Source organism: Musa acuminata, chromosome BXJ2-9, assembly GCF_036884655.1.
Source record: "Musa acuminata AAA Group cultivar baxijiao chromosome BXJ2-9, Cavendish_Baxijiao_AAA, whole genome shotgun sequence".
NCBI lineage: Eukaryota > Viridiplantae > Streptophyta > Magnoliopsida > Zingiberales > Musaceae > Musa > Musa acuminata.
Window position 1 is genome coordinate 49,421,725 of NC_088346.1, and position 121,896 is coordinate 49,543,620.

Genomic DNA, 121,896 nt, shown 5'->3' on the forward strand with positions numbered 1-121,896 from the left:
GTTGTGATGTCATAGTCATCGACATCTACCGGTGGCTCTCAATCTTCTCCCACAACTCCCATAATAATTGCAGCTAAGAACTCAACCATGCTGATCACTGGACAAATGCCAATATATAATGGTGGGCAGTCCCCCCTAGTGCTTGTTCCAAAGAGCCCCAAAACATCTCTCCAAACAGATCCAATTCCCACCATTCAAGCTTGGCGGTCAATGTCTCGCTTGTTTCTCCTCCTCGTGTTGTTTCTCGATCTCACCGTCACTCTGGCAGTGACTCGGTCGACGCCGGTGAAGGTGGATGTCATCGGCAGCAGTCTTGGGAACGCTAGTGCTCCTTCCTCGAGTGTGAACGCAGGTAGAGAGCCGGGACTTGCCGGCTCGCCGGAGGCAACTCAGGATGCGAATCACCACCACCGGGCTTCCGACAAGTCGATAGCCGGGGCCGAGGTTATACTCGGAGGGCTTGCCTCTGCGGTTCTCGGGGCCATCTTTGCGTACATTCGGGTGACCAGGAAACAGAGCCCGGAAACCAAAGCCTGATCCTGTTTTCTCCTTCTTCGTGTTTCTGCTAACTGTTGCAAGCACCTGTGGATGTTTGGCGAGCGGTGAGGTTGCGATCAAGCATAGCCATGTGCTGCTCGAACGTATTCGTGATTCACATAGAAAATTTAGTTTCTGCAGCGATGACTGCTTCTTTTTTCTTCTTCTCCACTCGTGGATGCTTCTTTCTTTAATTTCGTCTTCTTAGCTTAATTCCTAACTACATGTCTCCATGTACGTGTGCGTGTGTGTATGTTTGAATGTCCATGAAGACTTACGTATGCATGCAGGCATAGATCTGAGAAGAAGATACCAGTTGGCCATGGTAGCATCGTCTCTCTTGGTCATGTCATGGTGTGTTGGAGAACCAAGTGTATTAGGTATCTCTCACCAGCGACAACAGCGCTGCTTCTGCCACGGCTGGGGCGTGGGCCCGACGGAGCAGGCCCCAACCACGCATCGTCCCTTCTCACTCTTCGACCATGTCAAGCCGCCGTGGCTGGAATCGTATCTCCTCCTGTCTTCCCCTGCGTTCCTCTCTATCTCAATCCTCGCATGGCTAAGCGTTCGCATCAACACAACTACACTGTTGTTGTCTCTCTCTCTCTCTTCTCTCTCTCTCTCTCTCTCTCTCTCTGAAGATTCACTTCTGTCTCCGTAAGGATGGAGGACGCACTTCCATTAGCACCAGCAAAGGCTTACCACTCCTTGGGTCGGCTCCGTTTCGCTAGTCACGTTTCCCGTATCCCTTTTTCTCCTGCATCTCTTATTGAAACCCTCCCAATTCTCCATCCCGGACAATCGATTCGATAGAAGCAGGATGGGTGCGAAGATGGGATCGGGGAGGTCGGAATGGCGGTCGTCAGGTCCTCGCGCGGAGCCATCACGACAAGGCCGTATTCATTCGCCCTCATCTCCACAGGCACCAGCGCCATCTCCGGTGATCCTCCAACTGTTTGCTTGTTCCCTTCTTTTTTGTCTTTTTCCTCCAATTTTTAGATCGAAGCCCGAGCTTCCAATTCGGTTTAGATAAGGTTCGAGTTTGGTGTTAGATGATAATAATAACATGAAAAAGATTCTTTCTTGATGGGCGAGGGTTTCTGGGTGGTAGTCTTCCAGAGAAAGATAGGACTTCGATGAACTCAGGAATCGTGATCCAACTTTTGTTGCTTCGATTTAAATGGGTAAGAGGTGGGAATTGATGGATGCAACGAGCTGGAGGATGCTTACCCATGGGGGATTTGATTTGCTATTGGTTAATGTCCTGGATCTCAATGAGCCCGAGGAAGAGACTTTTCATACTCCAGAGCAAGTATGTTTCTTTCCCATCAGAAAGTGTGGTTCTTTCTCAATTTGCTAAGTCTTCTTTTTCTTTAGCATCAAGAACTACTTCACCTTTACATAGGTATAAGAATCTTAAGGGCCTGGTTGAAAATTGAGGGCTCTTCATTGGCATATAGGTACGAGTTGCTGTCGCTTGTTGTTCCTTCAGGTACTATTCTATTATCAGTTGATTAGAATCAAACTCTGTGGATCTAGTCCTTTGCATCGGTTCTGTTAAAGCACAAAAAGAAGATATAGCTTAAACCATGCTGATTCCACCACGACTAGTGTGGAAGCTTTTCTACAAAAGGATTTTAACTCATTTTAGTGGGGTGTAAATGGTGAGTATCACACGAACAGAGAGTAACAATTCTGCAGTTAATAAACAATATTCCAAGCATAGTGAATGATTTAAATGTTGAGTTGCCTGTGATAGGACTGGCTTATTATAGCATTTGGACAAGTGATTATCCAGTGGTGTGGTCCTATGGACCATATGGAATGACATGCTTGTCTGTAATGATACAGACTCCATATGTCAGCGAAACTGATGGCACCTATGTTCTGTTCTCTTGGAAATCTGGGGCAGAAGTGGAAAGAAACTTTTCTAGGCAAGTTATTGGATCCATAAACCCTGGCAATTTATTGCTCATTTGTTATGACATGTCAATTCTATTACACTCTCCTTTTGCAAAAACAAGATGTCAAGTACATCATCAATATGGTCAGGATATGTTGCTATCTGTTGAATGAAACAAGAGCAACTAGTTTTGCTCTCCCACTGTAAATTAGTGGTTCTTTAAAATAGTGAGGAAACAAAGAGTTAAACAGAAAATTAACTTGCACATGGATTACAAATCTAAACTGGTTTACCATTAACCTGAGCTATTAACTGAAACATAGCAAAGAGTTGACTTGCATGGTGACTGGCATCAAAGGCTAATATGTAAATAAAAACGATTAGCGCCAATTTAACAAACTGAAGCTATATTTTAATTGTTCAAATCAACTTAGCTCAAACTGCCAATAGGTTCATCAACACGGTACAGTTGGGGGGTCATGAAAAGGTATAATGAAGAAAATCATGGCATTTGAAGAATATTAAGGATGTACTTAATGTGATTTCTCATAATCTGATTGAGATATTTATCCTTTTCTATCTCTACATGTTTATAAGGTTAGTTTAGGATGAACCTTGCTGCCTCACAAGTCGTAAAATGCGGATGGACCTGTAAATGATTTCTTCACACGAAGCAGCGGTAGGCTGTTGCAAAAGACAGCAAGCACCCCCTGGAGAAGGAAGAGGAATGATTAGACAAAGAAGATCAAAGAAGGGGAGGTTAGAAGTTGGAAGAAGCAGAGGAGATGAAGAGGGGGCACCTGAAACTTTGTGATTCTTTTCCTCTTTAAGCATTTTGAACCTGTCATTTCCTTATATTGATGTGGAGGTGGATAATCCCTCTGAGCCTTGATGACACCTGTATTGTCTAGTTTATGAGACCTAGCTTAATTAAACAACTTCCTTTGTTTCGCTTGCTTTTTTTTTCTCACTTTGGCAAGCAACTTCTGATCCAATGATTCTTGACCATGTTGTGGTAATGGACAAACTTGGAAACAAATTGTATGTAATTCCTAGAGCTAGTTATGAGGATGAAATAAACAGATTTTATTGAGTCTTTAAATTAGTTGATCTCCCACTTTTAACTCAGTGTGTCTCCCTTTCGTTTCGTCATATATGTCAATGATACTTTCAGATCCTGCATGTATGTTATGATGTTAACGAACAGATGTGCTTGTGGAATTAAGACTATGGATTATGAAGTATCGGGACATCAATTGGTTTCAGTCTTTTTTTTTTTTGCAACTTTTTCCAGGTAATGAGATACACGAGGCAAAGCTTGTTAAATGTACTCGTAGTTTGATTATAGTAGTTTTGAGTGCTTGTTATAATTGAACAATAGGACTCTTTCAAGGGCTGGATTGAGATTCCAGCTCACTTGTTCTGTTACATTACATCTGGTTTGTTGCTCCGTATGCATTTGCAACCCTTTGTTCGAGGTTCAAAAACCTAGTTTTACACATCCGGTTCACCTGCGCATGTCAAGTTTTTCTTAAAGCAGTCCTCCACTTTAAGCTTTTCATTTTGTGGATTGGCATGTCCATCTTCAACTTCTCTAGTTCTGCACTTTACATTAGAGATGATATTTGGTAGCTTTCAATGTTTGTACAGTGGTTTAATGATCATGCAGCATTTTGCTGGATATGGATACATTTTTCCTGCTCTCTGTTTTGTCTTTAAACAACTTGTTTAGTTCTTGCTTTTCTTCTACATGGCTGGTTGGTGTCAGGATGGATGATTTTGTTGTTGAATGTGGCTTAGTAAAGCAGTCTTTTAGTTCCAAGAACAACACAATACATAGATACTGCACAACCCATAACCTCTTTTAGGAAACAGGATAGAGTAGCAAATAGTACGGCAGTTATCAAAACTGAATCTAAAGTCAAGCTTCGGTTCATCGATGAATCAATCGGTCGGATCATAGATTTAACATTATGTTTTTTTTTTGAATTATTTCCTCTTCTGCTTTTCCATCCTCTCTTGTTCTGTCTTCTTTTTATCGCCCTCCATCTCGTCGTTTCCTTCCTTCTTTTAATTAATGATGCTGATATCACCGAACTATTCTCAATGCGATTTAAGTTGATTTTAGATAGATATATATATATATATATATATATATATATATATATATATATATTATTGTCTGTTTTGGTATATGTTAAGGGTGCTAATAACTTAGTGTCGGTTTAGTTAGATGATTTTTGTTTGGATAATTGATCATTTTGATGAGACGGAATGAGCCAGTGGTTGATAGCTAGGAGTAGTACTACAACAACCAGTTGAATTGGAATCACAATTAAAACTGCAACAAGCGGATTGTACCTCCTCCTACTGTCTGTAATTAATTATTACCAATGTTAGCAGTGATTGTAAAATGGTGCAGCATCTATCTACTTCCATTTCCAAGCTTGAGAGAGCATCTCATGATTCAATCTAGTATTTACACTGTTTTAAGTGGTCCATTCCCCCCTATTGCAGTCGCAGTATCCTGATTCCCTGTTTCCAGCTCTAGAGATATTACTACTTCAATAATGCCCTTCGATGAACGCATCATTTGTTTCTGTCTTCTCTCTTTCTTCTTCTTTGTTCCATGTCTTGTGCAGACAAGCTCTTTCATCATTATATTTTTTTGTGCTTAATTTAGGAATTTGAAATATTAGCTATTGCGCAAAGCCTTGTGATATGAACAGAGCTGCTAATTAGTCTTACAACTACTTGGAAACCAAAAAGAAAATACAGTGAAAGGATCAGAAAAAGATGGTGTTTTTTCTTCTTCTTTTTGGCTGCTTCGCTAACTTACGTTGGCTGATGACCGACAGCGAGTCTCCTTCATGAAAGCCCACCGAATCTACTCTTCTCCAGTAGCAGACCCAACTCCATCGCGTTCTTCCTCGTCTTCTGGTTCACGTCGCCGGACAAGACCGAGCAGAGGTCCAAAACCCCTGCTTCGATGGCCTGCAAGGCCTTGTCTTTGCTGTCAGAGCACACCAGATTCAGCGCCATGAGGGCGTGTTCGGTCGCCCTGGGGCTCCCTGCTCTTACGACCTCGGCCATGACGCCCACGAGTCCGACCGCCTTCCTCATCGCTTCCTTCCCTTCGAGGCATTTGGAGAGAAGGCCCAGGACGCGCACGGCCCTCTCGGAGCCATCGCGCGCGAAGCGGACGAGCGGCTGCACGGCGCCGGCACGGACCGCCCGCCGCCGGTTCTCTGCGAACTTGCAAAGCTCGTAGAGCGCCGTGGCCGCCTCCCGTCGCTCCCGAACGTCGCCGTCCTGGAGAAGCGCCACGAGGCGGGGGATCGCGGCGGGGTGCGCGCCGATGGTGGCCTTGTTGACCTCCACGACCGCGAGGCTGGTTAGCAGTGTGGCGGCTAGGGCGGCAGCGGTACAGCCGGGGCCGCTGCGAAGAGCGGCGACGACGGGGTCGATGGCGCCCTCGGCGACGAGGCCGACGCGGGCGTCGTCGCCCTCGAGGGAGAGGTGGAGGAGGGCGCGGAGAGCGAGGTTCTGGAGGTCGGGGCGGTCGGGGGCGGCGGCGTGGCGGAGGAGGACGGAGGCGGCGCCGGTGTCGGCAACGAGGCTGTGGGCGGCAAGTCCCCCGCGCTGGGCGAGGCGAAGGACGGCGGCGAGGGAGGGCCGGTCGGAGGGGAATGAGAGGCGGGCGAGGATGACGGCGTCGTCGGCGCCGTGGGATGCGGCGGTCGCAACGGCGGCGGCGGCGACGACGGGGCGGTGGGCGAGGAAGTTGGAGATGAGGCTGCGGAGGGCGTGATTGGGGATGAGGGAAGGGGAGGGAGGGAGGGGAAGTTTGGTGAGAGGGCAGGTGCGGTTACCGGAGTCGAGCCAGCGCTGGATGGAGGCGCGGTCGAAGGTGTGACCGGAGGAGAGGATCACCGGGTCGGTCATCACCTCCAGCGAGATGGGGCAACGGAAGTCCTCCGGCAACTCTTCCACCTCCATCCCCCCTCTCTCCCTCTCTTCGTCGTAGGGAAGGAGACAAATGAGAACGAGAGAGAGAGGGGAAGCAAAGAAGGAGGAGTGAGAGAACGAAGAGAAGCTGGAGCTGGAGGTGGAGCTGGAGCTGGGAAGAGTGCGTGGGAGGGCGTGTTTGGGCAAGGAAATAGATAGGAGATAAAAGAAGAAAGAGTGATAGAAAATGACCGAGATAACCCCTGGTCGGAGCGGGAGTTGGGGGAGAAAAGGAGTGAAGGAGATGAGGATGGGGGTGACGACGGGTCGTCATGATAAGATCACCATCCTTGTTATAATGGTGTGTATAAGATTCTGTCGTGACTCTATTAACGTCACATGCTATTTATAAAAAGGCAGCCACTGCTTTCATTGCATGGCAATTCAAACGAGACGTGTGCTGCCGATTTAAAGTCACAATTGCGACGCCAATCATCGCAACTTTGGCTACCGCTTGCTTTCTACGAGTAGTAATCTCAAGCTGTGTTAGCACGAGGCGTGAGCGTGAAGTACTTACTACTCCCCTATCGCTGCTACCTTCGTCGATGCTTGCTTGTTTGCCGCCTGATGAAGCATTACATACAATAAATACACTCGAATCTATTAATGTGGCTTCTAATTACCGGGATGTTTTTTTATCTTTTGGGAAGAGAAGGATACATACGATCTTGACTTTGAGACAAAAAGGAGCGCTGTGGTCACCGACGCGGGACGGCGGGCCTGCACTATGCCACGTGTGTAAGCAGGGAAGGACATTATTGTAATTTCGCACCACCGAAAGGGTCAACGGCTGCAGAAAATGGATCGATCATTTTGGGAGTTCAAGGTGGGCCACGGATTCTTGGCTAAGACCATGCCACCTTTACTTTGAAATCCGTGCTGGTGATAATAAAGCACGACCGTTGGGTTTTTTTTTCCCTTTTCTTTTTTTTTTGCTTTTATAAAAAAAATATAAATCATAAAAAGCTCCTGAATTCCATACTTTCTCAGACGTCCTAAGTTTAAAAAATTTTCACAAAACATCTTTAATCATGAAAAAAAAAATTAGCCTCGTTATTTAAAAAAAAATCCTACTCAAGCCTTCATGGTGCTTTGATTCGCACTAGCCTTGGCCACGTCTCTACCCCACTAGCGACCTCCCTTTACTTATGAGGAGGCGGCACAGGGAGATTACATCAAGGAAATGGGCACGATGAGGCTATGTAGTTTCTATCGAGCCTCGTTGGACTCCCAACTCTGATCGTAGTCATTGGCTACGGAGATGCCTCGTAACGTTACCTATGCTCTTGCTCGTGCGAGAGTGAAAAAAGCCATTGTTGGTCGCGAAGGTACTGCACAACGTTGCATGTGCCCTTGTTTACACAAGCGAAAAGAACTACTCTACCATCAGTCCAATGGGATGCAACGAGAGTCGTTATGCTTTTGTCATTGGGTGGGTCTACGATTAACAACCGTGCAAAGGATGGTGATCGACGAGAGCAAGATGATGACTTAGGACAAAAGAGAGCTCACCAAAAAAAAAAAAAAAAAACTTGATGTGTTATTTGAGAGATTATAAAACTTTAGGGTATTTTCTAAAAGTTCACTCAAAAAAGGAAGTACGAGGATTTCTCTTTTCCTCTTTCTTACGGTGTTCATGAGACATCCTGTCCTCATCACTTACTCTTTCCATAAAAAAAAAAAAAATTTGAAGTACATGTGGGAAGAAAAGTCAACCATCACAAGAAGAGTCCTATGCTGAAAAGAATAAGAAAAAAACAGAAAATAAAAGTCAATACTGTGTGAAAGGAGGAGTCAACTTTTACATGCTTGACGGACCTTAGCAAGGAGAGCCGTTAGAGTCAGGAAGAAATAAAAGTCAATGTTATTTTAAAAGAGAAGAATTTTTCTTGTTTTACAGCTGCTTCATTGTCATGTAAAAGAGTCAATGGCGACTTTCAAAAGCATAAATAATGTATATATGATGATGGTTAATTTTTTCTCCCATGAAAAAGTCAGAAACCATGAGAATGATAAATGAAATGTTGTTGCAACTTAAATGAATGGAATGAAATCAAAACATTTCAGAAATTATCCTTTTTCTCTAAAATTCATACCAGGGAAGTGAGAGAACTAATGGGAATTGGAGAGAGAGAGAGGTAAGCTAATCATGCAATGGAGTTTGTCCACACTAGCAGAAACAAAGTCAATGGTTATTTGATTTCAATGAAGCTGCCAATTGACTTGTAATGTGTCAGACTTGATCTTCTAGCCATCATTCTTATTCTTATTTGTTCTCCTTTCCAAACCAAGCTTTCAAATGACTTTGCTATGGTTTATTCGTCCAAAAATGTCAAACAAAGTCGACAATACAATGAGAAAAATTCCGGGATGTCATTGTCACAGACTAATTAGCATAAACAATGCTAGTATGACCATTTAATGTTGGGGGGTTGACTTTCGCTACATCTTGCACTTCCATTGGCCAAACCCAAATGAGCCAAAATCATGCAACTAAAGATGCGATTTTAATGTTGTTGTGGTATGCATTGCACATGTAATGATGTTACGAGCAATTTTGCTTGCAAGCAATCAAAATTTGGGTGTTGTGCGTGACACTAAATTTGGGTTTAGTGTTGTCATAAGGTGTAAAGGTGGTTCGATTCGGGTGAGACAAGCTGGACAAGTTTGCTTGCTCAACAATTATTGGAAGCATTAGATACAAGTATGTCACACATCAATCACATAAAAAGGACATGAGATGAACATCCCATGCGGTCAGCCCAACTTGGAAGGCAAATCAAGTAGGCTGCACATGACCAGGAAGTTTCAACCTGGTTGTGCCATTTCTCCGTCTCATCCACAATCATCAGCAAGCAGACATGGAGTGCATCCAAACCACCCCCCACAAGTTGACAGACGAACGACGTGCAACATGAGGAACTTTCTTCACCAGAAGCAAATGATTTGAGGCCTTGTTGCCGCTGCTGCTGCAAGTCTACTACCAGTACATCTCTATCGGCTGTTTTCATGTGCTTGCACAAGCAGGAAAAGAGGTTTGCCTTCTCGTCGGAACCACTCGCAAGTCTTCAAAACCTGAGAGAGAGAGAGAGAGGAGGTCACATGAACATGACATCTGCTATGAATTACTACTCATTCTATGTCTTGAATGCCATGCAGAAACAAGTCGACGAGACTTGGACCTGTGCTTACAGATTAGAAATCCTATACGGAACATGTCTCGCAGATTAGAAACAAGTAGCAAATCAATGCTGGCTGAAATAGAGAGTCAATGAGACTTGCTGTTTAGGCTGGCTGAAATAATAGCTCTTCTGTTAGTTAGGATCGGGTTGGATAGGAACTCAATAGATTTGGGGTTCCACATCAGTCAAGTTGGCTGACCCAACACTAAACACTATCTAATCCAACCTGAGGAACAATCTATCAAGTTCATATGAGAGTGTTAGAATTGGACTACATGGACCACCATGAAGCTGCAAGAATCCTTAAATAAATAAGAATAGAACTTCGAACCTCCAGTTCGAAACCTTTGGCCATCTCCTTGATCTTAAGAAGCACCAGCTGTTTGTCTGCACAAATTAGCATAGAGCAGAGAGAAGAAATCCTGCCACAAGTGAAAAAGGGAAGTTTACATTACAAACAACCAGATAAGTTTTGTGGTGAAATAGAGCTTGAGCTCTTAAGATGAATGACCGATGGGCTTGCTGGATGTGCTCACTAAGCATTGTCACATGAAGAAGAGTATAAGCCAGTACTGCAATTTTACTATATCATCCAGCATATCTACTGGTTGACACTTTAGTATCTCCTTGCATCCCTTGTGACGAGGGAAGAAGTCATTCGCATCGTAATTAGTCTGACTTGATTGAGGCTTTGAGACTATACGTAGATATCTATATGAAGATCGAGATCGAGAGATGTTTCCTAACCAGATTCCTCTGATGACCAAGTTAGTAATCCAAGATGTATGAGTGTCAACGCGAGTAGTCAAAAAAGGTAAGCCTTCTCTTCATTGTGTTGAATACGAGCTTTTATACACGGTCTAAAGGGATAAAATATTTCATAAAATATTTTGTGGAGAGGCAATCTCCAATAGTCTCCCCTTGGCCTCGAGGGGGGGGGGATCGAGCGACAGTCCATAACCACTTGGACCCTTGCCCACATGTACAAACTAGTAGAGGATAGCCTTCATCCTCTCCTTCGGGGCTCTCCTGAGAGAGGTTCAAAGTGTGGTATCTAGTTCATCTACCATATTAAGCTTAAACCTCTTTAATATATCATCGACTTATATATATCACCGACTTATATATTAATCTAGTTCATCTACCATATTCGGGGCTCTCCTGAGAAGGATAGCCTTCATCCTCTCCTTCGGGGCTCTCCATTGTGTTGAATACGAGCTTTTATACACGATCTAAAGGAATAAAATATTCCATAAAATATTTTGTGGAGAGGTAATCTCCAATAGTCTCCCCTTGGCCTCGAGGGGGGGGGATCGAGCGACAGTCCATAACCACTTGGACCCTTGCCCACATGTGCAAACTAGTAGAGGATAGCCTTCATCCTCTCCTTCGGGGCTCTCCTGAGAGAGGTTCAAAGTGTGGTATCTAGTTCATCTACCATATTAAGCTTAAACCTCTTTAATATATCATCGACTTATATATATCACCGACTTATATATTAATCTAGTTCATCTACCATATTCGGGGCTCTCCTGAGAAGGATAGCCTTCATCCTCTCCTTCGGGGCTCTCCATTGTGTTGAATACGAGCTTTTATACACGATCTAAAGGAATAAAATATTCCATAAAATATTTTGTGGAGAGGTAATCTCCAATAGTCTCCCCTTGGCCTCGAGGGGGGGGGATCGAGCGACAGTCCATAACCACTTGGACCCTTGCCCACATGTGCAAACTAGTAGAGGATAGCCTTCATCCTCTCCTTCGGGGCTCTCCTGAGAGAGGTTCAAAGTGTGGTATCTAGTTCATCTACCATATTAAGCTTAAACCTCTTTAATATATCATCGACTTACCCCTCGTATCATCGAGGGACACACCTTGATCGGACGAGGTTGGATTTTTTTACCTCCCCGTCTCTTTCTGACCAAGTCAGGTTTTCCAACCTCCATGCCTTAGGCGGAGGCGAGGATCAGGTTTCTCGACCTCCCTGTCTTTGGCAAAGGCAGGGATTGGGTTTCCAACCTCCATGCCTCGACATAATGTTATAAACTTAGTTAAAATTACCTAAGTCATAAGGCACCATTATGACAATGTCACGGACTTAGTTGAAATTACCTAAGTCATGAAGTACCCTTATACCAATGTCATAGACTTGGCTGGGATTACCTTAGTCATGAGGTACCCTTGCGCTAATGTCACAGACTTAGCTGGTCACAAACTTAGCTAGGATTGCCTAAGTTATGAGACACCTTTATGTTATCCATCCGCAAAGGGTCAGCCTAGTTGCAACATCGCTCGGATCTCGAAGGACTTATAAAAGAGCAAATTGATTAGTTCAAAAATGAGTGACAGATAAGTCCCGACATCTTATAAAGAGGGTAGTTTTACAAGCAATTCAATAAATATTCAGTAAAATAGGAAGAAGAAAAAAATAAGAACTTTAAAAGGTAAATGAACAGTCACAAATCCGCAAACGATTGCTCACTGGTAGTCGAGCGTATTGACAAATTCTTATAGGCTTAACATGCGAACTTGTGAAATCCAATCAATGCCCAATACTACCTCAAACCCCCATCCAACTTGGTGCCACCTAGGGGTTGCAGGGTGCTGAGTTACTTGACATTTTGTATGACATCGTAGCTTATAGAAAATAGGCCATGACACGTAAAAACGGGGCCATTTTAGAGCAATTTTATCTATTATGGTGAGCGATCTCTAAAGTGCCGCAAACTATTCTTGCTCACAATTTTCAAGAAAAACATATAAAACTAATGCAAAACATATTTCCAAACATATGTACAAGTAAATAAAAGTGACAAACAATCAGTTGATGAAGATGTTGCAGGTGCACAATAACAGTTCGTGATAGTAAAACGGGGGTCATGCATCCTAACCTCCTTGAGTGGTCGTGGGTTTGACCCCCATGATGGGCGCCACCTTGTTTTTATGCCTCGGCATAAGGTGGGGGTCAAGTTTCTTGACCTTCATAGGTGGTTGTGGGTTCGACCCCCACGGTGGGAGCCACCTCATCATTGGTGAAGGCGAGGGTTGCACTTCCCGACTCCATGCCTCAACGTACGGTGGAGGTTGAGTTTCCTAACTTCCTCAGGTGGTTATGGGTTCATGTTGGGAAACCTAGAGAGGCATCACATGCACAGTGAAAATAGAAAACAAAAATTAGTTTCCCAAAAGAATAATATAGGAACGTTATGCGACGATTGAGAGTGAAAAACTTATGAATTTGAAAACTGCATAAGACGTAAGATGATCTCACATAAGGGAACTCGTATATCGCTAATCTATAGATCTAAGTTTGTGGATGAAGAAAGTCTTGCATTCTCCTCTCTAACGATGATCCACACAGTGGATGAAGCGACGACGCACCTTCTCTTGCGACACATTCTTTCCTCGCTTACGCGCACCACCACTAATGCAACATGGGCAATCCTTCTTACTGCCCTGGCGCACTAGAGAGGGGGCACTCAGTTGAGGAAGAAGTAAGAGAGAAGTTAGGGAGGTGGCAGCTAAGGGGTCTAGTCTTGTAACCCTTTTAGTCTTACATCCATTTTATAGAGAGCTCTTATTGCTAACCATAATGGATCATGTTCTATTGAGTATTGAATCTTCATCCAATTACCCTAGCATTTTGGATACTGGATCTTCATCCAATTATGCATAGCTTAATAGAAATTGAATCTCTATCCAATTATCCATTTTAAGCTCTTATTGAGTCTCACCTAACGGATCCAATAAAATAATGACTTATTAGATATCATATATATAATCCTATATTCGTCACGTCATCCATCATATGTATGCAAGTTGCACCTATCAGAACTCTTTCTAATTCAGTGAATTATCATCCCATAATAATTTACTCAACTGAGGGCAAACATGTCTAATCCATTAGACATGTTTGCCCTCAATTACTGTGTATCTATAATCCTTCATCTATCTAATATCTCATAGATCGTATGCTGGGCATGGTGCTTTCAGGCCCATATGGATTCTCCCAAAGAACTTCTCTCTCAATCCAAATGACCATAGCTAGGGAACCTGTCACTAGCAGTTCACACATGTCATCACTCACGTGATTGGCTTACTGGGAACCTGTAACTAGCAATTCAGCCCCTATTATGGGCGTCGCCATCCCATCTTTGGCGAAGGCCCCAGGGTTAGGCTTCTCGACCTCGACATAAGGTAGGGGTCAAGTTTCGCAACCTCCCTGCCTCAAGCAAAGGCGAGGGTTAGGTTTCCCAATCTCTTTATCTCGACGAAGGTGGGAATCGAGTTTTCTTAGCTCCCTACCTTAATAAAGGCGGATGTCAGGTTTCCCAACCTCCCCACCTCGAGCACAGGCGGAGGTCAAGTTTCTTGACCTTCATGCCTTGGCAAAGTGAGGGTTGAGTTTTTGAATCTCCTAACCTTAGGGAAGGTGGGGGTCGGGTTTCTCAACCTCCCCGCCTTGGGCAAAGGTGGGGGTTAGGTTTCCTAACCTCCCTATCTTTGGGGTCAGGATTCTCGACCTCCCTAGGTGTCGTAGGTTCGGCCCCCATGGTGGGCACCACCCCATCTTTAGCGAAAGTAGTGTCAAGCTTCCAGACCTCTATGCCTTAACATAAGGCAAGGATCATGTTTCCCAACCTCCTCGTCTCGGGTGAAGGCGGGTTTACATCTCTTTTCTTATTCCCAATTCATGTGCCTTTGGATATATTTTTATTGAATCCTAGATTTTGATGATGAAACTAATTAATTAGTTTATTAGACTAAGTATATTTTTGAGATAAGTGATGCAGAAAATGCTTTGATCATGGACTTAGATCACCAAAAGGCTAACTATCGAGTAGTAGAGTCCAACATTACGTTGAAAAATTATTGTGTTGAAAATTGAACGTCAAGCCGAAGGATTGGTCAACATGTCGGAGATCCGATTTCGTGCTATAGGTTCGAGCATCATGCTAGAAGGATTCGATATTACATAAAAAGATTAGATGTCATGAAAAAGTCGATATGCTGGTAGAATAGGCAATATGTCGAAAGAAAGGATAATGTGCCGGAGGTTTGAACAAAGTGCCGAAAGATTGAACAACATATTGGAAGAGTTTGTAATATGCCAAAAACTTCGTAAATATGTCAAATATATGGTTGATTTGTTAAAGTCTTGATTAAGACTATTTTATGTCAATTTGAGTTGGTATTGGGCTTGAACTAAGGTTGAATTAGGCCTATTTTAATGCCAAATTGGTGTCAAATATATGGTTGATTTGTTAAAGTCTTGATTGAGATTATTTTAGGTCAATTTAAGTTAGTATTGAGCCAAAACCAAGCCAACTTGTCAAGGAACCCATTCGACTTGAACTAGGGTTGAATTAGGCCTATTAGAAGGTTAAATTAGTGGCTTAAACAAGGCTTGGGTGGTGATACTACTAGCCATACATCCTATGTAAGTCAATCACACGAGTAATAACACGTATGATATTATATGCACTCTTTTTTCTTATGATATTATTTGGTATTTTATCACTTTATATTCCTTATTACATATGTATATTATGATTTCAATGAATATGTGTATTGGGAATCAGATCGTGATGAGATCATGATAATGAGTCCGATTCACATTTAAACATAAATCCTAAATAATCCTGGTTATATGTTACTTGAGAGGGACTTCAAGATAACCCGACAGACTGGTGTACTATATACTCATTAATATGATGAAAGTAGCTGGTCTTATAACTGCTTATATAGGGACACTAGGGACATAGTGTAGGTGCTCATTGAAGAATGAGTTCACTGATTGATCCGCTTATGGAATGTTGGATGGTTAATAATGTCTTTTTGTCAGACAATAATTTCGTCGTCCTAGTGGTGTATTTGGTCCTTAGACTTAAGACACCAAGGATGTCCTGTATAATACTTCACTCTTTGACACTTAGAGTTATAGGTATGGAAGTTCTAAATCTAGCATAACTAGTTATCGGAAGTGATAGCCAACCTTACGAGGGCTATTGAGTGTCGATAGAGGATCATCCACTCTCGGTGTCTTGAGAGGAATATCTCATGTGTTCTTGCTCAGACAAATCCCTAACCAGGGTTATTCTGATTGAGAGAGAAAGAGTTCTCCGGGAAAATCCGATTAGAGCGAGACTCGAGTAGAAACTGCATGGGTCTAATAACATCATACCCGGTATACGATCTCTGAGATATTAGATGGATGAGGGACTATAGGTATATAGTAACTGAGGATAGATAAGTCCAATGGATTGGATTATCCTATATCATCTAGGGGTTGCGACGTAGTACGTCCATAGTCGATGAGTCGAGTGAATTATTATGGAGATAATAATTCATTGAGCCAGAAGAATTTATGATATGTATGACTCATGGTTAGTTCGATATTAGACCGAGAGGGCCACACATATATGGTAAGTGTTGCGACGAGTAGAGGTTCGAATATAAGATATTTGGTAGAGCCCATATCTTATTGGATATCCAATAAGCCCTAAATTATTGGATCCTCCGGATAAGATCAAATAAGAGCCAATGAGATATTATTAGATAGAGACCTATTAATCTAAGAAGCTTAGGTAGTTGGATGGAGATCTAGTACCTAATAAGGTAGGATCTATTATGGTTAAATCGATATGGGGCCTCTGTAAATATGAGGGAATCAAAAGGGTCATAGGCTAGACTTTTTGGCTGCCACCTCTTATTCTCCTCTCCCCCTCTCCTCCTCGGACAGTAGCCCCCTATTTGGGGCATGTGGACAGTAAGAAGGGGGCAGCCCTTTCTTAATTGCGTGGTGCGTGCAAAGAGGAGATTTGAGCAGCGATTTGAGGAGTGTCTTCGTAGCCCCTATCATGTGAAACACTGCTAGAGATGAGGATAGTTAATCTCCTTCATCCTCTCTTACAGATATATAAGAATTTATAGATATACGATCTCCCTAAGTAACACAACTTTCTTATACGTGCAGTTTTCAGTTTCGCGGGTTTTTGCACACCAATCTTTGCACGACGATAAGAGACTTATTTTCTATGAAAAATTATGTGATTTTTATTTTATGTTCTTCCACTACGCATGTGATGTTGCCCTTAGATTTCCAAACAAGTACCACCGTGCTCAAGTGGTAGAATCGCCTAAGTCAGCCGAAAAGTATTGTTTATGCTTTTTTGATATTTCCAATGATAGTACTGCTCATGTCAGTGGTAGTAACACCTAGGCCAGTGATAGCACCACTAGAACAAAGATTTGTGGCCTCGTATTGCATTGTCAAGTTTATCCACCTGACTAATCTCTATCTCAATAGGTCAATGTCTCATTTTGGATGTAAAGGCTTAACTGAGTTTGTGTAGTCTTCCTTTCAAGTAACGAAACTTTCTTTCCTCAACTTACAATTCCTATACCCTGAAAATAATTTTTTTTTACAATTGACACTAAAAACATAGTAGATCAAGGCTTGACACTCGATACATAATCACCCTGACTTAACCTCGAGGGATGTCTCGGAGGTAGAACCTCTTTAAGTTAGGATGGTGATTACTCTAGTAGCTAATCTTATATAGAAATTTTAACAACTTTATATGAAAATTGCATTCCTATATGGTGAAATTGGTAAGGACATTTATATAGAACAACCACCTAAGTATATTTCTATTTTCAAACTAAATTATGTTTACAAACTTAAATGCCCTTTACTAGTTAAAGCAAGCTCTCATGGCATTGTATGAAAAAACTATTCAATACTTATACGATTATTTTTCTTCCGAATATACTTATATTTCTATGATTATTTTTCTTCTTAGTCAGATCCTAGTTTATTTACTAACATATTATTGTTTTTTTATATATCGATAATATGATCATCATCGGTCATGATGAAATAGAGATTTCAAAATCATACGAGAGCTTAACCACGATGAAATAGAGATTTCAAAGTCATAAGAGAGCTTAATATTCTTCTTACGATAGAGGTGATGAATATAAAAAATAGTTTATTTATACATGATTAAGGCGTTTAATCGAGAATGCATGTCGTCAAATTAACAAACCAACTATTATTTTATAATGTGATAATCAAAGTTTCTTAAAATTAACTATAAATCTAAATTGTCATATAAGAATCAAGAATATTAAACTGAACATTATTTCATCTGGTAAAAGGTACTTGAAGGAATCATTAAGGTCATAGAGATCAAGAGCAAAGATAATATCGTAGATATCTTTACCAAATCTCTTTCCGAAGGACCATTTGAAAATCTTGGAAGTAAGTTGGGACTTGTCTTCAAAAGTATACTTGAGTATTAAGATTTAAAATATTATTTTTGAAAGGTTTTAATATTTTTTATCTTTTATCTTTTAAATAAATTGATTTTTATCTTTATATTATGTAAATATTTTTTTTGAAAAGTTATATATATATATAAATATAAATAATATATATATTGTTACTTTCGTCTTGATTTTTTTTTTCTTTTGTTTAGTTTAATTTGGGTTTAATACTATTTGAAGAAAAAAAAGAAGAAAAAGATTACACTTGATGTAATCTATTCCTTTCTTCACGACTTCAATTACCACGGATGATTTACCCTCGTCAAGACAAACAAATGTCATACGACAGAATGCCGGATAAGAAGAAAGATGATGGTACCTAAACAATGTGATTGAGTTCACTAAAGTCTTGCGGCATGCATTTGCTTGGCAACGAAGTCATGGTTTTGTGAAGTCTGTTCATCTCCTTTCCTCCATAAGATTTATTTGTCTGATATAATATTGTAACATGTAGACTAATAACTGATGTAGGAGAAGCAACGAATCAATATTTTTCTATGCTTGCTTTGTTCCTACTTCACTTAATCTTTCTTCCTCTTAACATAAACAACATTTCAGTACTCTATGAAATATTGTCGTCCTTACCTCCAATTTTTATCAGCAGAGAATATGCCCAGTCCTCTCCTCCTGTTCATGTGTCGTAAGTACCATTCGAGAACGACAAATGTCATGCTCGTGTGTCAGTCAAGCAGATATTGGCTTGAAGTGGGTAGGATCCATCCATCCTCGACGATTTAGTACAATCAACCACCAATCGACGATCTACCCGAGGCTGTGCCACTTGATTTGCCACGAAGTTGCATGAGTGAGCTCTGCAGGATGATGATGATGTATTCCCGTCATTTTGGCTGAACCAAAATCTCAGGCCTCGTCCTCTGCGACCTAACGCTGTGAAGCCTCGAGGGCGGGGATGATGAGCATCTCATGATCCACGCCGTGAAGGCACGGACTCCACTTTCCTCCCGGTTAGTTTGATCTCAAAGGACATCTCACAGCAATGGAGTGAAAGCCCCATGCAGCTTCCACGAAAGCGACACGCATGGCTGGCCACACTTGCTTGCCTCCTTTACCTTCCCCTCGTGAACCAGGCGCCAAGCAAAAGCTTACACCTTCCTTCCTCTGTACCTCACTTAGCCGGCGTCCATGGCAACTTCCTCCCCTGTAACCTTTTCTTCTCGGCTTTCGTATGCGTGGGAGTATATATAAGGATGGCCGCCTCCGCTGCTGTCACTGTATCGGAAAAGGGCATGGCGGCGGCAAGGGATTCGATGGGATTCCAGGACTTCCTGCCGAGGATGGCGGAGCGGCTGGGGGCGGAGGGGCTGATGGAGGAGCTGTGCAAGGGGTTCAAGCTGCTGATGGATCCGGAGAGGGGGGTGATCACGTCGGAGAGCCTGAGGCGGAACGTGGCGGCGTTGGGGCTGGTGGGGCTGGGAGACGACGAGCTGATGGGAATGGTGAGGGAGGGGGACCTCAACGGGGACGGCGTGTTGGACCAGATGGAGTTCTGCGTGCTCATGGTAAGATTGAGTCCGGAGCTCATCGAAGGCTCTCTCCCTGACGTCTTCAATCCCCCTGCTCTGTAGCTGCCTCGACTCTCTTTCTTGACGCACCGCACCAGGACTAGTTGTAGCTCGTCTTCTTCTTCCTCCTCTTCTGCCTTCTCATCCCCTCCTGTTACATGATCATGTTGCAGCTGGGCAATGTTACTGTCTTGCAAGCCTGAGATCCATCCATCGTCTACATTTACGATGAGAGAGAGAGAGAGAGAGAGAGAGGGTCATGCAGCTTACCTAGGCCATCATTCGACACATGCGTATGAATCCACCATGAGGATTTATTGAGCTAAACTGCATCTGCCATTAAAACACCGAAAAATATGGTCTTTCTAATTAAATGAGCTACGGAAACAAGAGCTGAAAAGGTCATTTCCTGCTAAACTTCAATAAAATCTGAACCTGGTTGATGATAATATCGACCAACTTTGCATCATAGAAAAAGAATGAAGAGTGAGCGTCATTCATTCTTGATGGTGGCTCCTGTGCAGTTCCAGCTGACTAAACCATCCTGTGGGTGGATATGTACTGCTTTGATACGTCTATATCAGAGCTAAACGATGACTCTGCATCAGTTGACGCCTATAGGAGCTTAATAATTATTTGAAAGAAACAAGTAGCAGACACATATGATTGATGCTTCTAAAGGAGCATAGTTATTTGAAAGAAACAAGTAGCAGACACATAAATAAGACACTGGCAAATGCAAAAGATGCACACCCAACAGTTGTCCAGCTTCTCAAAGTTGACAGGTAAACAACATGATCACTATGGACATCAGCATAAAAAACATTACATGATGAAGTCCCTGATGAAAAAGGCCGAGTCAATCTCCAACCAGCATCATCCATGTCATTTCTTACTCTGAAGGAAAAAAAATAAAGACCAAGTTTTATTTAGCGTCATTTTTAGGAGAGTGCAATTTAGAATGACATCTGCAAACAATATAAACACAGAGGCAGATAATGATTTATGCCACAAAAATGACCATCCACTCACAACACAAGCAAATTATGGACTGATAACTGGCACTGCCTTCGGAGACTGTCACAGGGAGTCTAGTAATTCATCTGCTTGTTGCCAATTTACCTTAATAAGACTTGTTAATATTGTACACTTTAATATCACAATAAACTGAGCTGGCCTGTTTTGATGTGTGGTCTAAAAATGGTAAATAATCTCAAATGATAGAGTAACAAGGTTATAGCAACCTAACAAGGTGGTTTTGTTGAAGACAGAACCAAAGAACAACCAGTGAACAAGCTCCCGTGAATGCAAGGTGTAAAGAGAGATTCATATATGCAGTCTCACCCTTACAAGTAGCGATCATTTTTACTTGGTAGATCAAACCCCACCCCATACCCTACAAGAGAACCCTCACCACGGTGTTTTGGCAGCATGTTAAATCATGCACCAGAATTTTAATCTATACAGATGCCCAACTGGTGTCCAAGTAAAACCTTGCCTGTGGTATCATGGATCTTCAAGTACCTTCACTCACCAAGTCTCTAGTATTGCCAAGACCCTATGCACGTCCTCAAAGGCGCACGTATTATCCATCCGTATAATCTACCAACTTCCAGGAAAATTTATCGTTCACAGTTCTTTAGTCTTCAGATCAGCTAAATGTATTTTTTCCAATCATTCAGCTACACTACAAGCATTTTTTCTGGTCATAGGGCCATCAAATCAATCTCCATACTCTAGCGAAAAAGGAGAATGGTAGTAAGACAAATAACTTTAACCATATATCTGATATATTTTGCTATCTTAATATCCATTCTATTGGCAGAGCTTCTGTTATCTCTTAGGCCTCATGAACTCTAAGCACCACCTCCATAAGGATGCTAACTATAATAAAAATTCCATTGTTGATCTGTGTGGATCATGGAGTGAAAATCTATATAAAACTTGTACTGGTTATCCCTCTTATCTCTTACAGCTTCCAAAAGCAGCTAGCATTCTCCACCAATCAGATGGATGACTATGGTAATACATGATTTGGACACCTCATAAAATTCGATCTACACAAATCCTTTCATTTTCTATTTTCTGAAATACTTCAGACTTATTAAGATGCATGGCTAAGATATGGTTTATATATAGAAAAGAGATTAACATGCCAAACTTTTTCTAATGAGGCACAATTCTACCATTTTTTGTACTAACCATTGTTTAGTATTCAAGTTAGCTGTTTGAATCATGAACAAGCACCCATACCAATCAAGGATTTTCCATTTGCAGAAAACAAAAAAAGAAATAAAATGGAAACTGGCCAACCATCTCCAAGCAGAAAAGGAAGTATATGATAAATTCAGTCACTAGAATGAGAAGAGCCCAAACAAGATGAAAAGATAGTAGTAGAAACCCAATACCGATGTAACTCATAATGATATGAGCAGCATGAACATGTCAAAGTGATTATTTACTAAACATAAAGCACTGCATAACACAAATTTTGTTGGAAGTTCACTTCTTACCATAACATAAGATGCCTATGCCACAGTAAGTATGCTTGTCATGCATCTGCAAAACAATTTGCAAGCATATATCAAAGAAAAAAAAAGGAAGACAAATCTAATCAATATAAGTTAGAATACTAGAAGGTGACAGGTTCATGAAAGCATCTTTCTTCCCCTTGGTTCATTCTACACCTAAAGCATGCTTTAGCAATCGATCAGTGCTCACTTAAAGGAACAAGAATATTGTCATTCATAAGAATTGATTACAAGAATATTAAGAAAAAGTGCAGCTAATCAAGCAATTACAAGATGAAAACAAACTCCTGAGAAAGCAATTCCAAATAAAATGAAATATGGCTAATTAATATCATTTGACCTCAGTAAATATGACAAGATATTCAAATTCAGAATGCTAATAACACTATTTAGTTAGAAAATTTAGCTGCACGATTTTACGAAATGATAACAAATGTATCATCATAGAATGTGTGTAATATGACATGAGTTCATCTTGCTCAAGTAAAAACGAACTATTTGGTCAGGAGATAGGGATAAAGAGACAGTGAATAGCTAAAAAAGCATTCTTATAAAAACAACAAAACATATCAGCATACTGTCATGAAAGTTCACTCTTCTATCTGTCATTGCAAATGTTCAGCTTAATACATCAAGTGGAATTACATCATACATGAAGTTAGTCCGGTCATCACAGACTCATTGTCATAGTAACATGTAACTTCCATATTTATAAAGCTGCAAAAGCGGCCGAACGATACTATAACACAGAAATCTCTAAAAAATAAAATCAAATGATCATACATCATGAACACATATTATGTTTAAATAGAAACAAACAGCATATGGCATAGCTACAATTTACCACACAATGAAGATGACAACTTGAACAATGACGTCTAGAAGTCAACACAAAGTGCACATATTGATAGATGACTGGTGCACTAGAAACCATCACAAAAGAACTAATTCTACAATATGCATAAATTGCAACAATGGAGTTTCCCTGGATCGAATCCAAGCTTTAATGGCTTCTTACAACCGTGGAATCATGAACCCCTAAGTTTGCAAGACAAGGCTTCAATTTCTTGTTATAGGAGATTCTTATGAATCAAATTGGATAAACTACACAGTCTGCAAATCCAAACTGCAGGTGTAACAGTATATCAAGGCAAAAAGGAAACTGCTAATCCTCAAATCCTATGAACTAGTGCCCCACCACTAAGGTGGCCATTGATTAATTAATTGGAACATACAGATTAACAAAACTAATTACGATTATAGACTATAATATTTGCATTAGATCCCTAAGCAAGTGAAAACAAGGTCACGATTTAGTCTCTATAAAGCAATCTCTTTAAAATTCAAATAAAATGGGAAACAAAGACATTTTGACACCTTGCCAAGAAAATATGTTGATAGATAAAGAACCTCCAAATTGGGGCATCGATGTAAAACTGGTCAATTTTTAGTAGTTCCTACTCTTTTTTAAACCAAATTTAGTCATTTGTCCTGTAAAAATCACAAGTGGAACAGGTTGGAGGCTATGTAAAAATTCTAGTTGTCATGGCATCAAAATACCAAAGCTTTATTATTCACCTGAAGATACATGGGTTTATATTTATGCCAATGATTCTTCATATCAATAACATAAGTGCGACAGATGCGGCAGCAATTCTGTTCTACATGCTCAAAGCAGTTTCTTGGGCTTAGCACTACAATATCAGTATTGGATTATTGTTTTGATGTCTTGGGTACAACTTACACCACCTAACTTGCATTTTGCTGATATTGTAACCAAGGGACTCAAATCCATGTCATTTCTTCTTCATATCTCCTGATCCATTCTATACACTTAATGAATAAGCCAAAGAAGCCAAGAAAAGGTCACAGTATAACTCTTTTCTTGACTTCCAGGCATTACAGAACAGTGATAACTGAAAATAGCTTTTTTCTAGAGATTTGAAATCCCTAAAGAAATTAAAACTTGTAATCCTTTGAGCAGGATCGATGCATCCAACTATAATTATAGTGACATATATCGTAGAATTATCAGCATTTGCCTCCCATAACAAAGTCTAATCCACCCTTTTAAACTTAAAGTGAAGCAAGGAATGAACAAAAGTCATGGGTATTATAGCAAAGATAGAATTACATGTGAAGAAAAAAGAAGTCACCTTTATGTTCATCGGTGGCATCATGGTATTCTTGCTCCTCTTCAGGCACGGGATGGAGCTCCACATCCTTCTCCAAAGGAAGCGCGGCACCATTGTCGAGAGGCGCTGATGATCCCCCGGGCCCCAATCCAACGCCGGTTCCATCATCAGGGAAGCGGACCACCACGACTGGACAAACACAGTGATGCACACAGTAATCGCTGACACTCCCGAGACGGCTCTTGCTGCTCCTCCTGGAGGCGCCGAAGCCCCGACTTCCCATGATGACCGCGCTGAGGCCAAGCCTCTCGACCTCCAGGCAGAGGCGCTCCTTCATGTCGTGGTCCTTCACGATGTGGATCTTGAAGGGGATCTGGGCCTCGACGAGGGGCTGGGCCAGGTCCTGCGCCTTGGTGGATGTGAAGGCGTCGAAGTCCTCCTCCAGCTTCTGCTGCGACAACTCCGAGTCCGGATCGGCGGAGACGGAGAGGTCGATGGCGCCCCAGTCGGCGCCGTAAAGGATGCTAGTGGAGCGGACGTGGAGAAGAATGACGGCGTCCCCAGGGCGGAGGTAGTTCTGGACGGCCCACTTGACGGCGTAGGCGCTCTCGTCGCTGAGGTCGACGGCGATGGCGATCCGGCGGTGGGATCCGGGGCTGGCGGCGGCGGCGGCCGAGAGGAAGAAGCGAGGGGACGAGGGTTCGATTGCCGGTGGCCGACCCTGGCGATCGGACTTGGGAGGCGTCATGTGAGTGTCCATGGAGAGGGTTTCGAGGGTTTACACAGCAGCGATCCAAAACCGAGGGAGAAGAGAGGGCGAGGTGGGTGTGGTCTCGGTCGATGCGTCAAATCTGTTTGATTGGGTTGGAAAGGAACGAAGGGGATAAAGATGCGGCGAAATGGAAATGGCCAGTACTGGAGGACTCGAAGCTGGAAGCAAGCGATGTCCGCCCTGTGATGCTAACTCACGATGGAAGCCCTAAACTCTGAACAGTTACGGCAAGTTGGGTTGAGTCAAAGGTCAACCCTAACCCAACCCATGGTTAAGATATTGGATAATACAATATATTCTTTCTATTGTGACTAAGGGCGGATTTCGTTGGCCATGGAATTCTTTGAGACAATTATTATGGCAACTCATATGTTTAGAGAAACTAATCAACGAGTCCATCGGTTAGCCTCAAAGCCAAAAGCTGTAAAATATTATCTTTAAAATATCATATATTTTGTTTTGAATTTTGGAAAAAAAAAACACATAACTTATATTATCTTTAAAATATTTTTTTATAAAAATGTATTATTTTTAAATATTATTATAAAAATTCTCAATTATTTAGCTGCGCAAAAAAAATGTATTAGTCATATCTAAAAAAGAAATCTATGAAGAGTTGGAAAACACAAGAAACCCGAATAAAAACTAGAAATAAAAAAAAAAATCAAATTAAACTTCTTTTCAAAAATGTCGAGTATGAACAGCTCCAAAGAAACAAAAAGAAAAACAGGTAAGTACACCAATCAACGATCCACAACTCACTAGAATTACACAAAAATTCTGAACCTTTTTTTTTTGTGTCAAAAGTAAAGAGAAAAATGAGTAATTTTTTTTTCCTTTTTATATGTTTATTTATATTGTCGGTACTATTTGAAACGTGGCTTTCTTGTCATCTCGACCGTCCGATCCGGATCCAGGGATGGTGTCGCCTTCGCCGCCATGTTCCATCGCGGCCAGCGGTGACTAGGAACCCGACCCAACCTTCTTCGCCGCCGCTAAATCACAGCGATTCGTGTTCACTTTCCTCATTATTTCTTGGCACACTCTTATTTTCTCCTACAACGAGACTAGCGATCAGCGAATTCCGGAAAATACTTCCGGTGGTAAAAAGAATGAAACAAGATCGATTACTGGATCGAGACCAAAGGATGAGCTAACGGCGGCCTCGAAGTCGGGGAAATGGGCGGGGAACAGGTCGAAGGCAGCGAAGTGCAGCGCGGACGCCGCGATCACCGACGGCTTGAACCCTAAAAGCATTTCCTCTGTCCAGAAAAGATTGCAGCGTTAGGACACGATCGAAACCCCGATGTTTCGAGAACGAGGGGTGAGATCGATCGCTACCGGTTTGGACTTGGAACAGAGTCTTGGAGGCTCGATCCTTGAGATCTTGGACCTGACGCGGATCTGTCGATGGGAAGGAGGAGAGGAAGTAATCAAGGAAAGCGAAGGGGGTGATCGATCGCATCCGCCATCCCAGAGACTCAAGAACCAGGTACTGCAACCGCTCGATCGTCTGCGGCATGAATTGGAACGGCTGCGTCGCCTGACCCATCGGTCGGAGAAGTCAGAAAGATTAAAGTCGAAGGGCATCGAGAACAAGGTCGAAATGGTACTTGGAACTCGGCGACGGAGAACCCGTGGTCGAGCATCTTGGAGGCGAGGGAGAGGCAGGCGAGGGAGAGGAAGACCGCGAACCATGGCTGCTTCACCTGGAACAGAAACAAAGCCAAAGAAGGATCCGTTCTTGGAAACATAAACGATGCCAACCGGAGAGTGTATTGCTCTTCATCTACCTGGGTCACTCGCTTCGTGAGGAACCGGTCGAGGTAGGTGACGGCGAGATACGCGGTGGCCGGACCCACGCTGCACGGCGGCTCCACGGCCTTTTCCAAGAGAGATCAGAACCCTAGAGCAGAAGAGCAAACGTCTCTCGGGCACGCCCTCGCGCGAGAGATTACCTTGCGAATCTGGGCGACGGCGTCGCGGCGGACGGAGACGGTGAGCTCGTCGGAGATAGCGGCATCGTGGTCGATCTCTGCGGCGAAAAGGGCAACGAGCAGCTTCCCATCGTCTCCGGAGTAATCAAGCGGGTTCTCAAGGCTGTACCCCATCGAGGGGAGGGAGAGAGAGAGAGAAAGAGACAGAGAGGGGGAGGGAAGAAGGGGACAGGGAAGGGAGTGGCAGTTGGAGGGAGAAAAGAAGCGCGAGGTCTGGATATATATATATATATATATATATATACACGGAGGGACGAGATGGACAGTGCATGCGTACATGAACGGGAGATGTTGAATGCATGAATTGGTGATGCAACAGATATGCTTGTGAGATTTGAAAGGAAGACATCTCTATTTCTCTTCTCTATATTTTACATTACATTGGAAGGCATTTGTTGGGTGGCAGTATAGATATATTTCATTGATGTAGATCATGAACGACATGCATATATGTGTGACACTGCAGGAGGCCAAGTTATGAGTTATACGTCATCGTTACGTGCATTATTTTACTGAGGTACTCTACGGAAGCCTCCGTGCATTTGAGTTTGTATTTTGTATTTTTTTGTTGATATTAAGAATTAATAGAATTTGTTTGTTTGTTTGGCACATAATTAATTATTAGATTAATTTCCAGTTGATTGCTTACTTACTAAGTACTTACTTATTAACCATATCAATATATTTCGATATCAGGCATGAACATGTATTTATTACTCTATCTCAATTCAGCTCAAATCGATTGATACGTCTTGAAATATCGATGATTAAGCTATTGATTCAGCTAACCAAACCAATTAGATCTCAAGCTTAATGACCAAACATCATCATCTTCGTCTCGATTGCAGAACATGTTCAAATTGATTTGACCACACATCAAAGGTCAAAAGCCATGCATCGTCAATTTTAGTACACTATTTTATTGAGATGGGTCCCTACTATGAATAATTAAGACGACTATGAATCCAGGAGAAAGGTAGTACGATGTTATGGATCTTTTAAAGCGGATCCATTAGGTTGTCGAATCGGATACGGATCCTGCATGAAAACATGCATCCGATGATGTCCATAGAACTGTATACTTGAGTCTCCTTCGGATGTGGAGAGTTCTGGATGGATCCGACCCAATGACACCCAAACACGTAAGTCATGGCGCCTCCTTATCCATTGCGTGTAAGTTTGGACGACATGGAAAGTACGTAAAGCAATTAAAGCTTGGCGAGGACGAGTCTTGGCAACATGCATGGCTTCTGAATGATACGTATCAAGTGGTGGCCAAGGCAGGCATACACATCTCTTGGGTGAAACCATTAATGCTTTAGCTCGTAAGGTTGACCATGTCTTTCAGCTCGTCTTCGGCCACCCATTGTTCTTTTGTTCGTGGAGATCTCTCTCTCTTTCTCTCTTTCTCTCTCTCTCTCTCTCTCTCTCTCTCTCTCTCTCTCTCTCTCTCTGAGATGACAAAATCAAAGGACAACTTATAAAAATAAAAAATGTACAGACATAGCTTCAAAATTATCAAACAAAAATAATCATGCAAACTTTTGTAACATAAATTAGTTGGTCCGTTCTCTAATAAATGAAGAAGAAGAAGAAGAAGAAGAAGAAGAAGAAGAAGAAGAAGGAGGAGGAGGAGGAGGAGGAGGAGGAGGAGTAAGTTCTATGGGGTACACACCGCACAGATAAAGACTAATTTGATATGGGTCGGCCGATAACAACGTATTAACACACACAACTTGGAGCCTTCAACAGTTAATTTAGATCCAAACACACTTAGGTAAAAGATATTGGAGGAGTCTTGCCATTCCTATATCTACACTGCATTATTTAGCCACTGCATCAGCATGCCGCAGTGGCGGGCAAGCTCCCGAAAACAATACCTTAATCGGACGACTCATCGACCGCCGCTCGGCACGAGCTGGCGAAGACAACTCGGAGTTACTCGAGCGGCCTGCCACCGAGCACCTCGTCAGCCTTCGCCCTGATCAGCTCCCAAGCACTCGCCACGTGGCGATGCTCGGTGAGCGTCGCCCCCACCGCGAAACGCAGCACGTACTTCCCGCACAACACCGTGTGCGTCACGTACGCGCTCCCGCTGCCGTTGACCAGCGCCAGCAGCCTCCGGTTGTCCGCCTCCGCCGCAGCCTCCCCTCCGCCCCAAGCCCTGATGCGGAAGCACACCAGCGCGAACCTCCGCGGAGCCACCACCTCGAACCGACTGTCCGCCCGCACCATCCCCTCGAACGCCCGCGCCATCTCCACGTCGCTCCGGATGTGCGCCTGCAGCCCCGCGACGCCGTACGTCCGCAGCACCATCCAGAGCTTGAGAGCTCGGAACCGGCGACCCACCCCCACCTGCAGGTCCTTGCAGTCGACCACCAGGCCGGACTCGCTGGGCCCGTTCTTGAGGTACTCCGGGTTAGTCCCCAGCGACTCGGCCAGCCGCGGCCGGTCCCGGAGCCACAGGCAGGTGCAGTCGAGGCCGGTGAGCAGCCACTTGTGGGGGCTGATGCTGAGGGAGTCGGCTCTCTCCACCCCGTCGAGGAAGCGCCGGAACTCGGGGCAGATGCACGCGCTGCCCGCGTACGCCGCGTCCACGTGCACCCACGCGCCGAACTCGGCGGCCACATCGGCGATGAGGCCCAAGGGATCCACTGCAGTGGAGGAGGTGGTCCCAACGGTGGCGCAGACGTAGGCGGGCACAAGACCCGCCGCCGCGTCGGCCGCCATCGCGTCGCGGAGTCGGGCCGCCACAAGCGCGTACCCCGAACCCGGTCGAGTCGGGATCAACCGGACGTTGGTCTGGTCGAACCCGGCGATTCTGCATGCCTTGGCGAACGTGGAATGGGTCTGGTCGGAGCCGTAGGCCACGAGGCGGCTGATCGGCACGCCTCCGGCCCGGCGCACCGCGCCGTCGCGGGAAGCCACGAGAGTGCAAAGGATGGCCTCGCTGGTGGTGGCGTGTATGACGCCGCCGCCTCCACCGCCGCTGTCCGAGGAGGATCGAAAAGCAGGCGGCAGTCGAAGCAGCTGCGCCAGCCAGTCAAGTACGAGCTCCTCGAGCTCCGTGGCAGCAGGACAGGACAGCCAGGTGAAGGCAACGGGGTTGAGGGCGGAGGCGATGAAGTCCCCGACGAGGGCCGCGGAGCCGAGTGTGGCCGGGAAGTAAGCAAAGAAGTTGGGGCTGGCCCAGTTGGTCATGCCGGGAAGCACCGCACCGCGGATGTCGCGGAGGGCGTCCTCGAGGGTGGCGCCGCAGGGAGGTGGGGCGGCCGGCATGAGGTGGCGGAGGTAGCCGGGCTGCACTTGCGGCAGCACGGGTTGCGTGTCCACGTTCTTATAATAGTCCACGATGAAGTCGACGGAGAGCAGCAGTTGCTCTCTAAGATCATCGAGGTCCAAGGGCTTGAAGCCATCAGTGGTAACCACGGGGAGGTTGGCATCAAGGCTTCCCATGGCACACGAAGAACGAGGAAGAAGGCTGATAGGATGAAGAGAGCGGGAGGGCAGGTTGGGCTCGTTATATACAGGCGAAGAAGGATGGGTGGGTGGTTGCAGAAGCAGAGGGAGGATCAAATGCGCCGAGGAAACACGGGGGATGATGGAGGTGGGGCACGGTCGCTTCAGATAGGGGTTTGACCCGAGGAGACGGGGCACGGGTTGGGAAGGGCAACACGTGGGAGTGGAGAGTGCACGCGTGGCGACCAGTGCGGGTGAAAACAAAGAGCGGGGCGAAGTGATGACTCTTCGCGTGCATGGGGAGCAGAAAGCACCGAAATGGTTGGATCACATGAACCGTATGCAACAAAGCCCAATTGATCCAAACCTAATCTCGTCTGCGTACGTGGGAGAAGAAGAAGAAGAAGAAGATGAAGAAGAAGAAGTAAAAAAAGCGTATAGGACTGTCATATTGAATCGAATGGATGCTTCAAACAGCTGTTTATATTATTTACAAGAAGACTTCTCTGATGCTCATCAACCGAAGTAGATTTTTGTAGATATAGAAACGGTAGAGGAAGTAAAAGAGACTTCATGTTGATTGCATCGTCGAGTCCATTCTGTAAACGAAGAAAGGATAGTAGACAGGTGTGCGGTGAAGCTATTTGGATGGACAGCAACGTTTCGTAACATGAAGAGTTGGTGAACTCTATCGACCTGTCTTACCGGCTGGCATTGACGTGGCTTGTGATTCACGTCTTTGTTTTTTTGGTGGTTTGCATTGATCAAAGATGTGCAGACCGCATTCTTCATGTTTACGGCTGAGTCGTTCGTGTTCCTTCTTCTTTCTGCACCACTGTCCGTAGCAGTCACTCTCTAACCACGCGATGATCTCGAAGTAAGTTGTCGACTTGCAAGTCGCAGCTTGGAGTATGTGTCTGCTCCATGCATTCCAGTGATGGTGTCATGAACACATACAGAAAAGAAGTAGCAATTTATTAGGGTGAGGTTGCAGGCGATTGATTGCGTGGTGGTCATCAGTTTTGGAAGAGGTGGCGGTAAGGGCAGGGACGTATTCATTGACGATTTGGATCCGTGCAGCAAAGAAACAAATGCGTACCTAAATAATGCTATTGTGGTTGGTTGCTAATGGACGCATGTTTCAGGTACGTATTCATTGAAAGATCGGATCCGTGCAGGAAAAAAATAAATGCGTACCTAAATAATGCTAATGTGGTTGGTCTCTAATGGTCGCATGTTTCACCTGATAGAGATGTACAATTCAAGAGTCTCTTGGGTTGGCGTGAGGGGAGTTAATAATATTTTGAGAACCGAAAGCATGGCATGGCATGGCATGGCATGGCATGGCTGTGGGGGAACTACGCGTTGAAATGAGAGACCGACGTCGACTGGTTTGAGTTGGATTCCCACACGACTTCGATTATAATACTTGCAATAATTCCTGTTAAAATGAGCCCGAACTGGGAAAACAAAAGGTTTTCTTATGCCTTTTCGTTTTCTTTTTCAAATAGTATCCCTATTTTTTTTTCTCGTAAAGTATGATTGATTTTGATATTTTCAAAAATATCTTTTATCGATCGCTCTTGTTGTCTCTATCCTCTTTTTATTCGGTAGGGTAGAGATGGAGACGACATGATAAAAGCCTCTTGAGAAAGGATAAAGGTAACGAGTAAGGACAAGACGAAGACGATGGATCGATCAATTAGAGGATGGTTGCATGGATAAAGGCAACGAGCAAGGACAAGACGAAGGCGATGGGTCGATCAGCGGGGAGAGAGCACAGACGAATGACAAATGACGTGATGAGTGAGGAAGGATGATGATTGCATTAGCAAGATGAAAGTGACGATAAAAAAGAGAAAGAAAATTATATTTTTGAGATTACATAAATTGAGATACTATATGGGGAAAACTAAAACATCTCAGCACTTTTTCAGAAAAGAAGATAAAAAAAATTCATTAAAAAAATATAATTTTTTTATAAAAAAAATATGGATCACATCATAAAAAAAAAAAATTTATCGAATTGATCTCTCCAAATTTCATATTGATAGGAGCTTAGAAAATCAGTTAGTTTAATATTCGAAAATTAATTAGGTTCCAAAATGAATTAGATAAAAATATGCCAACATCATGTCCATTGTTATTTATCGGTAGATAAGATTCTCCATCAGCAAAATATTGTCGAAGGAGAGGAAAATTAGATGAGAGTCTCCCTTCAGATTTGCTTTCGTGTGCTTTGTGAAAACCAAATAGCCGATGGATGGCCAGCATTTCACCTTAAAGTCTGTCGGCGGGACTGTAAGCTGTTTGGTGACCTCTACCGGGTGGCATTTCAAGACTGTCATCGGCGAGTTGGTCACCTCTAAGCTTGTTTGGTGACCACTACTGGCAGATAGCGTTTCTTCATTTTCTAAGCTACTATAACTTGTTTGACTGCCATTGATGAGATCATGAACGCAGAGAGAGAGAGAGAGAGAGAGAGAGAGAGAGATAACTTGTTTGACAGACATTGATGAGATCATGAACGCAGAGAGAGAGAGAGAGAGAGGTGTGCACGTCTTTCCTTCGTCAGATCTTAAAAGTCACGTTCTCTATTTGATATGGAAGAGCTCTTTCTATTGTACGTGATCTTAAAAGTCACGTTCTCTATTTGATATGGAAGAGCTCTTTCTATTGTACGTCTCACATTAGTAAGCACCTTAAGCTATTATATCGTGTTAGTGTCCGATATCATTGTATGATAATTTTATTATTATTCGAATTCATTTGAAATTCTAAAGAATTTATTCTGAGATTTATTTAAAAAAATATAAAAGATTAAGTGTTAAGAAAAAGTCATTATTTTTGGATCAAATCAAATCACGAAAGTTAGGACTATCAAATCACATCCAAATAGATCATGAATACTATCTATTAACCAAAACAGATAAACCCACACTTTCTTTTTATTTTAATTTTCTCTTTAACCAGTAAAGTGAGTGGAATTTGATCCTCATGCTCACAATCGAGTTAAATAGCCTAAATTTCATTATAATAGCTTATGAATTAGATTAAATACTTATCATCTTATACCAATTAACAATATCCTAATTTGACTTAAGCAGATCACATTAAGCATGGATAGCTACAAATATCTAATTAGTTATCGTGCCACATATTAGACCTAGCTATTAGCAATCCTTTCGATCGAATGACAACATTCATAACTTATTATCTTTAGTGTCCCTATACTCACAATTATGAGATTAATCGTTTCCATCATATGGATGGATATACAACACATCAGTCTATCCGATTAATCCGATTCTCATTGTACAGATCCATAAACATCACAATATATACAATAGACAATATAAAGTGAAAAAAAAATTAAATAAATAAATAATAAATAAAATATATATCATGTCACATATATAATCAGTCATGTGATTGACTTACGAGGCACATATGACTAATAGCTTTCCCAATAATATATTAATCCCAATCTTATCATGCCACTATGTGAGCATATATTAACCCTTCAATTGACAATATTTGATTTTATCTATCATCACAGCTAAATCATTCAATCAAACAATCAATCAACCAATGAAATTATCAAATAAGAATATATTTCTTTTGGTTTTTGCAAGTAGGCCTATATATGAGTCTCACAACAAATAAGATCCGAATTGGCTTGATAATTCATCGATTCTAAATCAAAATAAAACTAGTCTCAGATGGTTTAATGTCGATTCTTAATTTTGAAAAATTAGGATCGATAGTTTTGGTTCTATATGAAAAATTAGAAAAAAAATTAATATTCATAATGCTTGTGATATAGTGGTTAAATAGTTAGTTTTAAACCTAAATAAACCAATAGTATTATTTATTTGATTAATTTTCTACTAACATATATACAACTCGAGATTGAATCCATTGTGACCACAACTAATTTCAATAAATGAACCATCACGAGAACCGATGGAAGAGACGAGAAAAGGCCTCTCTTTCTAGTTGGGAGCCCAGCAGCTCAAGTACATGACCGTCCTCAGTGCCTCCTCTGACCATCCTCTCCTCCTCCTGTCGATGGATGAAGTTGTCCTCTTGGCCCGAGACAAGGACCCCACGCCGTCGTTCTTCGCCTGCTGCTGCAGAGACCTGAGGACGTAGTTCCACCGGCACAACCCCGCCTGATCCTTGAGCGCCTCCACCGCGCTCATGCTCGCTGCCACCACCAAAGAAGCCTTGCTTGCAGAAGCCACATCTCGAGCTTACGAAACAACCGATCGGTAGAATACCAAAGAAGCTTGCGGTACAAGTGGTTTGGGACGGCAAGTGTGGTCACTATATAACGGTGATGATAAGGACGAGCGGAGTAAGCATGCATGGCGCGGAGAGAGAAACAGGGGGTGAGCTGACGCTGGTTTTGGGCTGTCCCACCCACCATTTCCCTGATACCACGGGCTGTGCCGTCTCTTTCTGCCACACCAGAGGGGATATCCAGTTTGAAGATAACTTGTGGAGATTTCATGCGATAATGGATCATTTGTGCGGTTGGGCTAACGAGGGATTGTTCATTTTAGATGATAGAACACACTTGTACGATTTAAACTCATAGTCAAGGTACATAGCGAGTTTGTTCAAACGAGGTGCAGGTTTGGAGTCCTCGTTTTAGCATCAATTTGATAAATAATCATTTGATTAATCGATCGTTGGTGCACCCCATAGGTTTGCTAGAAATTATTAATCTTAGACGGTGGACATACTTGTATGATTTTGCCCTTTTAAAGTTTCTGAGCCGTAAAAGATGTCTGAGGGTAAGGGATCATTTGATCGATTGGGCATTGGTCCGGTTCGTAGGTTCACGATGAATTATCTATTTTAGACGATGGACATACCCTTATGTTTTGGGCTCATAGCTGACGTGAAAGCCCTGGACCCTTCTACTAGCAATAATATGATAAGGGACTATTTAGTTAATCGATCATTGATGCAGCCCATAGGCCCGTGAGGAATTATCGCTTTGAACGATGGACATACTTATACGATTTTGTCATTTCAAAACTCATGAGAACCTACTTGGGTAAGGAAGAATTTGACCCTCCTATTAGTGTCAATCTAATAAGAATCATTTGGTAAGTTGATCATTAGTACTACACATAGGCTAGCAAGGAATTTATTTGTTTTGGACAATGAACATATTTGTACGGTTTTTTCCCTTCCTGTGAGCTCCAAAAGGTATCTTTGATGGTAAGAAAGATCCGATGAAGTTACGAGTCATTGTTTCCATGTTTCTCAACTAATGTAAAAAATCTCTAAAATGAATTTGATATGAACCAAACTCTAAAATATGATTTCACCAATAAATTACTTTTTATTGCATTTCAAAATTTCGTTTCCAAAATTACTTTGTTGGGCTCTTACCAAATAATCCTCACCGAAGCAATATGTTTTTTTTGATTCACCATTGATGTAGATGATGAAGGTAGCCAGCCAAGAGAGCGAGACTATTTGGGTCCCCAGGAGTCCAGGTAGATGAGCTTGGACATCGACTCCTCGGTGCGCCTGGCTCTCTCCACCGCTTCCTCCCCTCCTCTCCTCCACTGATCAATGGAAGAAGAAGACATCCTCTTGGCCCGAGAGAACGGCGCCATGCTGCGCTTGGCACCCCCGTGGAGGGACCTGAGCGCGTAGTTCCATCGACACAGCCCCGCCACCGCCGCCACGCTCGCTGCGACGATCAGCGAAGCCTTGCTTGCCGAAGCCATATGTATCAGTTTACTACTCAAAGAGTTTGAACCTGTGACGACTTGCAAATGTAACAGAAGTGGTCGACGGGGAAGGGAAACGCAAACGTCCATATAAAGCCCCCGAGGAAGGGAAAACAAGGGATGAGATTGCCGCTGGTTTCGGCTCATAGGTGTTTCCCAGATACAAGGGGCGGCTTTTGCTTGTTTACAGAGAAGACTGTGACTGCATTGGAATCAGTGAGACGGATGGTTTGGTAGGAGAAACCGTGTGGCTAAAGTAGAACAAAAGGCGCACGGATCGGAGACCTGTGGGCAGCACCAGTAAACCGGGAATCTAACGGTGGATCAGCCATCCTTGCTTGGCTTGGCGACCCTGTCGAGATGTGACGTTTGTTCTCTCTCTCTCTCTCTCTCTTCTCTCTCTCTCACACACACACAGACACACATCTTTGAGTCGAACAACTGCGGATGGATTCCCTTCTTACTCCTGTTTTTGTTTCGGTAACAAAGGTCACTCAGCATCAGTCTCATGCTGGATCGATAATAGTATCTATCTAAAACAAATTCTCTCTTTTTTTTTTATTGTTCTTGTATGAGCTGAAGATAAAGAAAGGGATAAACTAAAGTTTAGTTGCTGAGAGATGGGAGAGAGTGATCTTTCGAAGATGTGATTGATTTAGCATAGCTTCTGCCGATGGATTTCATGTCATCCTTTGCTCCTTTTAATCAGTTCCATCAAATATATATGAGTTAAGACGAGAAATGCCACAAACATCTTGAACAAGCTTGCTTATCCACGCCATGAAAAGGCCTCATCATGTTCGAACAATTCAGTATATATTACTGCAAAATCGGATTGTTTTTACATCGGAGACGTAGGCTGAACAGAGAAGGATTTGGTTCATCTTTGAGCCAAACACAAAGAGACCTCTCTCTAATTGGGACCCCAACAGCTCAAGTACATGACTGTTCTCAGCGCCTCCTCCGACTGCTTCCCCTTCTCCGCCGCCGCCTGCCACCCTCTCCTACTCCTGTCGACGGAGGAAGATGTCCTCTTGGCCTGAGACAACGACCCCATGCTGCTCTTCGCCCGCTGCTGTAGGGATCTGACGACGTAGTTCCACCGGCACAGCCCCGCCTGATCCTTGAGCGCCTCCACCGCGCTCATGCTCGCTGCCACCACCAAACAAGCCCTGCTTGTACAACCCATCTCTTCAATACCTCCCGAGTGAGTGCAAAGAGGAAGTAGCTTGTAGTTATCTTCTCTCGATCTGATGCAGCAGTGGGAAGGGAATTGTGTGCAATATATAAGGCCACAATAGTTGAAGACGATCAGATAAAATGGGGGACAGAGGGAAGAGCAGTGTGCTGCTGCTGGGTTTGTGCTTTCCGATCCCTTTACCCCCAAACCAGGGGCTATTGCCATTTGCTTATTGGCCTCCACTCGCTGAAGTCGACCCAGCGAAGTAGATTGGCGGCGTGTGCGAACGCACGTACCTGGGTGAGGTTCTTCTGTCGCATAATATACGTTCGTAAACGAGTAAAATAATCGTTTTGATGTGTTAAATAATAATTTTATCAACTTATCCCACGTCATATGAATTAAATATATCTCATTCGTAATTAAGGGAGGACGAACACAAATGTATTAAAACTAGACGGTATGACGTAACATTTCTAGCCCTATCTCCCGGACGAATGACATAAGGGCCATCCTCTGATTGTCTCGGATAAACTAAGAGCCTTGATAAAGCATATCATCACATGTGTCTTATTCTGATGTCGTTCTTTAGAGGATGCGTTGGTCAACTATCACCATTAATGATCCCTTGGCAGGGTAAGGGACACCCTAACCCATCACTAGCTTCATGCTATTGATCGCTTAGGTATAAAACTCAAGCCCTAAAGCCAAATAGGGCCAGACAGACTCTATCTTAACTCTTCTAAGCTTAATTAAACTCCATTCATCTACTCTATTAACTTGGGCGTCAGAGGGTTTAGGTCGAGTCATCCCTCGACGTTGGCCGCTTGTGTAAGGCCCAAGCGTGTTTAAGGATCACCTCGAAGTGATGCTGAGTACTTTCAAATAAAGCCAAGGCACCCCTCAGGATAATCTCGAACTTCTCCCAATAGACAAGTTGCACCTTGGGATGATCGTGAGTTGGCCGTCATAAGCTAGCAATACTTCGAAAGTCCACTTTCCACCTCGGCTACGTGCTCGAGCTGCCTCATCCATGTCGGCATGGACCGCAAGGATAGATCTACGCCTTTGAGATCGAACTAGGTTGTGTTGACTCTCCGGTCAATGGTACTAAGGTAACAAGATTTTGACACTAGAAAGAGGGCCCGAATGTCGTAAGAACGTTCATCCATGACTCCCCTTGACAAATGCTCCAGTGAGGAAGCACCGCTACTGATACTTGATGCCTTCGAATGGGAAGGACAGCTATCGTCCTTCCCTCAGGTGGATGCCTTCACCTTGACACAAACACCGGGATGTCATTAACATCTGTTTAACGATCCTGGTCTCTCCCATCTGGGATCGAGTGTGGGACATCTATTCAACCCATCCGATGCCTTCCTAAGACTCACCCATCAAGTGTAGGCACTTGTCGATATGATGTAGGTGATTGCCCCTCTCCTGCCCTAGCTAACGTAGCAGGTAGCCTCGGCACTATAACCAACAATCCAACCCCGCTCACACCCTTGCCTCCAAGAGTACCCCCGACCAGCTCCCTATAGGTGCCCACGGAAAGCCCTCGACAAATTGAGGTGGCTCTACAAGGGTGAATACCCCTGATAATTGAGCTAAGTGCCTCGTCATATCGTAGGGTGGCCATGTCTAAATCGGGGACATAGTCTGCTAACTCAATGGAGAACTCACTCAAAGTACAACTTCAGGCCTTGAACCAGTGCTTGAATGATGCACAAAAAGAATTTCTACATTCAAAGGATGAATATGGCACCTCGAACGCCTCCCTATTCGCTCAAAGCATTCAAGAGGAGCCCATTTTAGCTAACTTCTACCCCTCATTATTGGAGGCCTTTAATGGTAGCTTTGACCCAATGGAGCATACTGTAGCCTTCAGGGCTTTGAAGTCGTTATTCGACACATCGGACACCATAATGTACTAGGCATTTCCCACGACCCTAAGGGGGCCAACTCGAGAGTGGTACAGTCGCTTAAAACCCCTCTCGATCACCTCCTTCTCGTAGTTTGCAAAATAATTTGAGTACCATTTTCTCGCCGATGTGGCCCCAAAGCCATCCGCAGCCACACTGCATGGGTTGACACCGAGATGCAAATATTACGCGGGCTTACTTGGAGAAGATGATAAAAAAGATGAAGAAGTGGGTCGACTTGGGAAGGCGGCTGTAGGAGTTCAAAGTTGGTGATCTGGTGTTGGTGAAGCTCCAACCAACATCACTCCAATTCTTTAAGAACAAAGTACACAAAGGATTGGTATGCAAGTATGAAGAGCCCTTCCTAATTATCAGTAGAGTGGCCAACGTCTCCTACAGGTTGCAGTTGCCGGCATGGCTGAAAATTCACAATGTTTTTCATACCAGCAATTTGAAAGCCTACCACTTGAAGAAGTGGCGAAAGCTTCCCCGAACTAAAGCCATTCTAGCAGATCGTAAGATAAAACTACCCAATGGAGTTGAGCAGATCGAGTACTTGGTGAAGTGGCGAAAGCTTCCCCAAACTAAAGCCAATTGTGAGCCCGAAGATGCCATACGACATGAAGAAGTAATTATTAACAACTATCAACAAGCGTCGACGAGGGCGTCGACAGTTTAAGGGGGGGAGAATGTCACAAACGGACGTTGCGCAACCGCAACAACTTCGTTCAACGAACCATTTGTCGCTTTTGCATGCTTGTACCTAGACATGGCAATATGTTTTGCCTTAGTTTTGTGTGTTTTTATTTGTAAAAAAATATATTTGAACAGGTTACAGCGCTGTAATGTGATCGCTCATCGTGCCGGGCCGAACTACCCAAAACAACCCCGTTTTCGCGTACGACGACTTATTTTCTGTAAACTGCAGCTACGCACGAAATGTCAGCTATCTCAGCACCCTAGAAGCCCCCGGGTGGCACAAGGCTAGATGGGGCTTCGGTATATTGTCGGGTGTTGAAAAACTCTTCACAAGTTTGTACGTTAACATGATGGGAACTTGCCTTCGCACCCGACACTCAGTGAGCAATTGTTTGTGGACTTGTAACTATTCGTTCTACCTTCTAAAGTCTTCGTTTTCCTCCTTCCTCTCTTTTCTCCGGTGCACACAAGGTGCTTGCTGAATTGCTTGTAAAGCTTCCCTCTTTGCGAGACGTCGGGACTTGTCCATTACTCATTTTTAATCTAATCAACTTTCTATTTTATAAGTCATTCGGGACTTGTACGAGGTTGCAACTAGGTTGATCCTTTGCGGATGCATATGTCGTAAGGGCGCCTCCCGACTTAGGCAATCCCAACTAAGTTCGAGAAGTTGGTACAAGGGTGCTTCGCGACTTAGGCCACTCAAGCTAAGTTCGCGTTTTGGCCACAAGGGTGCCTCACGACTTAGGCAATTCCAACTAAGTCTATAACAGTAGACTCACGAGCAATTGTCCACTTTGGGCGATGGGCGTACTTGCATGGTTTGAGCTTATAATCAAGGTGCATGACTAGGGAGTGAGTTTTGTCGGTCGAGGTGTAGGCCTTGGGTTGGTTTTGTTTGATCAATTGGCCATTGGTGTGACCCATATAATTTTGCCTTTTCAGAGCTCCTTATAGTGCCAATCTGATAAGAGACCATTTGATCAGCCGGCCATTGACCCGTAAGCCTACAAAGAATTTGTTCGTTTTGGACGATGAACGTACTCATACAATTTTGTCCTTCCAAAGCATGTGAGCTCCAAAAAGAACCTTTAAAGGTAAGGGCAAGAGATACCTAACAAACTTACGAGTCTTTTGTTCTGATACTCCTCAGTCAATACGAAACTAAATAACTTTTATCATATGCAACTCTCCAAAATGATTTGATGGAATTAGATATTACAGAAAACACTAGTTAGATTAATTTTGTGATCAATCCTTTGACCAAGCGTGAGACAAGATTATTCCTATAAATTGTAAAATGAATATTTTATAGAAAAAAATTCTAAAATGAATTTGATATGAACCAAACTCTAAAATATGATTTCGCCTATAAATTACTTTTTATTGCATTTCAAAATTTTGTTTTCAAAATTACTTTGTTTGGCTCTTACCATATAATCCTCCCCGAAGCAATATGTCTTTGTTTTAATAAAAAAACTCGATTAATTTTTTTTTCTCTTTTTTTTGGCACCATTCCTCGGAGCTCATATCGATTTTTTTTTTTCTTACGTCGTGCAACTAAAATATAAAATTATCTTCTGTTTTTCGATTGAAACTACCAGGGTTGAATCGAGTGTTCGACGGAATGCGCGTGAGAAGCACCTGGGAGTATCGTACAAACTTCTCGACGGTGAAATAGGATGGCACACACAGACATGATTGCAGAGATTCTGTGGATAAATCCAGGGAGTCATTCTTTGTTGGGGAGGGGAAAAAAAGGGATAAGAAGACACTTCTTGCTTGATCCTTAAAGGACTATGCAACCTCCAATGGTTTGAACAAGAACACAGTAATTCTCTATCAGAGACGAGTCTCGAATTCTACAATAGACCGGTTTAGGTAGCAGAAACAACAACATTCACATATGATGTAGATGATGAAGGTAGCCAGCCAAGAGAGCGAGATTATTTGGGTCCCCAGGAGTCCAGGTAGATGATCTTGGACATCGAATCCTCGGTGCGCCTGGCTCTCTCCACCGCTTCCTCCCCTCCTCTCCTCCACTGATCAATGGAAGAAGAAGACATCCTCTTGGCCCGAGAGAACGGCGCCATGCTGCGCTTGGCACGCCCGTGGAGGGACCTGAGCGCGTAGTTCCATCGACACAGCCCCGCCTGATCCTTGAGCGCCTCCACCGCCGCCACGCTCGCTGCGACGATCAGCGAAGCCTTGTTTGCTGAAGCCATATGTATCAGTCTACTACTCAAGAGTTTGAACCTGTGACGAGTTGCAAATGTAACAGAAGTGGTCGACGGGGAAGGGAAACGCGAGCGTCCATATAAAGCCCCCGAGGAAGGGAAAACAGGGGATGAGATTGCCGTTGGTTTCGGCTCATAGTTGTTTCCCAGATACAAGGGGAGGCTTTTGCTTGTTTACGGATAAGACTGTGACTGCATTGGAATCAGTGAGACGGATGGTTTGGTAGGAGAAAACGTGTGGCTAAAGTAGAACAAAAGGCACACGGATCGGAGACCTGTGGGCTGCACCAGTAAACTGGGAATCTAACGGTGGACCAGCCATCCTTGCTTGGCTTGGCGATCCTGTCGAGATGTGAGGTTTGTTCTCTCTCTCTCTCTCTCTCTCTCTCTCTCTCTCTCTCACTCTCACACGCACACACACATCTTGAGTCGAGCAATTGGGGATGGATTCCGTTCTTAGTCTTGTTTTTGTTTCGGTAACAAAGGTCACTCAGCATCAGTCTCTTGCTGGATCGATAATGGTATCTATCTAAAACAAATTCTCTCTCTCTCTCTCTCTCCGTTTTTATTGTTCTTGTCTGAGCTGAGATCGGAGAGAGTGATCTTACGAAGATGTGACTGATTTAGCATAGCTTCTGCCGATGGATTTCGTGTCATCCTTTTCTCCTTTTAATCAGTTCCATCAAATATATATGAGTTAAGACGAGAAATGCCACAAACATCTTGAACAAGCTTGCTTATCCACGCCATGAAAAGGCCTCATCATGTTCGAACAATTCAGTATATATTACTGAAAAAATCGGATTGTTTTTACATAGGAGACGTAGGCTGAACAGAGAAGAAGGATTTGGTTCATCTTTGAACCAAACACAAAGAGACCTCTCTCTAATTGGGACCCCAACAGCTCAAGTACACTACCGTCCTCAGTGCCTCCTCTGCTTGCTTGGCCTTCGCATCCGCCGCCTGCCACTCTCTCCTCGTGTCGATGGAGGAAGATGTCCTCTTGGCCTGAGACAAGGAGCCTACGGTGTTGTTCTTCGTCCGCTGCTGCAGAGATCTGAGGACGTAGTTCCACCGGCATAGCCCCGCTTGGTCCTTGAGCGCTTCCACTGCGCTCATGCTAGCCGCGACAACCAAACAAGCCCTGCTTGCAGAAGCCATATCTTTAGCCTATGAAAGAACTGATGAGTGGCAAAGAAGATCTCGGTGGAAGTAGATCGTGAGTGTCTCAATCTGATGCCGAAGAAGGAGAGGGAAGGGTGTCCAGTATATAAGGCTACGGTAATCGCGGAGGATGGGAGGAGAGGGTATGGAAGAGAAAGAGAACCGGGGTGCGCTGCTGCTGGTTTCTTGCTTCTCACTCCCCCTTCCCCTGATACCAGCGGCCATATTGCTTGTTTATTAGCTTTCACATCGTTGGATTTGACACCGCGAGAGTGACGCCAAGGAACTTGGCAGCATATGTATCTTGGATCTATAATATGTATAGTATAGTATAGTATATATATATATATATATATATATATGGTTTCATCCAATAAATTTATAGCTGAAATATTAATTTCAAGATGATATACGTATTTATTTATCTCCGGAAAATTAAGCTACAAAATCTGCATGTCCATAATAATAATGGAGATGATCAGAAAACCCAAGCGAGACGAATGGCGTCGTCTCTACAACACTCCTATTTGGGTCCCCAGCAGTCCCAGTATATGAGCTTGGACAAGGACGTCTCGGTGCGCTTGGCTCTCTCCACCGCTCCCTCCCCTCCTTTCCTCCACTGATCAACGGACGACCAAGACATCCTCTTGGCCTGAGAGAGCGTCGCCATGCTGCGTTTCGCCCGCTGGTGGAGGGACCCAACCATGTAGTTCCATCGGCACAGCCCTGCTTGATCCTTGAGCGCCTCCACAGCCGCCATGCTCGCTGCGATTATCAACGAAGCCTTGCTTGCCGAAACCATACGTATCAATCTCCTGCTCTGAGTTTGAATCTGTGTAACAGAAGTGAGTGTTCGACGGGGAAAGGGAAAGAGCACACGACAGTCCATATAAAGCCCGGAACGGAGGGCGGCTTCAGGGAAGGGAGAGGTGGAGGAAGGAGGTGTTGGGAAGAAATCTGTTAATGCGGAATAATTCTTTTCCTCTTTGTGTATCAAAATAGGTTCCTCATCAAAATACCAACTTGATATTCAAATGCTAATATCAATCAGCACAGCATAAACAATAGAGCAATAAATCAATCACACAGTGAGACCAAATCTTTTTAACGTGGAAAACCCAATGTGGGAAAAACCACGGGACCGTAGTCCACCTCAAACTTCCACTATCAATAATGATGATAATAGGTTTACAGTAGGTCTTCTCTAGAATAACTAGAGGATCAGAATAACATCAAGAACGTAGATCTTGGCTCAAGAATACCATATCTTCATCACATAGGTGGATCTCCTCCAAAGAGAATTTTAGGTCTCACAGAGTGGATATCGCAGGAAAGTATCTTAGAGAGGGTAAACTGCAGATCAACACCGTTAGGATTGTAGAGTTTGCTGCAAGGATTCTCCACATAAAATTTGGGCCGAAACTGACAACGTTTGGCCACCGATCGTCAAGCAGAAAAACTCAGAAACCTTACTTTCTCTCTCTATTTCTCTCTCCTCTTTTCTCTCTGCACGCCGTCGCTGTTCACTGTGCACGTGCACTGCACGCTGCACGCTGCTCTGCGTTTTTCTTTTCCCTGCATACCCTAATTTGCCTTACTTCACCTTAATTAGTGATTTGGGCTCAATAGGCCCAATTTGTCCAAGCCCACTTATGGGTTGGACCCAACAATTCTCCCCCTCCAGCTCATATGGTGGGCTGTACCAAGCCCGCTCTTCGCCTACATGCTTCAAGCTTCTCCTTAGGCAAAGACTTAGTCAACATATCTGAACCATTCTCATTGGTATGCACTTTTTCCAACTGTAATTCTTTCATCTCAAGCACATCACGAATCCAGTGATATCTCACATCAATATGCTTGGATCTAGAATGGTATGTTGAATTCTTGGAGAGGTGAATGGCGCTCTGACTGTCACAGTAAACAGTATATACTTCCTGTTTCAAGCCCAATTCCTGTAGAAACTTTTTCATCCATAAAGTTTCCTTACAGGCTTCAGTAACTGCTATGTATTCTGCTTCTGTGGTTGATAGAGCAACACACTTCTGTAACTTAGACTGCAAAGAGACTGCTCCTCCTGCAAATGTCATCAAGAATCCCGAAGTGGACTTCCTGGAATCAGTATCACTTGCCATGTCTGCATCTGTGTACCCTTCTAACACAGGTTCATCACTGCCAAAACATAAACACAACCTGGAAGTACCTCTTAGATATCTTAATATCCATTTCACTGCTGCCCAATGTTCCTTTCCAGGATTAGAGAGAAATCGGCTAATAACTCCAACTGCATGAGCTATATCTGGCCTAGTACAAATCATAGCATACATCAAACTGCCTACTGCAGATGAGTAAGGCACTCTGGATATTTCTTCTTTTTCTTTCTCACTTGTAGGACATTGTTTCGAACTCAGCTTGAAATGACCTGCAAGTGGGGAACAAACTGCTTTGGCTTTACTCATGTTGAATCTTTCAAGAACCTTTTCAATGTAAGTCTCCTGAGATAGCCAAATCTTCCTTTTCTTCCTATCACGAAGAATCTTCATGCCAAGTATTTGTCTCACCGATCCTAAGTCTTTCATGGCAAAAGACTTACTTAGCTCTCTTTTAAGCTTTTCAATTTTTCCAACATCATGGCCAACAATCAACATATCATCAACATATAGCAGTAAAATAATAAAATCATCATCTGAAAATTTCTTCATAAACACACAATGATCAGATGTGGTTCTATCATACCCTTGGCTCATCATAAAGGAATCAAACTTCTTGTACCATTGTCTAGGTGCCTGTTTGAGTCCATATAAGCTTTTCCTAAGCTTACATACCAGATTTTCTTTTCCCTTGACTTTGAAACCTTCTGGTTGCTCCATGTAAATTTCTTCTTCTAAGTCACCATGAAGAAATGCTGTTTTTACATCAAGTTGCTCAACTTCTAAATTCAAGCGGGCAGCCAAACCAAGAACAACTCGGATAGATGACATTTTCACAACCGGAGAAAATATTTCTTCAAAGTCAATACCTTTCTTCTGACTGAATCCTTTCACAACTAGTCGTGCCTTGTATCTTTGTTGTGAGCTATTGTTTTCAGTCTTCAATTTATAAACCCACTTATTCTTGAGAGCTTTCTTCTCTTTCGGCAGCTTTACCAAGTCATAGGTGTGGTTCTCAAGTAAGGATCTCATCTCTTCTTGCATGGCTTTAACCCACTCACTCTTATTCTCATGTAGAATAGCTTCTTGGTAAGTTTCTGGCTCTCCCCCGTCAGTAAGCATAACATACTCATGTGGAGGATATCTGGTAGAGGGTTGTCGCTCTCTAGTGGATCTTCTCAATGGAATCTCAACTGGTGGTGGAGGTGCCTGTTCAGTTGGTTCAGCATCATCAACTGTAGGTGTATCATCACTAGTATTCTCACCACAATCTTCTTGTTCATCTCCCCCATGATCATCATGAACTACAGGTGAAGGAACTGGACCCAAACTCCAAGGAATATAAACAGAGGTTTCTGGCTTCTCAACATTATCACCATCATCAAACAATTGGTCTTCAAGAAACACAACATCTCTGCTTCTAATAATCTTCTTGTTCACTGGATCCCATAATCTGTACCCAAACTCTTCATGACCATATCCCAAGAAGATACATGCTTTTGCCTTATTATCAAGCTTGGACCTCTCATCTTTGGGAATATGAACAAATGCTTTACACCCAAAGACTCTCAAATGATTATAAGATATATCTTTTCCTCTCCATATTCTCTCTGGAACATCACCTTGCAGAGGAACTGATGGAGAAAGATTTATCAGGTCAACTGTAGTTCTCATAGCCTCCCCCCAAAATGACTTTGGTAACTTGGCGTGGGAAAGCATACACCTAATCCTTTCTTCAATGGTTCTGTTCATCCTTTCTGCCACACCGTTCTGCTGAGGAGTTTTAGGAACTGTTTTCTCAAGCCTGATACTATGGAACCTGCAATAATTCTCAAAAGGACCCTTGTACTCGCCACCATTATCTGATCGAACACACTTTAGCTTTCTGCCAGTTTCTCTTTCAACATTGACATGAAACTCCTTGAAAGCATCGAGTACCTGGTCTTTAGATTTCAAAGCAAAAGCCCACACTTTTCTAGAATGGTCATCAATAAAAGTAACAAAATAAAGAGCACCTCCAAGAGTTCTAGTTTGCATAGTACAAACATCAGTATGAACTAAATCAATAACATCAGATCTTCTAGATGATGGATATGTCTGAAATGCAACTCTATGTGTTTTTCCAACTAAGCAATGATCACAAGATTTAAGAGATGTACCTTGCAACTCTGGTAAGAACTGCTTTCTAGCAAGAGTTTGAAGTCCCTTCTCGCTGATATGTCCAAGCCTCTTATGCCAAAGATCTATACTTTCACCTTTTCGAATTGCATTAATCTCTCCTTTGTGTAGCTTAGCTTCCATGACATAAAAAGAGTTAATCTTCTTTCCTTTTGCCACAATTAGAGAACCTTTAGTGAGTTTCCATTTACTTTCACCAAAATAATGTGCAAAGCCCTCATCATCAAGTCTACCTGTAGATATCAAGTTAAGACGAATATCTGGAACATGCCTTACATCTTTGAGTATCAATTTGCTCCCAATACTGGTCTCCAAGCAAATATCTCCAATACCCACAATCTTAGATGTACCATTGTTTCCCATTCTGACATTACCAAAATCACCAGCAGTGTAAGATCTAAAGAAATCACCATGAGAAGTAACATGAAATGAAGCATCAGAGTCAATTACCCAATTACTGTCCTGAGCTACAAGGCTAACACAACCTTCATCACAGACAATAGTGATATTACCTTCAGCAGCAACTGTATTGGTCTCTTTTTCATTTTTCTTCATTTCATTTTGTTCTCGCTTCCAAAACCTACACTCTTTCTTCATGTGACCTAGTCGTGAAAACATTTGATATCTCTTATAGACTTGGATCTTCCTCTATAACCATATGGATTTCTGCTATGACTTCTTCCACGTCTTTCTTGTTTTTCAGTAACAAATGCACCAGAAGAAGATTCACCCTATTCTTTCCTTCTTGCATCTTCATTTAGCAAACTGTCTTTAACCATATCTATGGTTAGAGTCCCCTCTGGCGTGGAGTTACAAATAGTCACCACATACGTTTCCCAACTTTCTGGTAAAGAGCTGAGAAGTAATAATCCCTGCATCTCATCATCTATATTCATTTTCATAGCAACCAACTTGTTTGCAAGACTCTGAAATAGGCTTATGTGCTCAATAATGTTACCACCATCTTTATACTTCAAATTTACAAGCCTTCTGAGGAGAGAAATTCTATTTCCCACTGTCTTTTTCGCAAAAAGATTTTCTAACCTTTGCCAAACAACATCAGCTCTGGTTTCATCTGAAATATGCTCATGCAAGTTTATATCCATCCATCTTCTAATATAGGCAATAGCTTTTCTATGTTGAACTTCCCATTCTTCATCGTCCATAATAAAAGGTTTATCTTTAACCTTGATAGGCTTATACAAATCTTTGCAATAGAGCAAATCTTCCATCAGACGCCTCCAAGTGGAATAATTTGATGAGTTCAATTTAATCATACCATCTGACTGCTCCATTTCAATCACACAAGAAAACTAGCACCAAACAACCTGATGCTCTGATACCACTTGTTGGGAAGAAACCTGTTAATGCGGAATAATTCTTTCCCTCTTTGTGTATCAAAATAGGTTCCTCATCAAAATACCAACTTGATATTCAAATGCTAATATCAATCAGCACAGCATAAACAATAGAGCAATAAATCAATCACACAGTGAGACCAAATCTTTTTAACGTGGAAAACCCAATGTGGGAAAAACCACGGGACCGTAGTCCACCTCAAACTTCCACTATCAATAATGATGATAACAGGTTTACAGTAGGTCTTCTCTAGAATAACTAGAGGATCAGAATAACATCAAGAACGTAGATCTTGGCTCAAGAATACCATATCTTCATCACATAGGTGGATCTCCTCCAAAGAGAATTTTAGGTCTCACAGAGTGAATATCGCAGGAAAATACCTTAGAGAGGGTAAACTACAGATCAACACCGTTAGGATTGTAGAGTTTGCTGCAAGGATTCTCCACATAAAATTTGGGCCGAAACTCACATAAAATTTGGGCCGAAACTGACAACGTTTGGCCACCGATCGTCAAGCAGAAAAACTCAGAAACCTTACTTTCTCTCTCTCTTTCTCTCTCCTCTTTTCTCTCTGCACGCCGTCGCTGTTCACTGTGCACGTACACTGCACGCTGCTCTGCGTTTTTCTTTTCACTGCATACCCTAATTTGCCTTACTTCACCTTAATTAGTGATTTGGGCTCAATAGGCCCAATTTGTCCATGCCCACTTATGGGCTGGACCCAACAGGAGGAAACTGGGGATGAGATGCTGCTGCTGGTTTTGGGTTGCTGTTGTTTCCCAGATACGGAGGGCTTTCGGTAGGCACTTAAAAAATATCCATCTACTAAAGCAGAAGCAAAGCCACACGGATCGAAAAATGGTGGGCTCGACTTGCAGTGGGTGCACGAGGAAACTGGGAATCCAGCGACGCAGATATGGATTGTTCTGTCAGCTGGGTTGTCCTGTTTATTTGGTTTTTGCCTTCAGCTCTGGTTAAGAATTAGGGTTCGATCAATATCAATAATGATGCTCGAATTACGAAACAAGTAACTATATCAATACATAGATTCCTTTGTTGGTAACTCATCTGGAATGACGCGAGCTTAGCCATCCATCATTGCTGGAAAGTATTTGTGTGAGTTGAAAACTGTGGTGAAAGTGTAGGAAGTTTACTGTCTCACCGAGAAAGAGAACACTTTGGCGAAGAATTCAGATCGATGGACACAAGGAAAACATTTCTAACATGCTTATCCACGCCATGAAAACGCATCATCCATCATGCACGCTCCAAGAATTCAGAAGAAATGGTTGATGAATATACATCATCAAAGCTGGATAATTTACAGTGGAGAAGTAAGCTGAAGCAAAAGGATCCTCTAATTGGGACCCCAACAGCTCAAGTACATGACTGTTCTCAGCGCCTCCTCCGACTGCTTCCCCTTCTCCGCCGCCGCCTGCCACCCTCTCCTACTCCTGTCGACGGAGGAAGATGTCCTCTTGGCCTGAGACAACGACCCCATGCTGCTCTTCGCCCGCTGCTGTAGGGATCTGACGACGTAGTTCCACCGGCACAGCCCCGCCTGATCCTTGAGCGCCTCCACCGCGCTCATGCTCGCTGCCACCACCACACAAGCCCTGCTTGTACAACCCATCTCTTCAATGCCTCCCGAGTGCAAAGAGGAAGTAGCTTGTAGTTCTCTTCTCTCGATCTGATGCAGCAGTGGGAAGGGAATTGTGTGCAATATATAAGGCCACAATAGTTGAAGACGATTAGAGGATAAGATAGATGGGGGACAGAGGGAAGAGAAGAGTGCCGCTGCTGGGTTTGTGCTTTCCGATCCCTTTTCCCCCAAACCAGGGGCTCTATGCCATTTGCTTATTGGCCTCCACTTGCTGAACTGGACCCAGCGAAGTAGATTGGCGGCGTGTGCGAACGCACGTACCTGGGTGAGGTTCTTCTGACCTGTATGCATAATATGCGTTTGCATATGAGGAAAATATTGGTTTTGATAGGATAAATAATAATCCGGTCAAAACTCATCCCATCATCTTGATTAAAGAAGTCACCTCAACCATAGCTAAGAGAAGGTCTACATGCATGCATTAAAGCCAAATGATATCACGACACAAGAAGCCATCCTCCGCCTATCTCGAACAAGCCAAAAGTCCTAACAAAATATATAATCACAGGTGTCCTACCCTGACGTCATTTAGAGGATGCACTCGTCAACTACCACAATCGATGATCCCTTAGCAGGGTAAAGGACACCCTAACCCAACATTGATTTTACACCATCAATCACTCAGGTATAAAACCTAAGCCCCCAAGTCAAACGGGGGTAGGCAGACTCTATCTCAGCTCTTCTAAGATCTACTAAACCCCCTTTACATACTCTACTAACTTCGGTGTCGGAGGGATCGGGTCGGGACATCCCCCAATGTCGATCGCTTGTGCAGGGCTCATGCATATCTAAGGAGTACCTCGGAGTGATGCTAAGCACCTTTAGACAAGGCCAAGGCACCCCTCGGGATGACCTAAAACTTCTCCCAATAGACAAGTTGCACCTTGGAACGATCGTGAGTCAACTACCATAAGCCAGCAATGCTTTAGAAGTCCACTTGCCACCTCGGCTACTCGTTTGAGTCGCCTCATCCGTGTAGGCACGGACCCCAAGGATGGGTCTACACCTTCGGGATCGAACTAGGTTGTGTTAACTCTCCGGTCAATAGTACTAAGGTAACAACATTTTAGCACTGGAAGGAGGGCCCGAATGTTGCAAGAATGTTCGTCCACAACTTCTCCCGATGAACTATCATGGACTTAACTGAAATTGCCTAAGCCATGAGGCACCATTGTGGCAAAGTCACAGACTTAGCTTGAGTTTCCTAAGTCGTATAACACCCTTACGCTAATTTCTCGAACTTAGCTGAGATTGCCTAAGTCGTAACGTGCCCATGCAATATGCGTCCACAAAAGGTCAATCAATTTGTAACCTCACTCAAGCCTTGAAAGACCTGTAAAAAAGAAAGTTAATTAGTTCAAAAACGAGTGACGAACAAGTCCCCACGTCTCATAAAAAGGGAAGCTTTATAAGCGATTCAATGAGCACCTTATGTGCATGAGAGAAAAGAGAGGAACAAGAAAAACAAGGATTTAAAAGGTTAAAGGAATAGTTACAAGTTTATAAACAACTGCTCACCGGGTGTTGGGTGCGAAGGCAAGTCCCCATCAAGTTAACATACAAACTTATGAAGATTTTTCAATGCCCGACACTACCCCGAAGCTCCATTTTCCTTGGTGCCACTCGGGAGATTCTAGGGTGCTGAGATGGCTAATATTTTAGGTGTAGTAACGGGCTATAGAAAACAACCATGGCACATGAAAATAAAGTCATTTTGGGACAGTTTTGCCTGACACAACGAGTGGTTGCACTATAGCACTGAACCTATTCGAATATATATTTTTACAAGAAAAAACACATAAAACCAAGGCAAAATATGCTGCCAAGCATTTATACATATATGCAAAAGTGACGAATGGTTCGTTGAATGAAGTTGTGTGGGTGTGCGACGATCGTTCGTGTTAGAATGCTCTAGTAAAGAAGCGCTGCCACTGGTACTTGATGCCTTCAGATGGGAAGGACAACTTATCTCCTTCCCTCAGGTGGACACCTTCACCTTGGCACAAACACCAGGATGTCATTGACATTTTGGGACTGAGTGCGGGACACCTACTCAACCCATTTGATGCCTTCCTAAGACTCACCCATCAAGTGCAGGTACTTGTTGGTGTGATGTAGGTGATTGCCCCTCTCCTACCCCAACTAACGCAGTAGGCAATCTCAACACTACGGCCAGCAATCCAATCCCTACTCGCCCACTTGCCTCAAGGAGTATCCCTAGCCAGCTCCCAACAAGTGCCCCCGAAATGCCCTCACCAAGCTGAGGTGGCTCTCGAAGCGTGAATACCCCCGATAATAGAGCTCAGTGCCCCATCATATCGCAAGGTGTCCATGCCCAGATCGGGGTCACAGTTCATTAACTCGATAGAGAATTTACTCAAAGTATAACTTCGGGCCTTGAACCAGCATCTAAACGATGTACAAAAAGAATTTCTGCATTTAAAGGACGAATACGACACCTCAAATGCCTCCCCATTCGCTCAAAGCATTCAAGAGGAGCCCATTTTGGCTAACTTCTGCCCCTCATTGCTAGAGGCCTTCAATAGTAGCTCTGACCCAATGGAGCATACTATAGCTTTTAGGGCTCAGATGTCGTTATTCGACACATCAGACACCTTAATGTGCTGGGCATTTCTCACGACCCTAAGTGGGCCAGCTCGAGAGTAGTATAGTCGCTTGAAACCCCTCTCGATCACCTCCTTCCTATAGCTTGCAAAAGAATTCGAGCACCATTTTCTCGCTAATGTACCCCCAAAGCCATCTGTAGCCATGTTGCTCGGGTTGAGATGGAGGGAAGATGAGCTTCTCTCCTACTTTGTCGATCAATTTATCGATGAGATTCGAGGGATCCCATATGCCCATCCCTCGTTGGTAACCTAGACTTTCATGATGGGTCCGAGGCGTACATGCTTCTTCTAGTCACTAGTGGAAAAAATGCTCACAACCATGTTCGAAATGCTGCAAAGGGCCAATCACTATGTATCCGTTAAGGACATGATCTCAAGTTGATTAGTCAGAAAATATATTTGAAAAATTATATAACAAGTTGATTGATCATAAAATATATTTGAAACAAGAACAGAGATGAGACCAACTATCACAACTCAATTCAATTAAAAATCTAGAAGAAAAAGCAATCAAAGCAACAAGAACTTCAATAAAGGACCAAACAAGATACCTCCCGGACATATGAGTAATACACAAAGTCATCATCCTCCATTATACCATTAAAGCAATAACTATAGTGGCAACTTCAATCCAAACAACTTAAAAAATAACTTCAACTGCAATTATCAATAATTCTGGCATTCCAACAATAATAATCAACAAAAAATCATCTACTAGCTCTATGATAAAATTGGGCACACAATAAAAATTTGTCGATCTGGACCCAAGTCCACTACTACACCTAATTGGCCTTAAGAAACATCATGACTACTTTGACTGCTCATCCAAGTAATTGAATTATTAACTATATTATCATTGGTGATAGTAATAAAATCTCTATTACTCACATTGATCTCACGATACTTAATCTACACAAACACTTTTATACTCAATGATGTTTTATGTATACATCATATTAAAAGGAATCTTATTTTTTTAATTTTATAAATAAAATAATATATTTATTAAGTTTTTTTTTACTTATTTCTTGTAAAGGATATGAGCACAAGGGCATCCTTGGTTCGAGACTAGAATAAAATAACAACGGTGAGTGATCGTTAACTTCATAAATCACCCAACCAATCATTTTTGTTTCAATTACTACTCCAATCGATATGTGACATCATCGCTTTCATCATCCATCATATATTATTCAATGATAACTAATTTCTTATTACTCTCTTTCTATTTCTAAATCAAGTAGAATTGTAATATGCTTGCCTTAGTAATAAAAATCACATACTATCTTTTGGAATGTCTTCTATATTATGCTCCAAACAACTTGAAATTATTTATACTAATGTCTAAGACCTTATCCTAACCAATTCCTTTAATAATTTTAGATTTTATATTATTTTTATAAATTACTTTACTAAATATATATTACTATATTCCCTCAAACATATGAAGTTATCATAGTTTTTACTCATTTTAAAAAAAGTGATCGAGAATTTCTTTCAAGCTATCATTAAAATAATTTACTTTAATGAAAGAGGTGAATACTAAGCTATGATGACTTACCTCTCAACTAGTTGGCTTTGCTCAATGAAAGCATTGACACATAACTGAAACATGTCTCACCCTCATACACTAAGCATCTATAAAGCTAATCTTTTGATCAATAATCTTTCAAACTATAGTCTACCTCATTAACCGTATACTCACATTTAATCCTACAATATTAGTTATTTAAAAAATTATTTTATAAAATTATAAATTTTTAAAAACTCAAAATATTTGATTGTTTATGTTATTCATGACTACATCCTTATACTTTATATAAATTAACACCAAGATCCAAACTTTATATCTTTAATGTTTTAATGTTATAATTCTGAAACTCAAAAGTATCATGTCATATTATCTTTGTTACATCTTTCCCTTTCAAAATCTTGTTCCTTCGTCAATATAAACCAATATATTGAAACGCATAAACTTAATTAAATAAGTGTCACCAACTCTTCACAATTCTCATACTTTCGACAGGCAACCCTGCTTGATCCAAGCCATGAAAACGCATCATCCATCATGCACGCTCCAAGAATTCAGAAGAAATGGTTGATGAATATACATCATCGAAGCCGGATAATTTACAGAGGAGAAGTAAGCTGAAGCAAAAGGATCCTCTAATTGGGACCCCAACAGCTCAAGTACATGACTGTTCTCAGCGCCTCCTCCGACTGCTTTCCCCGCTCCGCCGCCGCCGCCTGCCACCCTCTCCTCCTCCTGTCGACGGAGGAAGATGTCCTCTTGGCCTGAGACAACGACCCCATGCTGCTCTTCGTCCGCTGCTGCAGGGGTTTGAGGACGTAGTTCCACCGGCACAGCCCCGCCTGATCCTTGAGCGCCGCCACCGCGCTCATGCTCGCTGCCACCACCAAACAAGCCGTGCTTGCACAACCCATCTCTTCAATACCTCCCGAGTGTGAGTGCAAAGAGGAAGTAGCTCCTAGTTCCCCACTCTCGATTTGATGCAGCAGTGGGAAGGGAATCGCGTGCAATATATAAGGCCACAATGGTTGAAGAGGATAAGATCATTGGGGGACAGAGAGAAGAGGAGTGCGCTGCTGCTGGTTTTGTGCTTTCCGTTGCCATTTCCCCGATACCAGGGGCTAATGCCGTTTGTTTATTGGCTTCCACTTGACTGAACGCGACCCTGCGAAGTAGATTGGCGGCGTGTGCCAATGCACGTACCTGGGTAAGGTTCTTCTGTCCTGTATGTATAATATGCGTTTGTATACGAGTAAAATATACGTTTATACGGTGGTATTAATATATATATATATATGTATATATATAAATATATATATGAATAAACAATGGTTGATAGAATTAAATGAGAGATAAAAATAATAAATAAAAAAATATATCATAATTCCATTTCATGAACATGCACAAACTCCATAAAAATTTCACCATTCACTGCAAAATCTGTTCATCGTAATAGAGATGATAGAAACCTCAACAACAAGTAATTGCGTCTTATTTGGGTCCCCAGCAGTCCAGGTACATGATCTTGGCCATGGACTCCTCGGTGCGCTTGGCTCTCTCCACCGCTCCCTCCCCTCCTTTCCTCCACCTATCGATGGAGGAAGACATCCTGTTGGTCTGAGACAACGGCGCAATGCTGTGCTTGGCACGGTGGTGGAGGGACCTCAGCGCGTAGTTCCACCGGCACAACCCTGCCTGGTCCTTGAGCGCCTCCACCGCCGCCACGCACGCTGCGACCATCAACGAAGTCTTGCTCGCCGAAGCCATGCTTGCTTGTTACTGCTGAGCTGCTCTGGATCTCCGAGGAGATGGCAGTGAAAAGGGCTTTTGTGTGATCTTGGAGCTTTGGGTGGGTGATCGACGACAAGGAGGGAGAAGAGCCGCGAGTCCATATAAAGCGCAGCTGGCAGCTGGCTTTTACCGACAGGGATACAAAACTGTGGATGAGTTGCAGCTGGGTTTTGATTCCCAGCGATGGAACACGAGAAAAAGGTTTTGCTCGGCTTGCTAGGTAGTGCAAAACCATGAAACTTGTGCGGGCACCTGAAGTAGCCATGGACCGAAACCAGCAGCAAAAATGGTGGGTTTGGATCACGGTGGACTGAAACCAATATGCGAGTGAAGGCGGTAAACCACCGCAGACAGCGTGCTCGGCACGAACTCGATTGCCTCGGTCACGCGGCGTCCTCAAAGTCAAGCTCACCTGTCAATGTTCGACGGAATGACAAGCGACCCTCGGCCGACCCACCACACGACCAGCTGAAGCCAACCGACGCAATGGTTCGGCTAACCGTGTTGAGAAAATATTCATGAGATCAAAGTATGCTTGACAATAATCGTATATTTTCTTATTAACACGAAGATTCGGATTGATGACAGAGCCTACCTTTACGATAGCTCAATTCGGTCATTTTAAATCGTAGCAAGCGTCCATGCACACCTCAGATCGGTGGAGAAACAGGTAATGCAACCTCACATCCATGTGACGATGAGTCATTGCGTCTCCTATCGTTGACTTGCATAATAAACCGACACAAACAGACCTTGAACGAGGCGAAACTCTTCTCTCTCTCTCTCTCTCTCATTGTGGACTCGGATGTCCACAGGAAGGTGTGTAAGCCATGGGCGACGCCAGAACGAGTTGCCTTCAAAAGTACACAAGGCAAAGCATAATTTTTGTTCGTAAACAGGGAGTAATAAAAGGAGCAAGTGGGTTGCTGCCGGTGGATTAATTCAAATAGCGGCTGATACAGTAGAATAAGCACGTTGTGGCAGCTCTTGCCGAGCATTTAAGCTCGAGTCTGCCGCAACAGCGGGGCGGTCATCAACAAAAAGGAAGAAGCATGTGCAAGGCGCGGGACTGCAGGTGGGAGGCTACCTTCCGGTCGGTGCAGAAGAAGAGCGCCGGGAAGCTGCAGGACGAGGCGAGAGAGGCACAGCGGTCCCCCGACGGCGCGCCGGGTAATGCGGGAGCCGCCTCGTTTGGCGGGGAGAGGAAGAGGAAGGGCACGGTGGCTGTGAGGGAGAAGGAGAGGGCGGAGATGGCGATGCAGTTGATCCTCTGGGGGCCCAACTAGCAGTGTATTTGCTTGCCGATTAATATGCTTCCTTGTTCCCTCGACCTATCATAATTCTTTGTTTTGGTTTGCCATCACAAATGATTTCTTGGGTGCTCATTTGACAAACCATTTGATTTGATTTGATTTGATTTGATTCGAGGCTTGTGTGAAGTATTTTTTTTTATTTAAAGAAAAAAATGGAATTAAAAGCTTTAATAATGAAGTCGAAAGAAATAATCCATAATTTTTTTATATATATATATATAAGGAAGGACCTATGGACTGAATAATTTTATCATACTACCACAAGTTGATTATTATGGGTCAACATCATATCTTGAATTAATTCTATAATTTTTAAAAGGACTTTGATTGATGTTCATTCCCTTTTCTCGTATCAATGTTAATGATGGAAGAACCTTAATTGTGTCTTTCTCTAATAATAAAATTTTGAAATATCTTAAATTCTTAGATAGGAAAAGAGTTTTGGCCCAAATTGATAAATCATTTTCGACCCATATCACTTTATAATAATAATTATAGGATCGTGGCTAATATCCTTATAAACTGTATCAAGGCTCACATTTATAATCTCATTTCTGTTGAACAATCTGTGTTCATTAAGGGTAAAAGTATTTACGATAATAAGTTCTCTACTCACTTGATAACTCTAAAGGTAAATATCATTTTATTATGATCAAATTGGATTGAAAATTCTTGTATTTCTTAAAATAATATTAAACAAATGGTACACAAACTCTGACCTTTTTATCAAATCTTTAAATGCATCTCATGTCCTAAGTTTAGACACATAAATGTTTCCACCCGCATAAACAAAAGTTTAAAGAATATTTTATGAAATATTTTGTCTCTATAAAATATTTCATTAAATACTCTGCCCCATATGATTAGGTATAAAAACACATCCTTAAGGTCTGATCTTTTTTGACCACTTGCGTTTGTATTCGAAGACTTGAGGTTACTAACTTAAGTGTTAGATGGGTTAGGTCGGGAATCCTTTCTCAACCTTGATCATTATGCAGGTGACACCTCAGGAGCTCGACGTTTTCACTTTGGAGGCATCTTTGACAACTTTGTGCATATGAGTCTGGCCTATGTCAGACTGACCAAGATGTTAATAATATTTTTTCTTATCATTTTGGCACTAGAAGGGTGGTCTGATGTTATAGGAATGTCCACCTATCAATGTTCCTAATGCGTGCTTGAGTGAGGAGGCATTGCCCTCGACTCACAATATTTTTACTCAAGAGGGGCAACAACTATCCTTTTCTGTAAGTGGATGCATTCACTTCGGTATAAACGCTAATGCAATATTAGCATATATTCAATGACCTGAGTCTTTTATCCCGAGGGCAACCCCGAGTCACTTGGTCATCCCTGCTGAGGTGTCTTGAACCTCACCCAACAGGTGTAGATGCTAATGGGCAAGATGTAAGTTGTCGCTTCACTCTTGCCCTGTCTAGCCCAACTGTTGACACCACTATCTCAACTCAACTGCCACCGGCACTGGTGCCCGTCAAGTCCCCCCACCCAATGTAATACCAACATCTCAAGAGCACCCAAGGCCCGTCGAATCGTCAACCGACGGAGCACCCCACTCCTCAACTGTGGAGTTCAATGGACTATCGCACCACTATTTTACTTCACTTAAATTCGAGACCTAGTTAATAGATTTGATGGATGATTTTTTGAGGATCCAACTATGATAAATAGATTGACATTTGGAAGAAATGTGATGAAAATTCCAATAATCTATAGGAGAAGGACCGACCAACCCCACCTTAAGTCAGTCGCCATTCACCTAAGACATTCAAGAGAAGTCGATCCTGCCCAACTTTTGCCTCCCATCATTGGAGGACTTTGACGATAGTATCGACCCGGTGGAGCACATCGTTGCTTTTCGTGCTCAAATATCATTATATGACACTTCATATATCATAATGTGACATACTTTCTTGACCTTGTTAAGAGGCCGGACACAAGAATGATACCCCCATATGAAGTCGCTCTCTATCAGTTCTTTTGTTTAGCTCACAAGGGAGTTCTAACTTCACTTCCTTGAGGTTGTGCACTCGAGGTCATTTGTGATAATGTTTCTCATATTTAGGCAAGGGGAGGAGGAAACGCCCTCAGACTTTCTTGCTCGATTCACTTGTGAAATTCAAAGCATTGAAGATGCTCATCGTCACTCGTAATATAAGTCTTCTTGATGGGACTCAAAGTCTTCTCGTCTTTTCTGGTCATTAATAGAAAGGTCACCAGCGACGATACTCGAGGTATTCCAAAGGATCGATCAATATATTGCCATTGAGGGAATGATCTCAAGTAAATGCGAGGAGATATGCAAAAAGCCAAGATAAGAGCAACTACAATTCGCCCTAACCCCGAGGTCACCGCGACGAAGAAGAAGCGAACAACCCAAGTTGTATTGCCCGAGGTCTAAACAAACCCCTCGAATATGACTAGAATTAAAGTACTTTTGTAGATAAAAGAGAAGGGACTCTTAAAAAACTCTCAATCGATGAAGATTCTGTTATGTTTGTGATTCTTTCGACTAGCGGTCTTCCATACTCAATATAAATTACATATACTCAAGCTATTTATAATAATTTAATTTAAAAAATATAGGGATATTTATAAGAATACATACATATTATATATATATATATATATATATATATATATATATATATATATATATATATATATATATATATATATATATATATATATATATATATATATATATATATATATATATATATATATATATATATATTATAATACACTACGAAGAGCCAAGTGAAACGTCTTCAAAGCTATTTAAGCGAAGCAAAAGTAATTTATGTAAAGCATGATAACAAATCAATAAAATGGAATTATTTTATGAGGATAAGACGAGTGTTAGAGTGATCGTGTGATGATCACTTGGACAGAGGTTCGATAAGCCCCAGTACAACATTGCACAGATTCGTAAACTCCGTATTCATCTCGGTGAGGGTAGCCTTATCCGGCAAAGCCACGTCCCGACACGCTTCCGAGCACGTCTGTGCGTCGGCGATAGCCGCGCTCACCCACTTGTTGACGTTGGCGTATCCTTTATCTTCCATCGCTCCCGTGGAGTCGTCCAGCTGCTCCACCGCGTCCACGTAGGACTCGGAGCAGTCGTCGAGGCACTGGTGCCACGACGAATCGTTGACGGCCCCCTCCAGACCCTTGGAGACGTAAGTGGAAGCGGCCGTGGCCGACTCCGCCGCCACCCTGATGGCGAGCTCGGCCAGGCCATGCTCATCGGTGCTTTGGCTCTCCGGCTTCTGGGACAGGGACTCGACGCACAGATCGGGGAACGACGTGCGGCCGCATGCCTCCTGGATTACCGACGCGGTGGTGCTTCCGGTGAAGGATGCGATGGCGAGGACGAGACAGAGAGGGAGGAGAAAGGATCCGATGGCCGCCATGTCTTTTAGCTACCACCTGTTTCTCCTTGTGAAGAGGGGCAGAAGCTGTGTTTTATATAAGGAAGGCCCGCGTCGCAGGGGAGGGAGCAAAAGGTGGGGAGACCACAAGGACTCGCTCAAAGGGTAGCTGTTGACGTTGCAAATCTGTTCGAGCAAATGTCCGAGAAACACGGTGGCTTAAACCACAGAGCGGCCATCATCCTATAGAGCGGAGGACCCGATAAATGTTGGCTTTGCTGATCTTAGTTATCGGTTCCATCAACCATATAGAGACGAGATGAGAAATGGCACACATTTTGGTGAGTTAAAGAGAGAAAACATCTCGGAGATGCTCATCCATGAATGCCATGAAAAGGCAGCATCAACATCCTCCAAGAATTCAGAAAGAAATGAGAATGATTTTGCAAAGGAGGCATCAGATGAAGAGAAAAAGATGCTCTAATTGGGACCCCAGCAGCTACATTTAGTACATGACTGTTCGTAGTGTCTCCTCTGACTGCTTGGCCTGAGCTGAGACGATGACCCCTCGGCGGTGGTTCTTCCCACGCTGCTGCAGACACCTGAGGACGTAGTTCATCCTCGAGCGCTTCCACCGCGTTCATGCATGCTCTCTGCCACCACCAAAGAAGCCTCGCTTGTACAACCCATATCTTCAGCAACTCTCGAGTGCATGCAAAGAAGATCCAAAGTGGAACTAGATCGTAATGATGGGGATATAAACAGGAATAACCTTTGTATAGGAACAAATACTAGAAGACCAAAATACGCAGCGGAATAAAATGGAAACACAATCAAACAGAACACCAAGATATACGTGGAAAACCCCTTCAATGTGAAGGGTAAAAACCACGGGGCAAACTAGAGATAATCCACTATGAGAATAATGAATATACAAATCTCAATCTCTTGCCCAAAACCCAAGCAACAACCACAAGAGAATAACTGGGATACAAGGATCACGTTACTGCCCACAATATCTAAAACCTCCCAAGTAATCACAGCAAGAGCCTACTGTAGATTTGATCTAACCTGAGATGAGAACACTGCTAGATGATTGTGAACAGTCTCTCTGCGTTGTCATTGTCTTCTTCCCTTTCTTGCTCTTTCTCTTCTGCCTTGTTCTCCTTCTTCTGTTTGGAATCTCGTCGCTACAAAGATCTGCCTCGTTGCTGCCTTTTTATAGCTTTAATCTGCCTCTAAAACGCAGCCACCACACCCCTCTAATCTTAATTAGGGTTAGGTTAAGAGGGGGTGTGAGCTGTGGGCTGATAAAGCCCACATGGGCTGAATATGGGCCATCAGCCCAACAACCTCCCCCTTCAGCCCATAAGGGAGGCTGTCCCATGACTCCTCAATGTGAAGCCATACCGACCAACTGTCGGCATATCTCCTGTCTTTCTTTTGTTAAGGTCTTCGTCAACATGTCTGCTCCGTTGTCATCTGTATGAATTTTCTGAAGCTGCAACTGCTTCTCTTCAAATACATTTCGAATCCAGTGGTATCTGACATCTATATGCTTTGACTTGGAATGAAACATTGGGTTCTTACACAAATGGATGGCACTCTGGCTGTCACAATGCATCACATAATTTTCCTGTTTCAGCCCCAATTCTTGTAAGAATTCTTTCATCCATAACATTTTTTGCATACCTCTGTAGCAGCAATATATTCTGCTTCTGTGGTGGAGAGAGCAATACACCTTTGTAACCTGGATTGCCATGACACAGCTCCCCCTGCAAAAGTAAGTACATAACCTGAAGTAGACTTCCTCGTATCTATATCTCTTGCCATATCTGCATCTGTGTAACCTGTTAACGCAGGTGGTCCACCTCCAAAGCTTAAACAAACCTTAGAGCTCCCTCTGAGATATCTAAAAATCCACTTCACTGCTGCCCAGTGCTCTTTGCCTGGATTTGCAAGAAATCTGCTAGTAACACCCACTGCATATGCGATGTCCGGCCTCGTACATACCATTGCATACATTAAACTTCCAACTGCTGAAGCATAAGGAACCTTTTGCATTTTCTCCTTCTCCTCATCACTTGACGGACTCTGTTCTGAGCACAACTTGAAGTGACCTGCAAGAGGAGAACCAACTGGCTTAGCATTGCTCATACTAAATCTTTCCAATACCTTCTCGATGTATTTCTCCTGTGACAACCAAATCTTCTTGTTTTTCCTGTCACGAGAAATCTGCATGCCTAGTATTTGCTTTGCTGGCCCCATGTCCTTCATTGCAAAAGACTCACTCAGTTCCTTCTTCAACCTGTCAATTTTAGACATATCTTTTCCAAGAATAAGTATGTCATCAACATAAAGTAAGAGAATAATAAAATTCTCACCAAACCATTTGATGTACACACAATGATCTGAAGCCGTTCTTTTGTATCCATTTTCTGTCATAAATGAATCAAACTTTCTGTACCACTGTCTTGGAGCTTGCTTTAGCCCATACAAGCTCTTCTTCAACTTGCAGACAAAATTATCTTTACCTTTGACTTTGAAGCCTTCTGGTTGCTCCATATAAATTTCCTCCTCCAAATCACCATGAAGGAAAGCTGTCTTCACATCTAACTGCTCAACCTCCAAGTCCTGGCTAGTAGCAATACCAAGAGCAACACGAATAGAAGACATTTTAACAACAGGAGAAAATATCTCTTCAAAGTCAATACCTTTCGTTTGACCAAAGCCTTTCACAACCAATCTAGCTTTGTACTTTGGTTGAGAACAATATTCTTGAGTCTTCAACCTAAAAACCCACTTGTTTTTCAAGGCCTTCATTCCATTTGGTAGCAGCACCAAATCATAAGTGTGGTTCTTCTGAAGAGCATCCATCTCTTCCTGCATAGCAACTAACCACTTCTCTTTCTGCTCACTCTCAACTGCTTCCTGGTAACTCTCTGGTTCACCTGCATCAGTAAGCATCACATACTCATCTGTAGAGTATCTTCTGGAAGGTTGACGTTGTCTAGAAGATCTTCTCAATTGAGGTTCTGCGGGAACTTGCTCTCCTACTTCTTCTTGCTCAACATGTCCTGCAGGTAAATCAATATCAGGCTCTACACTATTTTCCTGCACATCTCCCCCATCACCCTGATATACTGGAGGAATAACTGGGTCACAATCTGCTAATCCTTCTACAGAAGTCTTGGCTGGTGCCTTCTTCTTCAAATCCTCAAAGGTTTGATCCTCAAAGAAGACCACATCTCTACTCCTGAACACCTTCTGCTTTTCTGGATCCCAAAGCCTGTAACCAAACTGATCATGTGAGTAACCAAGAAAAATACATTCTTTAGACTTACCATCTAGCTTGGACCTCTCATTATCTGGAACATGTGCAAATGCACGACAACCAAACACTCTCAAATGCCTGTAGGAAATATCTTTCCCTGACCATACATGCTCTGCAACATCACCATCTAGGGCTGTACATGGTGATAAGTTGATCACATCAACTGCAGTCCTCAAAGCCTCATCCCAAAACCTTTTGGGTAGCTTGGCCTGTGAAAGCATACATCTGATCTTTTCCATGATGGTGCGGTTCATCCTCTCTGCAATTGCATTATGCTGAGGTGTACCAGGAACTGTCATCTCATGTTGGATCCCATGCGACCTGCAATAGTCATTAAACAATCCCATATACTCACCACCATTATCTGATCTTATGTATTTCAATTTCCTTTCTGTCTCCCTTTCAACCCTGGCATGAAACTCTTTGAAGACATTAATAACCTGATCTTTGGTCTTCAAAGCATAAGCCCAAACTTTCCTGGAAAAATCATCTATAAAAGTGACAAAATAAAGTGCACCACTTATACCAAGAACATCAACAGATCCACCAGGAGTTTTTGTCCTCAAAGGACCACATACATCTGTATAAACACGGTCTAAGGCATGCATTTTTCTAGACAAAGCAGCACTAGCAAATGAAACTCTATGTTGTTTACCAGCCAAACAATCAATACAAGGGTTCAGATGTATACCTCTGAGATCTAGTAATACCTCTCTCTTGGAAAGAGCTTGCAGCCCCTTCTCGCTCATGTGTCCCAATCGCCTATGCCACAACTCCATACTGAAGTCTTTCTCTGTAGCATTTAATTGCTCACCATAAGCTTTAGCCTGCAACCTGTACAAAGTATGACATTTCTTTCCATTAGCTATAACAAGAGAACCCTTACTGAGCTTCCATTGCCCTCTGTGAAATCTGCTTTCATACTCTTCATCATCTAGTCTTCCAACTGAAATTAAATTTAGCCTCAAGTCAACCACATGCCTCACATCCTTAAGTACCAACTTACAGCCAAGGTTGGTCTTTAAATGGATATCACCCATGCCAATGATGTCTGCTGTGCCATAGTTGCCCATCTTGACAACACCAAAGTTTCCAGACCTGTATGTAGCAAAAAACTCCCTCCGTGGTGTAGCATGATAAGAAGCACCTGTGTCAATCACCCACTCAAGATCCTGACACCCACAAGAAAAAATATCATCAGAAGGAGACAAAATCAAATAATCACCACCCTGCACTGTAGCTGTAGTATTATCCTTTGACTCTGTAGACTCCACTTCTTTTCCCTTTTTCTTGTTCTTCTTAGGTTGCTTACATTGGTTCTTGTAATGTCCTTTCTCACCACAGTTATAGCAAACAATATCTTTTCTTGATCTTGACTTGCTCCTACCCATACGTAAACTGCTTCTAGACTTTGACCTTCCTCTGTTCTCTGAGATAAGTGCCTGTGAATCATTCTGAGATGTTGCCGAACTCTTTCTTCTCAACTCCTCATTCAACAAACTGCTTGTTACTTGACTCATAGTGACAATACCATCTGGCGCAGAATTACTAAGGGAAACCACCAGTGTCTCCCAACTTTCTGATAATGAACTGAGAAGTAACAATGCCTACAACTCATCATCAAGAGACATTCTCATAGAGGATAACTGGTTAGTAATACTCTGCATTTCATTCAAATGCTCAGCAATAGAAGCACCCTCTCTATATTTTAGGTTCACAAGTTTTCTGATCAAAAAAGCTTTGTTGCCAGCTGTTTTTCTTTCATAGAGACTTTCCAATTTTTTCCAAAGAGAATATGCAGAAATTTCAGTAGAAACATGGTGAAATACACTATCATCAAGCCACTGTCTAATAAATCCAATTGTTTTTCGATCTAACCTCTTCCACTCATCATCTATCATAGTTGTAGGTTTTGCACTATCCCCTTGCAAAGGTCCATACAAATCTTTGCAATACAAGAGATCTTCCATTCTTGGTTTCCATATCATCCAATTATTTCCATTCAAACTAATCATGCGAGAAATATTACTGGCCTCCATGTTCAAATGCAAAAATTAAATCACCAAAACCCCGCTCTGATACCAGTTGATGGGGATATAAACAGGAATAACCTTTGTATAGAAACAAATACTAGAAGACCAAAATACGCAGCGGAATAAAATGGAAACACAATCAAACAGAACACCAAGATATACGTGGAAAACCCCTTCAATGTGAAGGGTAAAAACCACGGGGCAAACTAGAGATAATCCACTATGAGAATAATGAATATACAAATCTCAATCTCTTGCCCAAAACCCAAGCAACAACCACAAGAGAATAACTGGGATACAAGGATCACGTTACTGCCCACAATATCTAAAACCTCCCAAGTAATCACAGCAAGAGCCTACTGTAGATTTGATCTAACCTGAGATGAGAACACTGCTAGATGATTGTGAACAGTCTCTCTGCGTTGTCATTGTCTTCTTCCCTTTCTTGCTCTTTCTCTTCTGCCTTGTTCTCCTTCTTCTGTTTGGAATCTCGTCGCTACAAAGATCTGCCTCGTTGCTGCCTTTTTATAGCTTTAATCTGCCTCTAAAACGCAGCCACCACACCCCTCTAATCTTAATTAGGGTTAGGTTAAGAGGGGGTGTGAGCTGTGGGCTGATAAAGCCCACATGGGCTGAATATGGGCCATCAGCCCAACACTTAACACACACTCTCTCTCTCTCTCTTTCGATTTGATGCAGAATTAAGTTGGAAGAGAAGCGTGTCCAACATATAAGGCTAAATTGATTTAAGAGGAAGAGAGAAGATAGAGGGGCTTATACTGTTTGTTTATTTGCTTCCACTTGATTGAACTGAGTCCAGCGAGAGGGATGCAGAGGAGTTTGACAGAATGTACAAAGGCAGACTAGTAGGTGATGTGTTTCTATGTTGACATTAATGGTGAGCATGATATATATATATATTTATACTGAATTTATGTTTAAGTACTGCATGTATTTTAGACATTCTTTCGTTTTGATTTAGTTCTATCCTCCTACTGCTAATAAGAACATATAAAATTGAAGTTTGTGTCCTCTGTAAACTGCTGTTTTGTATATGCTTTCAAGGAAGTCAATGAGGATTTGAGTATTTCATGACCATATATTTTTATTTGCATCTCTTTAGCATGGTAGGAACATTAATATGGTTTGACATCAGATGCTGTGCTGGTAGAAATTAAACATCATGCACAGTAGGTTCTTCATTCTGATGCATAATTAGCTAGTTTCCTTCATTTGATTAGCAACTGAAATAGAATCATCATCATACCACTTGCATAATCATAGCAATTACTATCAACAGAGTTTACTGTTGACAGAACATTTTAGTTGGGAGTTTCCTGTTGAGAGATGAAGATGTTGAGATGGATCTGTCAACAGCTGCAGCTATGAGCAGTTGGGAACAAAGACATGACACCTCCCAGCTTAGAGAGAGAAGAAGCTTCCTACTTGTCTCAACAGCGAAGGACCAACTGCTCCATGGCACTTCAAATGGGTAGCAGCAGTAGGAAGTAGTTTTCATGTTAATGCTGGGCGTCGGATATATTTGTATTGATGTGAGGAGGAAACCTTCCGCATATCGTGAACTGAATGCATTCATTCGTATTGAATGCCTCTCCTTCTCCGTTTCCGGCCGTTGAAGTGACGGCTCACATCTCTCCTCCACCTTTACTTTCGCTCCACTCCAACCCACCCTCTCCCACCTCACCTGATAGCTCCACCTCCCGACCATAAAAGCGTCCTTGATCTAGCTCACTTTTACCCTTTGATCCAACGTTCTTCGGCGTTTGCCTCCCATTAGTTTATGTCCTCTTGGATCATCCAGAGCAAGCCCCTCAACGCCCCTCGGAGCTCTTCCAATGTGAGCTGCCCACGCTGTGCTCGAGGGTTGGCCGTTTTCTAGGGTTTTGAATTAGTCCACGATCACAAGGAGAATTCGGATGAGGTGTCCCTCGACAAACGGTGCAGGATAGCGGTGATGGGAAAGATGGTAGGCTCCGCGACCAACCCACGAGCGCTTAGGCCGGTGGTGTTCCCCGTCAATGCCGACTCCAACTCTGGTGTCTCTAGCGACCAGACGACTGTCTTTGCAGCCGTCAGCTCGGATGGCGGGAGCATGGCAGGGACCGAGTTCGGGTGCAGGGAGGACGTGGAGAGACTTTTGGCCGAGAAGATGAAGGGAAAGAACAGGACAGACTATAAGGTGGAAAGTAAAAAAAGTTTTCTTATTCTATACAATCCTAATTATTCTTTTACTGATTTTTCATAAATTTTTTTGTATTATTTTGTCGATCGATTATGCAGGGGAAGAGTGAGCTGATGATAGAATACATTAAAAGACTTCGAATTTGTATCAGATGGTACATGGAGCTGGAAGATGGCTACATGGAGGAGCAAGCGAAGCTTCGAAATATGTTGGGCTCTGAAGAGAAAAGGCACGGAGAGCTTGGTATTTACCAATGCTTCTGTTTGACTTGGCAGAAGGAATTCAAAATCACTTTTTTGGTTCAGATTTATGATTTACCATGTGCATTTTTCATGCTCGAGACCTGATAGCTCGGTCCTATCTCATCTTTCCCTAGAGTTCCAACTGAGGGCAAAGATGGATGAACTGGATGCGACATCGAGGGAGCTTCGAGAACAGAATTCTTCCTTGCAACACAAGTTCACAAACGAAGAATTAGAGAAATTGGTGGGAGTGCTGAAGATGCTCAAGTAAATTAGCAAATCGAGTTTGGTAGTCCTTAATTGCAACTTACAAAATTTCGCAGGCTGCTGTTAAATCTTATGAGAATGAAAGAGAAGCGAGGGTTGCAGCTGAGAATTCTCGAGATGCTCTGTCCACAGACCTTGAAAGAGTCACCCAAGAGAAAAAACGTTTGAGTGACCAGGTACATTGCTCCCTAGAGTGAAATTAAGAGGATTCTTTTGATGATGATCCATATAAACTCTTTTTTCATATAATTTTTCAGTTAAAAATGCTGCAAGAAACAAATAGGAGATTACAAGAGTACAATACCAGTTTGCAGCAATACAACAGTAATCTTCAAAATGAGGCTAACAAAAATGGTGAAACAATCTCGAGGTTCCAGAAGGAGAAAAGTGTTATAATGGAAAGTCTGACTACTGCAAGAGACCATGCAAATTCACTCAAGAGTCAATTGGACGCATCTAGGGTTGGTTTTATACTTGCATCTTTTATTCAAAGGGAATTCTTGATTCATACCTTCATTTTTTTTTTTGTCTACTTCCCCTCACATTTATTTGGTCGATCTCAATACTTTTGTTTCATTTGAAGATTAAGGATCTTGGAGGTTTCACTTTGTTTTACTGCTGAGTGGTGTACTATAATGTCGCTTCCAGTGTCTACAACTTACTCCGGTCATATTCCTTAGTTTGCTAAATTCTTTTTGTTTCTGAATCTCATTAATTGGTTTGTGATCATTTTATGTTATGTATGGTAGTTCCTAATCGCACAGCTATAAACTTATCTCATTGTTATGCCCTTATGCGTGAGTTCTTTATCACTTAACATTCTGTCAATTTGTAACCTCTGAACCATTACAAGCACATGTTTTACTTGATTCTAAATCAATTAAAGGGTCTGATGTCTTTTTGAGCAATTTGCAAGGAACAGAGGATTTGCAAAGAGAATATCTTGTAGGATTTGACATTGTGACATATTTGAACTTTATCATTGCCCTTTGGGTTATCGCAAATATTATTTCTAGGACTTTCACATTTTTTAGTCTTTATGGTCACACATTTTGTGATTACTCTACTTATGTCAGTTGTCGATTTAGTCAAATCTTGTAATTCTTTTTATTTTGCTTCTGTTTCAGTCTTCTCAGCAAAAGGCCATGAAACTGAAAGAAGAATTAAGAAAGGAAGTTAGTTGCCTCAGAATTGAACTCCAGCAAGTACGAGATGACCGTGACCATTTATCAACACAAGCGCAAAGTTTGACCTTTGAAGTTGAAAATTACAGAGAACTTACTAAAAAATCAACAAAAGATTTGGATTATATAACTCTAAAGATTATTGCTCTTGAGGTTTGTTTGCATATGAAGTTAGTTACAACCTCATGTATTTTGTTACTCTTAGAGTAATGTGATATTATCTTTTCTTTATTACTTATAGAAGACATGCTCATCCCAAAGAGAAAAAATACAACTCTTAGAGGATCAGCTTGCTGCTTCCAGTGAGAAGCTGAAGGTAAGTAGTATTAAGAATTTTCAATTAGTATCATCACGTTGTGACAGTGTAGTATTATTTTCCATTGCATTTATGTGAGATAAATAGGTACGTTACATTTGGTTGTAGAAATATGAGTTATAATATAAAATCAGGGTTTTTATTTTCTAGTTTGTGACATCTTTGTTCCTTTTCTAGAGAGCTGACTTGACAACCATCGAGACAATGACAGAGTATGAAGAGCTGAAAAGAACTGTCGATGATTTGCAAGATCGTCTCACAGAGGCAGAGTTTCAAATAGTTGAAGCTGAGAAACTCCGTAAAAAACTGCATAACACCATATTGGTACATATGCTACTGTGTTTAACAAGTACATTATGAACTTCTTCTAGTGCTGAACTTTCTTTTGGCAGGAACTTAAAGGGAATATTCGAGTATTCTGCAGAGTTCGACCTCTTTTACCTGATTCTGATTTAAGTGACACAGATAGAGAAGTTGTTTCTTATCCGACATCCATTGAATATCTTGGGCGTGGCATTGACTTGACACATAATGGTGTGATATGCCTTTGTATTTTATTAGCATAGGATACCACATTCATATTGATGTTCTATATTCTTTGTATCATGAATAACACATAATATTTATGACATTTGATCAGCTCAGATGTATACTTTCACTTTTGACAAAGTATTCAATCATGAAGCTTCACAAGAAGATGTATTTGTAGAAATCTCACAGCTAGTTCAGAGTGCACTTGATGGCTATAAGGTGCTTTATTTAATATGTTAAACTGTATTGTTCATTGATATTTATTTCAATTATTATTGGTATATATTTGATTGATGACTAAGAATGCTTCTTGTTGTCTACTGTAGGTTTGTATATTTGCATATGGGCAAACTGGTTCTGGTAAAACTTACACTATGATGGGCAATACTGGATGTGCTGACCAAAAAGGTCTTATACCGCGGTCGTTAGAGCAAATATTCCAAACTAGTCAATCTCTGCAATGCCAAGGTTGGAAATACAAGATGCAGGTAAGCTTATACTCTTGTGATGTTCAGCTATACCTATCGCTTATTCTTTTTCTTCATCAATTTGCATGACCTTTTTTTTTTATTGTGATTGATTCATTTCTTTTTCAGGCATCCATGCTGGAAATATATAATGAAACAATTCGTGATTTGTTGTCACCTAGTCGCCCTAGTACTCTAGATACAAGTGGTGGTCTTTGTAAACAATACACGATCAAACACGATTCTAATGGTAATACGATCATATCTGATCTTACTATTGTAGACGTTTGTAGCATCAAAGAAGTTTCATTCCTCCTACAACAAGCTGCACAGAGCAGGTAAATCTTGTCGATGTCCTTGTCCAATGACTTCTTTTGAAGACTTGTAAAATGAAATCATTTTTATTTAATTGGTTATGTCCAAAGCTCACATATAAAAGATGCATATACTATAAGTTTTCTTTCTTAGATGTAATATATCTTAAAACCTGATGAAATTATTTGATGAGTGTTTTTTTAACTGAATTTATTTCCTTGAATCATTGAGTTACTACCTAATTAAAATACTTTTTGATGAACAGACTGACCAATATATAACTGAAACTAAGTAAAAGTTGTTCCTCATCTTATGTTTACTATAAGCTTATAGGTCCTTGCTACATTACTCAATGCTAGTGTTCCTCGTGGATTTCATATCAAGAAGTTCTGATAATTTTTCTAGAAAATGTGTCCGTTTAAAAAAATAAATTAAAACAAAAAGGAGGAGGAGGCATATACCAAATGGTTTATTTCAAAAGAAGTTCAAATGTAACAACTGCATGTTTCCATTCATCTATATGAATGTTGGACACTCAAAATGGCTGAGCTACACATATTCCCACTATTTCTTTAGAACTTTGTGCTTTTATATCATTTATATACTGAATCCTAATATCAAAATGCATTAGTGTTTTGTGCTAAAATATTTATTAGAATTTTTTATTTTCTTTTTTGTGGTGTCTTTGTTGATGTGTTCTGTACGACACTTGGTTGAGCGAATAATAAGTAAAAGCCTGAGAAGAATTTTTGAATTTTATGACCAGGTCTGTGGGTAGGACACAAATGAATGAACAATCTTCAAGAAGTCATTTTGTCTTCACTTTAAGGATTTTTGGGGTTAATGAGGTATGTGACTTGCTAGGGCGTGCTTTCAAGCTGGTTTGTGTGATGTTCAACACTGATACTAAGTTACATTCATTTATTTTCAGAGCACAGAACAACAGGTTCAAGGGGTACTCAACTTGATTGATCTTGCTGGAAGTGAGCGTCTTGCTAAAAGTGGCTCTACCGGGGACCGCCTAAAGGAAACCCAGGTAAGTCGCCTTCACGCCATTGAATTCTCCTGCGGTTTGTATCTCAACTCACCTTTTGTTATATTATTAATACAGGCAATCAACAAAAGTTTGTCGGCCCTAAGCGATGTAATATTTGCAATAGGGAAGAAAGACGATCATGTTCCTTTTAGGAATTCCAAGCTAACATACCTTTTGCAGGTAGGTTCTTGCTACCCATTTCCACATATATTTTTGCTTTGTGATGTAAACTGCTTCTGTTTGTTTGTGTGGATACGCGGATAATAAAGATAGCTGATCATTAGCCTTTTTCATGATAGCCTTGTCTTGGTGGCGACTCCAAGACATTAATGTTCGTCAATATCTCGCCAGGAGCATCTTCGGTTGGTGAGTCTCTTTGTTCGCTTCGCTTTGCTGCTCGGGTAAACTCTTGTGAGATTGGAATTCCTCGACGCCAAATTCAGATACGATGTTCGGACTCACGATTGAGCTATGGATAAGGAGGATTTGTTGGTGATGTTTATAATTCCTCTATGCACTAATTTGTTGTTGTTGCTGCTGCCATTATAGCATATTTAATGGCCAGTGGACTCTTTAACATCGACTTCCTGAGTGATTTGTATACCAAGGAACAGCATCTATATTGCCCGAGTTGAGTCTGTTAACTGGGATTACTGAGTGGTGTTATCTGTAAAAATAGCTACACAACTACATGGTCTCTTATCTTGGATGACTGATTTGGTTTGAGCCTACCACTATGGTGATTTGGGATCTTTAGGTTCATAAAATCCCGAAAGATATATTGCTATGAAATTGAAATGATTGAAGTTATGCATTGTTAACAAACTTGTCTAGTTATGATCGAGGTGTTAGCATGACTTGGTCTGATTGTCGATGTTCAAGATCGTCCTTGCGACTAGCCCTTGGTTGAGCTCGGGGTTGACTTCGCATGTAATTCTTCAGTCGGCATGTTGTCTGCTTTGTCGTCGCTAGGCTCTTGTACACAGGCCTAGGTCGGGAGGGAAGGGGTTTCCCGACTTGGCTCATCTGAAGGTTAAGTCGGTATCGAATGGAGTTTTTTTTTAGAATGATCGCCCGCGTCAGGTAGAGGGGGCTTTTATGCTTGTGTCCGAGGATTGATTGTACGTGATTTGACTGCTGCTATTGATTCCTCGAGTAGTTGGCTCGTATCTTTGGGCGATTGCCGATCGATCTGTGCGGGATAGCATCGCGCGATACTATTCTGAGCTTTTCGAAGTGCCCTTCGATGGTATGATGCTTTCTCGTGCGGCTCTGGATGACATGGGAAGGGGCGTCCGTCGTCCCGAATCTAAGGTGGCATATCTGACACGACACTCCATCTTAGTCTCGAGGCTCCACGTTCGTGACATTATTTGCTTACCGTGTCCACGAGGGTAGTAATACCATGCATGAGGTCAAATTTCATAATTTTTGGGATGTCATTTGAAAGATTTTGTTCCTGGAAGTTCACTTTTATTGTTACATTATCTCAGCAAAAATCATTGGCTTATAAAGAACCTGTCGGTGTTCTTCAGATGCTCAGTTGGCATTTTGAAGCCATCTTTTCTTCGGTGGAGACGACAAGCAGGCAGGAGTCCGTGCACCAGCCTTATCTACAGACCAGAATGGTACAAAATAATAAATATAGTGAGCATCATGACAGGATACAGAAAATTCTGGACATCCCATCGTTTCTTGGATTAGCCTTCGGGGTGCCAGATATATGGATACCGGAGAACAATAGCCCCTTGGTTTCCCGTGGACCCTCTTCCTGGGATTAGATGTTTGGTGCTATCCACAAGAGGACATCTGGCTTCCACTTCATACCGCAGCCACGTCCCATCTCTCTATAAACATCCACCAACCCCTTGCGAAGAACTGGACCAATAATAAGCTTACGGTCATGGAAGGCCAACCGCAGGAGCAGCAGCATCCCAAGTCCAGGGTTGTGAAGGTGGATTCAGAGGAGTCATGGTACCTCTTCATCACCCAAGCCAACAACCAAGGATGTCCTGTAAGCAAGCTCTTCTGGTCTATCGATTTACCTGGTTCTGAGTCAATCTGTTACTCATAGTTCATGGTTAATATTCTTCATTGCTACTGAATCACTCTCTCTGAAGTTCTACCGAGAAATTAAACATCTAGGTTTTCTCTTCCGTGGCTTCAGAAAGCCTGAAACCTCTAATCTCTCCCTGGGTTCCTTTCCCCCATCTGCTTTCGGATGTTTTCAATGGACTCATAAGGATTGACTTGCAAATATTGGGCACAGATCTCTAAGCTGAGAACGAAGGAAGAAGACAGTTTACCAGCTGAGGATTGCTGGTCACAGAATGATGAAGCTAATAATAATGCATGGAATTTTGATTATATCTCTCTTTTCATTTGTGTGCAGGTTTTTGTCCACTTTGGTGCCTCGTGGTGTGTTCCATCCCTCGCCATGAACTCATTCTTCGAGGAGCTGGCCTTGACTTACCAGGACATCCTGTTTCTCGTGGTCGATGTTGATGAAGTCAAGGTATGGTTTATGACCTCGGTAGCCATGATCCTGAGGAAGATCATGTGGGCTGTTGATGGTAGTACGAGTGGTCTACCTAATCTTCACCTACAATTTTCCTGTGGGCTGTTTCTTCCGAGTGCAGCAGCACTTCTCCAAAACCTTGTGCTACTTGAAACTGATATATATATGCTTGTCATGAACATCTTTGTTTGTGCTACTTTAATCTGAAATATTATCATACGCATCTTCAATCGAAAATTTACAGGGGGTTGCCTCTAAGATGGAGGTGAAGGCGATGCCCACCTTTGTACTGATGAGGGATGGCGCAGTGCTAGACAAGATTGTCGGGGCCAATCCGGAGGAGATAAGGAAGAGGATCGATGGTTTCGTTCAATCTTTTCGTCGCCCAAATATGGTCGACTAGTTAGAGTTCACTGCAAATAGACCCACCCACCCTGTTCCTTGCTCTAACTACAACATGTAGTGTTCTTAAGTAATGTGTGGCTATCTACATCTGATGCTGGTTTCGCTATGTTGCACTTGCAAACCAGGGAAAGCTTAACGAGTTGGTCGGTGCCAAATGACGAACCTTATACAGACAGCAGTGCAATCAACTCTCATTCAGCACCTGGACATGAATCGGTGGTTTCTGTACATGTAGTGATCTGTATGCAGTTGAGATGATAATTTCAGGATGGATCGTTCTCTTTCGTGATTAGTGTATGTGTTTTTTTGGTCTTTGGGATTGTGCACACAGAATTCCTACTCTCTGGATTTTGGCATCCGTGAAACCATTCGATGTGGGTGGTGCCAATGGAAGCAGAGGAACATGCAGGCTGATGTGGGTTTGTGGTGGAATGTGACAAACCATGATCCAGATAAGATCTATTGCAGGTGAAGTGTCGACGTGGTGTGCTCTGTACCTTCTACACACTCATCTGTCACTTTCTTTCACAGGAAATGCCATGGACTCTGTTCGGCCAACAGCTGAGGTTACAATGGAAGGTGACGCGGAATGCCATCCCAGTGCTCATGTTTGACTAAATCTTAAAGATCAGACATATCGATGAATTGATTTGGACCCACTGCCCGGAACTTATCTGCGTTATCGAAGAATCGACTGCATCGATCTTATTCCTCCTCTTAGAACATTCTTTTCTTTCGCATCGTTTATCTCGAATCAATCCTCTGAATCATATTCTTTTTCTTCTTTACCATGGAATGCTCGACAACCGCATTTTTCTAATGCGATCTTTATCCTAAACTTGTGACGATTAAGATTTAATATAAAATTACTACTAATCTATCATCGAATGCGTGACCTTCCAAATCATAATTAAGATTATCCGTGAACGGAACGAAGAGGGCGGGTGGGGTGGATTCATGCATCTGCCGGCTCACAGGGGGGACGCACCGTGAAGTCTTTAATATCGTCCGACCACGTGTGTGGTGATCGATCATCACAAGAATCGGATGTATTTGGGCAATCTCACGCGAGGAGAAGGCTATAAATGACGCTGCTCCGTTTTCACCCATCGTCGGAAGCATTGCCGGTTCCCTGTCCTCCTCATCCGCTCAAGGTATGTATGTGTTGGTCCCATCTTGTAGCACTTGGTTGTTTTGTGTGGCTACTTTTATTGTTCTGTTAACAGGTCTCCGATGGCAGGAGATCATGCATGATCTTCTAGGAACAGGTCTCGTATGATCGTCCATTTTTGACGTTTAATGTTTGTTGATTCTTCCTCTGTTTGAATTGTTTAGAGCAAATGTGAGCCCTATTCACGAAAGTTAACTGCTAAATTATCGTTGATCTTCTGGTTGTCTTTTGTAGTCTTAGATCTGAATTGATGATGGTGGTTTCTCTTGATATGATGCTGACTCCTCCTTTTTTTTATCTCTTCGTTCCAGATGCAGATCTTCGTTAAAACTCTCACCGGCAAGACCATCACCCTCGAGGTGGAGAGTTCTGACACCATCGACAATGTCAAGGCCAAGATTCAGGATAAGGAGGGCATTCCCCCGGACCAGCAGAGGCTCATCTTTGCCGGCAAGCAGCTCGAGGATGGCCGGACCTTGGCTGATTACAACATCCAGAAGGAGTCCACCCTCCACCTTGTCCTCCGCCTCCGTGGTGGCATGCAAATCTTCGTCAAGACTTTGACCGGGAAGACCATCACCCTCGAGGTGGAGAGCTCGGACACCATCGACAATGTCAAGGCCAAGATTCAGGATAAGGAGGGCATTCCCCCGGACCAGCAGAGGCTCATCTTTGCCGGCAAGCAGCTCGAGGATGGCCGGACCTTGGCTGATTACAACATCCAGAAGGAGTCCACCCTCCACCTTGTCCTCCGCCTCCGTGGTGGCATGCAAATCTTCGTCAAGACTTTGACCGGGAAGACCATCACCCTCGAGGTGGAGAGCTCGGACACCATCGACAATGTCAAGGCCAAGATTCAGGATAAGGAGGGCATTCCCCCGGACCAGCAGAGGCTCATCTTTGCCGGCAAGCAGCTCGAGGATGGCCGGACCTTGGCTGATTACAACATCCAGAAGGAGTCCACCCTCCACCTTGTCCTCCGCCTCCGTGGTGGCATGCAAATCTTCGTCAAGACTTTGACCGGGAAGACCATCACCCTCGAGGTGGAGAGCTCGGACACCATCGACAATGTCAAGGCCAAGATTCAGGATAAGGAGGGCATTCCCCCGGACCAGCAGAGGCTCATCTTTGCCGGCAAGCAGCTCGAGGATGGCCGGACCTTGGCTGATTACAACATCCAGAAGGAGTCCACCCTCCACCTTGTCCTCCGCCTCCGTGGTGGCATGCAAATCTTCGTCAAGACTTTGACCGGGAAGACCATCACCCTCGAGGTGGAGAGCTCGGACACCATCGACAATGTCAAGGCCAAGATTCAGGATAAGGAGGGCATTCCCCCGGACCAGCAGAGGCTCATCTTTGCCGGCAAGCAGCTCGAGGATGGCCGGACCTTGGCTGATTACAACATCCAGAAGGAGTCCACCCTCCACCTTGTCCTCCGCCTCCGTGGTGGCATGCAAATCTTCGTCAAGACTTTGACCGGGAAGACCATCACCCTCGAGGTGGAGAGCTCGGACACCATCGACAATGTCAAGGCCAAGATTCAGGATAAGGAGGGCATTCCCCCGGACCAGCAGAGGCTCATCTTTGCCGGCAAGCAGCTCGAGGATGGCCGCACCCTGGCGGATTACAACATTCAGAAGGAGTCTACTCTTCACCTCGTGCTGAGGCTTAGGGGAGGCATGCAGATCTTTGTTAAGACCCTCACCGGGAAGACCATTACCTTGGAGGTGGAGAGCTCGGACACGATCGACAATGTCAAGGCGAAGATCCAGGAGAAGGAGGGGATTCCACCGGATCAGCAGAGGCTCATCTTCGCTGGGAAGCAGCTGGAGGACGGGCGCACCCTGGCAGATTACAACATTCAGAAGGAATCCACCCTTCACCTGGTGCTCCGCCTCCGCGGTGGTCGCTAAACCGTTTGGCTTGTTTGTGTCCGATGCTTTGGTTGTCATCGTCGTTCCGTCTGTCGTTGGCATGCATGCAAGTCCGTCCAGAAAGTGGAATAAGCGTTCGTGAAATGTCTCTCGTGTCTGTGCGTTGTTTGCTTTGTCATTTCAATAATTACTTGTGGCTATGGTTGTGTTCAGTGGTATTATTGTATCAACCCAAGTGAACAATGTGTATTTTGTCTAATTGGCCTCTCTCTTGTTGTTCCCAATCTACCTATGGTTTCATTTACGGATCGCTTTTGAGAAAATTGATATTTATATTTTATTGAAAAGTCAATACACATTGCTTTTGAGAATATCACGTGAAGATTAAAGAAGAAAATATTGTAAATGAAGAATGTTTTTATAATGCTACTAACGAAGATTGGGGCAAATGCTTTATAATAAAAATTATTGAGGTCATGACATCTATCAATTTTGAAAATGATTGGATTGTTGGTAATCATCTTAGTATCAAATTCACTAATATTCGTCAATATAAAGATAATGATACAATTATCATGGCAGATAATACTATTCACCAAGTTAAAAAGGAAGGCATCGTGATAATCTCAAATAAAGATAATGATCATATTACATTGAATTGAAGAGTGTGTACTATTTTCTAGTTACGAAGAAAAATCTCTTCTCCGTTGCAAACATAGTCGATATTGAAAATTATATTCTTTTTAATCCTAATGAAATCAAGTTTCTTTGCTATATAAAAGAATTAAATGTAGATGTAGTATATACTGATAAAAAGAGTTAAAGATTTATATATTTTATCAACATCAAACTCTTCTATTGATAAGATGAGTATAAATGATACTGCATCAATCTGACATGCTAGACTTGGTCATATAATTTTTTTTAATTAAATATTTTTTTTCTCACTCTTACTCCTTTTAATAGTAATGAAGTTTACAAAGGTTGTTAATATGGCAAACCGCACAACCAATCTTTTAATATATCACTTTCAAGATGTAAATTCCCCTTGGAGCTTCTTTATAGTAATCTAACGAGCCCTACTCGAACACTATCTTATTTGGGTCTATTTTGTGAAGGAAAAATCAAAAGTTTTTTTAAGATTTCAAGAGTTTAATTAATAGTTGAAAGTACTATTGAAAGTAAAAAATTAAAAGTTCTTTTAAGGTTGAATGAAAGATTCAACATCTTATGTAGACTTATAAGCCTTATAAGCAAAAGGTATGATAAGTGCAACTTATGTTATTAATTGAACTACTATTAGTCCAATCAATTTAATGTCTTCGTATAAGCTTATGTTTAGGGAGAAACCAAATATTAAATATTTTAAAGTATTTGGTTCTCTATACTATATTCATATACCATACTTGAAGAGAAGCAAGCTTGATATTAATACTAAGAAATGCATCTTTATTAGCTATGATGAAAGGAAGAAAAGTTAAAAATATATGTATCTATAAACATAGGTATGTGGTATCTCGAGATGTTATGTTTGATGAAGTTTCTTGTTATTATTCTTCATAAATAATTTCTTTGAAAAACATCAATCACAATAATGAAATCGATATATGTTCAAAACTTATGATTGAGATTCTTTTGTCATCTAATGTTTCTACGGATTTTGGCTCTGTCTTTTTCCTTATCTGAATTTACTCATATTATTTTTTCACTTCTAATAATGGAACAAAGTGATAGGGGGAGTAATGATGTTCATAAAGAGAAAATTCAAATATTGAGAAGATAAAAATAATAATAATTGTGAAACAGATAGAGATAATGTAAGCATGTCACTATTTCTTTATGAACCAATTGATGATTTTTAACTTGTTTATTTTGATGAATGCCAAAGGTGTTATGTGAAAGGATATCATGAATGAAGAAATGAATGTTCTTCGTAAAAATGAAACTCAGGATCTCGTGTCAAGTTGGTTTCCGTAAGGAATTTAGTGTTATTTCTGATTTGCACAAGTCTATTCTTAAATTTGACTGTCACATGGATGTTGAGCCTTCTACACGAAGTCTAGTTAGAGATTTCAGTGACCTTTCATTAGTAAGTTTGGATCAGGCTCTGGGTCAAGAGGTATTCTCGATAGTCCTAGAAGTTTCCGAATGAAGTAACTTGATTCGGATAGATTTTCAAATGGTATAAGAGAGCATATGGATAGTAATATTCACATGCACCTTAGAGAATACTTTGGTCGAAATCATATTTCTACAAGTGATTCTATGCTTGGCGGTGGTTATGGGCGTGACTTTATAAAGAAGCTGAGACTTATCTCCAAGAGTATACTTCAAGGAGGAGTGTTAAAAAGTTAAAGTATATTTAAAAAAATTATAAGTTAATATTTTACTTTTTAAATAAGATTAGATAGAGTTGGAAGGATAATAAATTCTTAGTTTAAAAAGTAAAAAATATATTTTGATAGATTTCAAATCAGAATTTTATCTTTTGAATAAGATTAGATAAAGTTAAACGAGATTAGAAACTCTTATATTTCATATCTATAAATAAATAGGTGGTATCTTCCTATAACGAAAATTCAAGTCTCATGTATTAAAGATAATATGGCTAAAGTCAAAGAGTCTTACAAGATATATAAATATTTCTCTTTTCGATAAGTTCAATAGAGTTTCTCTTTTTCATCTTGATTTTTTTTCATTTGATTTAGTTTTGAGTTATTAGCTATTATTTAAGAAAGGGTTACACTTTGAGATATGATGGACTGATTACTTTGATCAGTCTCTCATTGAATTGTGATTTGTTAATTGGACTTGGTTGAATCATAACAATGAACATATTTTAACTGGTCATATGTATACAATTGTATACATTTTTATCTAATCACCCTTAGCAATTCACTGTTGATCCTAATTCATCAACATTGGTCTCTTGAAGAACATGATCTTAATTCATTTGGATCAAAAGGAAGGCCATCAAAATGCAAGGACACCACTTGTTTCTCATCAGCCAGAAAGGACGATTGATGATGATAAGAACAAAGGAAAGATCCTGTTAATGCTTGTTAGACCGAATACTTAGATCCCCAAAGAACAACACACTGCAACAGTTCATTTATTTTTGAGATCCCACAGCATAAATTGCTCGAGAACACCAGTCTCAACTGTTTATGACCGCACAGTTCCTTCTGATTTCACCTGAAGAGCCCGTCTTGACTCCGATGCTGCCCATCTTCTCCATGGACATCGCGAACCCGGCGAAGAATGTCTGCGGAGGGCTGTCGACGAGATTGACGATGGCTGTCTTGGCCGCGGCGTCCGTGGTCAGAGCTGCGTCGGATTCGAAGAGCCCTCTTCGCTTGAGCAGATTCCTGTAGTATTCAACATCGAACGTTCTGAAACTCCCAGGATCCATTTCCACGAGCGTGGTCTCGTCGGTGGCGTCTCTGCACTTGTTCTTCTTCAGATTCGTGGCGTAGAAGCCGTCCAGAGAAGGATCTTGATCGCCGTTCCCGGTGAAGTTGTACAGCCGGTCGCTGAAGGATTCGCAATGAGCAACTCCGATCGTGTGGGCTCCTGCAACAGCAAATCGGTCGATGTTAGCAGACGAAGAAGCGCAAGAAAAACGTCATTTTTCGTGTAAAATGACGAATCTGCAAGACACAAGTCGGCGAGAACTTAGATCGGCATGTGTTTACTATGCTGCAGCTCACCAGAGAGGAGAACAAGGTCTGCAGCATTTAGCCCTTTATTAGCAAAAGAAGTCTGCAGAGAGCTAAGGTTCGATGTGGGGGCTGGAATCTCAGATAATGCTTCCGATAAATTCGATATCAACCCGTCGCGACGGCCAGTCGGAACTCTCCAAATCGGGCCTCCCTGCCGTCAGACGAACAAGATGAGTGTCTGCATTCAGAACATTAGCTTGGAGCATGGTATGAGCTTGTCGGCATACAATGACTCCGACCGCGTCTCGCGTAGCCAACGCAAGAATGTCCGCACACGAAACGATCCCCGGGCATTCTTCCTCCACCACACTCTTCAGGCGATCGATGAAGTCGAACCCGCGGAGTGTTTGGTTCGGAGTCGCGGCCTTCTCAGCTTGGTTGGTGCTGGTTGAATTGATGAGCACAGAGCCATCACAACCCTGAGAATTGCATCAAACATGCCGTGAAGAAAGCAAGATTGAGTTGAAACGAATGCATTACATCGTACCCTCACAAAGCAATCATGGAAGTGCATCCGAAGAAGAGATGCTGCCACCGTTGGTGCATTTGGGATGTGCTCCTCCACAAAATCTAGGATCATCTTCTCTGCCTTGGGGCAACTGTCGTCATAGAAGCCCAGCTTCAGATCAGCATGAACACAACTCAAGAAACCCAAAAACACCAGTATCGTCGGACCCCGAAAGCTCATATTACTAGTGATTTTGCCTAAGTTTTCCTCAAGTTGCACCAAACTCTAAACATGGAGGCAACTTTATAGTCCTTCACGGAATCCCCTCTGTCCACTTGCTGTTGGAGCTTCGTCCTTAAAAGCAGCAATGAGTGTGGCCTCCCTATCACCTATTTTACCTTTGTAGCACCTAAAGGCAATAAAATTAAGTCGCAAGCAGGTGATTGTAGGACAAGTTATCATAAGTTGGAAGCAGACTAAGAGTCCTCAAGAAATGGAGATTAGTGCACAACCTGCCACACTTGTCCTATGAGCCTTGAGGAGCCGAAGCAACAAAGCGAAGAATATGCTTCTTGAATCAAAAGAACAAAATGATTGCAGACAAGAAATCGATCGAGGTACATAAGAAATCTGCACGCCACTATTTCTGAGGCAAAGGAATCTGTAGGACGATTGAATGATTGATCGAAGAGCCGTGTCCCTTCATTCGATCATGCACCTCTTGCTGTTCGCAATATGTGTCTGGAGTCTGTCATCAAACGACAGAGTTGTTCTCAAGGCAAGTTTTGTTTCCGGCGCCACTCTATCGCCGGAGACACCGAGGTGACCGTTCGAGTAAATAGCTTATAGAAGTAGGGTTGCAACCATGTTGACATGATGATTGCACACATTTAGCTTCAGTGATTCTTCTACTTGTTGCCCCGCATTCGTATGAGAATTCTTGGATGATTACTCATGATGCATTTCTGAAGGTATGAGAGCAGGTGGGAAGTGATGGGAGCCACAGACAACACAAAATTCTCTTTAAGAACACACGCACTTGTCGCCGATGTATCAAATCCAAAAGTCTTAATTGTTCTCCATCGATGGTTGAATCAAACTGCATCACTCTCATCATTTTGTCCATAGCTTTATAGTTCAACTGAGTTGTAGCCCATTTGGAAAGCTACCAAATGTGTTGTAGTTCACATGAAAATTAAAGTTCATAGAGCTTACTAATAAACCTCTGCATGTGGGAAGCAAAAGCTAAGCTGCAAAAGGAGATGCGAGCATTTGCATTACATATTAGTATAGAAATGTTGCTCTAATGCATCGACATCATGACTAAACATACAGATAAATTGCAGTGATCATAGCATTAGAACAAAACTTCAAAACATTAGACACCCACGATTCACACTGCTCTCCCATTCTCCAATTATGATTGGACGGACTGTAGTGTTCACAGGAGAAGCTTTGTGAGTAGATGACCCTCATGTACATGTCTCTTCTCAAAGGAGCTTCCATGCGGTAACTTGAACAATGGGAGAGCTTCTGACGCACGTCTATTGGCATTCCATCTGCTTTCCACTGAGACAGACCTAACAGCTTGCAGAGCATAGGGATCAAATTCCATGCTTCAGAACAGGAAAAGAGAGGCGACATAAAGTACAGCAGATGAAGAAATGATCTTTCATGGAACAAAGACAATTGCTTATGTTTGCTAAATCCTAGTTTAAATACCCAAGCACCGTTAAATTCGATCATAGGGGGCAAATCTTGTGATCGAGAAAGCACAATGCTTTTCTTTAGTTTCAGGACCGAATGCTCCTTCGTTCACAAAGTAGATGCATGTTGGCCAACTCCAGTCTAATACACGAGTCATTATACCTTCCTTTGATGTGCGTACAGCACCTCAAAGCCATCTGCGGGCCACACTTTATTCTGTTCCCTCAATTCTCGAGCTCTATCAGCAACTTCTGAAGAAGAAAGTTATGCCATTCGTTGAAGCATTCCGCTCTGTTTCTCATGAACTCCAACTTCTGCACAAGCAAGGTTCCAGATCTTCATGCTTCAGGTCTCGTAAAACCTTTATGTACCTTATCCTGGTTACCAGGATTTGGGGCCTCTAACGAGATGTTGACAAACATGAATCTCTTGGTATCCCACCAAGGTAAGGCTATCATGAATAAAGCTAATGATCAGACAACTACCGGTGTATCCACACAAATTAGAAGAAATTTACATCACAAATCAGAAATATATGTGAAATTGGGTAGCAGCAACCTGCAAAAGGTATGGTAGCTTGGAATTGCTGACTGATACATGGTTTTCTTCCCTTCCCTATTGTAAATATTATATCACTTAGGGTCGACAAAGTTTTGTTAGATTGCATGCATGCATTAACATGGCAAAGGGTGATACAAACTGCAGAACAATTCAGCAGCGTGAAGTAAAGCAATTCACTTGGATTTCCTTTAAGTGGTACCTAGTGGAGCCACTCTTAGCAAAACACTCACTTTCGACGAGATCAATTACGTAAGTTACAAGATGAGTGATGAGACATCTGACACGTTACATACTATTTTTTTTTATAATTATTTATTATAATTTTTTTTCATTTTATGTTGTCCGTTACACATGTTGATGGATCTATGTATTGAGAATTAGATTATGATAAGATCATAATAATAAGATTGATTCACCTTTAAATACAAATCCTAAATAATCTTAGTCATAGGTTGCTTGAGAGATACATTGAGATAATTGGATAAATTGGTGCGTTGTATACCCGTTTATATGATGGAGGCGGTTAATCTCATAACTACTTGTATGAAGACACTAGGGATACCATGCAAGTGGTTATTGGAGAATGAGTTAACTGATTAATCCACTGATGAAATGCTAAATGGTTGATGTGTTGAATTCCGGATTTTGATGATGATATTAATTGATGAGTTTACGATATAATCTATATTTTAAGAAAAGTGATGCAAAGGACTAACTTTGATTATGAAAAGGCAAAACAATTCAAGCAGAAGAATCAGATGTTGAGCTGAAGTTAGAGATCAGGCATCGGGCCGGAAGAATTGGACATGCATCAAGATCGGACGTTGTGAGAGTCAACATGCCGATAGATTGAGCAATACGTCGAGAGTTTGAATGAACCAATGATATGTCGGACAACACAAGATTATATGTTTTGTAATCATTTAAGTCATGATCATCGTAGTTTTAGATCTTAATTGAGTTAGATTCAAGTGTAATAATGTTAACTCAATTAACGGTCCATTAGAATTGATTTGAGCTCATTTGGAGGCCTATTTAGTGACCCAAAGATTGAGTCAAGCGGTGGAACCACCTATGAGTTGGAAAAGTCAAAAGCACACTTTTCCAAGCTGTTCGGTGATAGTACCATCCAGACTAGATGATGATACCTTCAGCATTAATGTTGGCAAATGACGGTATCGCCCAAGCTGGTGGTAGTACCGCTAGAGCCCCGTCTTCGAGGCTCTACTAAACGGTGGTACCGCTCAGCACAACGATGGTACCGCTCATATCCGGAATACTCAGAAATTTAAATTTTTGGCTTCATTTTTTAAGTCATTTGGGGCCTATAAATACCTCACTTATCCGTGCTGAGAAGACACAATAAAGAGTGAACTAAAATGCTAGTGAATCAAAGTTGTAATCTTGAAAAGCGTCGAGAGTTCCTCTCATTTTTTTCAAAAGTTTAGAATTCTATCTAAGGGAGGTATGAGACTCATAAATATTTTCTCCTAAACTTGTAAAAAGGAGAAAGAGTTGTAAGAGAGTAGTTAGACTTTACCCATTGAAAGAAGATCGTTAGTGAATACCGATGGCCTCGACGAAAGAGGAATCGAGAGTGGACGTAGGTTACGATGACCGAACCACTATAAACTCGATTTACATTTATATTATGCTTTTCATTGTAATTGATTATTGATTTAACTATCTACTACTCTTATTTGCACTTTAAGTTTAAACGCATTTTCGATATGATTTTATAGTTCAAAATTTTCAAATGAATGTTTTTACGAAAATACTAATTCACCCCTTAGTGTCGAAATGGTCATAACATGATGATACATCATTGTCAGACAGTGATTCTGTCTTCCTAGTGGTAGATTCGGTCATTAAACTTGAGACGTGGATTCGGTCATTAAACTTGAGACACCAAAGACGTCATATATGAGTAGTCTTCCTAGTGGTAGATTCGGTCATTAAACTTGAGACGTGGATTCGGTCATTAAACTTGAGACACCAAAGATGTCATATATGAGTACTCAACTCTTTGATGCTAAACTTATAAGTCTGGAAGTTCTCTTTGATGCTGAACTTATAAGTCTGGAAGTTTACTCCACTCTTTGATGCTGAAAGTTGAGTGTTGATAAAAGATAACCCACTCTTGGTGTTATGAGATTAGATGAAAATCTAATAAAAAGATCTACTACCCAATATAATATGATAAATTTAGAATGATCTATAGAAAACGAAATAAACAGACTAAATTTTTTTTAACAATCACCTCCTATACACTTTACATTATGCTTTTGAATAGAATGAATATCTTCGTACTCATGATCTAAACAAAATATTTCAATACCAAAAAAACTCCCTTGAAAAGTTTTCACCTGTGTTGATCGAACACCACTGAAAACACATAATTAATTGGATACATTAAATATATAAAACAGCAGCAGCAACATCAGCATCAGCATCGTATATTAGCAATTCAAGCAAGAGAAGGGCAGCAGCAGTAGATAAAAACATAATGGCACTGACACAAGTTATAGAACACCAGAGACTCACAAGGCAACCATAGACATTACACCAAACATAGATGTCAACAATACATGCCAACGATACCATTGCTTATTCCTTCAGACCTCCGATAGGACTTCCACGCACACCAACAGAGAGAACTAAGACAGCAAAGCAGCGGACACATACAGCCCAAAAGGGTTAGTGACCCCCGCGGAGGCGGAGCACCAGGTGAAGGGTGGATTCCTTCTGAATGTTGTAATCTGCCAGGGTGCGCCCGTCCTCCAGCTGCTTCCCAGCAAAGATCAGCCTCTGCTGATCCGGTGGAATCCCCTCCTTGTCCTGGATCTTTGCCTTGACATTATCAATCGTGTCCGAGCTCTCCACCTCCAAGGTAATGGTCTTCCCTGTGAGCGTCTTAACAAAGATCTGCATGCCACCCCTAAGTCTCAGCACAAGGTGAAGGGTAGACTCCTTCTGAATGTTGTAATCTGCCAGGGTGCGGCCATCCTCAAGCTGCTTGCCGGCAAAGATGAGCCTTTGCTGGTCCGGGGGAATACCCTCCTTGTCCTGAATCTTGGCCTTTACATTGTCGATGGTGTCCGAGCTCTCCACCTCAAGGGTGATGGTCTTCCCAGTCAAAGTCTTGACGAAGATTTGCATGCCACCACGGAGGCGGAGGACAAGGTGGAGGGTGGACTCCTTCTGGATGTTGTAATCAGCCAAGGTGCGGCCATCCTCGAGCTGCTTGCCGGCAAAGATGAGCCTCTGCTGGTCGGGGGGAATGCCCTCCTTATCCTGAATCTTGGCCTTGACATTGTCAATGGTGTCAGAACTCTCCACCTCGAGGGTGATGGTCTTGCCAGTCAAGGTCTTGACGAAGATTTGCATGCCACCACGGAGGCGGAGGACAAGGTGGAGGGTGGACTCCTTCTGGATGTTGTAATCAGCCAAGGTGCGGCCATCCTCGAGCTGCTTGCCAGCAAAGATGAGCCTCTGCTGGTCGGGGGGAATGCCCTCCTTATCCTGAATCTTAGCCTTGACATTGTCAATGGTGTCAGAACTCTCCACCTCGAGGGTGATGGTCTTGCCAGTCAAGGTCTTGACAAAGATTTGCATGCCACCACGAAGGCGAAGTACGAGGTGGAGGGTGGACTCCTTCTGGATGTTGTAATCCGCAAGGGTCCGGCCATCCTCAAGTTGCTTACCGGCAAAGATCAGCCTTTGCTGGTCTGGAGGGATTCCCTCTTTGTCCTGGATCTTAGCCTTCACATTGTCGATGGTGTCAGAGGATTCAACCTCAAGGGTGATGGTCTTGCCAGTGAGAGTTTTAACAAAGATCTGCATCTGATCAAAGAGATAAAAGAAGAAAGGAGTCAGAAAACAACCATCAGATCTAATACACAAAAAAGGACTAGTGGACTAACAACAATTGATCAGATCTGAGACGGATCATGCAAAGTGTACAAGAAAAAAAATGAATGACCTAAAATTAAAATCAACCATTTCGACTAAATGATCAAAAGCGACACATCAATATGCTTCAAATCTGAGACGAAGCTTCCTACAAAAAAACATATGCAAGACGTGGTAGATCGTGTCACAACAATATAAAGAATCGACCTTTATAGAACAACTAACATATCACAAAAAAGAAAATCGCAAACGACTACCAAATCTCTCAAAGGAGTCGGCAAAGAATCAGACAATTGTTAACAACAACATCAATAAAATAGAAAGAAAACGATTGATCTACCCCTTCATCCATTAACATCGAAGCTACAGAAAAAAAATTAAAAAAAAGGCAAAGAAAGGGCTTAAAAAGGGAAACACTCTAACAAGGCATAGGCGAAAACATACCTTGAAGCAAAGGAAGAAAACTTGCAAGCCTTTCGACAATATTGAATAGAGCGCATTGAGATCGGCCTGAGGAGCCTTATTTATAGCCATCTTCTGGCGTGAGATTACCTACCGGTGATGTTACCAAAAAAGAGTTCAGCCAGTGATCGCCGCACAAGTGGACGGACGATATAAGAGACGTATCCTGCTAGCGCAAGGTAGGACGTCGCTGTCGGCATAACGTGCATCTGTCTATTCCCACATTTCAGTTCTTCACTCACGCGTGGGTCCATGTTTCTTCGCCAACCAGCAAGCTGGTAGCTGAGGCGAGCATTACTCTCTCGTGGCACGGGTGCCGTTCAAAGATAACGGCGTTGCATTCGAGAAGGCATTCGTCCGTTGCCAGATTTTTCCCGAGTACGCCAGAGGTGACCGCACGCCGAAGAAATCACATGCGCGTGCCCATGGGCAGGCGTTAGGCTTCCATCTCGGATGCCACCGCTATGGGCCCCGTTGGTTTGGCGATCGGACAAAACGTCATGTGGGACCCAGCATGTTTAGTCCTTCTCCGATCCCTCCTGGACTAGTTGGGTATCCGCGTGGGATGTAAGAGTAGTGTTTCCTTTACCTGCGATCCTTGATGATGGGCTGCGGTAAGAAGAGACGACGTAGCAATTCCACGACATGCTCACTCTTTTCATCAAAAGAAGACGATCATCTTTTGTGCAGCTTAAATTTCCTTTGATTTTGTTGCAGCTACATATCGAGTTACATCCAGCACTAGAAAATATGTATGTTCTGGATTGCTTTATAAGAGATTCAAGACAAATTAAGAACTCGCACTTTGTGAAACAGTCACAGTCGCAGTCTTCATCAAGTCTACCAAGTAATCGCATTTCCTAATGCAAAATAGCTGATGTTCTTTTGGTAAGAAAGATTGCTGCATCTTCTTACCACGTTCTATGAAGATGGCAGCGAATGCCCGTCATCCGAAGTTGGAGGACCATTTTGTGTACCACTCGGTTTTTTCGTGATGACTTTGTTGATTTCTTCTTCCTTCATGTCGAAGAAGCGAATCAAAGCCTTGATGCTCTTTAACTTGCATAGGGCATGTTGGCTTCCGTCGATTTCTCTGGGCTTGTCGACCTCTGCGCTTCTGTACATGGCATACTGATAGCATACCTTTATGCAGAAAAGGATGAGAGCAAGAAAACACACGATGCCACTGAGGAGGAAGAGACCCCAGAAGCTACTGAGACTTAGCCGGTTCGCTTCTTCTTCAACACCTTGGGAAGGACATCCAGCACGCGACAACCATTTCTCGTGGATCGTCTGGAGATCGCCATTCTCGGACAGTGCCAGGATTGCGGTGGACAAGTCAACCGCAAGAGGAGAGTCCCTCTGGAATGCCTGTCGGAGAATGAAAATTGAAGTCCACATTAAAATTCTATAGATTCGACAAAACTGTATCCGCACAAAGGATATTGCATGACAGACTGACTACATCGTACTAATCGATTCTTGGTTGAACTTATTTCATGAAAGTAGCCTTCAGAAATATCGAGTAGAGGTTCACATCTCGACTATTGTCGTAATGTAAAGCTTCACTTTTCACACAAGAAGATGATAGAGATTTGCTTGGGAGTTCATTATTTGCACTTGTCATGTTTGTTTGTTCGTCTTCGTAGCCATATAACAATGAAGACTTGCTAAGACTTTTTGTTGTCTATCAATTCTGAATCTCTAAGAGAATCTGAAATGAAGAAAACAGTTCAAATGATACTGGAATTGCTCTTAAAAGAAAAGAGTAATGCTTCGAGTGCCAATGAATCCTGAGCTGCTGTTACCATAAAGATGTGTTGATGTTAACAGAGGGTAACGATGCTTGCATTCTTGGATCGAGATACTTACAAATCCCCATCCATTTTTGGTGAACTCTTGACCCACGATCTTGAACTGGCAGTAGGCAGACAAGAAGATCTCGACGTATGGAATCTCATCGACGATGGCTGCCACACCACCACCCTTTGGCCCCAGCCGGAGAGCCCTAGCATACTCTGCAGGGGAGTTCAGAGGTACGAGTCTGGACGCAGGAATGTTGAGCTCTTCTATCATGTAATTCCTCGAAAACTTCCCCTTCTGGTAGCCAATAGGTTCAGAGGACGAGAGCAAGCTGTCAAGCCCAGTAATCCCTGATGAGAGCTGTTGAACTGTGAGGATTGACGTCAAGCTGGCTGTGTAGCTCGAGTTGATAATTAGGACTACGAACATCCATACTATCAACACGAATCGCCCGAGCGTACTGACTGTGTTCTCCCCTGCACAATTTTCACACACAAAAACTCGTAAATGTATGTTGGAGCTAATTTGTACCAATAATTAGGAAATGGTTGTTTAAATTGTATCAGACGTATCGTGAATCTCACTTACTATGTGCGAAAAACATTGTTGAGAAGCTAAACCTGCATGGTGGACAGGGTAGAAAGAATTAGTGAGTGTTCATCATATTTTCTTGGAAGAACAGAGAATTAGCCTACAACTTGGAACTATAAAAAGCCTCAGAAGATGGTATCTATCTATCTGCAGAACATGTGGATCCAACAAGCTGAGCAGATTGCATTTAGACAAATGGTTTTCGACTGTTGAATTTACCATGCTTGCCTCATGACAAACTTGAAACCAGAGAAAGAAGAAATCATTTTGCCATGGCTATTTTCCACATTGAAACCGGACAAATATACCTTGTATGAACACTGTATAAAGCTGGCATTTTGAGGAAGAGGGAAGCAGTGAAGCACACTCACCAGAACATGGTCGCGATCTGTTTTCTCGGTGCTCCACGGAACTCCGGGTTGCTCCGATGCTCAAGAGTCCAAACGACAGCGCCCACCAGGAAAAAGAAAGCTCCGATGACACACCACATCTTCACTGTGAATGGTTTCAGGAAGGCCCAAGCATTCGAGCTACTCTCTCGGAGGCGAGTGACTATGACCAGTCCTGACTCGATGTACGGCTGCGTAAAATCCACGATTCTCGTTCTGTTTCTCACGATCGCAATGTCCCCTACGGCAGCATCGAGTTCCTGAAGAGAGAAGAATCAAGAACGTCATCCAGGGGTACCAGTAGAATGAAGTGGACAGAAACAGTGAGAAGTACTTGCATTTCGAGCAACCATGCTCACGATATCGTCGTAATTTGGATTCTGAGAACCATCTCCGATGACTATAAACTTGCACGGAACTGGGTAAGGCAGCAGCTTAACCGCGGCATTGAATACATCGATGCAGAAGCCACTCGGATCGGTTGAGTTGGAACTGCCCCACACAATCTCTTTGAAGCTTGCTTTGTTAGGAACGCCAATCCTCAGCGGCTTGCCATTGTTGGGGAACACCCAACCACGAGGCTGCGTCGTTGTCTCACCGGGCCACACAACACCGTGGAGCTGCCGCTGAACAGGGGTGGACGCATTGGGTGGCTGCATGTACAAGACTTCGGGGGAAAGGACTGAAAGGCCAGAGTAATTGGACCAGTACCCGATCAACCGAGGCCCTGTTCCTTCGATGTTGAGAATGTCGTACGCCGGTCGAACGAGGTTTCGATCTGAATCGAACTGCAGTCGTCCAGATACGCCTGTGAAGTTTGTGAGCAGCAGTTGATGAAGCAGACGCTCGCCTCCGTCGAAAACTCGCAGCGTCGCCAAGCGGAGGGAGCTGCCCTTGGCATCGTGCAGCCGAGGATCAACGGAGAAATTTATGATCTGTCCTGCACTCAGAAATCGGTCGATAGCACGAGCGACCAACCAGACCGAGTCGTAAGCATACAATCCATAGCTGTTCAAGCTCGCCGTGGTGTTTCCTTCCTGGATCACGCTCTTCCATCTCGACGTCAATCGTCTCTTGAGGTCAGACTCCGGGGTGTGGTGGCGGAGAACGATGACTCCTTGCACGAGGCTCATGGTGCTCGGATCCTCCGTCCCGAACGAATCCAAATCTGAAGCAAGCCAATCAGTAGCTATCCACACGTATCCGGTGCCCATCATCCCCATATTCTTGGCCAGGGAGAAGACGCTGAGGCCGGAGTCAGGGTTGACATGGACGACGTAGACCCGAGACTCCATCAGATTGACGCCCGCCAGCAGATCACGGATCACGTCGGAGTCGGCACCGGGAGGGAAGCCGGCCTTGTACGAGATCTTGGACCTCTTCCTCGCGAGTGCATCGCCGAGCGCTATCACGCCTCCCCTGCCGTAGTGATCGTCGACATAGATGGCCGTCACCTCCCTCCACCCGAAGTGTTCGACCAAGTCCGCAACGGCATTCATCTGGAAGTAATCACTGTGGGTTGTTCGAATGAAGTAGGGGAATTCAAGTGGAGTAAGGGTCGGATCCGTGGCAGCAAACGATAAGAGCGGCACGTGAAGCTCGTTGACGACGTGGGAGATGACATGGCCAATGCCTGAGGACTGCGGACCGACGACCGCGACCACTTTCTTCTCCATCAGTTGCAAGGCTGCATCGGTGTGATGGATAAATGGTGCAAAATATGATGAGAATTAAGAGAAATTAAAGCAAGAACGGCACAAGAAAACTCGTGATGATCACGCGTCCTCTTTAAGCAGCTGAGCAGGGAAAAACAATATCATCAACCAAATCCTGAGTTCACCTTCCACTGTTCCGACGAAGCCGCTGCAGTTGGTGTCTTGTGTGATCACGTTCAGCGTCGTCCCCGCCAGGATTGTGGAGTCCGCGTTGACATCCTCGGCGGCGAGCTCGATCCCGATCATGGCGGCCCTTCCAATGGTGGAATTATAGGTGAAAAGGGCACCGATGTTCACCATGGTGGGCTTCGAGGAGGAACTGGGTCCGTTGCCAATCTGACACACAGCTCCATGTAGACCAAGCAAGAACCACATGGCAAGCAGTGAAGCCGAGGCCATGGTCTCCGAGAGAACCAATAGGATTGTTGCCTTGCTTTCTGTTCTTGATTATAACATGTGAAAGTGTTGCTCAAAAGAACTGCTAATCTAACGTGAAATCTTATAAGAAAAGATCGAAGGGAGGAGATGTTTGAGGGATAAGAAAGCACAAAGAGGACCTGAAACCTCCTCTTTTGGCTGTGGGGGGAGCAGGGAAGTTTCAGAGCATGGACTGATGAGAAGTAAAGAATTGCATGCCTCCTTGCTTTCCCATGTGCTTGGAGAATCCCTTCTTTATAGGCTTGGAAAACAGGGAAAGAACCATACTTCACTTTTCAAAACAAGTCTCTCTCTCTCTCTCTCTCTCTTGAATCAGTGCCTTGTACAGAGATAATATTCCATTTCTGAAGGGAGAAGGTTATCATCTCAAATGTTATGGAGAAGAAGAGGTGGGCAGGATTGTCTTCATGTCATTGTCACAAAAGCATATGATGCCCACTGCATGATTTAGAATGAATGCCACAGCACTGATGCCTCTGATATTCTCATTACAAATAATAATGTCCAATTCCCAAAATCATGAATTCCATGACAATGTTTGTGAGAAATCTCAACTCAATGGCTTTTTTTCTCTTTTGATTTTGTTGCCACTTCTGCTCTGAATACTTTTCTTCTCTCATCTGAACCATGCTAAGGCATGCAACACATGAGAAAAAGATACACAGTAGGCTACAGGTGGAAAAGACACTGAGATCAGAAAGATGTCAAGTGAAACTTTGTGGTTATTCTTCTAGAGGATTTTTATCTAGTTCTTAGCCCACTACAACTATCTCATGCACTTTCTCTAAATCATTTTAAGAATATGTCCATGGTAAGTGGATTCCAAAAGAATATATAATATTGCTGGGACTAAATGGAGGGAGAAAACACTTGCCACTACAAAGATTGATGTTGGCTTAAGAGGCACTTGGAACCATAATTTCCACCTCAAATGAAATGTCCATTTCTCACATGTTTGCCACTCATCCATAGGGAATATCGATATATTTTTTTTTATCATAATTTTGTAGGTTTGCTTAAAATAAAAAGTATCTTTAGATATTAATTGTGTCTGAGAATAAATGCTTCCACTAAAATTGGTGGTTTCAAGAAATTTATACTACACAAACAATTAATGAAGGTTTTGTAAAATGCAATTCAGAATATTAAATTAAAACTACACAAGTAATAGGTCAATCCATTCATGTGGCATATAGATAATTTTCTTCATCAAGAATTGACTGATTGATTGACATAGAAGATTAGTGTTCTATGATGTGCTGCTATTGTTTTTTTTATCCAGAATGTTCAAGTGTGGCACCAAAAGAATGTTCAAGTGCAATGTTAATTGTCTAAGATAAATAAAATATCATACACTTTTTGAAGGAATATAAATGCGATTGTGAAAGAAAAGAGATGGAGAGAGGAACCTACCATGAGGATGCCTATAAATATATTAGATAAGGACAATCTACTTGCTGCTGGCTACACCTTTTGTTCTCTCCCTCATGGGTTCCCATGAGACAAGAACAACTAAAGGTTTGTTCAGATTAGTTTCAAAGATGGAAGAGATTTAAGATTGATTCATAAAATAATAATAAATATATTATTATTAATTTAAATTTAAATTTCATCGATGATAATTTTATTAAATTGTGTCATGACAATTGATATCTAGATTGATAGTATTGAGACATATATCATGTTACGATTTGATCTAGATAGAAAACGTAAAAAGAGTTTGTCATGTCGATTAAAATTGATTTATAAAAATCTGATAAATACACTACTATACTACTATTAATTAAAATTAAAATTGATAAGTTAATTATCTCATCAAATCATATCATTTTAGATGTCCTTATAATTTGGATGTAATTAAAAAAAAAAGGTGAACTTTGATATAATAATAAGATTGTTGATTTAAAAGGGCCTTATTTTTTTTATTATTCATATTAATTTTATCTACATCCATATTAAAACAAGTTACAATTTAGTTCTATTTGTCCCAATCTTTCTTTCTTTTTTGGGTTAAATGAAAGCAGGAAACATAAGGAATCTAAAGTTATTCCCTTATAACCACATTGAATTGAGAAGACTGCAGTGTGATGCTTGTGCTAATTATTATAAGAATGTTTCATGTAACAAAAAAGTAATTATTTCAGATTAAGATGACTGTACATACACTATTTTATAGTGAATATTCACAAAGTTCAATAATGATGATTAATGAAATTATTATCAAATATGATAATAATAATAATAATAATTTAATCCACTTTTATCCTTTGGATTAAATGATAGTCCTATAATATAAAAAGCTATAACTTCATATTGTGATACCCATAGAGTTTTTCCAAGGGTTGTTCATGTTCTTCTTATTGCCAAGTGTTAATGGAATTGTATAGTGGCTACTGACAAATCATTATCATATATTTAAAATGGATTGCATCCCCTACTGTCCATATTTAAAGTGCTATAACTTCAGATTGTGATACCCACATAGTTAAATGGAAAATGCATAAAATATTTATGATTAATATCCATGAAATTGAATAACTGGGGCCTTGTGGGTTGTTCTTGTTCTTCTTGTTGCCAAGTGTTAATGGAATTGTATGGTGACTACTAACAAATCATTATCACATATTTAAAATGGATTGCATCCCCTACTGTCCAAATGTCTGTCCAAGCATATTCTAATCAAACATGTGTTGGAGGTGGATCCAATGTCTTGAAGTTGAACTGTTGGAAACCTAGATTTAATAACCTAAACCTAGATGCAAACTTGAAGATAGACCTTACTTGACCATATCATCAATCTACTGCTGCATTAGGCTGATCATATCAGACCAACCTGGGCCATAACTTGGTATTCCTGAAGGTTTTGCAGGCCATGTCCTCCTCTCCCTACCACAGAGACCATAAGGAATAGGTGCAAATGGAGAAGTTTGACACATCAGGCAACATCCCCTTCTTTACAATGCCTTGCTCAAAGAGTCTTTACCTCTGGGAATCAACCATGAATGTTGATCTCAATATAGCTTTTGGGAAATGGTTCCACTCATGTTGCTTCATTCCAGAGAAATTTTCACCAACTCTTGTAGCTGGTCTACTACTAATAGTAACCGGTCTGTGGTGCATGGAGATGAATATGAGCATGCGTTTTGCCATGGTGCCATGATAAATTCCTTGATCTCATAAAGCCACTTGAATGATACTTAAAAAAGACCTTCTAAATCATGCATGTTAGAATCATGTTTGTTGCAGCATGCAAGAGTGACTGCCATGGTAATCAGTGTCATTGTGTGAAATGATTCTTGCTAAGCCTTTTGTTATCAGAGAAGAAATTGCAGTAACCCTTTTCTTCGTTGTAGGAAAGCTATGGATTGACCTGTTCATCCAATGGTTAGGTTGTTCAAGATGGCATCCTTGCAGATGTGGAAGATGACACCAAGCTCCATATGGTAATTTGTTCCAGAAGGCAACTCTCTACACCATTTCAGAATTGCTTCAATGGTAAACATACTGTTTATGGTTCCCTCAAAACAAACATGTATGTTTTTGGGTTGCATCTTCCACTGGCATCCAGCCAGAGTCCAACCATGACATCAATAAAATTCAATTAGCATAAGAGTCACCAAGAGTGCTATATATAGCCATTGCCACCTTAACCAGTGAATCAAGAGCTGCATCATCAGAGTAGCTGAACTCTCTAGCTCTTGCTTCGCAGGATGGCTCCAGCACCTGTGAACCTGTGTCTTGTTCTTCTGCTACTTCTCTTCCTTAGCTCTGGTATGACAAAATTGTTTGTGATCTATCTCAAATGTATTTTACTGGATATCATTCTTCTGCATCCATTACAAGTTTAAGCTAGTCAGTAAGCTCACAGTTTTCTGATTGTTTTCTCTCAGGGGGAACTATCGACACAGTTGATGCCCAGGTGCGTACGAAACCAACCTCTCTGCAACAATTGATTTTACTGTTCTCTCTCTCTCATAATAAATTGACCCAAAAGAAAACCTAAATCACTTCTGAGCTCGAGTTTCCGGTGACTTCTCCATGTTTATCCTAAGTTGACTGCCCTGATTCTTGTCATTCCAGAAAACATGGTGCGTGGCCAAACCTTCAACCAGTGATACAGCTCTGAAGGACAACATCGAGTACGCCTGTTCTCAGGTCGACTGTAGCGTGACTGAAAGGGGAAAGCCCTGCTTCTACCCTGACACACTGATCTCCCATGCCTCGGTGGCCATGAACCTCTACTATCAATCCCGGGGGAGGAACCACTGGAACTGCTACTTCAATAACTCTGCCGTCACCACGGTCACTGATCCAAGTCAGTATGAGCTTCAACTTTCTTGTTTCTACTTGGTACTACAATTTTTCTCAAGGAGATTATATTGTTTGATTGCAGGTTATGGAGCCTGCAAGTATGCTTAGTAGAGGAAACTTCCCCGACCTATGGACTGCTGTGTGGTCAACCTACCAGTGATAGAATCATGACCTAGAACTGGGATTAAATAAAGACCACATCTGTTGATTAGCTGTCAATGTAAAGAGAAGCTCTTGTTGCCGCTTGCAGCAGTTCCTCCCTCTGTTTTCTATCTTCAGGTGGCACGCAATAGTCACATATGTAGTTGATAGAAAGTTTATGATGAACGATATATGAAACGCCGCAATGTCTACGATTAATTGCTTGTGACATACAACAACTGAATTAACAGGAATTATAATGCTGTTAAATGCACAAAAAGTTGCAGTTGACAGGAGATCAGAAGAGTAAGTTGACTAAGAAGCAGCAGAAAGAAAAGGTCACGAGATCGGGACTTGTGGATGCTTAATTCATAGTCTGCGCACAGAGAGCTGAAGGATGAGTTGCTTGATCTCGTCTCCGGCTGCCCTCTCCAAACCGGTCCTTCCCTCGCCATCTCTGACATCATACTTCGCACCTGCTCTCAGCAGCTCCTCTATCTTTGGCTTGTCTCCCTCCGACGCTGCCGCCATCAGCAAGATGTCCACAGGGTGAATCTTCTGGTCGAGGAGAGCTTCCATCTTATCGTACGAACCCTCGGCCGCAAGCATTCCCATGTGCTCGAAGTACTGCAGAAAGAGAAGATGACACAAACACTTCACGTTGTTTGCCTGTCCACAACACGATAAATGTGTGCCTTATTTCCGTGATGTCACCTGTTCGACGTCGTACCGGCTGAAATCATCGCGGGATTGGCTTCCGTAAATGCCGGCACCCTCGGCGTCGACGCCGGTGGCCGTGCCCGAACCAGCGTCGCAGGGCCCCACCTTGGCCCTCAGCCTGGATGCCATCAGCCAGCCCAAGCTTCTCCTGATGGCCAAAAACGGAGACCTCGGTCTCTCCACAGAACGAAGAGCAGTCGAAGAAGAAGAGGAGCTGTTGGTGGTGCCTAAGGAGGAAGAAGGGTAGAGATAAATGCTGCAAGGAATGGAAGCCATTGCTGTTCGAGGACCGGAAACAAGTGGATCAGAGGAGAGGAGGAGAACGAGATCGACTGGAGCAATAAAAGAGCGATCTTTGCTGCGTTCTTCACGTCCATATTAGTTACCGATTCCATTTATCCAGTCCGATTCCCAAGAGAGATGCACAGAATTCAGCGGCTGGATTCTCGAATCTGGATGCTGCGAATCCACAGATTGCTCCGCGGAAGCCACCCAAGCGACAAGCAGACCACTGGGGCTGTGGAAGTGCTGCGAGAACCGAGCTTCACTCCTGCGATCACAGGACTGAGGACGAGCCGGGAGGATACGGGTGATTCCGGATAAGGTTTCGGGTATACCTGTGGCTTATTATAACTTAGATAGCTCCGTAGCGAACACTTACAGAAGCAGTGAAAGCAGTTTTCGATGGCACTTTTGTAATAATTGCTCCTTTATTACACATCATATTGTAATTATATAACAATTTGCTGATTGTAATATTCTATTTGCTAATATGTGTATATTACAACATATAAATATAAATAGAATAATAAATCTGTAATTTACGTGTTTCGGGATCTTAAAATTAAGGGGGAAGAATTTGGGGTTGGCAGGGGGAAGAACGACGACCAGCCGGCACCCAATCGGCGGCGCCACCTCGCACCTCAGTCGCGCCCTCCTCGCCCTCGCCGTCCGCGCCGTCTCACCTTCCTCTGTCCGTTCCCTCCTCGACGGCCTCCTCTCTTGCCCCTCCGCCACGGCGTCCGACCTCACGTCACCGTCCTCTTCTGTCAGGCCAGCGTGCTCTCCGATGACCTCGGTACTTTCGAAGCATCCCTCGACGGTTTCCTTTTCGCCTGCGTCCTCTTCAAGAACCACGTTCGTGTCTTCCAAGATTTCACCCTTTCGAACGGTATAAAAGCTGATCTTGCCATTTTGTGAGTCGGGCTCCTCAAGATGCTTCTTTTCCATTTGGACGAGATTTATCTCGCCGTTAGCCCCTTCGACTCGATCCGTCGACGGCCTCCTCTTTGCCTGCATCTTCTCCAAGAACTACGTTGATGTCCCAAGAATCTTCCACGATTTTACCATTTCCTACAGCACAGAGCCTAATCTTGCCATTTGTTGAAAGCTTTCCACGATGTGAGGGTCGTCCAATTCGACTTCTTGCCACATGGTGATTTCTGACCACCCAGAAGAAGGTTCAAAGATCCCATCTTCACATGCTTGCCGTCGTCGACTGGGCTGTCTTATTAAGACGGGTGGTGTCAAGGCAGGATCAAAGGATGCTTACAACAGCAAGCAATAAAAGTGGTCTGCCATTTGACTGCGTGCATGCACCGATCAGTCTGCAACAGCAGAGAAAGCGCAGAAGAGAAATGTTGCTCTTACAACTTCCCGCAATTACAATCACCAGCAGGTAAGCATGCCCGAAGATGAGCTCAAGCCATTAACGGCGGTAGGCTGTGGGTCAGGTGATGGGCACGTCAGTCAAAGACTGTGATGACAAGAGATGTGATACGTGGAAGCGGAGAATCCAACACAGATTCATCGGGCCAGTTTGACAGAGAGATTGGCCCATTAGGAAGTGTTAGTGAGAGGCAGGAAAGGAAGACGGGACCGGTTGGTTGCTTCCCTCTGCTTCTTTTCTTCGCTCGTGCAATCTTTCCTTCTTACAAGTTGTATGTATGTGTGGGAATATTCGAGCATCTCGTCTTCCATCAAGTCTCGCTTTTCCTCTCTCTCAAACACACAAAAGATCGGGCAGAGGGTAGACACAGAGATGATGTGGCCGGCTGCAAGCGTGCAGAACTGGTGGGATGAGATGAACGACTCATCCAAATGGCAGGACGTGGTCTTCTACTTCCTGTGCGCTGCATACTCACTCGTCTCTGCTGTTGCGCTGGTAGTCCCTCCATCCTTCACTTCTTTAGTCGATGAAGATGCTGTGATTTCAACATTTTCTTAATGTACTTAGTTGTGATGGATCTGTCATCTCTCTCCCTCTCTCTCGATCGCGGAGGAAAACTTCTTGTTGCTTGTTAATGTGGTATTAACTTTGGAATTTTTTGATCTTATGTGGACTCTCCATGTGTTAGCTTACTCGCTCCTTTTGAGAAGATTGCAACTTTGAAACTATGAGTTCTGTGCAGATTCAAGTGGTGAGGATTCAGCTTCGAGTCCCTGAATATGGTTGGACCACGCAGAAGGTCTTCCATTTTATGAATTTCATTGTGAACGGAGGTGACCTTGGCATCTTTATGTCTCTGTTTCCTGTTTAAGATCATGATAGCGAATCTGTGCTGCAGTGCGTGCCGTCGTCTTCGGATTTCACAAAAATGTTTTTCATTTCCGGCCGAGGGTAAGTGAGATATTTTAGATTCAACTCTTCAAAAAATGATGTCTACTGGATGGATTGTTTTAGCTTTTCAAAGATTCTTTAGTAGCTTGATGTTTTCCCCTTTAAAAGTGTTACCTTAAGGATAAAACAGTTGCTATCTTAATAGTAAATGAAGAAAGATGTTATCTGAAGATCTTGATCTTGTTCATGGTCATGTTGTTTTTAATCCTTTTTTGGTTTTCAGAACAGTACCATATGCTTCAATCTGAAATTCATTGTTGAAAGCTTCTTGTTTACCAGGTTTTCACTCTAGTGTTATTAGACCTTCCTGGAATATTATTCTTTTCTACCTACACGCTGCTAGTGCTTTTCTGGGCTGAAATATATCATCAGGTAAGTTTGAATTCTTGTGTCCTCTTTGTTATGCAGCTATACATTCTGTAACCATGTGTTTAATGTTTTTCTCATTCATATGATAATATTGATATGACATTGTAGGCAAGGAGTCTTCCTTCAGACAAGCTGAGGATCATATACATCATCGTTAATTGTGGGATATATGTCATACAGGTATCTATTTTGTCTTGAATTTTTTTCGAGTCTTTAAACTCCCCAAGTTAATTGATGAACTTTCCATTAAGGTGTAATTTTAATTAACAAACCAAAATTAAACTTTAATGTTCTTTTCCGAGAAAATAATATGTGCTCAGTGCATTGTACTGGATTATTGAGTTTGGCAAAAGCCATGATGGTACTGCTATTGACAGTTCGATTGGATAAGATGGCAAAACATGAATATTTAACTAGATCGTCTGGTTGAAACTTTGTGTGCCAATACATAGGTAGTTATCTTCCCAGGAGACATTCTTCCAATCTAGCATATCACAAGGATACTTACAAGATGATGACAGTTAGTTCGTCATCAAATGAATCTTTGGTTGTTTGCACATTGAAAATCATCCTTTTATTTTCTTAATTTCAATAATCTAAGTTGCACTGGCTTTTTTTTCTGGTGATTGAGCCTTTTAAGTTATAATTTGTAATAGGCTAATCAAGGAGTTAATATAACAACCTGTTTAACCTTTGTAGATCAGTGAATTAGATAGAGCGGATCTTATTAGCATGGCTGGATATGGTTAAACTCAAGTTATTAACACCATGCTGTATCCTTTCATTTTTCCCAATGAGAAAATGCTGAGATATTACAATTTCAGTCAATTAACTTACAGTCTAATTGGGACACTATTTTATACATCTTGCCATCCTAGAGTTCCCTTCTGAAGTTTGAGTGTGGAACTAACCATAGCTAACCCTAATCTTGACATGCGTTAACCCACATAGAGTCCATAGAGTTTTTTTCTGGTACCAATTTTATTGATTAATTTAATATTTAAATAATTTCTATCATCAATGTGGCTGAAGAACTTGTTCGTTTGAATAATGTGTCCTAAACTCTCATTTAATAGTAGTAGCAGCTAGACCCACTCGTACATGTCTTCTCATTATTACCTGATATAGGACTATCAAGATATCTTAGTTTGGCACAACCTAATAATGACCTTTTATACGAACTGCTTGGTAGTTGAGGCTTTACGGCTTGATATTGTATAGAAACTGCTTGGTGATAAGATCTTGAACAAGGAAAATTGGAAGTTGTTAATAATAGCAGTGATTTGACTATAGTATAATGTATTATTTTCTTTTGTCTTCAGCTTTTGTTTTAGTGCTGATGATATGAGACTTGACATAGGTTTGCATATGGATTTATCTGTGGATACATGACAATCGGATTGTCGAATCAATTGGAAGTATCTTTGTTGCAGGTAGGTTTTGACGTCTTTCTAGTCTACTCATTGTGTTGTTTCATTATACGACCTTACTAATTTTGCTTTTTCTTCATCAGTGCTATCCTTTATAGCTGCAGTTGGTTTCATACTATATGGAGGAAGGTGATGATTCGATCATATTCTGCCGAAATAACTTGCTTTCTTCAATGCCTGAAATTTGTAACACAGGCAGGTTTCATTTTTAACATGGTTTTATAATAGGCTATTTTGCATGCTGAGGCAATTCCCCATAGAATCCAAGGGGCGACAGAAGAAGCTTCATGAGGTGCAACTTCCTATAAGAACACTGGAATCCATATTGATTGCAGCATGTAGGAAATCTTGAAGAAAGTTGTTAGAAAATAGAAACAGAGAATAAGATGTCTTCACTAGCCATGATCTTGGGGACAAAGATCTGTTTATGTGTCTGCTCATAAATTACTGTGAACTACATTTAATATATTTAGAGATCTTATGGTGACGATCATGCATGTGCTTTCATATGTTCAGACGGCCAAAAGAAAAGGATCTGATTTTACTCAAAACTGTAGTTGACTCTACCTTTGTTCTAAAGATGGGTATACTTTCAATTTGTCTTGTTCTTTGTGGCCTATTGACAGTGTAAACAAAACATTCATGTGACCCAAGTCATCTTCAATTTTTCATTTGTCTTTCTCCTCGTGTTACCTTGTGCTTTTCCTTGCCAGTTTGTTGGAAAACATGTTACTGCTATTTTAAATTTTCCCGAATAGCCTGCTAGATTTGTGGTGCCAGGTACAAATATCTGGATTTCTATTCTAATAGCAATTCAAATTGTTGATATTGTACGCTTAAAAGTTTCATTTAGTGCAATATGCATTTGAACAGTTATGACTTGCTCGATACATCTGAAACATTTTTTCTTAGTACAAGCGTGGAGAGTTTGCTCTTCTGCTAATGTGGCATTTGTTGAGGTGGTGCAGGTCGGATCTGTTACAGCGATATGTTTCACCTGTTTCCTCGTAAGATGCTGTGTGGTGAGTATTTGTTTCCATCTCTATTATGTGAAACATTTGTTCTGTTATTTACATATTTGCTTCTTTAATTTACAATGCAAAGCAACATGAAGGCCTATTATTCCATCAAAGGGAGAGAACAACTTATGTATATATATACTCCTGAATATTATTCGGAGACAAAAAAGGCCTTTGTATTTAGTTGTATTTTGCATTAACATTGTTTGAACTAGTTTGTTTCTCTTTCTTTATCTGCAGTTATCAGCCAATTGGCCTCGGTTACCTCTTCTCCTACATAGTACATTAAAAATTATTGTCTTCTCACTTCCTTGTGGTATGGTCTTAAATTCTGGATATACAAGAATCAAGGTTTCCATCTGGAATATAGAAAGTTGATCTAGCCAAAAATGCCATCATTATGAGATGGTTTGTGTTCTGTGCAGAGTTAAGATGTTGAAGGAAATTACCAGAAACAATTATGTTTTGTTTTATTTGACTCGGCATAGAATTTTATCGTAGTAGCTGTTTATCTATTTGGATTTAAGACTCTTCAGAGGGAGAAGTTGTGTGAATAATCTTGCTGATTGCTTTCCATCTGTTAATTTACTTTCATATCATTGCAGGTTGGCTTATCGGCCTTCGATACAGATATGTCTCTCGATGTATTGAATCACCCAATTCTTGATCTCATCTATTATACGGTAAACTACTACATGGGTTATCTAAGCTTTGGAACAACAGCGGCTAATATCATGGTTCCAAAAAGATTAATTTTCTCTGTATGTATTATGATCCAGCTGACCGAGATACTTCCCTCGGTGCTTGTTCTATATATACTACGGAAGCTGCCTCCGAGAAGAGTATCGGGGCAGTATCATCCCATCCGATAGAGCATGGAGTCATCCCAAACGGACCTGTTTAGAGGTAAGGTGTGATTTTTCTCTTATTAGTTTGGTTGGTGATATATCAGTGGTGAATGAGCATGCTTTATGAACATCTTACATGACTCTTTGTTGCATTCTGTATTACTGGCAGGAACTCTTACCACTCTTGGGTAGGACATAACTAGAAATCAATTTGCCCGACTCTTCTGACGAGTAATTGAATCTTGTATATTAAAAGTGGGAGTTGGTTCTATCATGAGGCTACAACTTCATGGGATGATACTTGTATTTTTCGATGAAGTGAATCAAGGACTAATATGACTCTTTTTAATACTTCATGCGAAAGAGTTGTTAGATTATATGATCCATTATAATTAAATAAGATATATAATAAAATTAATTAGATTCTGATGATAGATATTAATTAATAGAAAAAAAGTTTATATTATAATAGAATTTCTTAGGAGATGTCTTCACAAGAGGAACTCTTTTAATAACTTATCCTAGACCTTTTGTTCTTGTCTATAAATAGACAAGATCTCTAGAGAGTAAAAGAGATACATAACCTTTTGCTTTCGTCTATAAATAGATAGGATCTCTAGGGAGTGAAAGAGATACATAATACAATTGAGAGATAATAGTTTAATCATTGATTTCAATCTAAGTGATCTAAAAAGAAGGAACTCTTTTAATAAGAGGAATTTTTTTAATAATTTATCTTAGGCTTTTTGCTCTCATTTATAAATAGAGAGGATCTCTAGGAAGTGAAAAAGATACATAACGCAATTGAGAGATACCTAGGAGTTTTGTTCTCTTTGTGGATTATTCGGATGATGCCCTTGCAGATCATATAGAGATCCTCTTTATGCTATCAAAAGTTATCGATTTCTTCCACCTTTGGTAAGAACAGCTTGGCAGATAATACATTACTGATTTCAATTTATGTCACGAATAATATCAATTTTAATTTAAATATTTTGATCAATGATTTAGACTAAATAAATTTAATAGATCTAATTTTAGCATGATGATATCAGTTAGTTTAGTTATTAAGAATTTTAAAATTAATTTAATATTATCTTAATCATTTATCTTCATTAAAAAAAACCCCGGCAAGGATTAAACCCGAGTGCTCTGTACAACCCCGTTCTGTGTCACGCCGCCGTCACCGTCCCTCTCCAACCCGATGCGGCGTAGGCTGCTGCTCTCCGTCACCGTCCCTCTCCGAACCCGAACCCTAATCTCGCCTCCTCTCCTCTCCTCCCCGTCTCATCACCTCCTCTCTCGCTCGAACAAGCACTCTGCGTCTCCCCACGACGATCCCCACGACCCTCCCTTCTCCCCTATCGCCAAAGCCCCGAACCCTAAACCCAAGCAGTCCCCCAAAGCCCGGAACCCTAAACCCAAGCAGGCCCCCAAAGCCCTGCCGTCCGGCATGGACAAGTCCTCTCTCCCTTTGCACTCCGACCTCCCCTTCGATTTCCGTTACTCCTACTCCGAGACCGATCCGTCCCTAAGGCCGATCGGGTACAGGGAGCCACCGCGCTTCTCGCCATTCGGCCCCGGGCGCCTGGACCGGAAATGGGACGGCCTGTCGGCGCCGGCGACCGGGGAGGCCGCGGAAGATAGGGTGTCCGACGACCGGAACTCGGTGCTCGGGGATCCGCTCACAGAAGAAGAGGTCGATGAGCTCGTTGAGCGGTATCGCCATAGCGATTGCTCTCGTCAGATCAACCTAGGTTGGTTGCTCCTTTTACCGATTTCAAGTTTTAATTTTTCATTCTGCCTGGGGCTTTCCATCATAATCTCGGCCCTTGTATTGTCCACAGTGGCAGTCAGGATCTGGCCGTCATATCTAATGCCAGAAACCAGGTTTATCACATGTCAATCTTGCTTCCCTGATAGCAAATCTTGCAGCAGACTCATCTACATTGTGTGTAAACAAGTTCTCAGCTATCCGCATTTTGATCATTTCACGATTACATGTTTCAGTTTGTACTTTGGAAGCTCTGTCCTGCACAAGTTCCTCGCACTGTGCAAATATGTATTCCCATTATATATTGATACAATCAAGCAACATTATGCTTCCCCAGGGACAGGTGGTGTCACTCACAATACGCTGGAGGACATCCACAACCATTGGAAGAGAGCTGAAGCTGTAAGGATCAAGTGTCTAGGAGTCCCAACCCTCGACATGGATAACCTCTGCTTCCACCTAGAGGTGGAAATGCAGTTCTGTATTCCGCATCAAAAGTTTTATATGCTTTTGCGCCATAATAACTTTCACAACTAACATGGTTGTTGCATATGTCCAGGATAAAACAGGTGGAAAGATCATATATCGACATATTAACATCCTCCTGCTATATCGTGGACGGAACTATGATCCCAAGCAAAGGCCAGTCATACCCTTAATGTTATGGAAGCCACTGGCACCGATATATCCTAGGCTCGTTCCAAAGGTTGCTGAGGGTTTGACTTTTGAGCAAACAAAAGAGTTGAGGAATAGAGGATTGAACACACCAGCTCTGATGAAACTCAGTATGTTGCAACAAATACTAATGCATGCTGCTTGAAAGTTGAAATACTTGATTTCTTCCGTATGTTCTTGGTAAACATTCAGTGAGTTTTTGGAAGCACTTTAACTCATAGTCTGTAGCCTTGTTCATATCATTAATCTCGGTGACTAAAAAGTTCGATTCACATTTATTTAGTGGTGCCTGATTTATATTCCTGACAGAGTTGTTTCAGTGCAGCCAGGAATGGTGTGTATGCGAATGTGGTGGAGAGGGTCAGGGAGGCCTTCAGAACTTCAGATGTTGTGAGACTGGACTGTGCTTACGTATATACTAGTGATTGCAAAAAGATCGGTGTGAAGCTTAGGGTATGAATTCTGCGCCTTGTCGTATTTCGGATACTGTTTCCAGTTGCTGAATTTGTTAACTTGGTTACTACCTTGTCATGTAAAACTGTGAAATATGAAATGAGCATGCTGTAGAATTTTCTCTTGAAGCTGTTTGTCACAGTGCTCACTGGATGTGTTTTAGTACTACAACAAGAAATGCTCAATTAGACAACCCTATATCTGTTCTATCCTTTTGGTTACGTTTAACATGATTATAGTGTCCGCTAAATCTTAATATCAAGAAACAATGCTTTCTCCAAATGTTTTTATATGGACATGTGAATTGGACCAGAATGTGTCATAGCTTCTTCAAATTTATTGAGAGGCCTCATGTAATTTGAATGTCTTTGATCCATGCTTTAGTGACCATTTATTTGTAAAGTTGTATGTAGAAGCTTTTAAAGTTAATTGTGAATTTTGCTTATTTCATCAGTTTCTGTAGGATTTGGTCCCTTGTATTCCTATCCTATTTAAAGACGGGCAGATCATAATTTGGAGGGGAAGGGAGACCCAGGATTCTGATCAGTGCGACTCATAGCTCTTCGTTCAGACAAAAGCTTATTCACTTGCGATAAAGTCATTGAAGATGTTAAATCATATCTGCTTTTGCATGGGAGCGAGGACAAGATTTTGATGGATGTTGTATAAAGAAACACCTGAAGGTGCAGAATGTTATCAGTGTGCCAGTAGACTTATATGGTGTGGAATTGAAACGTCTTGGAACTATTAGTACTCTTTCTTTTCGCTGGAACCAAGTGAGAAGATTGCCAAATGTGCTCCCCCAGGAAAGAAACTAGGATTTTACTGGTCTTTTTGTGACAAATATGAAGTTTCCATCTCTAGGGTAGTGAGCTTTGAATGCAAAGCTTGTGTTGATCAACCATTTGACTCTTTGATAGTAACTTTCATAATGTTTACCATCTTTTTGTACTTGTTCTTTTTTTGTTTTCTCAATCTAAATCCTTTGTCAAATGCAGTTTCTTTTTGCCCCATGATGAAGAAAAAAGTCATAATGACAAATAAAGAGGATGAAGACTAGAGCATTGAATAAGCAATTTGATCTAAGTTAAACTTTAATACTTCTATTTGTTTCTAGCCTTAGTAGATGTTCTTGTTGCTAATTTCATCATCTGACCTTAGCCGGATGGTGAAGAACCTTTTTGCTAAATGCATTGCAAAATTGTAGCTATATTCTTGAGCCAAATATATTAATGCATTGCTAATGACCTTACGGTTGACTGTCTGAATCATGTGAAGGGTCAAATTATGGGCTGATGAAGTTATGTTAATCTCATTTCAACTTCTCTAGTTTGAGCCAAATATAGTAGTTATAAATCCCACGTAGAGTACTACAACAACAATTTTAAAGTTGACTACATAAACCTTCTAGAGTTGACAAGATAGATCTTTGGCATCATTAAGATTGATAAAAAAAATTATATTTAATTAAATTTAGAATGTATAAATTTTTATTTATATTTTCTACTATTTTTTTTATATCCTTTTTAATCTTTTTTCATACCACTAACTATCACATCTCTTTTAACTATCACAAATATATTATTGTTAAATCTACCACTATTATTTATCATTAAATCTATATCCTAAGTAAAATATTCATTAAATAATTTATAAAAATAATTTTTTTTTTTATCTTTTCTTAATCTTATTATCATTAACAAGTAATATTTTACTTCACCTTTAATTCATTTAATATTACCTAAATCTTTCACTTTCTTTCCCTAGCTTTAGGGATTTGATATATATATCATTATCATAAACTTCATCACGCATCGAGAATCTTCTTTCTTAAATTTCTAATCTTATTAGCAATTATAATCTAAATAATATTAACATTATCCTAATCGATATTTCAAGTCGATTCCCTTTCAATCCTATTCTTAAAAATATTTACATAATCATCTTTAAAATTTCACCATCTAATCATAATAAAATGTTTTACTATCTTTTTCTTCTTTTATTTTTTATAATAAATATCTAATACCATCAACCTATATTTTTTATAGGTATAATTATATAATTCTTATGAATAATTTTATCTACTTTTTAGTGAAAAAAAAACATATATTTAACTACAACTGTAACCAAGACTCCCAGAGTAACATCTTAAATACTTTTGCTTTCTGGATATAACCTTGGATCTAATGGGCAAGGCTCAATTTTTCTCTCCCTTTCAACCAAATTTCTAGCTAATGCTCATCTTTTCCATATGTAAACATGTATGCACAGAAATGCAACAGAGAAGATGCGGTAGCTGTAGCAGTAAGTAATCAGAAATATCTACATAGTCTGGGAGGTTTCTAAAAGAGCATGAATTTACTGTACAGAAGTTTTAAGATGTTACCACATGACATTAACACAAGCCAAAAGGCCAAATACTGTAATCTAAAATTGACCAAAACATGAACTGCTTTCTTACTGTGAAGGAAACATGCAGACTCCAGCAAACGCTCGTTATTTCGTTTTCTTCTTGGCAGCAGATTTCTTCCTCGGCTTCCTGAATCCACCACTATCCTGACATAAGCAAAAAATCCACATTTCAATTTGCACCTATTGGAAGTTTAATACTATTTCTGAATTCCACTAAATTGGATGGGATATATCGATCATGACTATTGGAATTAAGTGACATCATCTAATAAACATGCGGGTATATCATACAGCATAGTTTTTCAACCAATAAGACTAGAATTAAACATCTAGCTTAACAAACTGACTACATTGTGTAGATGACTCAACAAAAAGCAAAGAAAATATTCAGATGCTTGGCTTATCCCCCTTGCCAGTTCTGATCCTTCATCTAGGATGCATCTTTCCTCCATGGTCCCATCTCCCCAGTCGCCACACCTTTCATTCTAATCTTGCAGTTATGATATAATTATACTATTATTAAGCAAAACAATCAAGATAAGAGTACCATCCAAAAGTCGACCACAGCAAGCCAAGGATTCTTTTCTTTCTGAAAGATAAGGTTATTTGACACTATCTATAGAGTTATTTGACAAAGTGATCCCAAGACGAAAGACATGGACCTAAATATTAACAAGTTCAACATCATTCCCAATGTTTCTGAGCCAGATCTGAATAAAATTAAAAGGAATATAATAAAAACCATCTCCAATTAGTTGAACAAGGCTTCATCTTTGTGCTAAAAGACAATTTGGTTAAAGCTATTTCCACCTTTTTTTTTCCAGCAGAAGTCTAGGATAACATATGATCTTACAGCCAGGTTGGTATTCACTGTTCACCCCTGTGGTATTCATCTAATTTTCTGATGTACATATAATATCCGTCAAGCTAACAGAACAAGAAAGAGACGCTAATTTTCTTGAATTTACGGACTTACGAGGCAGAATATAGAAAGAATCCTAAACAATAGAAAAGAAAACATACTGGTGCAGGCCCTCGTATATGTGATACTAATGACAATGAGCTATGCAACTAAAACATTTAAAATACAAATGACAACTATATACAATTAAGAAAGAAGTGGTCAACCTTACCTTCTTATACTGTCTATAGGCAACTCGACCTGTCAGCTCCTGTCCGTTTTTAGTTACATAAGCCTGCAATACATAAAAGAACAAAATTAAAATAATTATCACCATGAGAGGAAAACAGATTCAGGCACAACTTAAGAAGCCACTGTTGCCAACTATTAGGAATTGAGCACAAAGAAAGTATTGTAACCATCTTAAGCTAGGATAATTGGAGGTCACAGAATAATTTAAATGTATTTATTCGTTTTAAATATTATTCTCCAATTTTTGGCATAAATTGATGTAAGATCACATTAGAGATTCACTGAAGGTCAAAATTTTATGATTTTAAAAGGCTTAACACCTTGATGTTTGCTGTCCAGGGCACAACACGTTAATAATCACAATAATAGTAATTAACCATATGTCCAATTGTTAAAAGATAAAAAGGATAATTGATATTAATTCTTGAGATAATAGAATTTCAAACAACAGCAAACATCAAGCTATAATCTCAGTCCTCAAAATAAAAAATAAAAATAAAACCATGAATAATCAACAGTTCGATGTTGCTAAGATATTCAATAGACAACAAGGATGATTTCAGTCTCTAATAAATAGCAATTTGCCAAGGGTTTGAGATAACCCTAAGATAGAGAATAAATAGTAAGGCTAATATTAGCAGAAAATTGATATGAAAAACGTGTGTTTCAGCAGTAGCAGAGAAGAAAGAAGAGATGGAATTGAAAGAAAAAAGAAAAGGAGTAGAAAAAGGGACACAGAATTCTTCTGTTTCTTATCTCCAATTCACATTCAGGACTCAAATAAGACAAGCTAAATGGTGTCTTATTTTTCCTAGGACTCTTTTGTACTAAAATGAAAAGATCAATCAGCCATTGCTTGCAACAAGACCAACTGATCGTTGAAGTGTTATTTGAGCTTGAACTCAACTAAAACTTCCCAGGCAGGCCACTCTACCGTCCACATACTGACACACTATACAAGTAACAAAAAATGGTACCGATGAATGCAACAAGCTCTGATGAAATTTTAAGTCTAACTGTTTATTAAAGCCTAACCTAACACACGACACAATAACTAAAAGCTAATTGCATGATTCTAGACTGAATAAACTTAAATATTGATGTCTGTTTGAACCACCAATTATACGTGACTTTGAGCTTGATTCAGTTGTTTGCGGAAATTTTTTGTACTGCACCTTTTTTCTTTTAATCTTTCCTTGCTATTGAGTAACAAGATAATCAAAGTTCGTATTTAGCCCATATATTTAACAACAGCAACATGTCATCTCTTCATGTTTCTAAAAGTTGCACAATTCTATTCGGATAAGTCATACATTAACTGGAACTAATTAAAAACAAAAATCAGTGGATAAAAGTGAGTAGTTATGACAGTCAATTAAAGAAAAATCATGAGAAAAAAACAAAGAACAAGAAGAATTGTCTGATAATTTTCAAAGTGTTCTAATCATTTATTATAAATTCTTCAAACCAATCAGCAATTGAGACATGTGAATTACCTTTCTTCCATTTTGATCAGTAAACCAGTGACCAGATTGATGACCTGATGCATGGACTCGCCTTTTTCCAGCATCTTTCGGAATAGCAGTGCAATTCTTGGGAGTCATCCAATCTCCAGTAGCATCTGACGACTTCTTCGGACTAGCATCCTTTGGCCTTTTCCCCTTCCTAAAACTTCTATTAAGACCCTGCTTGTTGGTTTTACAGGCTCGACTTCGAACATCCGTGGTGCTGAATTGACTCCTATCACATGAAAGAACAAAGTAAAAAAGTATGTCAGATTAATGATAGAAATAATTATCAATCAAAATCTAATGTGATATCACACATGTAATTTAGATTTTCAGTCCCAGGTTGTTTCTCTGCTCCATGCAGTTCTGCACCAAGAGGAACAAAGTAACATAACCGTCTTTTCACTAACGTCTGAATCCTCATATCATCATGGTAGAAATACTGAAAAGCAGGAGGTTCTGGATTGGTCAAGTTGCATTGTGGCTTAGTGTTTCTGGAGATGCTTATCTGCTGATGGGAACCTTCAATTTCATCAGCTAATGCTTTTGTACCACTTACTCTTGAACTACAAAAAGTCAAATCCTCTTCTCTGTGCTGTCCTGGTCTTGGATCCTTCTTTGATTTGAAATACTCTTCACAGAACTCATCCAGAGCAGGCGTGGCTAAGTTTATGTTATTTACAGGATTAAAATCTTTCCAAAAACTATCCTCCAGATGTTTTCTGTATTTCAAACTTCTCTGCTGTTCATTCTCTGAAATTAGGTTTTGATGCCTCAATTTAGATGCATCAACTTTATTTTTGTACTTGTATTTGTCCTCACTGGCTGAGTCATCTGAATCTGAACTCAATAGGTGTATTTTTCGTATGGGAGTACTCAAATTCTGAAACACTTTCTTATTGCAGATTTCATGGGAAACTGCTGAAGGTAAGACATCAAATGGTCGTGAGATTTTTGGCACCATCAACTTGGTTGTAGATTGACCTGTAAGGACTCCATGATTTTGCAGTGAAAACTTTGAAAAGCTGCCAGCAATGTGGTTTCGTACTGAAGAAGACTTATCTGCAACATCAGCCATTAGCAGATGAAATTCTAAGCTTGACCTTTTTGTAATAGTGATTTTATAAAATGAAAGTAAAACTGGATTCTGAAACTATATGTCCTTTATCAATCTAAAAGGTAAGCTATTAGAAAGAGATTTAAGAACATAAACTTGCTGCCATATTTGCGTGAGGAATATATCAATATATTCTTCTTCAAAAAATTTGTGCATGATAGACAATCATCAAAGTCAACTGTCTGTGGCTAGAAAAGGCTGCTCAAGGCATTTCACTATCTAAAGCCAATTAGGAAGAAATTGGAATAGAATCTACAACTGGAACAACCATATGAATTTCAACTAAAACTATCCAAGAAGAGTATATGACAGATACTTCTTCAGATGTCAAAGTCAAGAACAGGTAGAATCTTGCAATCATGACAATTACTCAATTTCGTCAAAGGATATGAATTCAATGATGGTTCAGTAACCGAAGTCCAGTCAGAATCAGTAGCCAGGCAGCGTTGAGACTAAAACCTTAAGTGGGCAGGAAAGGGTGAGGGTCTCTTGACTAACAAAGGCATAAATAGCTCTATCTGGCAGGACCCAGCTTCAAACGCTTACTTGCCTTTGGAAGAAGCTGAATTCATAGTTGATTTCATTTGAGCAAGTTTAAATTTCGTGACCATGATCCTTCAAAAAGGATAGACACGCTCCATCCAGTGTTGTACCTGAAGTGGCATAAACCCTTAAAAGAAATGCAAAACACCTAAAGCAGGGAGATAGAGTAGAAAGAAATGGAAAGAAAGCCTATGGTGGTACTCTAAGAAGCTACATCCCTGCAAAAATTTATCCCTTCTTTACAAAAAATTATATTCTTATAATAGGAAAATTTTGACTTCTGAACGTCTTTCCAAGAACTGATCCGAACCTTGGACAAAGATTCCTTCTTTGTGTTGCATCGTCTCTCAATATGCACATGATAAAACATAAAACAATACAACAATCAAGATAAGACCCAAAAATTGACAGAAACCCTAAGACGGCCGTCGGTTACCTCGACTCGGATTATTTTCTGGGGATGAGAACTCCTCGATGTCATCGTCTAACAGTATCGAATCATCTCTCAGTTCACCGCCACCATCATCTAAAGAAGAATGAGCAACCAGCGAATTGCTACGACAGCGAGGAGGAGGCGGGCCTCGCCGCAGTCGCTTGAGAGCCGGCAGAGGGGTTCCCCAGATGGGCTCCGGATCTAACGCAATTCCAGGACCAATCGCTTCTCGCTCTTCCAACCGTTGATCTCGGAAGAGCTCCAAGTTAGGAGATTCTATTCCGGACAATGGATTAGGGAGAGGAGATCGCTCTTGTTCTTCCTCCTCTTCCTCACCTTCGGTGGGGAGATCAGCAAGGTCAAGATCGAGGCCGAGAGAGAAGGAAGGAGCCGAGAAGTCGCCCATCTGGAATCGAAACGGAGAAGGAAATCGAGGGAGAGCAAGCTCAGAGTAAAAGGGCGGAAGCCTTCGGCTCGATTTGGGGGGAAACGGGGCAATTTTTGGGGAGAGTTTTGCGCCAAATCGGAGATTCCAGCACCACTTAAATGGTCTTAACGGGTCGGATTCGGTCATGACCCACTTAACGATCAAGTCAAATTTGATCCGATCTTCGTGCTATGGCCGCACCTAAATAGTCTAAACGGGTCGGATTCGGTGAGGACCCACTTACCGATCAAGTCAAATTTGTTCCGATCTTCGTGCGATGGCCGCACCTAAATTGCCTAAACGGGTCGGACTCAGGTAGGACCTGAATCAGATTTGATCAGAACCTCGTCCAACGCGCACAAATTGTAAGCGACACGCACGACATGATGATGGAACATCGATAAATAAGGCTAAATCAAGCAAGATTAAATAATGACGAAGTAAATAAATGGTGAAATGAAACGCGATACCGTTCTTCCAAGCTGTGTAAGGTGCGAGATAAAGTAAGAATTTACAGTGGAGGGATTTAAAGCCTCCGTTTTAGTTCGCTGCATGTGGTCTCCACAGCTTTCTCAACATCGAGCAAAGCACAGTGCCAGTGGGCCACCACACGCATCTCTTCTGACAGAACGAACAAACTGCGGCAGCTGACCCACCAATCACGGTGGAACGCCGGTCTCGTCGCGTGGGGCGTGGTGGCACGCTATGACGCGGGCGGTAACAAAGCTCGCCTCTCGAGGTCCTCCGTGCACCTCGTCGCCTCCGCCGCACTCACCGCCAGCACAGCAAATATTATGTGGATCGTTTAGCAGAGAGCCACGTGGACATTGATACTGCAACTGAGCGTGTTCCCTGCGTAGGGACTTACAGCCGAAACAGGAAGGGTAGCTTCAGGCGAGATCTGGTTCCACGTATCGCCCTCGATTGATCGTATAATTAATTCATTACTTCTTTATTTTCTGGAAGAGGGTGATTATATTATATGATGCAGATGCAGATGCAGATGCAGAGGCACGTATTTTGTGACAGTTAATGCGGAGCAAATCACTCCATTGTAATAAAATGTTAAATTGATATAGAAATTATTTTAGCAAATTCATTTTTATTTTAGTGGTAAGTATAAATTTTATTACTTGATTTTTTTTCAAGTGCATACATATTCCTTTGAAACATAATTATATATGCCATTATGTTTAATTTAAGCTAATTTGATACTTTATTTTAGATTAATATTTAAAAAAATATATAATAGGAGCAGTTGAGGTCTTTTTACATTTTTATACACCTCTTTATATTCAAAGTTTATTTTTTGTATTTTTTGTATTTTTTGCTAAACCTCTCTCTCTCTCTCTCTCTCTCTCTCTCTCTCTGTCTCTCTGCGCTTTTGTGAGCGATCACGGTTTGCTCGATAGCTCGCTCTCCCCTCTTTTTGTAATGCTGTGGAAGTGACGTTATAGCCACTGCCGACCTCCGCCCACCTCCCTGGGATCCTCTCCTCGAAAACCCTGGCGCCGCCACCCTACTCCGATCCCCGTGCGGCGACGAAGCTCCATCCCCGCGGCCGGATTCGTAACCCCGCATTCCCCGGTGCTGGTGCAGAAGCCCGCCAGAGAAAGGGTGGCCCCGCTTCCGGCGGAAGGAGGAGCGGCCCCACCACCCCCTTGCTTCGGTGGAAGTTCAACGAGGCACCCCCGCCGAAGCCCAGCCGGAAGGCCGAGAATGCCGGCTCCAGTGAGGCACCGCCACCTCTCCCAGGAGTCTCCGCGAGGAAGCTCGCGGCGGGGATCTGGCATCTGCAGCCTCTGGATGCCGGTAGCGGCGTCCTCGGCGGCGGAGGAGAAGGCCGGCGAGCTCCTCCATGTCTTGAGGTAGGGTAGCACCAGTATCCCCACCCTCTTTATAGGGTTTCTTTTCTCTATGTAGATTGGTATGGATCTTGTGGAGAGTTCACATTTTGATGGTACACGTGTTAAAAACCAAGTTTATCTTGCTCAGTTCGTTCAAGATCATCCAAATCGGAACCTTTGAAACATCCTCAAAAGCTCTTAAGAAAAGGAAAATAGAATTCCCTTTACTCTTGATTCTCGAAGGAATTGGAAAAGACATGGGTATTTTGTCCTTGGAAACATTGTGTCTTTCCTTTTACCTGACTTGTGCTAGATTTCTTGCTGTTCTCATCAATCCTGGAACTCAAGCAGTTGTTAATACCATATCCATCTTTAACAATCCTAAAGAATGCTATGTGTTTAGTCAACTTCACTACGAATCTCTCATCTATAGTCTTGATGAGGGTTGTCAATGCATGTCCATAGTCTACGATGCACTTTGTATGTATGAATGCCATTATTCATTCACTCTGCACCTCTCCTTTCTACTTTGAAGCCCTATCCACGGGTATCAAGAAGTTCAGCTACTTTGTAATCCCCTCAGCACTGATCTCCACACTAATAAAAGTAAGAAGAACGATTTTGCCAGTCCTGTCTCAGTCTCAAGTCCAAGATATGGAAATATCCACAGGGTAAGCCTTTTATTTCTATGGTCTGAATGTATTCCTGCACCCTTTTTTTTTTTAGACAGCTACTGTAAGTCTGGTTGATATTTTTCATGTTGAACAGTTTGCTGGATTTCCGAGTGCTGAAATGGAGAAGGCAACTAAATGGGACCCTGGCAGCTCAATGACATTGGAGGAGGTCTATCGATTCTACAATCACCTGAAGGTTGTGGAACATGAGGATGTGAACACAGTGTCCATTGTTTCGTCTCTCTGTACTGAGCTGGAAAAGGCTCATGCCCGCATCAGTGAGCTTGAGACAGAACGGAGATCAGCAAAGAAAAAGTTGGATCAATTCTTGAAAAGCCTTGCTGATGAGAAGGCATCATGGCAGAGCAGAGAGCACGAGAAGGTCCAGGCTATAATCGAGGCAATGAAGGCTGACCTTGATAGAGAGAGGAAAAGGCGGCAAAGGATAGAGATTGTCCATACCAAGCTGGTCAATGAACTCGCTGAGACGAAGTTGGCTGCGAAGCAGCTCTTGCAGGACTATAAAAAAGAATGCAAAGCACGTGAGCTTGTTGAGGAGGTCTGTGATGAGCTCACGAAAGAGATTGGCGAAGACAAAGCTGAAATTGAATCACTGAAGATGGAAGCATTAAATATCCGAGAACAAGTTGAGGAGGAGAAGAGGATGCTGCAGATGGCAGAGGTATGGCGAGAAGAAAGGGTTCAGATGAAGTTAATTGATGCAAAGCTGACTCTTGAGGAGAAATACTCACAACTGAGGGACCTGAAAGCAGAGTTAGAAGCATTTTTGGCTGCAAGGATGGATGCGGACATGGATGTTGCACTAAGGAGGGAAGCTGAGTTGCTTAAAGAAAAAGCAAACTCAGTTACTGTTGAAGAGATAAAAGAGTTCTCTTACCAGCCACCACCTGCTTCAGAAGACATCTACGCTGTTTTTGAAGAACCCCAACCAAGACAAGAAACTAATGAAATAGACATCCAACTTTGCTGTGGTCATAGCCCTAGAAGCTATGCATCCAAGGTTAACACGGCAAGTCCTGAGACAGATGTCTTTCTAGGACATCCAATGAAGCAGCATGAGTTGATAGATAGCGATGATGATGTAGAAGATGATAGTGACTGGGAAACAGTGAGTCATGCCGAGGAGCAAGGCTCAAGCAATACACTTGATGTGAGTGAACCATCTGTTAATGGTTACTGTAAAGAAAGCAATGCTTCAGTGAGCATAGCAGACTGGGAGGAGAATGGAAACAACAGACTGAATAACGAAATCATCACGGATTGTTCTGCAAATGCAATGTCAAGAAAAAAGGTGTCTTCAATATGTAGGCTTTGGAGATCATCAACACATGATATTATTGAAGACCTGAAGAGAACACCGGTTGAGGTGAAACCTGGGAGGCTTTCAGATGGAAGGATCTCCAATGGAACCCGAGCTTCAACTAATGGTGAAGAATATCAGAAACTTTCAGTTGAGCATACAAATGGAATGATCTCCAAAGGAACCTTGTCTCCTGACTTAGGGTTCGGTGAAGTTGGTTTAAGCCCAGGTAGCATAACACAGTGGAGCTCTGCTGATTCACTGAATCTCCATACGACGCGAGAAATGAAAGGGTGTATTGAGTGGCCACGAGGCAAACAGAAGTACAGTTTAAAGGCGCAGTTGATGGAGGCAAGGATGGAGAGTCAAAAGATTCAGTTGCGGCATGTCCTTAAACAGAAAACTTAGCATGTTCGTTAATACAGGATATGAAGCGCCGAAAAAAGTGAATACATTCTTGCTCATCAAGAAAAGAATGTTTTCCTTTACTGAGGCTGTTTCGGACAGTCTCCACGAAAGATTGAACACCTTGCTATGGGATAGGCTTCATGGAACTTTAGCGCACAATTTTTGTGGAACTTGTATTCTGTTGTATATGCTGTCTGGACAACCAAATTCTGAGTAATGTCTTTGGAAAACTGTCAACCAGCAAATCTTGTGGAAAACTGGTAGTTATTGAGGAATTTTCGGCCTTGAACACCATGGTGATTATGCAATGAGCCAAAGTTTGTGAATTGTGCGTTAATTCCCAAAATGTTTACGGCAGATTGCTTTAACATCACTAATCAGAATGGCATACATATCTGATTACCTATGACATTAATTTCTTTGCATACAAATGCTACTTTTACTGCTTATACTTTTCCTACTACAAATACTTGTCAGAATGCCATACATTTGACGTAAGTTTCTTTGCTTACAAATGCTACTTTTACTACTTCAAGTACTTGTCAGAATGCCATACATTTCTGATTACCTATGACATCAATTTCTTTGATTACTAATGCTACTTTTACTGTTTAAACCTCTACTACTACAAATACTTCAAGTTGATGTATTCCTTCGAGTTGAATTAGGAACTGATCATGATCATTGCCTACAGTGAGCAGACATTATCA

At 41.9% G+C, this 121,896-nt stretch overlaps 21 protein-coding genes and 1 long non-coding RNA gene across 31 annotated transcripts; 9 read left to right on the plus strand and 13 right to left on the minus strand.

The window, feature by feature from the left end:
* The first annotated feature begins 532 nt into the window (after positions 1-532).
* Positions 533-3,542, plus strand: LOC135623841 (uncharacterized). The gene is made up of 2 exons (XR_010491520.1): positions 533-1,849; positions 1,943-3,542. It is a non-coding gene; the product is annotated as an uncharacterized LOC135623841 (long non-coding RNA).
* A 1,600-nt stretch (positions 3,543-5,142) lies between these two features.
* LOC103999549 (U-box domain-containing protein 8) lies at positions 5,143-6,576 on the minus strand. The gene has a single exon (XM_009421329.3). The coding sequence runs from the start codon at positions 6,437-6,439 to the stop codon at positions 5,309-5,311; it is 1,131 nt and encodes a 376-aa protein (XP_009419604.2). The 5' UTR covers positions 6,440-6,576; the 3' UTR covers positions 5,143-5,308.
* An 11,891-nt stretch (positions 6,577-18,467) lies between these two features.
* LOC103999548 (calmodulin-like) lies at positions 18,468-19,692 on the plus strand. Its single transcript, XM_009421327.3, has one exon. It carries the CDS (start codon positions 18,974-18,976, stop codon positions 19,544-19,546), a length of 573 nt encoding a protein of 190 aa, XP_009419602.2. The 5' UTR covers positions 18,468-18,973; the 3' UTR covers positions 19,547-19,692.
* Positions 19,693-20,149: 457 nt separating this feature from the next.
* LOC135623843 (universal stress protein PHOS34-like) lies at positions 20,150-25,076 on the minus strand. 2 transcript variants are annotated; one of them, XM_065127257.1, is made up of 3 exons: positions 24,171-25,076; positions 21,997-22,042; positions 20,150-20,380 (listed from the first exon to the last, which is right to left on the minus strand). In XM_065127257.1, the coding sequence occupies exons 1-2, from the start codon at positions 24,907-24,909 to the stop codon at positions 22,035-22,037; spliced, it is 747 nt and encodes a 248-aa protein (XP_064983329.1). In that variant the 5' UTR covers positions 24,910-25,076; the 3' UTR covers positions 20,150-20,380; positions 21,997-22,034. The 2 variants fall into 2 exon arrangements, with proteins under 2 accessions (XP_064983329.1, XP_064983330.1); XM_065127258.1 differs by lacking the exon at positions 21,997-22,042.
* LOC135623842 (cyclin-D6-1-like) lies at positions 24,859-27,105 on the minus strand. The gene is made up of 6 exons (XM_065127256.1): positions 26,880-27,105; positions 26,715-26,804; positions 26,535-26,630; positions 26,263-26,464; positions 26,053-26,183; positions 24,859-25,977 (listed from the first exon to the last, which is right to left on the minus strand). Exons 1-6 carry the CDS (start codon positions 27,030-27,032, stop codon positions 25,885-25,887), a joined length of 765 nt encoding a protein of 254 aa, XP_064983328.1. The 5' UTR covers positions 27,033-27,105; the 3' UTR covers positions 24,859-25,884.
* A 1,492-nt stretch (positions 27,106-28,597) lies between these two features.
* On the minus strand, positions 28,598-30,622 carry LOC135623844 (tryptophan decarboxylase 1-like). The gene has a single exon (XM_065127260.1). The coding sequence runs from the start codon at positions 30,372-30,374 to the stop codon at positions 28,857-28,859; it is 1,518 nt and encodes a 505-aa protein (XP_064983332.1). The 5' UTR covers positions 30,375-30,622; the 3' UTR covers positions 28,598-28,856.
* Positions 30,623-34,231: 3,609 nt separating this feature from the next.
* On the minus strand, positions 34,232-34,893 carry LOC103999546 (uncharacterized). Its single transcript, XM_065123759.1, has 2 exons — positions 34,821-34,893; positions 34,232-34,632 (listed from the first exon to the last, which is right to left on the minus strand). Exons 1-2 carry the CDS (start codon positions 34,891-34,893, stop codon positions 34,373-34,375), a joined length of 333 nt encoding a protein of 110 aa, XP_064979831.1. The 3' UTR covers positions 34,232-34,372.
* An 8,043-nt stretch (positions 34,894-42,936) lies between these two features.
* LOC135623845 (uncharacterized) lies at positions 42,937-43,520 on the minus strand. The gene has a single exon (XM_065127261.1). The coding sequence runs from the start codon at positions 43,330-43,332 to the stop codon at positions 43,057-43,059; it is 276 nt and encodes a 91-aa protein (XP_064983333.1). The 5' UTR covers positions 43,333-43,520; the 3' UTR covers positions 42,937-43,056.
* A 6,777-nt stretch (positions 43,521-50,297) lies between these two features.
* On the minus strand, positions 50,298-50,863 carry LOC103999544 (uncharacterized). Its single transcript, XM_009421324.3, has one exon. It carries the CDS (start codon positions 50,653-50,655, stop codon positions 50,380-50,382), a length of 276 nt encoding a protein of 91 aa, XP_009419599.1. The 5' UTR covers positions 50,656-50,863; the 3' UTR covers positions 50,298-50,379.
* A 9,984-nt stretch (positions 50,864-60,847) lies between these two features.
* LOC135622117 (pectinesterase inhibitor 7-like) lies at positions 60,848-61,381 on the minus strand. Its single transcript, XM_065123760.1, has one exon. It carries the CDS (start codon positions 61,379-61,381, stop codon positions 60,848-60,850), a length of 534 nt encoding a protein of 177 aa, XP_064979832.1.
* Positions 61,382-68,114: 6,733 nt separating this feature from the next.
* On the plus strand, positions 68,115-73,998 carry LOC103999541 (kinesin-like protein KIN-14H). The gene is made up of 16 exons (XM_018818169.2): positions 68,115-68,906; positions 69,008-69,152; positions 69,286-69,395; positions 69,475-69,594; positions 69,676-69,879; positions 70,546-70,755; positions 70,844-70,918; positions 71,096-71,242; positions 71,311-71,452; positions 71,559-71,668; positions 71,776-71,937; positions 72,046-72,254; positions 72,998-73,079; positions 73,163-73,267; positions 73,343-73,447; positions 73,567-73,998. Exons 1-16 carry the CDS (start codon positions 68,682-68,684, stop codon positions 73,744-73,746), a joined length of 2,331 nt encoding a protein of 776 aa, XP_018673714.2. The 5' UTR covers positions 68,115-68,681; the 3' UTR covers positions 73,747-73,998.
* Positions 73,999-75,124: 1,126 nt separating this feature from the next.
* On the plus strand, positions 75,125-76,482 carry LOC135623847 (thioredoxin-like protein CXXS1). Its single transcript, XM_065127265.1, has 3 exons — positions 75,125-75,281; positions 75,660-75,782; positions 76,030-76,482. Exons 1-3 carry the CDS (start codon positions 75,171-75,173, stop codon positions 76,186-76,188), a joined length of 393 nt encoding a protein of 130 aa, XP_064983337.1. The 5' UTR covers positions 75,125-75,170; the 3' UTR covers positions 76,189-76,482.
* Positions 76,483-77,184: 702 nt separating this feature from the next.
* Positions 77,185-79,494, plus strand: LOC135623846 (polyubiquitin-like). 2 transcript variants are annotated; one of them, XM_065127262.1, is made up of 2 exons: positions 77,185-77,344; positions 77,673-79,494. In XM_065127262.1, exons 1-2 carry the CDS (start codon positions 77,276-77,278, stop codon positions 79,272-79,274), a joined length of 1,671 nt encoding a protein of 556 aa, XP_064983334.1. In that variant the 5' UTR covers positions 77,185-77,275; the 3' UTR covers positions 79,275-79,494. The 2 variants fall into 2 exon arrangements, with proteins under 2 accessions (XP_064983334.1, XP_064983335.1); XM_065127263.1 differs by lacking the exon at positions 77,185-77,344 and adding an exon at positions 77,431-77,458.
* A 2,670-nt stretch (positions 79,495-82,164) lies between these two features.
* Positions 82,165-83,710, minus strand: LOC135623848 (peroxidase 39-like). The gene is made up of 4 exons (XM_065127266.1): positions 83,445-83,710; positions 83,185-83,376; positions 82,946-83,108; positions 82,165-82,808 (listed from the first exon to the last, which is right to left on the minus strand). Exons 1-4 carry the CDS (start codon positions 83,643-83,645, stop codon positions 82,393-82,395), a joined length of 972 nt encoding a protein of 323 aa, XP_064983338.1. The 5' UTR covers positions 83,646-83,710; the 3' UTR covers positions 82,165-82,392.
* Positions 83,711-88,139: 4,429 nt separating this feature from the next.
* LOC135623850 (polyubiquitin-like) lies at positions 88,140-90,186 on the minus strand. Its single transcript, XM_065127269.1, has 2 exons — positions 90,030-90,186; positions 88,140-89,516 (listed from the first exon to the last, which is right to left on the minus strand). Exons 1-2 carry the CDS (start codon positions 90,117-90,119, stop codon positions 88,371-88,373), a joined length of 1,236 nt encoding a protein of 411 aa, XP_064983341.1. The 5' UTR covers positions 90,120-90,186; the 3' UTR covers positions 88,140-88,370.
* A 603-nt stretch (positions 90,187-90,789) lies between these two features.
* On the minus strand, positions 90,790-95,310 carry LOC135623849 (glutamate receptor 3.5-like). 2 transcript variants are annotated; one of them, XM_065127268.1, is made up of 7 exons: positions 95,103-95,310; positions 94,671-94,982; positions 93,169-94,517; positions 92,813-93,090; positions 92,439-92,470; positions 91,920-92,326; positions 90,790-91,418 (listed from the first exon to the last, which is right to left on the minus strand). In XM_065127268.1, the coding sequence occupies exons 2-7, from the start codon at positions 94,942-94,944 to the stop codon at positions 90,969-90,971; spliced, it is 2,790 nt and encodes a 929-aa protein (XP_064983340.1). In that variant the 5' UTR covers positions 94,945-94,982; positions 95,103-95,310; the 3' UTR covers positions 90,790-90,968. The 2 variants fall into 2 exon arrangements, with proteins under 2 accessions (XP_064983340.1, XP_064983339.1); XM_065127267.1 differs by having other exon boundaries at positions 94,671-95,310.
* A 3,316-nt stretch (positions 95,311-98,626) lies between these two features.
* Positions 98,627-99,653, plus strand: LOC108951243 (glucan endo-1,3-beta-D-glucosidase-like). The gene is made up of 4 exons (XM_018818220.2): positions 98,627-98,754; positions 98,874-98,902; positions 99,064-99,298; positions 99,377-99,653. Exons 1-4 carry the CDS (start codon positions 98,694-98,696, stop codon positions 99,400-99,402), a joined length of 351 nt encoding a protein of 116 aa, XP_018673765.2. The 5' UTR covers positions 98,627-98,693; the 3' UTR covers positions 99,403-99,653.
* On the minus strand, positions 99,627-100,812 carry LOC103999578 (protein LHCP TRANSLOCATION DEFECT-like). Its single transcript, XM_018818215.2, has 2 exons — positions 100,150-100,812; positions 99,627-100,062 (listed from the first exon to the last, which is right to left on the minus strand). The coding sequence occupies exons 1-2, from the start codon at positions 100,429-100,431 to the stop codon at positions 99,805-99,807; spliced, it is 540 nt and encodes a 179-aa protein (XP_018673760.2). The 5' UTR covers positions 100,432-100,812; the 3' UTR covers positions 99,627-99,804.
* Positions 100,813-100,968: 156 nt separating this feature from the next.
* LOC135585852 (tobamovirus multiplication protein 1-like) lies at positions 100,969-108,681 on the plus strand. Of its 4 annotated transcripts, none has more exons than XM_065127273.1 (12): positions 100,969-102,319; positions 102,567-102,657; positions 102,723-102,775; positions 103,055-103,147; positions 103,253-103,324; positions 104,505-104,577; positions 104,658-104,703; positions 104,803-104,866; positions 105,543-105,596; positions 106,199-106,276; positions 106,373-106,504; positions 108,553-108,681. In XM_065127273.1, the coding sequence occupies exons 1-11, from the start codon at positions 102,098-102,100 to the stop codon at positions 106,463-106,465; spliced, it is 939 nt and encodes a 312-aa protein (XP_064983345.1). In that variant the 5' UTR covers positions 100,969-102,097; the 3' UTR covers positions 106,466-106,504; positions 108,553-108,681. The 4 variants fall into 4 exon arrangements, with proteins under 4 accessions (XP_064983345.1, XP_064983344.1, XP_064983347.1 ...); XM_065127272.1 differs by having other exon boundaries at positions 106,373-106,499; XM_065127275.1 differs by lacking the exon at positions 108,553-108,681 and adding an exon at positions 106,611-106,790.
* On the plus strand, positions 107,465-110,294 carry LOC103999534 (CRS2-associated factor 2, mitochondrial). 4 transcript variants are annotated; one of them, XM_009421314.3, is made up of 5 exons: positions 107,473-108,198; positions 108,553-108,680; positions 108,775-109,000; positions 109,216-109,343; positions 109,798-110,294. In XM_009421314.3, exons 1-5 carry the CDS (start codon positions 107,646-107,648, stop codon positions 109,804-109,806), a joined length of 1,044 nt encoding a protein of 347 aa, XP_009419589.2. In that variant the 5' UTR covers positions 107,473-107,645; the 3' UTR covers positions 109,807-110,294. The 4 variants fall into 4 exon arrangements, with proteins under 4 accessions (XP_064983342.1, XP_009419589.2, XP_018673746.2 ...); XM_009421312.3 differs by having other exon boundaries at positions 107,493-108,198; positions 109,807-110,294; XM_065127270.1 differs by lacking the exon at positions 109,798-110,294 and having other exon boundaries at positions 107,465-108,198; positions 109,211-109,343.
* A 1,323-nt stretch (positions 110,295-111,617) lies between these two features.
* On the minus strand, positions 111,618-117,009 carry LOC103999533 (uncharacterized). Its single transcript, XM_009421310.3, has 5 exons — positions 116,513-117,009; positions 114,734-115,478; positions 114,405-114,648; positions 112,889-112,951; positions 111,618-111,899 (listed from the first exon to the last, which is right to left on the minus strand). The coding sequence occupies exons 1-5, from the start codon at positions 116,913-116,915 to the stop codon at positions 111,840-111,842; spliced, it is 1,515 nt and encodes a 504-aa protein (XP_009419585.2). The 5' UTR covers positions 116,916-117,009; the 3' UTR covers positions 111,618-111,839.
* A 1,261-nt stretch (positions 117,010-118,270) lies between these two features.
* LOC135623851 (uncharacterized) lies at positions 118,271-121,512 on the plus strand. The gene is made up of 3 exons (XM_065127277.1): positions 118,271-118,804; positions 119,319-119,454; positions 119,552-121,512. Exons 1-3 carry the CDS (start codon positions 118,656-118,658, stop codon positions 121,184-121,186), a joined length of 1,920 nt encoding a protein of 639 aa, XP_064983349.1. The 5' UTR covers positions 118,271-118,655; the 3' UTR covers positions 121,187-121,512.
* Positions 121,513-121,896: the final 384 nt, after the last annotated feature.

Coding starts and splice junctions, on each gene's coding strand:
- LOC135623842 (XM_065127256.1), bottom strand. CDS start 27,032: ATGGGGTACAGCCTTGAGAACCCGCTTGATTACTCCGGAGACGATGGG. Junction 26,631..26,714: donor TCACGAAGCGAGTGACCCAG/GTAGATGAAGAG, acceptor TTTCTGTTCCAG/GTGAAGCAGCCATGGTTCGC. Junction 26,465..26,534: donor TCTCCGTCGCCGAGTTCCAA/GTACCATTTCGA, acceptor CCGATGGGTCAG/GCGACGCAGCCGTTCCAATT.
- LOC103999546 (XM_065123759.1), bottom strand. CDS start 34,893: ATGAAATCTCCACAAGTTATCTTCAAACTGGATATCCCCTCTGGTGTG. Junction 34,633..34,820: donor AAGAGACGGCACAGCCCGTG/GTATCAGGGAAA, acceptor TTGTTTCGTAAG/CTCGAGATGTGGCTTCTGCA.
- LOC135623843 (XM_065127257.1), bottom strand. CDS start 24,909: ATGGACACTCACATGACGCCTCCCAAGTCCGATCGCCAGGGTCGGCCA.
- LOC103999541 (XM_018818169.2), top strand. CDS start 68,682: ATGGGAAAGATGGTAGGCTCCGCGACCAACCCACGAGCGCTTAGGCCG. Junction 68,907..69,007: donor AGAACAGGACAGACTATAAG/GTGGAAAGTAAA, acceptor TCGATTATGCAG/GGGAAGAGTGAGCTGATGAT. Junction 69,153..69,285: donor GAAAAGGCACGGAGAGCTTG/GTATTTACCAAT, acceptor ATCTTTCCCTAG/AGTTCCAACTGAGGGCAAAG.
- LOC108951243 (XM_018818220.2), top strand. CDS start 98,694: ATGGCTCCAGCACCTGTGAACCTGTGTCTTGTTCTTCTGCTACTTCTC. Junction 98,755..98,873: donor ACTTCTCTTCCTTAGCTCTG/GTATGACAAAAT, acceptor GTTTTCTCTCAG/GGGGAACTATCGACACAGTT. Junction 99,299..99,376: donor CACCACGGTCACTGATCCAA/GTCAGTATGAGC, acceptor GTTTGATTGCAG/GTTATGGAGCCTGCAAGTAT.
- LOC135623845 (XM_065127261.1), bottom strand. CDS start 43,332: ATGGCTTCTGCAAGCAGGGCTTGTTTGGTTGTCGCGGCTAGCATGAGC.
- LOC103999533 (XM_009421310.3), bottom strand. CDS start 116,915: ATGGGCGACTTCTCGGCTCCTTCCTTCTCTCTCGGCCTCGATCTTGAC. Junction 112,952..114,404: donor CTGATCAAAATGGAAGAAAG/GTAATTCACATG, acceptor TATGTATTGCAG/GCTTATGTAACTAAAAACGG. Junction 111,900..112,888: donor CCTATAGACAGTATAAGAAG/GTAAGGTTGACC, acceptor TGCTTATGTCAG/GATAGTGGTGGATTCAGGAA.
- LOC103999544 (XM_009421324.3), bottom strand. CDS start 50,655: ATGGGTTGTACAAGCAGGGCTTGTGTGGTGGTGGCAGCGAGCATGAGC.
- LOC135623847 (XM_065127265.1), top strand. CDS start 75,171: ATGGAAGGCCAACCGCAGGAGCAGCAGCATCCCAAGTCCAGGGTTGTG. Junction 75,282..75,659: donor CCAACAACCAAGGATGTCCT/GTAAGCAAGCTC, acceptor ATTTGTGTGCAG/GTTTTTGTCCACTTTGGTGC. Junction 75,783..76,029: donor TCGATGTTGATGAAGTCAAG/GTATGGTTTATG, acceptor GAAAATTTACAG/GGGGTTGCCTCTAAGATGGA.
- LOC135623844 (XM_065127260.1), bottom strand. CDS start 30,374: ATGGGAAGCCTTGATGCCAACCTCCCCGTGGTTACCACTGATGGCTTC.
- LOC135623849 (XM_065127268.1), bottom strand. CDS start 94,944: ATGGCCTCGGCTTCACTGCTTGCCATGTGGTTCTTGCTTGGTCTACAT. Junction 94,518..94,670: donor CTTCGTCGGAACAGTGGAAG/GTGAACTCAGGA, acceptor ACACCGATGCAG/CCTTGCAACTGATGGAGAAG. Junction 92,327..92,438: donor AACAATGTTTTTCGCACATA/GTAAGTGAGATT, acceptor AAAATTGTGCAG/GGGAGAACACAGTCAGTACG.
- LOC103999534 (XM_009421312.3), top strand. CDS start 107,646: ATGCGGCGTAGGCTGCTGCTCTCCGTCACCGTCCCTCTCCGAACCCGA. Junction 108,681..108,774: donor ACCTCTGCTTCCACCTAGAG/GTGGAAATGCAG, acceptor GCATATGTCCAG/GATAAAACAGGTGGAAAGAT. Junction 109,344..109,806: donor AGATCGGTGTGAAGCTTAGG/GTATGAATTCTG, acceptor CAGTTTCTGTAG/GATTTGGTCCCTTGTATTCC.
- LOC135623848 (XM_065127266.1), bottom strand. CDS start 83,645: ATGAGCTTTCGGGGTCCGACGATACTGGTGTTTTTGGGTTTCTTGAGT. Junction 83,377..83,444: donor TCCATGATTGCTTTGTGAGG/GTACGATGTAAT, acceptor TGCAATTCTCAG/GGTTGTGATGGCTCTGTGCT. Junction 83,109..83,184: donor GAGACGCGGTCGGAGTCATT/GTATGCCGACAA, acceptor GTCTGACGGCAG/GGAGGCCCGATTTGGAGAGT.
- LOC103999548 (XM_009421327.3), top strand. CDS start 18,974: ATGCAGCTTCCACGAAAGCGACACGCATGGCTGGCCACACTTGCTTGC.
- LOC135623850 (XM_065127269.1), bottom strand. CDS start 90,119: ATGGCTATAAATAAGGCTCCTCAGGCCGATCTCAATGCGCTCTATTCA. Junction 89,517..90,029: donor TTTTCTTCCTTTGCTTCAAG/GTATGTTTTCGC, acceptor CTCTTTGATCAG/ATGCAGATCTTTGTTAAAAC.
- LOC135585852 (XM_065127273.1), top strand. CDS start 102,098: ATGTATGTGTGGGAATATTCGAGCATCTCGTCTTCCATCAAGTCTCGC. Junction 102,776..103,054: donor TTTTTCATTTCCGGCCGAGG/GTAAGTGAGATA, acceptor CTTGTTTACCAG/GTTTTCACTCTAGTGTTATT. Junction 104,704..104,802: donor TTCATACTATATGGAGGAAG/GTGATGATTCGA, acceptor GTTTTATAATAG/GCTATTTTGCATGCTGAGGC.
- LOC103999578 (XM_018818215.2), bottom strand. CDS start 100,431: ATGGCTTCCATTCCTTGCAGCATTTATCTCTACCCTTCTTCCTCCTTA. Junction 100,063..100,149: donor GCCGGTACGACGTCGAACAG/GTGACATCACGG, acceptor CTCTTTCTGCAG/TACTTCGAGCACATGGGAAT.
- LOC103999549 (XM_009421329.3), bottom strand. CDS start 6,439: ATGGAGGTGGAAGAGTTGCCGGAGGACTTCCGTTGCCCCATCTCGCTG.
- LOC135623846 (XM_065127262.1), top strand. CDS start 77,276: ATGACGCTGCTCCGTTTTCACCCATCGTCGGAAGCATTGCCGGTTCCC. Junction 77,345..77,672: donor GTCCTCCTCATCCGCTCAAG/GTATGTATGTGT, acceptor TCTTCGTTCCAG/ATGCAGATCTTCGTTAAAAC.
- LOC135623851 (XM_065127277.1), top strand. CDS start 118,656: ATGCCGGCTCCAGTGAGGCACCGCCACCTCTCCCAGGAGTCTCCGCGA. Junction 118,805..119,318: donor GAGCTCCTCCATGTCTTGAG/GTAGGGTAGCAC, acceptor TCTACTTTGAAG/CCCTATCCACGGGTATCAAG. Junction 119,455..119,551: donor GATATGGAAATATCCACAGG/GTAAGCCTTTTA, acceptor CATGTTGAACAG/TTTGCTGGATTTCCGAGTGC.
- LOC135622117 (XM_065123760.1), bottom strand. CDS start 61,381: ATGGCGGCCATCGGATCCTTTCTCCTCCCTCTCTGTCTCGTCCTCGCC.